The sequence below is a fragment of the Artibeus jamaicensis genome, unplaced genomic scaffold (genome assembly GCF_021234435.1).
Source record: "Artibeus jamaicensis isolate MK-2021 breed Jamaican fruit bat unplaced genomic scaffold, CSHL_Jam_final scaffold_660, whole genome shotgun sequence".
Lineage (NCBI taxonomy): Eukaryota > Metazoa > Chordata > Mammalia > Chiroptera > Phyllostomidae > Artibeus > Artibeus jamaicensis.
The window spans coordinates 496,302-638,575 of record NW_026522052.1 but is presented as its reverse complement, the minus strand read 5'-3'; the positions used below and the strand labels follow the sequence as shown (position 1 = coordinate 638,575).

The 142,274-nt window shown below is 50.8% G+C and overlaps 2 protein-coding genes and 1 pseudogene across 12 annotated transcripts; 2 read left to right on the top strand and 1 right to left on the bottom strand.

Moving 5' to 3' along the window:
* The first annotated feature begins 38,933 nt into the window (after positions 1–38,933).
* On the top strand, positions 38,934–68,301 carry B3GAT1 (beta-1,3-glucuronyltransferase 1). 7 transcript variants are annotated; one of them, XM_037159337.2, is made up of 7 exons: positions 38,934–39,070; positions 59,259–59,354; positions 59,517–59,663; positions 62,837–63,345; positions 63,951–64,247; positions 64,964–65,063; positions 66,165–68,301. In XM_037159337.2, the coding sequence occupies exons 2-6, from the start codon at positions 59,351–59,353 to the stop codon at positions 65,048–65,050; spliced, it is 1,044 nt and encodes a 347-aa protein (XP_037015232.2). In that variant the 5' UTR covers positions 38,934–39,070; positions 59,259–59,350; the 3' UTR covers positions 65,051–65,063; positions 66,165–68,301. The 7 variants fall into 7 exon arrangements, with proteins under 7 accessions (XP_037015232.2, XP_037015228.2, XP_053515429.1 ...); XM_037159333.2 differs by lacking the exon at positions 38,934–39,070 and adding an exon at positions 47,383–47,526 and having other exon boundaries at positions 66,745–68,301; XM_053659454.1 differs by lacking the exon at positions 38,934–39,070 and adding an exon at positions 47,383–47,526 and having other exon boundaries at positions 66,213–68,301.
* A 6,379-nt stretch (positions 68,302–74,680) lies between these two features.
* Positions 74,681–125,946, bottom strand: GLB1L2 (galactosidase beta 1 like 2). Of its 5 annotated transcripts, XM_037159340.2 has the most exons (20): positions 125,761–125,946; positions 113,667–113,714; positions 113,004–113,201; positions 111,384–111,452; positions 110,662–110,757; positions 108,982–109,090; positions 94,262–94,354; positions 91,451–91,532; positions 85,850–85,920; positions 82,803–82,887; positions 81,391–81,528; positions 80,814–80,894; positions 80,310–80,416; positions 79,572–79,712; positions 79,232–79,303; positions 78,889–78,967; positions 76,902–76,989; positions 76,486–76,597; positions 75,905–76,021; positions 74,681–75,325 (listed from the first exon to the last, which is right to left on the bottom strand). In XM_037159340.2, the coding sequence occupies exons 1-20, from the start codon at positions 125,844–125,846 to the stop codon at positions 75,239–75,241; spliced, it is 1,959 nt and encodes a 652-aa protein (XP_037015235.2). In that variant the 5' UTR covers positions 125,847–125,946; the 3' UTR covers positions 74,681–75,238. The 5 variants fall into 5 exon arrangements, with proteins under 5 accessions (XP_037015235.2, XP_037015236.2, XP_053515380.1 ...); XM_037159341.2 differs by lacking the exon at positions 113,667–113,714; XM_053659405.1 differs by lacking the exons at positions 113,667–113,714; positions 125,761–125,946 and adding an exon at positions 123,584–123,603.
* LOC119059618 (uncharacterized) lies at positions 87,637–87,726 on the top strand (annotated as a pseudogene).
* Positions 125,947–142,274: the final 16,328 nt, after the last annotated feature.

Genomic DNA, 142,274 nt, shown 5'->3' with positions numbered 1-142,274 from the left:
CCACCTCTTCCTCTTCTGCTGAACCCCAACTGATCCAGTGAGTTCTAGAATAAGAGACAAGAAACCTGTATCGGACTCCTGGAAATGAGGTCATGGACAAGTCACCGTTTCTCAGAGCTTTAATCTTCTCATTCGTAAAGTCAGGACAGTTGGATGTGCCCCTTGCCTTGCCTTATCTCCGTGATGGTTTTGCAGACGAAAGGACATTGTGTGTATTAACAGTCATTATGAAGATGTGAATTGCCATCACTGTTGTCGTTGTTACGTGGACATCAACTATCATCATAATGTCATTTTTTCCTGTGGAAGACACATGTGGTCACTGAGATACGGCCTTCCAAGACCTTGACCTAAGGATGAGGCGCTGGGAAACGTTACTGTCATCATCGACCCCATTCACCAGCATTTATTAAGTCCCCAGGTGCTCTGGGCAGATGAGAGGTAAGAGTCTCTCCTCACGTGAGGGTGTAACCCTGCGGGTGTGTGGGAGCTGAATTCTTTGGGATGAGACTAAGCACAGAGAATGCAAACAGGGTGCAGTGTGCTGAACCTCAGAACCAGAGTGCTAGTCTCACATTTGGTCAAGAGAACTAGAACAATTCGGCATGAGAAGATGCTGGGCCAACCCTTGGCACAAAAGAAATGGCTTCCCAGAGATAAAGAGTAATAGGCAGTTTCTCATATTTGTACTCCTAATTTTTGAAAACATGAAAAAGTAGGAACAAAACAGAGCAGCACTATAAAAATGTGGCATAGTGTCAATGTTCGCACGCAACTAAGTAGCCCATATGAAACTTTGTCAGAAGTCTGTATTTAGAGTCCTCTCGGCCTTCTATCTCCCACAACAGCTTGTGGGGGTTGCAGCTATCGACACCTGGACCTTCCAGGCGATCGGGGACAGTCAAGGGGACAAGCACTGACATTGGTGACCAGGACTGTCACCACGCATGCCCACCGCACATCCCCTGAGCCCCCTTTCCAGCCTGTCCCCTCAGGTGGACTGCGTGCCTCTCTGTTCCCCGTGCAAGATGGTTCCGAGGCCTGCACCCCCTGGGGCACGTGAGCACATCAGTGCCTTGGGAGGCCGTGCCTGACTTGTCTGTCCTCAAGGGACAAAGCTGATGCACACCCTGCACAGGGCCCTAGTAGCATGGATCCCCGTCTGCCCCAGAAACGCACCCTCAGAAAAGCACTCCTGGCCACCTGTCCCTCTCTCCCGGCTCCTCCCCCTGGTTCTTTGACACCACGGTCCACATGAGAGGTCTGTAGTGTAACCCTTCTCTCGAGCCCTGCGTTCAGGTTAACCCTGGGGAAGAACAGGACTTGAACTGTGGAGAATAGAAAGCTCAAGTCATTGGGATAGGTGGGATGTCAGAGAAAAAATGGAATGACCAGAAGCAGCAGCTCTGCACAGGCTTCTAGGAGAAATCCTCGTTTCCAGGGTAAGAGAGGAAGGGACTGCATGGGCCCTGCTGGTGTTTGTTGGTGAGTAGATGCTGTAAGAGCGCTGCGGGGCCTTCAGTGCCTGACCCCGGGTGCGGCCGCTCTCCGGGGAGGCTGGAGGGACGGCCCAGCTGCCTGGCTCTGCTGAAGAGCCTCCTTTCATTTAGAAGGCTGGCCTGAGAAGTAGAATCTGGTCGCTAACCTGCTCCCCGCTGTTTCTTAAACACACGGTACATTTCTGCTACTAAGGCCCTCACTGCCTGCATTGCTGAGGAGCAAAACCCAATGGGGACAATCTAAAGAGGTGACGGCAACCGAGTAGGAGTCTTTGGATGTGGGCCCACAGAAGACTCGGTGCCTGCCTTCCAGGTCAGCTCCGTCTGCTCTCCCACCGCCTTCAGTGCTGAGGCCATGGTGGGGGGAACCGAGGTGACTGAGATGGAGGGGGTGGGGAGCTGCAGGAACAGAGGGCTCATGGGGTCTGATCCCACAGAGAGGCGGAGGGAGGGCAGGCCTAAGGGAACGCCATGACCCAGCATTTCAGCTTCTGGTGACCTTTGAGAAAGCAATTTCTGCCATGTGGAGAGTGCAGGATCCAGGTGGTGTGAGGCTGGAGACAGTGCAGTAGCTGGGAGACCACGGGGGACCAGGTGGTCGATGAGTGAGCAGGAGCAGCATGGGTGTAAGGGGGGCGAACAGCAGTTTTCAAGAAGGGGGATGTGGGGAATGTGTCAGGGGACACAGCAAGAGCAGAGAGGTGTCTCCGAGTCCTCACCGAGGCCTTGCAGCCCGGGCAGAAGAGACCTGCCTTCTCCGTTGTCCACACCACACACGCCCATCACCAATGGTGTATCCAGCATGAACTGAGTGGTGTGCAAATATTTGCGAATTAAAACAGGAGGAAAGAATAAAAGGGAGATGAGAAATGGAGATCAGAGGTACAAATCAAGGGGAATTGGGGTTTTCACTGAATAATCTCAACTTTCTCTATAGAGTCAGAGAAAAGTGTCATCTGCTCAGAATGAGACAGATGGAGAAAGTGCTGGAGGGCTAAGTAATGTGGGCAGGAGGATGGGGAACTGCCTCAGCAGCAACCTGCCCAGCAAGGCCCCGGGCAGGGTCCAGCGAGGCCGGTGCTCCCTGAGGCTCCGGCACCAGCCCCGCAGACAGAGGGGCCTCTCCGGGGCGGCTCCACACAGCAGAGTCAGTCTCTGGCATGGGACACACAGCACGTGCTGCTCAGGGCAATGCTCCAAGTGCGGCCAAGGGGGTGCTGGGCACAGGCACACCTGCTCCAGGAGCCCCAGCTCCTGGCAACAAGGGCCGGTGGAAGGACCTGTGCCCCATCACCCGGGGACCTGGCCTGTAACCGAGGTGCAGCCGGTCATGGTGGGGAGGGGACCACGGAGGCTGCTGGCAGGGGCAGCCAGAGGCAGAGGGCCTGTACACTGTGTCTGCACACCACTGTGCTGCTGGGCCCTGCGGCAACTGAACTGTGTGAGCCAGTTGGTCTGACAGTGCAGGCACAGTCATTATTTTAACATGCTTGAGCCCCGGCCAGATGGGTCAGTTGGTTGGAGTGTTGTCCTGTGCACTGAAGGGTTGTAGGTTTGCTTCCCCGTCAGGGCACACACCTAGGTTGTGGGTTCAATTCCCTGGTCAGGGCGCATACAGGAGGCAATCGATAGATGTCTCCCTCTCTTTTCCCCTTCTTCTCTCTCTAAAATCAATAAACAGATACTTGGGTGAGAACTAAAAAAATACTTGACTTGAAAAAGGCCAAAGAGAAATTTGTTCAAATTATTACAAGGAGTCCTGGCTGGTGTAGCTCAGTGGATTGAGCGCTGGCCTGCGAACCAAAAGATCGTGGTTCGATTCCCCATCAGGGCACATGCCTGGGTTGCAGGCCAATTCCCAGCGGGGGCCAGTTCCCAGCAGGGGATGCACCAGAAGCAACCATACATTGATATTTCTCTCCTTTTCTCCTTCCCTTCCCTTCTAAAGATAAATAAGTAAAATAAAATAAAATTCTTGATTAACAAATTAAAAAAAGAACAGAATGATAAACTGAATATCATAAAGTTTAAAAATTAAAAAAAACTATTACAAGGAATTTCAACCTTTTGCCAGTGAAACAAAAGGAAGAACTTTTTGAGCCTTTAAATATAAATTCAACTGTTGTAAACTTTTGAATGGTCATAAAAACTGGTTTTAAATCTTTTATCACCGACTGGCATGAACAAAGTCTCTAGCCAATGGTGCCCACTAGGAATCTGAACAGCTCACACAAAGTCTGAGGGGGACTGGGCTGTGGTCACTATGAGCATCAACACTGTCGTGTGAAAACCTTATGCTTGCTCCTGGCGGCCAGCTCAGCGTTCTCATCTGAGAGTATTTATGGATTTCTGGAACTTTTCTACAAAGTTATTTAATATGCTTCTTAAAAGTCTGTATTTTGTAATTTCCCATCAACCTGCAGTAACATAAGAATGTAATGAATGTGTTATCAGGTCCCCACACAGACATCCTCACCCCTCCAGGCTGCTCCAGTGCAGCGCTCAACTATCAGCTGCTCTGTGACATCACACGGAGCGGCGGCAAGGTCAGGAACCAGCGGGGAAAGACAACGAGGAGGAGTGAATAGAGGACAGTATGGTGTGATAGGCCAGCCCAGCCACTGGTTAACAGTGTTCCCAGAAAAACTCCGTGTCTGAGGAGCAGACCCCTCAGGTGGGGACAGCATGGGGGGCCCAGAAGGAGACCACAGAGGACAAGGCCCCTGAGGGGCAATTCTAGGCACCAGGAGTCAGCCTGGCTGTGGGATGAGGGGCACAGGTGTTTGTCTACACTATCCGGGAGTCTAGGTTCCAGGTTAAGTTTGTCAGGGCCAACTGCAGTGACCCTCCTGCTCTGCCTACCTCTGGAGGTCTTCCTGGGATGTCCCATAGACTCCCCCTGCAAGATATCGCCATGCACCTCAGACAGGAAGTGTTTCCACCGTGGAAATGCTCCCTCTCATCCAGATTCCCGTCACCAGAAATGTCACTGAATTCTCTGTCCCTACTGTGACCATGATGTGCACAGCCAGCTTTGCAATCACCCACTCACAGGCACCAAGCCTAGACCTGGGGTGGGGGGTGGGCTGCACCATGCAATGAGAAATGCTCTTGACAAAGACTGGGGTTCAGATTTTTGACCACTGACCAGCTGAGGGGCCTCTGGTCACCCACACTGTTTTTCTGGCATCTGTAAAATGAGAGGGTTTTACTAGATGATCGTTAAAATCCCTTCCAGGCTTCCAGCTCTATTCTGTTTCTGAGGTAACCAACATCTAAAAGATTTAATTAAATTTTTGTTAATATCATTGGACCAAAAGCATTAGAAGTCAATCAGCCAGGACAACATCTGCATGCTTCATGGCTGTGTCCCTGGTGCTGACCACAGATATGCCCAGAAGTAGGGAGTCAGTGAGCACTGGGTGGAAGGATGGATAGATGGGTGGGTGGATGCATATGCTTTGTAGAAATGCATGCAAGTCAAAGGCTCTGTTAAAGGTACTATAAAGTTCACCCACTTTTAAACATTCAGTTGGACACAGGGAGTTGGTCCGCCATGGACTTTGGTAACTGGATAGTGGCATGTTTAATGTTAAAACCACACTGTGGTGAAGAGTTCGGAACACCAGCTCACCCGAGGTCCCAGACAGCAGGGCCATGGAAGTGGTTCTACTGCACTGATTTCGTAAGGCTTCTAGAAGGAAGAAAGACTTAATGCCTAGGTAGGGGGACAAAGCTGAGTGCTGGGTGGAAGAAAAGAGCACACTGTCCCCACGAAAGGAGCCGCTGCTCATGGAGTTGGAGTCCCGGCCATGCAGATGGCACAGGAGGCAATGAGAAGAATGAATCCTCCAACTTCAACAGTCCAGTTCTTTAAAGTGGAGCAATGGCCACAATGAAGAAGCCCCCAGCTTTCCTTAGATCCTTCTTCAAGCCCCCTTAAGTCTAGCAATGTCCTGAGAAAGGCTGAGGAGCTGCCCACCTCACTCCCTCCTCCCCAGGGCAGAGCCCTTGACTCTCCCAGTCAGCACGGGGTGTCAGGCGGAGCATCAGCCGTCCTGCGCCTCGCCTCCGCCAGCTGGCACCTGCCCGGCTCTGCTGTCACCAGCATCGTGCAGGAAATGCAAAGGCCTCAAAAGACTGGCCCAGGCAAAATCCTTCTGAAGGTGCTGTCCCTGCAGTGGAATTGTCCCCCTCCTCCCCGGGTACTCCAACTCTCACAGAAAGGTGGGGAGCTTCCCCACAGGTGCCCCAGTCAGGTCTGCACTAGCAACCCTCCCTCTCAATGCCCTTTATCATCGGCAGTTTACCTTGTGACCCACCCTCTCCACCACCCACCTCTAAGTGGGGAGGAGGCCAGGCATCCACCAGCTCTGTTCTTTCTGGTGGAGCCATGCACCCAAATCATTCAGAGGACCGCCCACCCACGAGCTACGAAACACCATCCTGACCTCTGCATTTGTACCTGGCGTTGCTGTCACCAATCAGCACAAACTTAGCAGCTTAAAACAACACGTGTTCATCGTCCTGTAACAACTGCTCAGGACTTTGGAAGACACACTCGGGTGGGCGGGGCTCCCTTCCCCCCCCGGAGGCACTAGGGGCAGAGCTGTGTCCTTCCCCTTCTCCTGCTTCCAGAGGCACCATCACCACGACTGGTGGCCTCTCCTCCGCATCAGAGCAGCTCCACAGCGTCTTCCCCTGGCCCCCCGACTCTTGGGCTCCCAGATGCTGTCATCACACCTCTGTCTCTCTGCTTCCCTCCTGTAGGGGTCCTTAGGATCACATGGGGCCCATCTGGATAATTCAGGATGATCTTCTTATCTCGAGGTCCTTAACGGAGTCACCTGCACACGGTTTTAGGGCCCAGAGACTAGAACGTGGGCCCTAGGGGTGGGGGACGGAATAATTGCTTGCCATGGCACAGCTCTGGAGGCTCAAAACTGCCCCATAGCTTCCGAATGAAGGAAAGCCAAGGCCCTGAGGAGCCTGCAGCATCAGGCACCCAGTTACCTCTTTGATGGTAATGTTCACTCTCCCTTGCGCACTCAGCTCCCTCCCCGTGAGCTTACTTCAGCTTTCTCAGGCCTGCCAGGTCTCGGCTTGTCCCAGGTCTCAGCTTGTCCCAGGCCTCACCTGGCAAGCCCTCTGTCCACATGTGGGCGCACGGCCCCTCCCTCTCCTTCAAGTCTTTGTCTGAATACCACCCTCTCGGGAAGAACTTCCTGGATCACCATTCTTCACCCTGCCATCCCTCCCTCTCCCCGGCCCGCCCTGCCGTGTCCTGTCCCCCCTGCTTTACTGTCCCTCTCTGCCTTTGTTGTTTTCTAGGACAAGATATATTTTTCTTTTTCACTTGTTTATAGTCCATCTCTTCTCACTAATAAGCTCCACAAGAGTGGTTTTGTCCGTCTTGGTCCAACCATAACCCCAGAGCCTACTACGACGGTCCCTAAAAAGAAGCAGGAACTCCATAAACATCTGCGGAATTCCATCCTTCTTGCAAAATCATTGTTACACACCCGCTCTCAGGGCCCTTGAGTTGCGTAGCTCCAGGAGCACCATGCGCATCAGAGTTTAGTACCAGCCCACCTGGAAGGAGAGGCCCTGGGCACTGGGCTGAAGCAGGAAACACAGACAAAGGACAGTGTGTCCCCTCAAGGAATCGGGTGTCTGGTGGAGCCAAATAATGACAGCATGGAGAGGCTTCCTCTATGGAAGTACAGATACCGTGATATCACACCTGGTTTCATTGCCTCACGTGCATGGTGACATCATGGGACACCACGTGGTCCTCGGCCTTGGCAGGCACATGCTGTAAACAGCAAACCTGCTCCACAGGCCCAGAGAGCAGGCATGTGGCTCTTCAGAGGGTCTTTTCCAATAGCAGTGCCTTAAAGCAGCCCAGCAGTGTCGCCACCCTGGCCCAGCGCTGGGTCAGCCCAGCGCAGGCTGTCAGTCACCTGCGCCCCATCGGCCAGGAGCTGGCTCCTCACGTGCAGGCTCCAGCCCACCAGAAACCAGCAGAAGAGAGCCAGAGCCTCCACTGGTGGTGGCTGCCACCCTTGTGTTCGTGTGACTGTGCAGACTCAACTCAATGAGAGGAAATCAGGGTGTTGCTCCCCTTGGCTTCCAAACCCACACTTCCCCTCTCTTTTCTCCTCCTGGAGAGGCTGTATACAGCCAAAAAGAAAGCAGCTCACCGAGGCCTTTTTTCTAACACCACCGCTGTTTACCTCTGTGTAATATGAAGTTCATTACTGCATGGCATGGAAGGCCAATGGCCTGCACAGGCCGAGGCCACTGTGCACAGAAGTACCCACCTCCCCTCAGCAACACACCTCTCCTGGGGAAGGACGCTTCAGATCTGGCTGTGTTGCTCTACGAGTCCAGAGGCCAAGTCCAGACTTGGACAGCACGCGCCTCTGCGGTGCCCTGCCCCTGGGCAGCCACAGGGGGCTGCCATCTCCACCTGAACTGATCATTCATGTCCCCACTACATGGAGCAGTCAGGACTTCTTCCTCCTGAACTGAGGAGGGTGAGGGGCTGGAGAATATGCCAATTCTGCACACACTGATCCCACAATAAATGGATTGCTTTCGGGGGCACTAGTGAGAGAAAAAGGCAGAGCCAGCATTGAGCTTGTGGTCAGTGCCCTGGGTGGACCACTAGGTCCTCTGTCCTCATCCCTGTGGCCACCAGGAAGCAAGCACAAGGCCTTAGTAGTGAACTAGCACCAACTGAACACAATTCCCTTAGTACTTATGACCACACCACACCCTGCAAGGTCCAGAAGGATTTAGAGAGAGTCAATGCTCCAGAGGACATGGACAAACAAGTGGAGATCACAAGCCCCACTCACGTGAACACACAAACCTGGGAGGCATGTACAAAGTGCTCAGTGGGTGGTACACAGGGTCCTTGGGGACCAGAAGACAGAAGCCACAGTGAGCTGAGGAGAAAGTGAAAGAGAGGCTGGGCTTGCTGGATAATCAGGACTTGGCAAGGCCCTCCCACGGCTGGAAGGAAGATGTGACCTGTGCGCGGGAAGGGCACACAAGTGGTATGTCACAGAGACGGCAGCAGACCCCGTGCCTAGGACAGCAGACTCATGCAAGCAAAGTACAGCATACAAGTATAGAACAAGGCACCCAGAGGGCCAGCTGGTCCACATCCCAACCCAGACCTCTCAGTCCGACACCAGTGTGGTGGCGGTACAATACTGCCTCCGTGCCTATCCGCTCTGCAACACTCACTGCAGCCACACACTGCCTAGGCACTTGTCAGGCCCTGAGTCATTTATCCTTTCCACCACCCTATCTAGCAGATACCATTCTACGCCCATTTTACAACTGAGAAAACTGAAGCCCAGAGAGGGTAGTGACTAGGCCAAGGCCACACAGCCAGGAAGCATCAGAGCTAGATTTTGAATTCAGGGAGTCTGGCCCGGAACCCGCCAGACTGGTTCTGTTTCCAGTGTCTTTATTTCTTTGGAAGGGTTGTCTTTTTAACTACGACTATACATGGCAGCTATATAATAGGGCTTTCAGAGAAAACAGCCATCCATAACCCAATTCCCACAAATCAGAACTCTGGGCCCTACCTCCTGTTTCCTGCTAGTCCTTATCACCGGGTTGGCTGGTTACCCCCATATAGACTGGTGAACAGCTGCTGCTGAAACCCATCTCTCTGCCTATCCCCTCCCTAGGACCCCCAGGCCTCCCCGCTCCAGCAACTAGAGATTAATATCTGACAGCCCAGTATTATAACTGCTGTGATGTATTGTTTCTTGCAGACAAATGCTGATGGTGTCCAGAGGGACCAATTACTTATCTCTCTGGAGTAAAATAAGCAGGAGGCAACTCCAGGCCCCAGGTGGCTCCCAGGGGAAAATGGGCCTAGACGCAAGTCGGAGTCAGCAGCAGCCGTGTGAGATCAGACCTAGGAGAGGACACCCTCCAAAGCACCAGCTCAGTGCCCTGCATGCCCCAGTGCCTGCTACGTCCTGCCCTGGGTCAAATGATGGGCACTGACACTGTAAACGGGGCACCTCCGGGTCTGATGACAATTTTGATGGGCTGCACTAAAAGTATCTGTAAAGAGGGTTAAGACTCACCATGACTGGATACTTAACGCTTTTTTTATGTGTCTATAAAAACGGTATCATCAAAGCACAGCCTTGGGACCATTAACCTGATGCAGGTGGCAGGAGCCCAGGCAGGGGGTGCAGCCCCAGCCAGATGTGCCTAGTCAGGACCATGAACCTGGAAGCAAGGACGTGGGCAAGAAGTGAGGAGGAAGCGTCCGCACGACATGAAGACTAGATGGAGCTTGAGATGGGAGAATGGAGAGGCCAGAAACCAATAGGAAAGTTACAGATAATGGATTTTGCTTGGAATATGATGACTTTGTGGTACAGGCCAACCTGGAACCTGGGAGAGAAGAAAGAGCCAGGGTCTGGCCTCAGTTTGAGATCAGGGCCATGCCTTGTTCACTGTGGTATTTCAGGGCAAGGGTCCCCAGGCCAGGTAAAGGGTCTTTGAAATTGCAGAGAAAGGGATGAGCTCTGTGTGGGAAGGATACAGAGAGATCAGATAGATAGCTGGGGAGGAGAAGAGAGGGGTTGAAGGAGGAGGTTGCCCGAGGCAGTGGTAAACAGCCTCGGACGGGACTGGCTGAGAAGCTGAATGCCTCTAGATCACAGAATTATGGGCAAGAGGATTTGCAATAAGAGAAGTGCTCCCAGGGTCTGGGTGGAGCACTAGGGTGCTGGCTGGCTCTGGCCCTCGGGCTCTCCTCTTCCTGGAGGATGCCTAGATGATTGTGCTGCGGCTGCCTGTGTTTCCCAACAGGTGGCATTTTGAATGGGAAGGAACTCCAGGCGCAGCCCAGGATCAGGCTGGCCTGGCAGAGTTTATTCTTTGGGTGTTCTAGAGGGGGCAGGCTCTGATGCAGAAGCCTGTTATTCTTCCAAAATTGTGAAGCTTTTGTATATTATGTTGTTCTTAGTTTGTAAACTAGCCCTATAGAAACAAGATAACTAAAAACAGGGAAAAGCCAGGAGAACTCAGGTGTTAAGAATTTAGCCTTCTCTGGCAGGCTAAAGTGATTAACACTGTAACTAAAGAGTTAAAGAGTTAGGCCGTAATTGATAGGTCTAAATGGCTAATTCTTGTGGAAAACTGTTATTCAAAATTGTGAAGCTTTTGAATAAAGGCTCCTTTCCTTTATCACGAAACCTTTGCCTCTGGAATTTTGCCTTGAGGGTGGCAGCAAGCAAAAGAAGCCCAAGTACAGCTCCATTATAGGAACACATGTGGAAAGAGAATGGCAGTGAGGAGAAGTCCTCTGGGCCCCCCACGCCTGGGGGAAAGAAAGGAAGAAGGAGACAAAGGAAGCCGTGTCAGGGAGCAGCGGGGACCCAAGCCCTGTGGTCTGCTGCAAGCTCCCGCTGCCAGGCACTCCGCAGAGGACCCAGCTGGGCACGGCTGCTGGGCTGCCCACCCACCCACCCTGCAGAGACACTGGGTGATGCCCTCAGACGGAACTGCTCCTTCTAAGGCAGAAGGGACCGCGTCGGCTGACTCTTCCTCTCTGATTCTGTGCCCAGGGTTGGGGCCTGGGCTCCCTCTGGGCGCCTTTATCCCTCACCCTCAGACCCCGGGTCTTTCCTCTTCTGTGGACTGTGCTGGGGTCTGCCTGGGGGGGCTGTGTTTCTCACTCTTTTTCTTTCTCGCCCTTTCCTTAAATTCATCATCAGGGCAGAGAAGTTGCCGTCACCCAGCCCTCCGCGTACCACTTAGAGAGGAGAGCAGGCGTGGCTGGTCCCCGTGGGAAAGCACAGGGCTGGGACGGGGGTGGTGGGCAGGGGAGGGCCATCGCCCCACGGCTGGCCACTCATCCCTGGCACAGAAGGGCTTCCGTGTTTCCTGACTGTGCTGATCAGGTTGGATCTTCGGGTTCATCCAGGTCTGTGAGGACCCACCCGGACACCTGCGCCGTGCAGGCTCTCAGGTCAGAAGGTGAGCTGTCCGAGCTACTGACCTGCAGATGGAGGCCGGAGGCACACACAGTCCCACCAGGAATGTTTTGAAGTCTCCAACACACCCCTCCACCCACAAACCCCCATAGATAGCTACACGGAGGGCACACTGGGGTCACGGGCCACTTGTAAAGGAGCCTTGGTGACCACCTGGGCGGCTCTAGTGCTGCTCAAAGAGCAGCGGGAACCCCAGGGGAAATGCTGACCAGGAGGAGACCCAGGGTTTCTCATCTCCGGGTCACCGAGGAGCTGCCCGAGGACTGGCTCACAGCCCAAACTTTAACTCCCGAGAACTTCCCAGTTCGGACCAGCTGGCCCAGACGGATGCTGGGCGTTCCCCCGACCTCTTGGGCCGGGTCTTCGGAGGCACCGCTCCCCTCCCAGGCTCACACCCAGAGCCCAGCCTGCCCGTCCCTGTGTCAGGGCTCTGTGCTCCACACTCCTCAGCACCACTGGGGTGGCCCAGAAGGTCCAGCAAAGACAGGCCGCTGCAGGCACCGCAGGGACACCCCCAGAACCGGTGGGGGCCACACCCACAGACTGGGAAGCAGGGATGAGGCAACCCGCCAGGAACCCCAGAGCTCTGGGAGGACTCCCTGCACCCCTTTGGGCTGGATGACCCCTCTGGGAAACGGCTGACAGGGGCTTCACCCAAGTTACCTACCTGACTAGACCCTCAAACTCTGCAGCCATTTTGTTACCAGTTGGGGTCTGGGCCTGGAGCTAGTTTGCCTCAGGCTGGCCATGCGTGGGCGAGTCCTTGACTTGGTGTGGGAAGGTTTTCACAACACCAGTCCCAGTGATTGTGAGAGGATGTTTACTAAAGCTGGGGACAGTGAGACAGGGAAGGGCTTGGGGTGGAGGAAGCAATGGGAGAGAGGCCAGCCAGGGCTCTGTGTCAGCTCGCCAAGAGATAAGAGTCACCGTGGAAGAAGTGAGCCAAGGCGGGCTGCTGTCAGCTCTGGGAAATCAGAGAAAAGGGGGCCTTGAGACAGGGTCTGGGGGCGAGCCTGGGACCAGCTGCCACTGCCAGCTGCTCCCCTGGCTGCAAGTCTCTTGGGGACCCCTAGAAAGTGCACTAAGGGTCCTTCGTCTTGAGGGTTTTTATCTTCTTCAGCTGGAGGAAATCCCAGGGATGTCTCAGGGGATGGTCTTAACAACATTCACTAGCTTTTCAGGTGTGTCCTTCAATATGTTGAGTCATCAAAATGTGCGTATAGAGAGAGGTCAGGGGTTATTTTCTGGTTAGTTTTATCTTCAGAGAGCATCATCAGAGTGACCAGAATCTAGGCCGTGCTGTCCTGGGCCAGTCTGGAGTGTGTAAACCATTTGCTTCTGAGTGTCCTTGGTTAGGTGAGATGAAATCTGTGATTCATTAGCTGGCTATAATTGTTTGCTCAAATTGTTTGGCCTTGTTTAATTATTTTTGTTTGCTCAAATTGTTTGGCCTTGTTTAATTATTTTTGTCTCAGTTTCCTTTGTTCCACTTGTCTAGGAGTGTCCCTAAGTTCTTACTATCCTACCAGTTTGATAGTTAAGGAAACAGAAGCTCAGAGGTTGAACGAGTTGGCAGGAAACTCAGGGGCGAGTGCTGTTCTCATGCAGATCTATGTGTCCCTGAAGCCGGGCTGGAGGGGAATGGGTTGGGCACAGAGAAAGGGGGAGCCTAGCCAAAGGGGCCCAGAAGAGTTGGCTTTGCCTCAGAACTGAGATAGAGGCTGCAGACTTCTGTCCTCCCAGGAATAGCCCCTCACAGCCAGGTCCCCATCAAGGGGAGGAAGGGCCTCCCCCTCCCTGTAGACCTGTCCCAGGAATCTGCTTGATACACCCAAGAAGAGAGGAAGAGACGCCACTTTCCACCAGACCTCCCAGAATCTGTGGATGACTGCGACTCACTTCTCTCTCCACGATTGTGGGTCTGATAGAAGGAGGAACTGTGTGGGTCAGGAAATTCAGCCCCATTTCATCCCCTCCCCTCAGGCTCATTTCCTTACACAATCAGAAGCACCTCCACCATCTGTCTCTCTCCTGTGTTTTCCCATCTTCTGGTGACGGCAGCCTCCCACTTCCTCCTCATCCCTGCACCCTGGTCCTCTCTTCTGCATGGCCCCCAGGTGCTTGGTAACTCAGTCATCTAACAAAGCACCATCCAAACCTACCACAGGAGGACTTCCCTGAGGCCCAGGGCCAGCCAGCTGGGGACGGGGGCTGCGCAGGGCCCCTCAGCCACCTCCCCTTTGCCTATGAGCAGGCACACAGCTGAGGGCCCAGGCACCGAGGAAGGAGGAGAAAGCCTGGGAGACTCTTCCCTGGCAGGACCTGCTCTCCGAGGGGCGGAGGGCGTGGCCATGACACTCAACAGCTTTAGGAGACAGTTATCCTTGTACCTGGCTTCTCTCTAAGAGTTGTTGGGGTCAAAAGAACAGCTTTACTTGGGGGAAGGAGAAAAATGACGGACAGAAATTGGCAGGATAAATACAGCCAGTCAGTCAGCATGGCTCTGCTGAGCTGGGGTTTGAGGGTTTTGTTTGCTTCTCCTTCCGCTTGGTTAAGGTGCCTAGTGGAGCCTCCGGGCATGAGCAGCACCTCTCACTGAGACGCTCTGTGGGAGGACGGAGGGGTCTGCAGGAACCGTGGAGGCTGGTGTCCCACGCAGAGCTCAGGGCCCTGTCTTAACAGACCAGTCAGAGCTGCAAATACAGATGCCCAGCCGGTGCCTGGCCCTATGCCTCCTCGGGTCGTCCAGGCATTTTGATCATTACTCTTCTGATCTGTCGCCAAAGTCCCCAGCTGAATGTGCCTAATAGGGAAGCAAGCAGACCCTGACTTCGGCTCCTGCCATGGAGGCCCGGCGGGGCATGCAGGGCCTGGATGGAAGTCATGCTGGTGGTGGGGGAGCTTTGTAAAAGCACCTTGCCTGTGGGTGGTCGCTGGACACTGATCAGAGAACCCGCCCCAGAGGAAGACAAGGGTTGGGTTTAAATCTCATGGCCTTATTTCTGACCTTGAAAAATAGGGTCACCTCCAGAAGGAAGCCCTCATACCAAAGGGGGAGAGAACAGTGGATCAAGCGCCTGCCTCTTCCTGACAGATACCTGTCTGCAACAGCAGTGTTGACTGCCAGTGTCAACAATAAAGTCATCCATGCGCATGCAGACGTGTGCCGCGCAATGACCACATGTGGGACAGGAGTTCCTGAACGTGATGGGGCTGGCTTTCTGGTGGGACAAGGAAGGGGATGAGAATCAGGAGGACTATTTTCCCTCTCATGGGAGTGGTACCTGATGGGCTCAGCTTCCCCCTGGCACACAGCCGCTCAGTGTCCAGTGCACCTGTGACATCCCAGGCCATCGGCTGCTGAGTGGTTTTGGCCCAGGGGAGCCCACTCCCCTCACGCACACCATACTACACAGTCAGAGGGTACTACAGTCCACCCCCAATTTAGCTGGATGGTCTCCAGGGCCTGTTGGTCTAAATTCTTCCTTGAGGTTCCTGTACAAGGACACAGGTCCACAGGAGCCACCTTAGCAGTATAAAAGGCCATGCCACTTCAGTAAAAGCTTTGGGTGGCCGCATGCAGCCAGCCTGTAATGATGTGGAGCACAGACAAGTCTTATTTCTCCCATCAGCTCAATGCCAGAGAGAGCCCTCTGTGCTAGACAGGGTCAATAGGACCAGAAACAAAATTCCAAAGTTGAAATATCGATCCATCACTTGTACACCCTCTCCATGTTAAACACCTTTTTAATGAATATTACAAAGTTTCCTAATCTGACCACCGCTGCAACGTGCAGCCGTGAAAACCCCATTGCCACGACCATCCCTGTGTTCCTGCATCTCCCATCCTGTCACTTTGTGCTCGGGTCACCTCTCTCGCCCTTCTGAGACCACTGTCTCAATGACACACACCTCACCAAGGTCATTTCTCCCCAGGGTGTCCCATTCACGCAGCCCCAACCCGCACTCCCAGAGCCGCAGTCACAGCTTCCATCCCAGGCGGCTGACCCTGCTGGAGGGATGCAAGTGGAGAGCGAGTGCGGCGGCCCTCTCAGAGTCTGCAGGGGGGGTGGTAAGGTTCTAGGCCTTTGCACTCACTCGCCACTCCCTCCCCGACTCACCCAGAACAACACCCCATCCTGCAAGCTGCCTTCGCGGTAAGTGCCCTGTAAGAGGTGTACAACTTTTAAAATCTTTTACACCATATTTTTACTGTGCCTTTTCTGTGTTAACTATGTTCAGATATACTTACCACTGTGTTACAATTGCTCACAGCGCCCAGTACATAACGTGCTGCACAGGCATATAGCTGAGGTGTGCGGCAGACTGTAGCAGCTAGGTGTGCGTGTCCACAAAGTGACAAAGTTGCCCAATGATGTATTTCTCAGAATGTGTCCTGTCATTAAGCAATGCATATCTAATGAATAAAGCATCTCACATTCATCAAGCACCTGTTAGATGCACAGTACTTTCCATGCAACATGAAATAAAAAGCATTAACGACCAAGGTACAACACATTGAAACAGTCCTTCAAAAGCCCTGAAGCCACTTCCAGTCCTACACTTATTGACTCAGCATTTGATTTCATTGCCTGACAGGCACCAGCTCGGAGCTAGCCATCCCAGGGAATGCTAGGGTAAGCCAGATACAGTGTCTAGTTGTATGGGCCTTGTATGATTGTGGTAGATAAAAATGAATTATTGTTCAAAGAAAGCCAGAGCAGAAGCTGAAGGTGGGCACTTCTCAGTGGGCCCGGAGGGCTCAGCAGAGTTCAACACCAGGGACCAGGAACGGATTGCCGTCCAAGTAAAGAGAATGTACCACACGCTGGGGAGCTGGGGAGGAGGGTCGCAGTGACAAGTAACTGGCAAGACAGGCAGAATGTGGTAGGCATCAAATGAGTGGGTCTGACCATAATGCCAGACGAGCCAGAGACGAGTGCCTGTCAGAACTGGGTGCTCGGGAAAGACTACACAGGGCACTGAGGTTGTTAACAGGACCCGTAGAGTGAGGAGGCTCTCCTGGAGCAGCTGGAGAGAAAGCAGCACAGTCCAGATCGAGGACAAGGCCCAGCAGGGCCACGCTGCAGGACACAGGAGACCCTGGCCAGAGAGCTGGGCATTTGGTCCTGCAACTAGGAGGTGGGGACATGTTGGGTGGGAGGAGAGGCGTGAATGCCCCAATTTTGAAGCAGATTTGGGGTTGTGGTAACACCTGGGGCAAGCTCAGGGGGCGGAGGACCTCCAGACAAGCAGCTGCCCCAGGGGGAAGTTCCCTTGCCAATCAGCTGCTTAGGGAACACACACCCCCCTACCCAGCGAAGTCCTCCAAGGTCATGCACACCACATGGGGACAGTATTTATTCTGAGAGAGGCTTTTCTATCAAAAACAAAATGGAAACACCAAGGTCTCCTGAACCCAGCTGATCTTGAGAGTACCACGTCCCACTTTCTTTCTGTGGGCAGTGAGGGGTCCCTTCTTCCCTTAGTGCCCTACACACTCTCCTAACAAGACATGTCCTTTGTTTCTCTTGAAGCCTCTGAAACCAGATGTGTGTTTTGTGCTGCGGCAGCCCAATGGCAGAGCCAGAGGACTCACCAACAGTTACAGGTATGGGGTGGGGGTTGGGGGAGGCCTGGGAGGAGATAGCAATGTTCCCACAATCCGATGTCACAGAAGAGACTGACGCAGGAAATAGAGGTCACATGTAACTCCAGCAGCTGCTGCTAACGTTGTAGTGCATTTGCTTCTGACATGTGTCATGGGATTTTATACCACTGATGTCCTGTTGTATGTACAATGGTTTATCCCGCCCTGTTTTTAGGTACTTCCCCGTGTCTGCCTGTGACATGCTTCTCTCCCAATCTCTTCATCTGGCTCGCTCCCTTGCATTCTTTGTGTCCCAGCTCAGATGGCATTTCTTCCATGACAACTTCTTTGACCACTCACAGCTCAAGTGACGGCCTCTCTTCAGGGCTGCCTTAGAGCCAAACTTCTCCCAGAGCCCTGCTTCTCCCAGAGCCCTTACCAACACTTTCCCCCTAATGTCAGGAAACCGTGTCTGTCTCAACCACTGCACTTTCTGTGCGCAGCATAGTTCCTGGTGCGTGTTAGGCATTCAATAAATACTTTTTGAGTGGATGGATGTCAATACCTATGGACATCACATCGAATGATACATAATACTTTATTAATCAGTTATACCATAATTATACTATAATTGTTGAACAATTCCTTTTTCCAGTTTCATTGAGGTACAGTTGACATAAAACATTGTATTAGTTTTAGGTGTACAATAAGGTGATTTTATATAAGTTTAGATCGTGAAATAAATACCAAATAACTTTAGTCAACATCTATTGCCTCAATTTTTTTCCCTTGTGTTGATGAACATTTTTAACCAACTCATTTGTTTCTTGTCTCCCCCACTGAATGATAAGCCCACAAAGTGCTTAAACCATGTACATTCTATGCATCCACGTGTCCCCCACATCTAAAGCAGTATTCAGAAGATAACAAGCCTTGATACTTATTGACTAAATGATTTTAAGACTGAATGAACATTTCAATTGCAATTCTAACAAATAACAGCGATGAACATCCTTGTGTATGAAACTGAGACACGAAGGAGGCTTATTTATAAAGGCTCCCGGAGCATGTGTTCACACTGCACTAGGTCGAGTTGGTGCCATTTTTCCTGCCATCAGCAATCGGTGCACAAGAAGGCTACTAGTAGGTCCTCACCTCACTGAAGCCAATAAAAAATGTACCTTTTAAATATTTGCTAATGTGGTAGGTAAAAACAGCACCACATTTTTGTTAATTTGCATTTATTTGATTTCTAGAAAGAAAGAGCGTTTTCATGTTTCCTAGTTATTGATGTTATATCCTCCTGCTGTATGGTCTTTATTTTCCTATTGAGGTTCCACTCTTTTCTTATAAATATAAGCAGGAGCTCTTCAGATTGTTTACTCTTTGTTTTTGGTGGCCAGACTTTCCCACTACATTTGCGTTCTTATTGAAGAATTCTCTGGGTGCACCGAATTTTTAATGTAATCAAATTTATTGTTATTTAATTCATTACTTTAATGTCTAGAATACCTTTTCATTTAGAGGTAAGCACGGACTTAAATTTTCTTCTTATTTCAGTATGGTTTGGTTTTCCCATTAAAATATATTGCTTTTAATCTATGGTATAAAGTGAGGCTCTAGTTTTCCTAAATAGCAAGTGTTTTTTGTCCTGCCCCCACTTGTCCCGCAGAGAGCCCCCCCCCCATTACGTTAAGGGCCCCATCCGGGTGAGCCCCATTGTGAATCTCCCTCCCTCCTTACCCACCACACCATCTTGGCTAGTGGGGAGAAATGACACCCTAACGTATGGTAAAACCAACCTCCCTCATTAACCATTTCTGTCACAATTCTAGCTATGTGTACCCGTATATGGTTTCAAATGAACTTAAAAATTATTTTGCCACACCTTCCTCTCTCCTTCAAAAAATCAGAGTTTGAGGAAAAATCGACCCTCTGAGTTGACGTGGAATAATCAAGAGCTGCACGTGTGGGTTTTCTCGCTTTCCGTCCCGGTCCGGGCCCGCCCTGCACGCGCTGCACCTTGTTTGTGGGGGTCTAGGGAGGGGGCTGCGCCACACCTCCAGGAGTGCTGAGCCTTCACAGTGGGCTCTGTCCCAGGGCAGTGCTGCCCACGCTGGCTCCGAGGGCCCTCGGTGGGGAGGGGCTTTTTGAATGAGATCCACACAGCAATTATTCAGCTAATTTACAGCCCAAATGAACATTCTGATCTGAAATAATTTGGTAATTGGGCCAAAATGAAGATGAGAAATAGGATGTGGAAGGTAGCAACATGATGGAATAATTTAAAAAGAAAAAAAATGTGACTGTGAATCCAATCTCAGCTTCGCCACTTACTGGCCGCATGACTAGAGACATTCATCACTCTCCTCTCAGGCCTTGGGCTTTGCATCCATGAAGTGAATAGGGTGGAATAGACAGTCCTGCAATTCCTTTGTTCTCTGAGATTCTGCCAGCCAATTTGCAAAGTATTGTGCTTCATTTGCTTACCAATTAGCAAAATTTGAAAGATCCCATTCACTGGTCCCTAGCTCTAATTTTGTGAAATTACAATTTAACCTCAGCATTACCCTTGTGACCTTTAGGGTTGAACCTAAGACATCTCCAGGACACTCGGCCAGTTGTCAGGGTGCCTGTTCCATACTGAGGCCAGGTGTGGGCACTGGAATCTCAGGACCATCCCACTGGTTGCTGTTCTTTGGAATCAAGGCTCAATAACAATGCTCTGGCTGAGATCCTTTCCTCCATGACCAGTTGAATGGGGCCAGGCGGGGGTCACAGCTGCAGCCACTGGTCTCAGGAGGTTCTCGGAGGAGCAGGCAGAGGGACAGCCTCTCACTGAGAGGAGGCGCAGCCGGAGGGTGGCTGTGTACGCAGCAGGCAGGCTCTCGGCCTCTGCGGCACGCCTCCACACCCCTCCGAAGACTACAGCCAGAGCTGCAGTGGCTTCCAGCGCCTTCTAGGACAAGGGCCCATGCTCTTGGTCCCCTGGCCCCCACTGCTGCACAGATGAGTTCTAATTCTGAGACACCCACCAACCGAAACAGACAAGGCTTTGGAGAGGACCCACCAAGTGTGGCTCTGGCTTAAATAACACACACACATAACAATAGCAGACTCCCCTGCAAGACTCCGCTGTGTAGGACTCAGCAAGCTACACAGCGTCTGAACCACAGAGAACTCAGCCCTGTCCAGGGCCAGAGCTGACAGGGAGCATCACCTGAAAGCGCAGTTAGAACTAAAGCCAAACCCCAGCTCACAGATCAGTAGCTGGTCAGCAGCTGGTCAGCAGCAGTAGGTCGTTTATCTTCTTTGAGCCTCAGTCTCTTCACTTGGAATGTGGATATTATTAATCAAATAGTTAGCATGAGAGGCAATCAATCAATGTTCTCTTCTTCCTTTCCTTTCCCCAACCCAAAAACAGATAGAAAGAGATATGGTCAAAGAAAAAATCTCAAACCTCAGCCGCCCGCCTACTAACAAGGTAAATTTGATCCCCTCTTGAACCTTCCTCGCCGGTGAGCTGGAAGTGACCATGCCCAGAGTAAGTAAGGGATCAGTAGGGAGATGCTGATTACCCACTGAATGTGCCAGGAAAAGGTAAGATAAGACTGCAGTTTTTAGAGAACAAAGCAGAAGGGCGCCTCTCCAAGGGCCCCAGAGCCTCAGCTGTGCAGGAGGCGGCTTTGTGGTAATCAGCGCCCAATTCCCATCCTCCGGGCAGCCCAGCAGGCAGCGGCAGTGGAGAGAAGCCCTCTGCCTGCCCACGCGGATGCCCGGATGCCTTGTTCCTGATAACCTTCCCTGGGGCTACACTCTGGCGCCCGCGGCCACAGAGGAGCTGTCCCTCTGGCCTGGCTTTGCTCTCGTGGCTGGACAGCCTCTCCTGGGCTGGAAGCTCCTTCGGAGGTTTTCCTTCACTGCGATGCTACTTCCCAAGAAAATAGGGTCAGAGGAGTCGGGCACACTCGCTGACTCTCTTGACAAAAAGTAAACGCAGACAACACGCCCTGAGGACCACGGGCACCCGCAGTGCTCAGACGGGGAATGCCTTCTGCCAGCACGCCTTCTGGAGGGAGCCCGATTGTCCATGGAGACTCTGCTGAGTGCCGGGCGCCCTTCCCCAGAAGTTCCTTCTGGGCGCTGTCCGAGGCCTCTGCCCCCGCCAGCCCAGGCGTGGGAGCTCTCCCGGGCAGGCCGCATCTGCCCCGCGCACAGCAGGCGCTGGAGGAGGAACAACTTAGATGCGGTGGGATTCCACCACCAAAGGTCTGTGTTCTACAGTGGGCCGTGGGGGTGAGGGGGACGGTGGAGGAGCGGGCTGGAGACGCTGCCGGGAAGAGGGGGAAAGGACCACCAGAGAAGTGGGTGCTTGGTGGCGAGACACCCCCTGACCCTGCAGTGCCATCCCAGGCAGGGCTGGAGGCCCCGCTTCTGCCTAAGCCTTACCTTCTTCGGCCTCTGGCACCATAGTTTCTAAACCAAAATCTGAGAAGCGAGGGTAAAAAATTAAGTAGCATATGGTGGTACACATAAGGAATCTATTTTATTAAAATGAATACAGTCATGAGACATAGACAGAGTTTCAAAACCCAGCACCTAAAACTATACCAGGAATAGACTTTTGCGGGGGGGAGGGTGAATTGGTTTCATTGTGCTTTCCACGGGGTTAAAATTAAAGCGACAACAAACTCACAACTATAAACTACTGAACCTAAAACACAAACTAAGCAAACAACTAGAACAGGAACAGAGTCACAGAAATGGAGATCTCATGGAGGGTTATCAGGCTGGGGCAGGGGGAGAATGGGGGAAAACGTACAGGGAATAATAAGCATACCTGGTAGGTACAGAACAGACAGGGGAGGTTAAGAACAGTATAGGAAATGGAGGAGCCCAAGAACTTACATGTACACCCCATGGACATGAACTAGGGGGGAGATTGCTGAAGAGAAGGGGGAACTGAGAGGGGGCAAAGGGGGAAAACTGGGACAACTGTAATAGCATAACCAATAAAACATACTTTTAAAAGAAGAACTAGTCAGAAGCAAGGCTGATAGATCTTTTGCAGGTGACGGTGCCGACAGCTGGTTCTGGGTTGTCCTCATTGCCCTGCTACAGGAGCTGTGAAGGGGTTCAGGCCCGCCTGCCCAGTGTTCCAGGGGCTCTAAAGGGAAAGGAGACTTCCTTAGATCCCACCTCATTCAGCCAGACTCACTAGTGTGACCCCCTCAAAGGCAGAACTGAACGACAGGAGACTTGGGTTCCATACCCAACTCTCAGGTACTATGCAACCTTGGGCAGATCGCCTCTGGCCTCAGCCTCCACATCCATAAAGCGGAGGCATCCCATGTGCCAGTGGTTTCTCGGCATGTGCTGAGGACCTGCAGAGCTCCCCTGTGGTGCCCGGAAGCCCTGCACCCTTGGGCGCTGCCTCACTCCCCCAGCCCATGGCCTCACCTCCCCCAGGGCCGGAACAGCAGCTCTCATCTAGTACTAAAGCTCATCATGTGATCTTGTTTGGAAGGACACAGTGTGCAAACAGCTGGACTAGGTGATCTCTAAGAATCTTTCTGTCTTTTATTCCCACATCCGGTCTCCTTGGTGGAACTGGCTGGCCAAGCAGAGCCAGGCAGCCCCACGGAGGGACGTGTCTCGAGAAAGCAGACTTCTCCTGGTGGAATCCTCTCCCCACTGAGCCGGAAGGCTTGGGCCAGAAAGCTGTGGTGCCTGCTGTCCCCCTCCCTGCCCCCCACGATGGCTGTGCGTCCTTGGCCAGGAGCTTCAGCTTCTCTGACCCTCCATTCCGTATCCATTGTTAACTGGCAGGAAGAAGCCCCCCTGGAGGTGGTGCTTCCTCAGGCCTGGGCACGCGGAGGAGGCTCCCACTGCAAGGAGTGGGAGAGGCAGGTCTTTCCCACCGGCTGCTGCTTCTAAAAAAAAAAAGCATTTCTTTGTTTAGAACTCTGGTTTTGATCTGTTTCTTCATAGGGTTTAATTGGGGAAAAAAATGCACAATTTTCTTGCATGATTACCAGAAGCTTTCGTTACTCCTGGTTTGAAGAATAGCAGTTCTCTTGGGCGGGGCTCAGAAACACAGGTCAGACCTCCAGAGCGGTCTCATGACTGGTACGGAAGCCCTCTGGGCTTCTGATGTCCAGCTGGCTCTCCGCTGTCCCTGCTGACAAACCGCACACAGGGAAAGGCAGGACACAGAGAGTCCACCACCCCCACGGAGCCCTGCCCATTCTCCTGGTAAACACCAGCTGGCCTCGCCCAACAGGCCTCCTGCCCAGCAAACATCCAGAGAAGAGAAGGTGAGTTTGGTCCTACTCTCACAGAGTGTGTGGGGTGTCCCAGCTAAAGACACTGCTGTCCCATGAGCAGTCTGGGTAGCAGTGTGTCAGCACCCTCACCAGCTCCTGCCTCCTCCTCCTCATCATTCTCCTGGTCTGCTCTCTGCCCAGCACTTGCTTTCCTCTAGGACTGGCCCCCCACTGTTTACCCCAGTCCCATCCACAGAGTAGAAAACTTCAGTCCATCCCGAAATGCCAGACTCTCCTGGATCAGCTGCCTGCCAGCCTGACCCTCTGGGCCCTCCTGCACCAAGCTCCCTGGCTGCCAAGCTTTCAGCCTGCCTCGACTTCCCGTGGTCTCTGTGACCCATAGTGCTCGAACCTGCCCTCGGCTGCACCACTCTGCCCAGTCTCTCAACCCCACCATCCCCAGGTGCACTTGCTGCCAAGCAGACCTCAGGTCCAGAGTCCGCCCAGTTCCCTTTGAATGTTATCAAGTCCATCACCAAGCCTAGCTTATCTGAGGATTGAGGTTCTTTATCCCTACTGTGCTGCACTGACAATGTAAAGTAATTCAATGTAGAATTACTAAGAAGTAATTAAGGTTAGACATACCCATGCATACAGGTCAAAGATATTTAGAATGAACAAAAAGTCTTAGACCAGCTCATCTAGCCCAAGCACCCCGTTTAAGGGTTAAAGAGAGTCAGCTCCATGCAGGGAAGTGACTGCTAGTGGTCAGACAGCAGTCCAGTCACTTACACAGGTAATAACAGTTCCTCTGGACACAGCAGAGTGATGGGGACAGGTGAGGAGGGGTCCTGCTGGGAGACAGGACAGGGCTGCACAGCAGGGGTGGGAGCGAGAGCTCAGCAGCAGGAAATCACAGAGACTTTTAGGGGATGGTGGACTTCTCTGGCCCTTGCAAGTCAGTGTTGACAGAACTTGGATCCCCAGAGATACAAGGAAGGTTCTGAAAGCATTTTTCCCATGTCCCCAACTGCAGCCATCTCTGTGCTCACAGGCTCTTTTGCACACTTGTTCTCATTCTCCTCCCCTTGTACTCAAGTCAGCTGACATGGGAAAGTGCAACATGGCCATTGGGCCCAGAAACAAAGGCATACCGGACCTGGTTCCACCTTCCCGCTCATCTACAGGGTGTGGCCATGAGGACAGGCTCTCAGCAGCACCGGCTCCCCACCTGGTCCTGGGCCCTGGGCTGCTCCCCAGGGAGGTAAGAGGAAGGAGAACACCAGGCTTAGGCCAAGGAACATCTTGTGCTTCTGGCCTTTTCCTGGTGAAGGGCCACGGGGCCAAGTGACTGGTGGCTGTGCTGGTGGGATTGGGCTGCAGGGAAGGAACTGGAAGCCCGCACGACAGACGGATCCTGCTCACTCTGCAGCTTGCACTGAAGAGCTAAATGACACGTAATTCAGTTAGAGGAGAAGGAGGCAAACCTCATCACAACAGTTGAAAACACGGAAACAACAAATAAACATCTGCTTTGAGCTGGCAACAAGGAGGCCAATTTGATCTGTGCAGAAAGAAAAGTACCATCTCGTGTGTGTGCATGCGCATGTGGGGTGGGGGTGCGGCTCTCTCTCCGAGAAGCTGCAGCTGCCAGCAGTTCAGAGCTCGGCCCTAACCCAGTCCCTGGAACAGTCGGCTGGATTAGAGCCGCATGGTTCACAGTGCACACAGGAGGGCCCCAATAAGAGTCTGCACCCACATACATGCCCCCCCATGCACACACCCTGTAGAAGCTGGGCTGCAGGGGGTCAGTTTGGGACTCAGGACCAAAAGTCTTGGACTTGAAAATGTGCTCTAACACTCCACCCATCAGCCTCTGGTGAACTGAGACAAGTAGCATGACTTTCCCATCCCATGTGTAATAGGCAAACAGCCTGGCACAGAACCACGAAGCACAAACTGAAAATGAAGGTTCCTGGGCCCTCTCTGGAATTAGCAGACCAGAACTCCCCGGGGTCCTATGAGCCTATACTTTCGCATGACCCTCTGGCTCTTTTGCACATAAAAGTGGGGGAAGTACTCAGGGCACACTGTCTCTAAAAGCATCAGTTTGCTATTGCTAGAATAAGTCTGCAGGATGAAAACAAACACACAAAACCTCAGGGGCTTCCAACAGACCAGCAGGCCAATGGAGGCTGCTCAGCTCCCAGCTATAGGTCAGCAAGTGTTGGGGAGTCTGTCCCACAGGTATTTATTCTGGAGTCCAGGCTGAGGGGCAAAACTCATCCTGTAGCCATGGCAAAGGTGGAAAAAGGTAAAGATCTACAAGATCTCTTAAGGCCTGGCCTCCAAATGGCTTGCTGTCACTTCTGTACCATTCTGATGATGAAAGTAATGTATGCGAACAGGCCCAGAATGGAAGAGTAGGGAACTGTACACTGCCCATGGTAAGCCTGGGGCAAAGGTGTAGATTCAGGGAGGGGTGAAGAATAGGGCCAATTGAGCTTCGCAATTTATTTTCTTTATCCATAAAATAGCCTCAATTCTCAATTTTGTCCTCTCTGAAAAGAGGGTACATAGTAATCCATGGCCCCACCTAGCTCATTGCAGTGCAGCAAGGATGTAACATAACCACAATAAGGAAATAACATATTTTCAGTGACTTGTAAACAGTGTGAGACGATGTGCACATTAGTCAACATGACTATTGTTCTTCAACAGGTGTCCAGAAAGGTGGAGGAGGAGGGTAGACCAGATGGCCTCTGCACTCTAACAGGTTTTCCTAATCGATGTCCTAATCTGCACTGCATGGCGCTGCCTGTGCTTGGTCGTCTACTCACCCTGTCTGCCATCGTGCCTAGCACAGTGGAGAGCACAACAGGGAGGCACCCTCTGGCAGAGCCAAGTCTTCCTGTTGGAGAGATCACTTGGCGATGCCTAAATGTCATGGCTCCGAGGTTCCCATGACTCCCTGCGGCTGTGAGAATCTACAGAATGTCAACTGCTGTATCACTTTCGGCTGTCCCAAGCTCCAGCACTTTTTGTAAAGGCCTGTTCTGTTTGATGAATTGGTTGTGGTCTCCACACGTTTTTCTGAAGAGCTCTCCCTGGTCCCTTAATCTCAGAGAAGACACAAACTAACACTGATGCAAGACATTAATCATTCTAGGCCAGCGGTATAGGGTCACTCCTTCACTCTCAACCAAGCCTGGCCCCCAGCACAGCACGCTCTTCCTGGGCCCCTCAGAGACACTGGCGCCCATGGATCGGAAGGTGCGAGTGCAGCCCAGCTGAAGTAGAGTGCAAGTGTCTGCAATATGCCCATTTCCCTCAGGCCTTCAAGCCCGGGCACACACCCAGACACTGGTTGCTAACCCACCTTTTCCTCCAACGTGCATTGGGATTGGGTTCGTTACATGTCTCTGTGGACAGAGGGATGTCAGGCCTGTGTCCTGTCATTCACAGCAGGAGTGTGGTATAAAGACACCTGCTTTCCCCTGTCACCCCTTCCCCCTAAGGATGGGAACTGTTGAACCAGAGCTCCCAAAAGCACTTCTGAGGGACAATGTTAATGGTGCCAACATGTTCAGATAAAGACAATTATCCCTCTGGAATTGAGGGGGTGCCCTGAAGATGAAGACGTACGTTTTCCACTTTTTCCGATGAGTGCCAGGTGGGATATTTTTGTCAGTTTTACCTAGAAACCAATGAGCTTTTTTGTCTTGACTCGTTTTTTGACAACCCTCCCCCCAAAATATCCTGTATTATTTCTTTATTTCTTGCTTTCCCACCTGTTCCCTCTTTCCCTTTTAGAATTCCTACTATTCACATGTGAGGTCTCCAGAATCTGTCCCCCAAATATCGCTTTTCTCCTCATAATTTACAACTCTTTATTTTTCGCTCCATATTTAAGGTAGTTCTCCTACTTTATCTTCCAGGCCACTAATTTACTTCTCAGGATTTGCTGTCTTCCTCTTTAAGTCAGCTACTGTTTTCTTCAGCTTGGAACCTGTGACTTTTAGTTCCAGAAAGTTTCCGTTTTGCTGTGGTTTCCTCACCCTCAGTGCTTTGGTTGTGTAGTTTCACATGTTATGTTTCCTCTGTGTCCCACCTACTCTGGGTGTTGTGATTTTTATCTCTCTGGATGAAGAGTCCCCTTAGGTATGTCTCCATTTTCCATTTCCAAAGCCCCACCTTTGCTTACCTTGTGGGCCCTTTCAAGGCCCTGAGGATCCCTGAGCAGTGGCAACCTAGGCCTCCTGGGAGTCCTGGTGGTCCATTGCCTGTCCTCTTTCGAAGCTGCAGAAAAAAAGATTCTGTGCTGCACCCCCCCCCCAGTGGCATTGTTGTGGCACTGCTTTGGCTGCAGGGGTGGGGAGGGGCTCAGGCCACCCCTACAGCCCAGCCACTTCTCTGGATCCAGGAAAGCCAGCCATATCCAACTGTCCACTCAGAATCTTTCCTCAATTGTCTAGTCTTCATTGGAACTTAATCTCCAGAACAGACCTCTTGGTTTTTCCTAAGACATTTGATTCTTCACCCACTATTGCTCTATTCTTTGTTGTGCAAACCTAGGAACTATCCTTGATTGCTCAATTTCTATCATCACACACATCCAAAAGTCTTCTTAGTTACCTCAGGTCTAATGATCACATTTGCCTATCAAGATATTTTTCTTATGTCTACAGTAATCAAATTTATTAGGTTGTAGAGTTTTAGATTTTGACTTCTTATAATTATTTATTCAGGCATTTATGCATTAAAAATGTATTAAATACCTACTATGTGCCAACCCCTGAATTAGGTTTGAGAAGTAATGGTGAATAATCACGATTCTCACCTTCAAGGTACTTGTTGTGTATAGGTGGGGAACTGTATGAGAAAACAGAACTGTTGCACAGAGAGCTGAGCCCTATAGTATTATGGAAATGGGAAGGAAGGGTGCCTCTGCTCTCTGGTATATGTTACAAGATTCAATCTGTTCTTTCTTTCTTTCACCTATAGTATCTCTTCCTATTCAACAGGAGTCCCCAGCAGCCTAGGATTTTTTCCTATCTTGTCTCTGCACAGGTATTTCCCCACTCCCCTGATGGCTGCCTTCTTCTCTGCACACACCTCCCCTCCTGCTTTTCCTATACCCAAGTGCAGGAGCTACTGCACCCTACTGCCTGGATCCTGTGCACTATCCCTCACAGGCCTGCCTCTGCTGGGCTTCTGCTTCCCATGCAGCTGGGGACCACATCTCACCATCTTCTCTTCTCTTCTCCTCCCATTTCCACTATCTGAAGGCAACACAGTTTGACAGGAACAGATGCTGGCTCAGCAAACCTGACTTGCAACTATTCTTGGCTCTGCCAGCCTTCTGACATTGGGCAAGTCTCTGGACCTGCTTGGGTGTCAGGTTCCTTCCTCATTTGTAAAATTAAAAAAATATGTAGACATCATCTCTTTAAAAGGAGAAGGTCTCAATTAGTCTTAACATTCTACAAATTTATAAAACATGTTTACTATTAATTTAATGGAGCATAGGAATTTTATCTTTGTGGAGGGAAATGTGAAGATGGACATTACTGCTGCCTTCAAACCTTTACCCTGTCTTGTACCCATAAGCCTTCACTACTCAAAGTGCGCTTATTTGGCCCATGGCACAGAATAACCTTAGAACTGTTTTGGAAATGCAGGATCCAGGGCCTACTGAATAGAATCTACATTTTAATTAGAGTCTAATCAGAATCATGAAGTTCCTAACAGTTTAAAGTTTGAGAGAATATAGCCCCAAAAATTTAAAAAAGGAAGTAGTTTTCAGTTTAAATTGAAAGAACTAATTTAGGAGAAAAAAAAAAGATGGAATGGAATGTTCAAAAGGCAAAGGGGCCTCCAGCATTGGGCTACAGCAGAAAAAGAATAGAGACACTTCTCAGGGTGTGCCTGGAGTTCCCCATAGGGGGTTGGATGGGGGGTCTGTGGTTCCTTCTCACTCTGAAGTCTAAGTTTATTAAATGCAACCTCTGCCCATTGCCTCTGTTCTGTCCACAGGGGCCAGTGGAGCCAAATGCAAGCCCACTACACTACTCAGCTGGTGTTGAGATACCACTAGCCATGCAGATATGGCAGTGGGAGGACATCTGGTTGGGCAGAGGGACGCAACAGTGGCCCACTCTGGATGCACATTACCCGCTCCTCACTGAGAGAACTTTTCTGGGAGAGCCCCTGAGCCTGCTGTAAGCCTACAGCCCTCCTTCCCTCCTGGACTGCACAAAGATTCTTTTCTCCCATCCTGGTCAAGGGCTTGGATTCTCAATTTAGAAGCTAATTCTGGATCAAATTAGTCCATCTCACAGATAGAATTAGAAGCTGAGCGATGATTTGGAAAATACAATCAATTTAGTTCAATTGTTCTTGCATGTCAGCTCCATCTAATAATGGAGAATTTGTTCCTCAGGCCCTCATGCTGGTGGGGAGCTGTTATGCACAGGAGTGAGGTTAGCTTGATAGAATACAGGGGTGAAATGTGTCAAGGGCTATATTCAGCCTCCAATAAAGGCGCAGCCAGGGCCAGGGAGGCAGGAGCAGGCAGCCTAGTGATCAGATTCTGTCCAAGGAGGAAACCTGACAAAAGTGGGGCAATGACTTCTATGAGGTCACGAAGCAGGGCTAGGTCAAGACAAGGGTAAAAACATCCTCCTCACTCGGCTCATGAGGTTATATTCAAGAACAACATAATTTATGTAAAACCTCATCTATTCATTCACTCACTCATTTTAAATAAACATTTATAACACCTAATATTTGTTAGGCATCTAACATGTACCAAACAGTGTGCTAGGTGGAAGAGCTAATTTAATGAATGAGACAGTCTGAATTCCCGTGGAACTCATGTGACCAAATAAATAGTAGAGATGGTGGTGATGATGGTAGTAGTGGTGATGATGATATCAATGATGATGATAGGCCTGCACTGGAGAAGATACTGCTGGCCAGCACGCGATTTTAATGTGCAGTGAAAGATTGTTTCTCTCATTGCTCATCTTGGCTATGAGCTAAGAGAGATTAAAGTGCTTTTGTACGAAGCAATATACATATTTTATGAAATACATTTCTCTGCCTGTTTAATTGTGGGATCTTCGAGAGAGGCAGTAAGATTCACTGTTCAACACTGGAGTAAATGAGTTTCAGCATTTAGCCTCGGGAGGCCCACAGACCACTGTACTGTCCTGGTCCTTCAGGCCTGCTGAGGGTCAGAGCATGCAAGAAGACTGGTGGCCATAGCATGTGGCCTGTGCAGATTTCTTTTTTTTGTGGGTCTCAGTGGACACAGCTGTAAAGCTAAAATGTCCTTTGTCCCATTGCTTAAGTTTCCATAGGTCTGGTTCATTGTAGATGGATGCTTTGAGTTTCCCGAATTTCACAGTGATTCACCAGAGAACAAGAGGAAAGATCATTAGAGATGTCCGACCTTAGCACTTCTGGTGGTCCTCCCAAGTCCTCCCATTGCCAAAACACTCCTGTCCTCCCTTTTAATCCTTAATCTAAAATGTGGACATTCTACTACTTTCTTCCAAAAGTATTATAAGCAGCTTTAAAGATTGTTTCAAAATTGGCCTATGATGGGCCTTCCCGTATAGCAACTGTGGAGTTCTACCAGATGGTCCACATGTGACCAGAGCCAGGCCAGGCCTAGAAGAGGGCTTCAAGATTGCCCTAGCTATATCATAGGCAAATGTCATTTAACAAGGCACATTTACCAGCAAACTAATGACCAAGACTTTGGGACCTCTCCTTTGGACCTCAGAGCTAAGTTGTAGAAAGCCCACATTCAAGTTCTATTAGTTGGACCATCAATGAAAAGACAGAATTGTAATTTGATTTGGATGATCCATTGTGCCAAGACTTCATCATGCCTTCACTACACCAAAAGCATGCCACTGATTCCACAGAACACTGTCTTTATCCCACTGTGCTGAATCTCTTTAGTTGTCTCTTTTCCTTGTCAGAACATAAGCTCCTTGAGGGTAGACTAAGTAGAATGTACTGCCCAGGAATAAGCACCTCACAGGTACTCAGTAAATGTCAGACAAATGAGTAAGCAAATAATTTTATATTTTAAAACATAAAGAACTGAACAAAGAGAACACATAAACCCACTAATTTTTAAAGGCATATAATCCTAGACTTTAAAAGAGTCTTAGCTATTACCTAGGTCACAGAAATGGCCATCACTCAACTTCCACCCACTCGAAGCAAACATCATTAGTGGTTTATGGCCCTCTGTCCTGCTCACCACGGATGTGGCTTCAGAACATTTCACAAAGCACTTTGCACACCCACAACCAATTTACTGAAATTGGCATGCAAAATTAAATTGGTTTGCCATCCCTGAGTTAGCTCAATCTCCTCATTTTGAACATGGGCTCTTTTTACCTTCTTCTTTCCTCCCCTGAATTTCCATTCATATGCCTATTCTAGCTGTGACTTTAAAGAAGATCCTGTCTTTGTCAAAGACAGAGTTACTGGGCCTGGAACAGGGCTCTGTGTGCATGTGCCTGGCTGCCACAATAGGATGCCCTCCTGCCAAGCCCACACCGGGCTTCCAGAGTCCTGCTATTGCTCATGTCCAGATGCGAGAACACATGCTGCTGGTGAGTGGCGCTGGCCTCGGTGCTGAAACATGGATGTGTACACATGAAACTGTAAAACCTGTGTTACTAAGGATTTAGGGTGTTTGCTGTGCTGAATGAGGGCATTAGAGACCAGAAAGCCCAATATGACAATCCAGATGCAGAAAGCAGAGCTGGAGAATTAACAATTTCAGACATGTGCTCTAATCCAGGGGGTCCTATTAGAGCTCTCCCTGACTCCTTAGACCTCCCATCTATCACCTGGCTGTGGAAGGCCAGACTCCCGGCTCCCCTACAGAAACCCTGGATGCATGCAGCCAGGAAGAAGCCATCAGATAAGTGCTGCATTCCCAGGTTCAGGCTTGGGTGCAGCCATCTCTGGGGCGTGGTACCAGGTGAACAGCCACACTGGCTTGGGGCTTGGTTCTCCAGGCGAAAGCTCAGGACAGCAAGCTTCAGGGTCTCTTCTAGGGCCTCCTGCTGAGTGGGGTCCAGGCTTTCCTGTGGCCTTAGCCCCCATTGCTCCTTCCCAAAGTGTGAGAAGTGTGGTCCTCAACACTCAACACCCTTTCCACTGATGTGTCCACACCTCTTTCTTCTAGCTTCCCAGAAATCCTGACAGACTCTTGCTTGTGGCATGAAGCCAGCAGGGAAATGAACTTGAGCTGCTTCAGCTTCCTGTGAGCCATGAGGCTGGCAGAGGGTGATCTGTGTGTTTTTCCCTTTCCATTGTGCCAGAACTCATCCATCCAGCCACATGCAGATGACCGGGTCCACTAATTCTGAGTTTCCCCCTCACCAACTTGGTTCCAGGAAGGGGGAAGGAAAGAAGGAAGGGAGGAAGGAAGGGAGGAAGGAAGGAAGGGAAAAATTCACAGGCCTGAGGAATCTTCAGAGGAACAAGAGAGATCTGTTTCTGATACAGTGAGTGCAAAAAGATTTCTCAAAGCTTTTAACAGAAAACTTTCCTTTTGTAATGTGCCTATAACTAAGTCTGAAGTTTAGGTGCAACTACCACAATCTCCTCTTCTTCCCCTCCCACCCCCCAAAAGTCATCGACAGTGTCTTGGGTGATGACAAAGAGCATCTGGAGACCACTGCCACCACTTCCCCTCCTCCTGGCCTGCTTTCTGCCATCTGTAGCAGCTTGACCAGGTCTCCATCTCCCTACAGACAACCACCCCACCCACCTCTTCTTTCCTTCAGAAGAATCCAGCAGGGCACACAAGGAAAAGCAGATGGCAGAACTTTCACACAGAAGCCTCAGGCTTGAGAGGACCACTGAAAGCAGGAGGCTGGCCTTTTAATTTCTCCACTTCACACCCAGCAGAGCTCCTGGCACAGAGGAGGCTCTTGGAAATCAGATGGTTTGGAATGAATGAATGAATGAATGAATGAGTGAGTGAAATCAGAGCACCATTTAGGGAAGGCTCCTAGCTTCTTTTTTACATCTTCCATACCCACCCCCCCAGAGGGAAAGTGGCCTAGGGGCAGGGAGTGACTCCTGCAGAAGCTCTGCTAACCCAAAGGTGCAGGATGCGTGCCCAGCACCCTGGCTATGCAGGGGAGTCTGGCAGGAAATTAAGTGACTCCATCCATCATATTTATTGAACAGCTCCCCTCCTGAAGACACTAGTGAGGGAGGTCAGTCATGTGCACGCATCCTCTCACTCTGAAAGACAAGGCTCCTCTCACTTCACACCACTCTGTCCTTGCTTCCACTCTCCTGCCTCATGGGCCTCATTTTTGTTTCTCAAATACAGAGCCTTTGGATACTTCCCTGCTCCACCTATTGGGGTTCCCTCAGCCTGGGCTCCTGTCCAGCAACTCTGCATGCAGCTGGCCATCCTCCTCCTGCGGGGTGCAGCTCACCTGTGACCTCCTGACGCAAGCTCTCCCTGAACCCCTCCTGTAAAGATCCCCTCCCAGGATTCTCCCTAGCTCTTCACCCTGGTGTTTTTCTTCAATTTCTCATCCACATCTGTGTTGACACTGTTTGTTTGCTTGCCTGTTACACCCACTGGCACACAAGCCCCTGAGGTAGACTCATGAACAGCACGAGTCCTAGAACAAGATTGTCTGCATCAAATGCCTACTTTGTCACTTCCCGGACCCACGACCTTGACTGAATTACCTAAATACTATGCTCCAGATTCCTGACCTATAAAATGGAACCTTATCATAAATGGTGCCTGATAAATAATACCTTCTGTCATGAAATTAGTTAATGCACATGAAGACTTAGAACACAAAGGGCCTGACCAGAGTTCGATTTTCTGATTGCTGTTATTTACTGCCATATGTGTGATCACTATGATTTCTGCTCTGCCTCTGCTGCCCAGCACAGTGCCCGGCATATGACAGCAGGCATAGAATACTAGCCACACAAATAAAGGCATGCACGCATGAATGTTAGCCCCCCGAGCAACCCAGCGAAAACGTGCTGGGACTGAGAGGAAGGGCAATGCACCTCCTGAGCTGCGTGGGGGTCAGGAAGGGCCACAGGAAAAGGCCAGAGGAGAGTCTAGTCTGAGGGATCTCCTAGGATCTGCTCTGCGACCGGCCCAAGCCCAGGTTGTAAGGAGCTCTTCCGGGCCTTGGGGAGAATGGGCTCCAGGAAGTAGTTAGGGAGTAGTTGGAGAGTAGTTGGGGAGGTCAAGGAACAAGCTGGGTTGTTTTCACTCCCCCAAGAAGACAGAGACTAGTCCCAGCTTGCCTCAGAGAGGCGCTCCTCAAGTCACAAGGCTCTGCTCTCAGCCTCTCCTGTTTCTCTCAGCCACAGGAAAAACAAAGTAGAACAAAAACTATGTCACTCCACAGTGTAAACTAATGCAGTTGAGCTCCTCCTGTGGATGCAGAGCCCGGAGGGGCAGGGTCAGCCTTCCTGCTGCAGCTCAGGTGGAATTCCAGCCCTACTGAGTGAGGAGGGGTGGAGGGAGACAGAAAAGGAGCTGCAGGTGTTTTAGAGAAACAAGAGTGCTTGAGACCCAAAGCTTTGACCAGAGACTTCCTCATGAAGGAACTGTGCGCTGAACACCGTCCCCCCAAACGACATAGGCACATGCATCCAGTGAGAGCCACTGTGGGACAATTTCCTGGGTGCCCACCCAACACAGCAAGGCTGGGCCCTCGGGTACTCGCCCGCCTGTTCTTCCTCCTCTCACTCCTGCCACTCTGGGCAGAGAGAAGCCCACGTGCTGTGTGTGGAGAAGGCATCGCCTTGGGCATATGCACTCACTCACATCAACAGAAACTGCTGTGCATTCTGGATGACGGCTCCTTCAGAAATGTGGGCTCCAACGATTGGTTACAAACGGCAGTGGGCCCCAGAGAGGCAGGGAGCAGCTTGCTGGGGTCTGGGTCGCCTCTCTGGGTGGTGAACTGAGAAGTAAGGGTTGGTCAGGAAAGGAGGCATTGTTGCAAATCTCCGCAGGCAGACCAAAGCTCTTGCTGAAGAGCAGCAGAGGCAGGGGAACCCACAAGGGGAACAATTAACTGATCAGGGTAAACTAATTGTTATTCATATTAAATTAGGGCACCGGTGATTTGGAAAAAAAAAACCCTGCAGCCCCTCCCAGATGTTCTGTGGACTTTGCATTACAGATGATGCTTTTATGGGACCCTACTGGGAATCAGACTGTAGGGACTGGTGCAGGGCCAGAGTGGGGGCAGGGCTCCTGTCCTGCTTAATTACACAATAAACACATAACAGCTTGTCCCAGAGGACAGTACTCTTTGCATACTTAACATTTCAGTGCTAGGCTTTGGGGGCCTCTGAGAAGAGGGGCTCACTTCTGGCAGGGAAAGAGAGAGGAGGGGAGAGATCAGTCATTCAGGAGAACCCAGGGCTGTTCCAGATGTTGGAGTAGGGGCTAGGCCATGGGATGCTCTAAATCCAGAATGTGAAGGAAAGAATTTCCCCAGAGCTGGAGAGGTCAACAGGAAGGTGGAGGGAAAGTGGGGGAAGGAGGTAGTCATGGCCAACCACCTGGTAGGGAGGGACTGAGGCATGTGCACTTCTGTGTGTGTGCAGGTGGGCACAAGTGCGCACATGTGCATGCATGCATATGTGCATGCAAAGCATAGAAGGGTACAGGTGCATGTGTTTGCCTGTGTGCCTGCCTCCGGGTGCATGTTTTGTGACTACATATCTGTTTGTGTATTTGTGCGTGTTCACACACTTGGGGTGTTGCAATCCTTCCCACTAAAACTAATGGCCAGGTGTTCTGTCTTTGCTGAGCTTTATTGTGCTCATTTTAATCCCACGGTATGGTTTTAAGTTGGCTCTAAAAATTAATATTACAAAATTGTGCAAACACAGCCTAGGGCGAAATTGAAAGTGGGGTCCCTAGGAAGGGGCTTATTATTACCATTGTTCTTACAAGAGGGTAAGGGTGAAACTTGTCAACCTTCCTGTTCCACCCGGTCAGCTTCCCATGGGAGAAAGGGAGCACCCCCGAGAACACCTGCAGAGAGGGACCGACTGGGCACAGACTGTCAGGGCTGGACCGGACTGTGGGGCCAACCTCTGGTTTTATCACTACTGAGGAGACTGGCTGTGATGGAAATAGTGTCTGCGGGATTTGCCTGAGCCCCAAGCCTGAACTGCCCTGCCTTCCTCCCTGAGCTCCCGCTTGGGGCTGTGCTCTGTCCTGGGGGAACTAATGAAGACACGGACGAGGTCTCCTCCACACATACCCCACAAGCTGCTGATGGGCCCTTGGGTGTGTCACAGCTTTCTTGTTTGTGAAACGAGGGCTGCAACTAGACACTCTTCAAGGCCACTGCTGCCCTACTACTTGGTGATGTTTGGCTGATATTGGATGCAGCTGGAGAGGCAGTTTGAATGCCATGCACACTGATGGGCTGGTCCTTCCTTTGTGATCTGCTCCCGACCCTTTCCTGCTCCTGCACCTGCCCTCCCCCGCCCTCCCAGTGGTGCAGCGTCCCAGTGGGAAGCAGCACTGGGAGGCAGGGGAAACATGGTCTCAGGAAAGGTCGTCTTAGCAGAGTTGAAAGTGGCAACGGTTATCTCAGCAGGGGAAGAAAAAGGCAGAGCAGGGTTTGCTGTGACTCCTGCTGTGTTAAAGAATGAGGAAATGGTCTCTCGCGGTAGCAGGGCATACTCAGGTCGGATTTGGAAGAACTTCCTCACCAGCAGCAAGGGCTGTTAAACACAGGAACCGGAAGAGGGAGTGAGAGGGAAGGACAGCTGTCCCTAGAGGCAGTAATTATGAATTACCTACATTGTCAAGTGTCTGTGGGATGGTGTGGATAATGGGCTTCCTCCTTACCTATGGTCTTTATCAAAATGGCTGATTCTAAAGCCACTGCCCTGACCCCGACCCCTACCCTATCCTTCATCCCCCACACACATTTAGCTACTCACTGGAAGGAGCAAGGCCTGGCTTGGCACCAACCAGGGTGGATGGCAGGAAAAGCGTCCTGTGGTTCCCAGCATCAGCCCACAGCACATAGAAACATGTTGCCTGGCAGTGCAGTGCTGATTCCCTAGTCATGGGGTGAGGGAAGGAAGCATCAGACCCTGTGCAATACTCCCAGCTCCTGGAAAACACTTAGGTGCGTCCTCTAGGGCAGCTGGGGCCAGAACTCCAGCATCAGGAGCCGGCCCTTTCCGTGGCTTTGAAGAGTGTGCAGGGTGGCCCTGAGTACAGGCGTCCAGGAGGAGGGCCAGCCAGGGGGTGCAAACCCTTAAAACATTTATGAAGATAGCTTCTAAGCCTCTGGCAACTTGACAAAAGAGCATTTCCTGGCTACCTCGGCACCCCATACATAAAAACATGCACACTCAAGTGGACGTGTACAGACTCGCTGGTCACACAGCCCCCAGCCCACCTGACACACACAGGCAGATGTGCAGAACCCTTTTGCTCCATCTCCGCTCCTCCATTGTCCCCTTCCAGCTTCCTCTCCGACCCACGCTTCTCTTCCCTGCCTTTTCCTGGGAGGGTCCAGGGCGCTGTGTGAGTGGGCTGAGGCTGGCACGGGGCAGGTTGACATGCCCTTGGCAAGACAGCAATGCCTACAGGTGGGGCTGCCAGGACAGACCGGAGTCTAAGGGCCCCATCCCCGCCCCACCCGGGTACCCCTGCATCCTGGCAGGTGCCACGCGCGCCCTCATCAGCCACCTCCCACTGCGGGGTGCCTGAAGCCACGGAGGGCGCTGCACCCCCTCATCTCTGCGTCTCCGTCCCAGAGAACCGCCCCCCAGCTACCCAGCCCGGAAACAATCACCCTTTGAGGAAAGGCTGCCAAGCTGGGCGCCAGGAGCAGCCAGGATGGAGGCGGGGTGGGATGAGGGTGCAGGCAGCGGGCCGGGCCAGCTTTAACTCTCCAGAGCCAAGGTCCCGGCTGCGTTCGCCGCCTGGCTGCTTTAGACCCCGGCCGCAGCCCCTGCTTACTCGCCTAGAGCTGGAGGCTCCTCCGCCGGGAAGGGCGTTGGGGGGAGAGAAAGGAGGTGCTACCAATCCCAGGGGGAGGGTCCTCCCGGGCCTCCCTCCTCGCGCCCCCCGCCCTAGCTGGCGAGGTTGGTACCGACCATTAGCAGCGGGTCCCACTGGCAGCATGCGCTCGCTCGGGGGCGGGGAGTGGGGGTGGGGGCGGGGCAGGAGGCGCTGTCAGAGCCTCGACCGCACCGGCGCAGCCGCGGCCGCATAGGGGACTCGGAGCCGGCCCGGTCGGCTCGGCTCCGGCCGCGCGACCCGGCCCTCTGTGCCTTCCTCGCCGCGCCTCCCCTCCAGGTCCCCGCCCCCCCTCCCCACGGTCCTTCCCCACGTCTCCCGTGGGCTCCCAGGCTCCGTCCGCTGCCTCGCTGAGCCGAGGAGGAACCGGGCCGGGTAGCGGGGCCGGGCCAGCGGGCGTAGGGGCGCTCAGACCCCGCGGCTATGAAGTGCCCCTCCGGGTCTCAGAGCCCGAAATCCCCCGGGGAGGGAGGCGCACGCGGCCCGGGGCAGCAACCTGGGGGCGCCAGGGCCGGGGTGTAGGGGCCGCCACCCGAATGAACCTCGCCGGGAACGATCCGGACTCGCAGCCTCAGGTCAGTGACCCCCCGCGGCCCCCGCGGGCGCCGCAGCAGCGCACAGAGCCCCTTTATGCGTCCCCATCAGTACCCACGCCATGTCCTCCCGGGAGCGCGCGTGCGCGCCTGTGTGTGTGTGTGTGTGTGTTTGTGTGTGGTTGTGTGATTGTGCGTGCAGGGGAGACAGCTGGAAAGGGGGCTGGAAAAGCCGGGGCTGGGAGCCACTGCCCGCCGCGCAGGGGCTTCCGAACAAAACCTGGGTGACGCCTGCCCTCCTCAGTCCAGCAGCAACGGAAGAGCTAGTTCCCAGTAGCGCCTAACATCTGGTCCAGGCTCTCAGCTCTCCTGTCCCTTTCCACTCAGCAGGTGGTTCCTGGTGGCCCAGATGAGTCAGGGCCAGCCTCCCTGCTGCAGCCCTGCTCCCCAGCAGTCATCTCCAACCACTCTGAGCCCAGGCACTGTCAGGGGAACTCCTCGGGGGACCCAGGCTCTGCAGCTCTGCTGGGGAGCTCAGGGGGCTAAGAGGTAGCAAGGGTAGCAAAGGGTGCTTCGGACCTTCGGTGCATCAAGGAGGCAGGAGCAAGTTTGCCACCTACTCCTCTGCACCTGGGCTCAGACCTGAGGTCCTGATTCCTCCAAAGCCAGAGTGTATACACTTCCAAAAAGGAAGCTGAGGTGAGGCAGGTGAGGAGAAGGAAGCCACAGGATTTAACAGTGCCCAGGAAAGGAGACGACAGCCTGGTGCTAAGCAGCTAAGCTCAAGAACCACCCCCCCACCACACACACAGACAACACATAAATAAGGTCTTGACTAGCCTCCCCTTCCCCTTCCTCCCCTGCCCTAGACTAGACTCAGCCCTGCACACCACTCAGATGGATTCCTGTGGAAGCTGGGGCTGAGGGACTTGGAGGGTTTCTCAGCATGGGAGTCTGAAGGTGGCCTGCCCCATGCTGGTGGTGGCAGCTCTACCTTCACGAGCCCCAGGCACGGTGGGGTGTCCGCTGGGACCCGGAGCTTGGGCCATGTGGTGCACACTGCGTGGGAGGGCTGGCTGGGTGAGGACGTCCCCATGCGAGGCGCATTTTGAAGTCGCTGGTGTGTGAGTGTGGGGACAGGCGGCAGGCACACAGTTTTCCTCAGTTGCTGGGTTTTCTGAGATGTGTCTCCTGCCTCCCCACTTCTGGCCAGAGCCCCCCCCCCCGCGGTAGAGACGTCCCCCCTCTCCAGAACCTGCTTAGTGGTGACTGTTGGCCGTGCTGGACTTACATCAAGTCCCCACTTCCTTCATAGTGAGAAGACCCTTCCCCACGAAACCTGCAAAGAGATTGTCCACTCTGCCCTGTCCCTGCCGGCACTCCCAAAGCTCCTGAGCTGCATGCCGTTTCCTTCCTTCTACCCTTTTAGATGGCAGCGACACGCCGTGCTAGGGCTAATGGAACAGGGAGAGTTAGTGAGATTGTGCCTCATTTGGCCCAGCAGCCAAGTGACTTGCTGTGCCCCTTTCTGTCCCTGACCTGTCAAGGCCGGGGAACCACTTCATGTTCAGGCATGTCAGAAGTTCATGTGTGCTAGGGTGAAAATGTTCATGTAGGTCTCTGGGTGAGCAGGCACTGACCAGGCTGCTGCAGGTAAACCACTGAAATGGACCGGTGCCAGTGATGACACTGGCACCTGTGCCAGGGACCAGGGCTCAGAGAAGGATGGCCGTGGGGCCGGCCCCGCTCCCTGCCTCAGGCGCCTGCTCGGAGCTGGGTGTCCTGCAGTATTGTTTGAGCGCCGAGGGGACCCTGCGGCCTGGCTTCTCCTGGTTGTGGAGCACGGTTTAGGGGCAGGCCAGGTGCTCTGCAAGTGTGAGAAACGCAGAGGGTGAGCTCCCAGGGACGCAGGCTCTAGGACAGGGGAGGGTGCTGGCTTAATTAGCACGGAGATGCCCAAGAGCTCCCCTCTGCCAGAAACCTGGGGAAGAGAGCGGCAGGACTGAGGACAAGAAAGAATCAGAGGCGGTCCAAGGCAGGCAGAGGAGCCAGCGTGAGGCCAGAGACAAAAGACACAGAGGCACGCTCACGGAACAGCAGAATGGAGGGAGGCCCAGAGGCAGAAGTCCGCTGGCCTGGCTCATCCTCCTTATCAGCAGTGATGCACCAGGGCGGGGAGGCCTCTGAGTAGAGCGTCCAGTCTCCTGAGAAAAGCTCTTTCTGTGGCTTTGACGAATTCCAGAGTAGTGCGGAGGGAGGTGTGAAGGCAGGAGGGGGACTAGCTCTGAGGGATGAGACCTGGCAGCTTCCCTCACAGCTAAGGGCTCCCAAGCCCCGGCCCCACCCCATCTCCCCTCCTGGTCCTGGGACACAGTGGGATGAGAAGGGGTATGGAGTCTGGGGAGACTTAGCATTTGGGGAGGAGGAAAAAGGAAACCCTCCTTCACGCATCCACCAGGTTTCCAGGCAAGAAGAGCTTTGGGGGCCCTGCTTCAGAGCATCGGGGTACAGGGGAGAGTACAGTGCAGAGCCCAGGCTCACAGCCAGGTCAGGGTCCTGCCTCAGCTCCTTCAAAGACCAGCTGGGGGGACTTCATGAAAATGGAGCCCTCTGAGTCCTGGTTTCCTGCAGGCCTAGAAATTGAGGAACCTTCTTCTCTCTGGGCTTTTTTATGTGAAGGGCTAGATGAATGTTAATTTAATGTCTTTATTTTCTACATCCTCCCCCATACTGGCTCCCAAGGTCGGGGTGGCTCTGGAATTAGAGGTGCAGTTCTCTGGCCAGCCATCCGATCCACCCCACCTCCAGACTCCTCCTCCGTGAGACCCACCCAGGTGTGCCTCTGTCACAATGACACTCTCAGTGTCCCCTTGCTGAATGACGGCAACCACGTCTCCCTGTCTAACTAGTGGTGAATGTAACTATTAGCTGATGCTTATCTAAAAAACGTCATGCAACTTGCAAGGGCTCCAGATCTGTGTCTCTTATGTGCACTGAAAGATATCGAGGTGGGCAGAGGTCAGTCAAGAGGTCACATAGGCACTGACTGAGCACCTACTGTGCTCCAGGCTCTGGGGCAGCGCCGGGAACACAACACATCAGATAATCCAAAATCAAGGTTTTCTATTTAGCTTTGGAAGTGTTGTGTGGGTTGCTTTTCTCTCTCTCTCTCTCTCTTTTTTTTTTTTTGCAGCTACAGCAAATTTACTTTTCTAATGAGGTTTAGCTCCAGCCAATATTAAAATGAGTCTGCACTCCCTGCGCACAGCAGCTGACAGCAGGGCCGCAGCCTCCCAGCCAAGTGCCCGGGAGGGAGTAGGGCTTTGCCACCGACAAGCCCAGAAATGGATAGCCTCACTTGGGGTTACCAAGAGTTGACTGGACTTGGGCATGCACCTTGCCCACTGGGCAGTGGATCTGTGGCTCAGCATTAGAGCTCTGGGCAGGGTTTCTCTCTCCTTGTAGGTGGGGAGTGAGAGCCGTTACTTTTGCTCCATGAAGGACAGAAGTACAGAGGGACCTGGGAGAACAGTCCCAAGAAGGCACGGCCTTGGGTGTTAGAGGTGGACCACACTTGAAATCAGGGGCCGGTTCCGCTGATCTTCCCGTCTGGTGCATCCCTTCCTTCTCTTCTTCACGTCCCTCCCTCTTGTTTTCTTCTCAGTGAGGCAGCTGGGCAGTCTGGCCTCTGAGGCACGAGTCTCTTTAGTCTCAAGACTCCGGGCTGTTCACTCAGCCACTGTTAAGAACCCTCAGAGTCCAGCACTGGATACGGGACTGGCTGCCTTGCTTGCACAGTGGGCAGTTCCTTAGTCATGCCAGCCACATGTTAAGAGCCCAGTGGCCTCCTGGGGCTGGTGGCTGCTACGTCGGGCCACATGGGCACAGAACATCCCCAGCATCACAGAAAGTTCCACAGAAAATGCTGCTCTAGACTTTACCAGGTGTAGCAAGGTGGCCAGGAGTGCGGATTCTGGAGCCTAAGCAGCTGGACTCAAATCCCAGCTCTGCCACTTACTGCTGTGTGGCCTTGGGACATTACCTAACCTCTCTGTGCCTCATGTTTCTCATCTCTAAAATGGGGATAATAACAGGGTGTTTATGAGGAAGGAATGAGCCATTCCAGTTAATCAGGGTAATCACTCACAGCAAGCAATAAATAGGAAATGCTTTGCTTAGCAACTTTTATTGCTCATTTATTTAACAATTCTCTTAGTAAACACTTACTGAACAGCCTACTTGATGCAGGGCATGACACCAGATGCTGGGGCTGCCGGTAATCATCGTGGGCTCTTGCTGCTCTCGCTGCCCCTTCCTCGGTTTCCTTACCTGTGGTGAGAATGTGGCCAGATAATGACCCCCAGGCACTCGCTCTGTCTAGTGAAAGGAGATGCGACGAGATATGAGTCCGCCTCCGTATGTGAAAACTGCCTGATAAACAAGGGTTAACGTTTTCGGAAGTGGATTCAACTGCATTTCTGTTTTGTTGGAACCACTCTCACCAAAAAGCACCTGCCAAGCCCCCATACATTCAAAATAAAAGAAGCAGATGAGGTCCCAGCTACTACCAGCACCCTGTTGAAGGAGGTGGGCAGGGCTGCAGGGGCCTTGCCTGAGCCCCGCCCATCCCTGGTCCCAAGGGAGGGAAGAGAGGGAGCAAAGAGAGCTGGGCAGCCACTGCTGGGACAGGAGGTGGAGACCAGCCAGAGGCCAGTTCTAGTCGCACTGCGTCAGCAACACACTGTGGGACAGACCCCTGTGGGGCCTCACTTTTCTTACCCAAAATATGAGGGGCGTAAAGCATGTGAGCATTTCCCCACCCAAACTGCACCGCTCTGGTAAGATCCCCAGAAAATGGTGCAGGAGCAGGAGGCAGGAGAAAGAGGGGGCCCTCAGCCAAGCCACTGGGAGGCGGAGGAGTGAGGAGACTGGTCTGAGGAGCAGGAACTCGCCGTTGGCAGTCACAACTCACGGTGGACACGGGAGACTGGCCTGCCAGGCTTACCCCAGAATTAGGGTTCTGTGACTCCAGGTAGCCTCCTTCTTTGAGCAGATGTGGAAACCAGGGCTCAGGGAGGTTCCACTCTTGTCTCAGGTCACGCAGCACTGTAGTACCTTGTTCTAGAATGTGACTTAAGTCTCTGGTAGGACAGTGAGGTACAGAGGGCAGGGGGGGCAGCTCCCCTGAGGCTCCAGGCTAAGAGGCTGACGCTGAAACCCCAGGACACCCTGCCCCCGCCGAGCTGGGCCAGTCCTCCCCTTTCCTCCTCTGACGATTGGCCCAGGGAACTAAGTTCAACTATCCCTGACAGGGCCCCAAGGAAGGTCAGATCCCTCGGGCCACAGGCAACGCATTAAAAATACATCCACAACCTTAATGAAATCCGTGCATTATCAGCCTGCTGCAGCGTGCCCATGCCCGCCGTGGCCAGGGCGGTGCGCCTACAAACACCCTGACCGGGGAGGTGTGCCCATGCACACTCTGACAAGGGCGGTGAGGTCAGCTTGCAGATTGTCAGGCTGGGCGAGCTACCCTTGAGACTTGGGTTCTGTGGCTGCCCGGTTCCCAATCAGGCCAGGCCTGAAGTTCTCTGGGTCCCCTTAGTTGATTGGGGCCCCCCTCAAGGGTGTCCTCGGCACCAGCCACGGCCCACCCCCACGACCAGCATCCTGATGCCCTCAGAAGTGAGTGCTGACTCCCAGAGGTGTTAGCTCTCCATCTGCCGGGAGGCAAGGATAATGGAATCATGCCGCCCTGGCCAGCAGGCCACGGCAGTGACTTCAGGGGAGACCGCCTTCACATGGCAATCCTGGGCAAAGGTTTACTTCCCATAACTCAGTCCCCGGGGTGTTGCTGGCCTCTCCCCTGCCACTTCATGCAAAGCACAGAGCGGAAGGGACAGCTGTCATTCCACAGGGGAGTCCTGGCCAGCACTCATGTCGCCCCCGCTGTCACAGGCCCAGGATCCTCGCTGCCAGGCAGCAGGCGGCTCAGGCGACTAGCCTCCCTCAGTTGATACAGAACCCCTAGGTGTGGTATTTTCTTTTTCTTTCAGTTTCTGAATTTCAGCTGAAGTATGACTCATCTAACTCATCACTTGTCGATAGTAATTTCCTCTCCTACCTGTGAATTTCTTTCTGGGCACAAGCGTCCCAGCTCTTCTCAGACTCCACTCGTCCTGGGCCCCACGGCTGGGAGACACAGAGGCTGCTGTGCGTGTCTGTGTGCATGCACACGCACACTCCAGCTGTGTCCTGGTGCTCCCCAGGCACACCCTGTCCCTGTCTCTTCGTGGTGATCCTCCCACATGACTCAGCAGGACTGTGCGCCCAGCAGGCCCACCTGACGCCCCACGCAGGTGCCCGCCCCGCCCTCCTGCTCTGACAGTCTTCTGACCCCCCAGATCGGTGCCCTGATCTCAAGGGGCATGTCACTGTTGAGGGCTGTAACCTGACCTCCTGGGCCACAGGCTTTGGTTCCATTTTTAATTGTGGTTAAAAAACCACATAACATAAAGCTCACCATATCAATCATTTTTAAGCGTTTAGTGGTTGTAAATACTTTCATATTGTTGTGTAGCCGTCCATGCAGATCTTCCCATTGCGCAGACTGGAAACTCTGGGCAACATCAACTTCCCACTTCTCCTCTCCCAGCTCCAGGTGGCCGCCACCCTACTCTGTCCCTCTGAGTGACCACTTCGGGAGCTGTCTGCAACGGTGCCATCCACTACTTGTCCCTCTGTGACTGGCGTACTTCACTCAGCACGGCGTCCAGCCTGGGGCAGGAACTGCTTGTTTCTCAGGCTGCGTAGTATTTGGTTGTGTGCGTGCACCGCATTTTGTTTATCCAGTTGACCAGTTCTTTCACGCCAGGCCAAGAGCAACAAGTGCTCAGTAACAGTGGTTCTCCCCACCCACCCTTCCCACTCAAAGGCCACCAAGGTAGGGGCGGGCAGATACCTGCAGGCTCTGAGTTAATGTGCATACTGGGCATCGAGAACACAGAGAGAAGAATGGTGTCGGGTTTGGTCCTCTGGTTGCTTCCTCCACTGCCCAGTGGTGATTGAGCATCCTGAGCGCTGAGTGTCTGTGTGACTATCTGCAGGGCAAGTGCACCTGCCAAGTCCTCACAGGCCCAGCAGCAGGAGCTCACCGGTGGGGGCAGTGACGGGAGGAGCACTCTAGGCAGAGGTGATGGTCGCTTTCTGTTCCAGGGTAGGGAGACCCTGCCACCTTCCTGAGACCCTGGGAAAGAACTCTGTCCCCTACTCCCAGAATGCCCCTGGGGGTTGGAGCTCTGCGTGACCCCAGAGGGCCCTGTGGATGTGGCAGGCATGCCTTCGCATGTGCCTGTGTGGTGTTCGGCTCAGTCTCAGCCTCCCATAGCCGCTCTGCTGCTGGCTCTGCAACGCACCGCCTATATAACACAGTGTCAGCATCTCTACCCGCTGTGTGAGGGCCGAGACTTAGGGACCTCGATCCACCAGGATCAGGCCTGCTTGCCCTCTTAGGCTGCGCTCCCCCACCCACCTCACCTCCTACACCTTTTGTTAACCATTTCTTATCCAGGCAATAGGGTTGGCTGATTCTGCAGGAGGGATCTAAGGGGTAGAGCAGAAGTCACAGAGTTGGTGGGGAAGCTGGGCAAGAAGCGGCAGGAAATGACAGGGCCCAGTGGTCTGTGGCCCTAGACCCCCACAGATGGCCACCTCAGCCCCAAGGCCGTGAAAGGAGACTCGAGTGCTCTAACCGCCCACCATTCTGGAGGCAGAGGAGATGAAAAAGTGACGGCTGCCCTTCTGAACCCTCCCAGCCTTCCCTGACTGCTGGTCTCTGGGCAGGGACACAGGGCTCACAGGGGCAGGGGAGGGTGTGGGAGGAGTTCGAACACCAGGGCAGGCCCAGCTGTCTGCCTGTGGCAAGGTCTTTCCATCCCCAGGTCGCCGGCTTGGTTTCCAGACCTGTAGAGGAGGGGCATGGGCAGTGTCTGCCAAGGGCTGTGCCGAAGCCACAGTGGGAAACCTTAGTGCAAGTGCCAGCCAGAGGGGCAGCGGGGCCTGGACACCCAGCGGGGCAGGGGAGCTGGGCTGGAGTTCCCGGTTCAGAGGCACGGCCTGTCCACAGTGACCAGTCTCCCTCCTTCAAGTGCTTCGACTGCTGTGCACACACCCAGTTTCTCCCACTGCTGCCACGCGCCAATGTGCCTGCTCTCCCAGGGGTCCAGTCTTGCCATGGCCTCACCCTTGGAGAGGGGAATCTGCTAGAAAACCTGCCCCAGAGGCCCGTGAGCGCTGACCCATCAGGAAGGAGCTGAAGTGCCCTTTTCTCTCCCCTTCTCTTCCAGGCACTTGGACTCAGCCGAATTCTAAAGCCAGGTGGTGGTGGTTAGAATTACTATTCCCTTTCACACTAGTGAACCTTTTGAGAGCTAACTGTGCGCCAGGCCTCGAGCTAGATGTTTTCCATGGATCCCCTCGTATGATACCAAAAACAGCTGGTGAGTCACAGATAAGGAAACTGAGTAGCGGGCTACTGGTCCAGCTTGTGCTGTGTGCTAAGGCCTGGACCCTGTGGTGGGATCCAAATGCAAGCCAGGCCCGGGAGCCCCAGAGGAGCCCCTGGCCCAGGAGCTGGGACAGAAAGGAAAACCAGCAAGTGCACAGCAGGTGGCAGGGCTGGTTACTGGCTACAGGGGCTCTGTGAACAGCCAGGCCGGAGCAAAAGCACAGCTGGGGAAGTCTACCCAGAGGGGCACGAAGCCCAGTGGGGTCTCACCTGGTCAGCATCCTCACCCAGAGCCACAGACACCAAGGGAAACTGAGGCTGGACGACACGAAGGTGAGAAGGGTAGTGCTGTCGGGACCAACTGGCCTTGGATGCTCACGCCCTCCCTTCCCGCAGAGCACAGCTATTATTCTGCCACCCGTGCTGCAGACCCTTTGCCGGGGCCACGCCCACCAGCTTCCCGGGCCTGCGCGGCTCAGGCCCCAGGCCTTGCCCTCCGGCCAGCCTGGGTCCAGTGGGTGCCCAGTCAGCACACCCTGCACCAGGCTGCACACTGCAGATCCACACGACAGCTGTCACTTGCTCCCGGCTCAGGCGCCCACCAGCTTACCCGGCTCTGCCTGGGCCTCTGCCACAAGTGAGGTGACCCTCCCAGCTGCCAGAGCCCAGGATGCTAGGGTCCTGCCGTCTGCCTGCCCCTACCCGTGCCTGCCCCATGCCCACCTGTGCTGGGCAACCTGCAGAGAAGGAGGCCACCCCAGGGTTCTCAGTGCTGCCTGTACACTAGCAGCTGTTGACTTGCTTGTCTGGCCCCTGCTGTTCACACCTTGTATCCAAATCTGCTGAGGCCTCATCTCCTGCTCCCTCCAACCCTGCCCAGGAGTCTGTCTGTGGTGGCCTGTGCTCATGGGCCTCTGCCACTCAGGGATGTAACACCACCTGCAGACATCCCGAGCTGCCCCACAGCCCTCACAGGGCACCAGGCATTGCAGCAGGCTGAGCACTGGGCAGGAAAGGCTTGCGTGTTCGAGAGCATTTTGCTGTAACCATAAGCAGAATCCAGGGCAGGACCATATCCTGGCATGGTCTTGACCTATGGTGGGAGGATACGCACTACCAGTGCTTATCAGCCTGTCTCCAAGGGTGCGGCCAGGCTGTGGAAGGCAGAGGGTGTGGGCAGGCGTTCCTAGCAGCAGTAGGGAGAAACCCTCTGCTCTTAGGCTCCACAGGAGCTGTTCTGGCCTTGCTCATAGAGGTTGACTAGCAAACACTTCATGCAGGAGCCAGAGCAGAACCTGCAAGTGGGCAGCAGGGAAAAGCACCCATCCTGCCCTTGGCACATGCTCCCACAGCCAGGTGCCACGCAACAGGTGGCACTGGGCTCTGGTTAGGGGACCACTGCCCACTGCGCCAGACCAACCCCTGACCTCGCCTGTAGCTGATGCGTTTAGTCCTGCTCTGGTTTCGCCAGCCCAGCACACTCTCAGAGGGCCCTAGTTTGGATAACAAATTGTGTGGTCAGGCCCGCTCTCATGAACAAGGCCGGGGAGGCGACCAACTCTGACACCAGGTACAGCCCCCAGACTAGGAGAAGAAACCCAGGCTTCTCCTGAGCCCAGCACACAGGCGGGGGAGTGACCCTGGGCAGGAGCCAGTAGGGGACTCAGGCCAAGAGAGGTGACAGCCACTCTGTCAGAGCCCCTGCCGGCCAAGGAGCAGACCTTGACCAGGGGAGTGATCAGGGCACTGTCTGACCAGGCCTGGGGCACCTGGGGTTCAGCCAGCTCATGTCTCAGTTTCTTCATTTGTAAAACAAGAACAAAGCTTTGGAATTATGTTGTTCAGTGCTTACACGAGACGGCCCATGCAAAACCACATGGGAAGTCATGAGTCACCACTGAGTGTAAGCTGTTGTATTAGCAGCAGTGTGTGTGTGGGGGGGCTGCCTATGTTTAGTGGGTGAAATGTGAATTGGCCTCCCCCTCTGTGTTCTGGGATCTGAGGTCTCATTTGGAGAGACCTGACCACAGGATTCTCCCACAGGGCTCAGAAGTAGTATCCAAACCCAGCCGAGGGCATGTAAACACATGCCCATGAGCACGCATGTACTTAGATGGGGGCTGGCCAGGACCACATATGTGTGTGCACGGGTGCGTGAAGAAGTGAGCTGCTGGGCTGGGAAATTGCTCAGAAGGAAGCTTCGTGGTTTGCTGAGTTCGCCTCCATGAGCCCTCAGAAAGGGGGCCTCAGCCACAGCCACTGTTCTGAGTGGAGGGTCTGGGGGTGCCTCAGTCACCTTCGGCAGGCTGACGCCTTCCCGAATTGGGTGGCTTTCAGAGGGCAGATGGGCACAGACACCAAACAGAGACTCAGGTTTCCCCAGGGCAAGGACTTCCGGCACCAGCAGGCCCAGGGACATACACATCCCCACACTGGGTGAAGGTAGAAATCTGGCAGAGGAGCTGCAGGGGTCAGAGGCCAATTAAAGAAGCAGGTTGCAGCTGGAAGGAAGGAAGTGGGCATGTTAGCTTGTGAGGGGCCGGACCTGGCTGGCCTTGCGGCATGTAGGCTCTAAACTGAGTCCCCTTCCACTGGGGCTGTCCAGCCCCCTCTCCCCAACTCTGCGGGGAATAGGAGCTACCACCTGAATGTGCTGGGCGGGTCTGCGCGCTCTCAGAGTTGTCCAGGTGCTGCGCTGGCCTGCAGAGGTCAGAGACTGCCGTGGATGAAAGGTAGAGAGGAAAGAGGAGAGGAAGCCGTTAGAACACGGGGGAGAGGGGGTGTGGCCAAGCGCCCTCGATGCCAAGCTAAGTGTGTTGCAGTGGGGGAGATATGGAAGGTTCTGAGCATGAGCAAGCCAGTATGGTGGGCCGGGCACTGGAGTGGACTCTGAAGAAAGATCACAGTGGGAGACCCTGGAAGCAAAGGTCTGGCCTGAACCAGTACTGGAGGTGGTCTTCCCAGGGCCTGGCGGCAGACCGGGCCAAAGGAGCTAAGGCCCAGCTGCTGAGAGGAGGAAGCCCTGAGGACAGCCCTGGGGTTTCCTGTTGCCACCGAGACAGGTGGCAGGAGGAGAGAAGCCTGGTGGGGAGTGCTCCGGAAAGGCTGACGACGGTCGGACGGAGTCCTGCTGAACTTAAGGCCACGATGGAATATACCAGACAGTGAATGAGGCATAACAGCTGCACACTGGATATGGAGAAACTGAGGCTGAGAGAAGTCAAAAACCTCTCACTGAATAAGGCCAGAGTTAGCCCTTGAGATGGGCAGGTGTCCCTTCTCAGTGTCCCAGCCACCTGGTTCACCACCTCTGTTTTAGTGGGTAAAATGGGACCCAAAAGCCCGCTCCGGCCTCCCCGCAGCCAGAAGTGCAGCCGAAGGACTGAGAGGGAAGCAAGGCCACGAGTGCCCTTCAGGCCCTTTCCAGGTTAGTAATTATAACAGCTTCTCTTTGTTGGCATCAATAATGTGCCAGGTAGTTTATACTGCTTTTTAAAAATTATCCTGAAGTCCTAGCAGGCAAACCACAGCTTGGAGAGGCCACCTTGCCCAAGTGGCACCACAGAGCAGAAGGCTGACTTCGGAGTCTCCCCTGCCACCCTTGGCCAGAGGGGGAAAAGAAAGATGGGGTGATGAAGGGAAGGCTGTGACTGTCCCTAGGCTCCACTGTCCACCCCAGAGGTGACAGGGGCCAGGCAGGAGCCAAGGGTCAGCAGGTGACCTGGCCTTTTTGCTGTGGTGGACAGCCCCCAAGATGCCCCCCACAGCCCCTGACTCCTGCTGCCCATGACTGTGTGTGAAGGCCCCCCTCCAGCGTGGATGGCCCCTGGGACAGCAGTGACGGGCTGTCGCTCCCCCAACCACTTGGGTGGTACAAGACTCCACCCTGTTGCAGACCTGCCCCAGGGCCCCTCCTTGTTGGCGTGATGAAGTGAGCGGCCACGTTAGTTGGGAGGAACTGCAAGCGGCGCTAGGAGCAGAGGGCAGCCCGTAGGACCTGTGGCCCTCCTCAGCCCTGTGACCACAGGGCAGGGGGCGCTGCCCACAGCCTGAGCGGGCAGGAAGGAGGCCCTTCCCCAGGCAGCCCTCTGGGGGCGAGCGCAGCCCAGCCAGTACCTGGCAGCCTGTGTGGCCCTGAGCAGAGGCCCCTGCTGAGCATGCCTGGGCTCCGGACCCTCAAAACTGGACATCAGAGACACATGTGTTTTTCAGCTAAGCGTGTGATGCCTGTTAGACTGTAGTAGAAAGTGAGCACCTCTGTTTTGGGAGCAGCGACTTTCTTTTCAAGAAGCTGATATGGCCACTAGAATGGGCCTGGAGCAAGGATAGAAACAGCACAAGGAAGGAGGGGAAGGATACTTTCCAAACCTGTCCAATCCCAGGGCCACCTGGGTGCAGGGGTCTCTGCAGGGACTGCTCTCAGGCCCCATGAGCTCCAATGCTAGCCATGACTGTCACTTAGTGGCCACGTGCCACTCTCTGTCAGTCTGACTGGGACTGTCTGCTGTCCTGTGGGTGATAAGTATGTCTCTGCTGAGCATCTTCCCTCACCCAGTTCAGCCCCCTGGGACCCACGGTGTGGTGGCTCTCACAGGGGTGCTCCATCGGGCCCGTGTCTTCAAGGGAGCTGTTGCCCAGCCTCTGCGCCCTGCCCCGCCCCCACTCTCCTGGAACTGGGCCATGCGTGTGCTCAGGCCCCAGCCTAGAGCAGCAACATGGTGTCCCCACAAAGTGAGGTGCCTGGGTTTTGCTCCAAGGGCCTTTACATGGAGGCATGTGGTGAGTGGAGACTGTGAGCTGCTTGATTCAGGGGCTTCAGAAAAACCTGCTGTGGCCAGTATCCTATTCTCTTCAAATTCCCACAGTGAATCAGAATGGACTTACGCTTGCACAGACAGCACCAAACCCCAATTTTCCTTTGTTACTGAACCAGAATCCAAAGGCTGTATGTGGGGAGAAGGAAGAAAGGGTGGGCGGTGAGGCGAGGAAAAGCAAAGGGACTACCCAACACAAACAGTGAATTGACACTGCTGGGCTGGAAGAAAACCAAAGCATATGCAGATGCTTTGCACCACACCTGAACTGAACTCACACTTCCCATTCCCAAGCCCTTGGCTTGGTTTTCCAGTCAGAAGGGAACAAGGTGGCACAAGGTCTAGAGTCCATACTGCTGGCGCCCTTTCTGTCACAAGGATCCAGGGGTGAGAGCAAGCAGGGGCCAGGCCAAGAGGCAGGACCTGGGCCTCCCCAGGGCTGGGCCTTCCTCTCCTCAGTGCTGCACCCTGAGTGCAGGGTGGGAGCTCCTCTCTGGAGCCCTCTGCCTGGACACCAGCTGGCAGAGCAGAGTCTGGGCCCAACAAGCTAGGAGAGCTCTGGCCCTGAGCGGGGCCTGGGAGGCCCAAGGCAAGTGCTGGGTCTACAGCAAGGACAGCAGCATGAGATGGGGTTGCACCAACTCAGAGTCCAAAGGCCTCAGCTTGAGCGACCCTGGTGGCGATTAACTCCGGGACCTTGAGCTGATCACGCAGCCCTTCTAAGCCTCAGTTTCCTCATATATGAAGAGGAGATCACCCTGCCTGCCTCCCAGAGCTGTTGTGAAGATCGAAGGACCAGACTTTATGAAAATGACAAATCCTACTGGCTCGGCACAGGGATGTTACTGAGAAGGCTTGCAGTTCCAACTCAGCATCCCATGAGGACCTCACTTCAGTTCTTTGAGCGGAATGAACTATTGGAGCCCTGTCCCCTACTCTCCCTTCCACTCCAGGTGCAGAGGAGGAAAAGGAGAGGTGGCCTGAGATGGTGAATGGAGGAGGAGCTGGTGGCTGGAAGCCAGGGCCAGGTGGGGGTGGGGCAGCCAGTGTCCAGGGCTGCAGGAGGACAAGGCTGTGTTAATGAAGTATGGATTGACTAGACCAGGAGCTGATTAGCTCTGGCATTGGGCTTTTCCTGAGCAGAGGCAGAAGAATCGATGCTAATCCCTTGATCTATTTAGGGGTTCCTGCCCGTCTCTAGGACAAATCCCTGCCTCCCTTCCCTGAGGGAGCTGCAGGCTTGCCTAGCATCCGTCACCCATCTTTTAAATTTCCCCTCTTCTGCCTCCTGTCGCCACGTCCCTGCTCCCATGCCCAGTCCCCAACCCATCCTCACTCTTCCAGGGCCCAAACTGGTCTCAGCCAGTCTGGGGAGACTTAGGCGCTCAGAGGACAGAGGCTGGCTTTCTTCCTTCCGGTGTACAGCAAAAGTTCCCCGAACCAGCCTCTCCTGACCCCATCATCCACTCAGCACGTCAGCTTCGAGGCACTCCAACAGGCATCTGTGCACGCAAAAAGGTGGCTCTCCCCTCTGGTGGCCCGCCCCTGTTCGTACCAGGGAGCTCCATGCTGGCTCAGAGTCCGCGGCTCCCTAATGTCTGCTCCCAGCCTGTTTTCAGAGGTCCTGCTGGTGGTTCTCACTGTGGAATGTTTAGAAGCCATGAAACGTGGACAGGGTAGAAAAAAATGTGTTGTTTCTATAAAAACTAAGCCAAACATTCTCAAAAGACTCCAGAAGGTGAGTCTGGAAAAAATTTCTTCAAATGAGGTGCAGGTTGGTGGGAAAAGTTATACCGATTCTAAGGGATACCACGCCCAGATTGCACGGCCAGTGCCGTTCAGGTCTCGGATCACTGGCGGCAGTGCGCTGAGGCGTGGATAGTGCTGGAAGTGCCCGGCAGACTTGCCCCGCTGACTGTGGGCCCGAGACAGGCTGAGGACCAGCCTGGAGAGAGTGCAGGTGCCAAAAGTGAGCTGGCGATGAGTGGTCCGTGTCTGGGGCAACATGGCTTCATATTGTGCCATAATGGGGACTATCATGTACTGGACTCTTGCCTTTTTAAATGCTGCTTAACTTGAAACATGCCTCATGTGGATGGGTCGTTTGAAGGACTCTTCACTTTAAGACTCCTTTGGCCAATCAACCAACTTTGCATAATGTGGCTTTGTCATCTGTGAGAGACAAGAGTCTTGGATGGTTTCTGAGCTAGTCTGTAACTGACCCTTGCCACATTCACATGCACGTGAGCATGCATGCACACACATTCACACACATGTTCAGTCTGCACAATTAGTCCTCATCACACGTCAGCCAGAGCTATGTGAGTCCCCCTGCCCTCTGGGCTAGGGGGTGCAGGAAGGCAGGCCTTGGCCCCTCTCCCGGGCTGCTGCACTGCGCGTGGAATCTAACACACTGCCTGCCCAGTGCAGGTGCTGAATTATACTTGTTGAATGGGATTAAATAAGCCTCCTCCTCAGGACCGAGGGGCATTGAGGAGGTGTCTGTTTGGGCACCTGTGGACTCAGTAGAAGGCCTTTCCATGCATTTGGAATTGCCCAGCTGTGAAGCCCACCTCCCAGCCAGCCCTGCCTCCTCAGGCCCAGCCTCTCCCATCAGCCTGACTGGCTCTGTCCCAGCCTCGGACACGTCGGGCCCTCCCACCTGGGCCCAGACACTTTCTAGTGCTCATGCACAGCTCATGGCACCCTGAAACCCTTAGATTCCTATAAATGGGTCTCTCCAGATGGCCAGTTTCCCTGGGTAACTGACCCTCGGATTACGACCGAGTTCCATAGAAAACTGTTACCTTACCCTCTTGCCTTGACTTTGTCCTTCAGTGGCCATCTGGTCCCCACTTTTCTCTCACAGAACATTGTTGGGGCAACTTTGCCCGAAAGTCCCCCCCCCCATCCACCACGGATGAAAGTAAACACTACCAAGATATGATCCGCCTGGGGAGGAAAGGTGGCCAGCCCTCAAAGGGGAAAAGCCAGGAGCCCCTTCCTCCAGGGGCTTTTATTGGGTTGTAATACACAGAAATACAGGGCGGCAAGGATCAAACAGTAGATAACATTTCATAGAAATCTGAGGGCTTAGTCTGAGTCAGAATCTGTCAGGAAAGGGGTTGCAGAACTTTGGGAGACATACTCATTTCCTGCTCAGACCCTTATATGAATTAAAGCACTCTTAGCAAAGCAGGTTTCACAGGACTTTTAGGAATTCTTTATGATGTCTGATTACCCCGGGGAACCCACCATTCCCAGCACAAGGCTGCACCACCCTTTGTCATTATTTTCAGGCTTAAGTCAGGCAGAGGAGGCAGATAGCCAAAGCATTCTCTGAGACTTCTCGCAGACAGACTGAGGACTCAGGCTTTGTCAAAGCTGGGGGGTGAGGGTCCATGACCCCCTTTCTCTACAGCGCCCCCCAAGTCCTTCCCTGGGACCTCCCTGTGATCATGCCTGTCTTAGGTGGTTCCCCCCTTGGAGAATCTTACCTGTCATTGGCTAACTGATCGAGCACTGGGGGCCAGTTATGAAAAAAGGAGCAGAAGTGGTGATTCTGCCAGGGAGATAGGCTTTGTCTCCTCAGTAGCTTATGGTCTGAAGGTTGTCCACTCAGCCTTAGCCTTGAGGGGGGTTACAGCTCCTGAAACCAGGCAGGGCAGTCCCCAACAGAACAATTCTTCACCCTTACAGAGCCCTAGCTGTTGCATAGCTGAAAATTCATTCAAAGTATTCCAAAACAGCCTCCATATTTTAAAATAGAAGGTGTAGGCCAAAGAGGACAAACAGTGGGTCCCGTTCCCCAGTGGGGAGTCGAGGAGAACACTGTCCAGGCCACTTCTTCCATTCTCCCTACCACTGCCTCCCAGTGCTCTGTTCCTGCCTCCGAATGACCATACCAGGCTTCTCGCATGATCCACCCACTGTACAGCCTTCCTCTGTGTCCAGTGGAGGCATCTGAGAGCACCGGTAGGTGGAAGTGCTTCCGCATGTCCGCACGTGTTCAGGGACAAATGATGTGGGTGACCGTAGTTGACCCAGGATACTCACACTCATTCATGCCGGCTGCATAGCTTGCTTCGGCTGCACCTGGCTGCCTCCACCTGGCTGCCTCCACCTGATTCGCTCAAACAGCTTCTGCTCCCCGCCCTTGCCCCTGTCCATTTCCTGGATTCCAGGTATGGCCATGCCCCTCCTCCATCTTGGTGTTGACCCTTCTGCCTGCTCCCACCAAAGGCCCAGGGCAACTTGGGGTCTGTGGCAGATGCAGCCCGAGGGCTGACCTTGTGACCACAGAGAAGCTGCCACCTTTCCTCCCAAGCCCAGGCAGAAGAAAAGGGCTATGGTAAGCTAGGCGTCCTTGCAGCCTCATCTCACACTTGGACCTCAGATCTGACGTCAGGACAGGTATAGCCTCTCCCCTCCCCTAGCGCCCCTCTCTTCCAGGCCCCCGTCCCGGCCCTCCAGGCCCAGGCACAAACCAACCCCTGTGGCCGGCTGGCTTTCTTTAAGACTGGGGGCTCTCCCTGTTCTGCTTAATAACTGCCTGGTAATTAGCTGCACAATTTTGCTACTATGCTTATAATAGCCTCCATTAAAGTTATGGGATTTTCAAGCCGTAATGACTTCCAGAGTAATTAATGCACAACTGGGTTTATTGCTAAGTTTATTTTTAGAGTTTTTCTCCCTCATCCCCCCTCCCTTTCCTTTCATAGATATCTTGGCCAAAGAGACCACCAGGACAGAATTGTCTCCCCATGGCCCCCTTACACCCTTGCCCCAGTCTTTCCCCTTCCCTGCAGCTGCTTCCGTCTCTAAGAAGGTGCGGGGACTGCATAGGGGTGGCTTCCAGAGACGTGGGTGGCTCTGCGTCAGGGCCCATACATGTCCCTGTGCTCACCCTGTGCCTGGCCAGGTTCAGGCACTCTGGGGCCCGGAATCTCCCTCCCCATGCACCTGATTGCAGCACAGGACCAAAGGGCCTGGATTTATGTCTGTGACCTCAGGCAAGCCCCTGGTCCTTGCTGGCCTTGAACTCCACTCGAAATCCCACCCAGAGTTGTTGTGATACTGAACATGGACTGTGCAGTGTTGTCTTTGGACACCACAAGTGCTCCCTAGCAGCCATCATTACTAACCACTGCCCAGCAGACAAGGAGGAGGTTGAGCAGTGCCAGCGGTAGAAGGTGTAGAATAAAGGGGGTGCTTGGAGAAAAAGAGTGAAGGCCAAGTGAGGGCACAACAGATAGCGAGCTGGATGTGCACAAAGCTCGCCTTGCCGTTGCTCTCTCCATCCAGCACTTAGAAGCCTCCCCAAGATGAAGGATGTTTGAAATAGCCAGAAGCCACTGAGAACCCAGAGGGAATCTCCCAGCCAGGGCTAAGATCAGGCAGCCAAACTGAGGCTTCAATCAGCCCTTCATAGCCCCATCGGTGGTCTTGGAGTAGGGCTATGGGACTGGGACTCTGGGTGTGGCATAAGGCCACTCCACTCATTGCATCCAGAACATGAGGCTCAAACGGGCATCCTGGAGTGGACACGGGCTCTGTCACCTCCTGGCGCCATGGAAGAGGAGTTTGTAGGAGACACAGCACACATTTCCCAACATTATTCTCCCTGCTCTGTAAGCCCAGTGTTGGTCTTTGCCTGGAAACTTCAACCCCACCAGGTCTTCCATTTTCTTAAGGAGATGAGGGACGGCCTGTTCACATCTGCCTACCAGGAGACTGGAGGCAGAGCAAAGCTGTGGTGGCGGGCAGCATCGAGGGGTTGGGGGCGTGCTGGGGACCCAGGGGCCACTGTTCTCTTTCCTGGAAGATGGTACCTGGTTCTTCCACAAAATATCAGAACTATTTGGTAAGCAAGGGCCAACCAGGAGGGGAACACACCGTCTCCAAATGTGGCAACCAAAACAGTTCTCCTCCATAGCTCTCAGCCCTGCCAGAGATGGAGTGCACAGGCGGCCTCTGAGGGCGGGCCCACTGGCACCTGCATTGTGCGCGGTGTTCAGCATGGAAGTAGGAGGAAGGAGAGCATGACGGGAAATTCTCCACGGTGGTCATGGAGCCCTGGGCCTCCTCTCCCTGTCACATGAGAGAACAAGCCCCTGGGGAAGAAGCTGCCAGCGACCCTCTGCTGATCCGAGGCCACCTGACCAGGCTCGTTGTCCTCACAAGGGGGTGCCTCTCCTGGGGCCCTGCTGCCACCATTTTAGTACTCTCCCGGGGTATGGCTGTCCCCAGCCACACCACCTCTCCTCCTCTGACACCCAGCACCAAGCCCAGGCTCTGCCCGTGCAGAGCAGATGTCCCACAGAAATTTCCTGTGACATCAACAAGGGGAGGGCCCTTGCAGTGTTGCTTCTCAGGGCCTATCCCCAAACCTCTCTTGTTTGCCCTCCAAGGACTCGCTCTAATGCTGACCCCTTTATCCAGGTGAGAAAATTACCTGGGCCCAAACCCGTGGACAGCCCAGGCCTGAGCATGTGACGTGTGTGCATCAGGTGCCAGTCTAAGGGTTTTATGGGTGCTGACTGATTTAAGTCTCAGAATCATCTTGTATAGTACCCCACTTCATGGATGAGGAAACTGAGGCCAGACAGTTGTAACTGTCTGGCAAAGGAACTACAGTTTGCTGGTAGCAACGTAGATGTTTAAGCCAAGGCAGGTGTGTCTAAAGTCGGTGCCCTTGACCTCTGCACCCTGCTGAACTCACAGGGTGTGGCAGTGCCCCATCCCCATTTCTGCAGGGAACAGAGGCCCCGCCTCCCAGGAAGACAAGCAAGAGAGGTCCTCGGGGAGATGGCGGTCCAGGCTCCACTGGGAAACCCCGAGCTGGGCCTGGTTCTGCTGGACACCGACCCCGCCCAGGTCTCTGGCCATCCTCTTCTGCTCTCTCTTACAGATGTGCACTTCGCAGGGTTCCTGACAGTGTGTAAGAACAGCCATCCCTTGTCACGCTCTGGCCGGGCTGGACTCTGCAAACCTGCTTCCGCAATGGGTGGGTTGTGAGCACTGGTAAGACCTGCTAGCCAGCATTCGGCTTCTCTGCTGTCCCGCGTCTGGCCTGTCCGGCCCATTCCTGTTCTTTTCTCCCCTGTGCTCATCACGGTGCTGCCACCACCCCTGGGGCCATCCCTCTCCCGACCTTGCTGCTGCTCAGGTAATGAGGAGCTGTGGGCCCAGCCAGCCTTGGAGATGCCAAAAAGACGGGACATCCTCGCGATCGTCCTCATCGTGCTGCCCTGGACGCTGCTCGTCACCGTTTGGCACCAGAGCACTGTGGCGCCTCTGATCACCGCACACAAGGGTGAGCCATGCCCCCGGCCCCCCGGAGGGTGTCAGTGGTGAGAGGGAGACAGACAGTGCCGGTGGAGTTATTTTCATTCCCCGCGCAGCTGGGAGGGGGCCTAAGGATGAGCCAGGCTAATGACCTGGCCCTTTCAGGGGTCTTGGCCCCTTTAGGAATGTGATGAATGCTACCCAGCCCCCCACCACGCACAGAGATGCACATGCACGGCTCTGCGTCCAGTTCTAGGATGTGCAGACACAGGGAGCACTCACAGCAGTGGGGGGGGGGAGGATGGTGAAGAGCATCCCGGGCCTGTGTTGTGTTTTAAAATCTTTCAAGGAGAGAACATTTGTTGCCCCTCCTTTCCAGACTGGGTTAGGCAGCCCAGTCTGACCCAGTGAAAATAGGCCTGGCTGGAGGAAAAGCCCCAGGAAGCACTGGTGGGAGAACGGGGCTGAGTCCCCAGCTTCCCCCTCCACAAGATACCTTTCCCTCTGATCTCAGGGGCCCCCACACCCAGAACCTTCCGCATGCCCCACATCCGACCTGCCTCCTCAGGCCTAACTCTCCAGTCATGCTTCCCTCCCCTCTGCGCTCCACACCCTGCAGCCTCGGTCCTCTCGGGCAGCCATTCTCCCCGGGAGAGGAGCACAGGCGGGCACTGGGAGCATTACACACACCAAGGCTCCAAGGCCCATCTGAGCGAGGGAGGTGACCAGGGCCCCGGGCAGGGCCTGGGAACCCACATGTAGCCATAACACCAGGTGACTGGGATGCATGCAGTAGCCAAGAACCACAGCCTGAAGCCGGGCCACCCCACACGGTTCGCATCAGGCCCTGCTCAGTCCCAGCAGTTCCCGAAGCTTCTGTAAGGGAAGGCCAAGCCGAATGTCACTAACTTCCCTCTGCCAAGTGCCGGGCCCTTGGAGCCTGTCCTCCTGACAGTTACCCTCTCCTCCCAAGGCCCACATCTCTCTTTGGTGCCTGTCACTTTCGAACCACTGCTCTTCTACAACTACATCACCCCAGGGGGGTTGAAACTGCCACGTATGAAGTGACATGACATCATGTGGCTTCTGTTCTTGGCAGAGCTCTAGGGCCAGAGATGTCAGGCTGCTTTGCTAAGCACCGATCTTACAGCCTGCAGATGAGGAACTGGCCTCCTGTCTCCATGGAGCACACCAGGAGGCGCCAAAATAAAGTTAGAGATGCAGGGAGTTCTTCACAACTCAAAGGCCGCAGAAACTGTGAAGCCAGCAGGAGGGGCCAAGTTCCAGCTGTGGCCGGGTCTAAGGCACAGGGGACCTTCCCATGGCACAGATCTCCCTGTTTGGGACTTGTGTGGCCAGAGGAGGCAGAAAGTGGCTCTAAATCTCCTTCCCGAGTCTCAGCTTCCAAAACTTGACCGACTACAGGATAGAGCAGTCCTTGTAGAGCTTGGTCGGGCTCTCACTCACCCCTCTCTCCTTAAACTTGTTCTATTCTCACAGTTTAACCCAAAACTGCTCCAGAAAGTAACTTTGACCAAGTGCCTCCATGCAGGTCTCCCACCCCTGCCCTCACAGCCCGTGACACCATGCCCAGGCCTGCAGAAGGGGCTCCCAGCTTTGGCTGTGTGCGCTGTGGCTCCATTAGCCTGCACGAACTCCCTAATTGCTGTGAGCAGGTCTTCTTTTGGGTTCGTCTGGATCTCCTCCCAGGGTCAGATCTTGCACAAGCACCCCACACACCCCTGTGCTAAGGACAGTGGTGGGAAGGAGGGGAAGTGACAGAATGGCTAATTCACAGCGTCTGTCCCAGGGCCACACATCAGCCCTGTCACGTGAGTGCTCATTCTGTCCTTTCCATGGTTGCACGAAGCCACAAGGAAGCAGGGCCGGCTGCTGTCCTCCTTCTCTACCCGAGGGAAGGACAGGACCTGCCTCGCAGTGTCTGACACCTTCACTTGTACCAACTCCTTAATCCAGGTTGTAACTCATAAAGTAGGTGCGGTGGTTAGCTCCGTATCACAGTTGCCCAGACTGAGAACGGAAGCTAAGTGACGGAACGGGACAGCATCGGTGGCCAGGCACGAGCATTCTGACCCTCGTCACCCCTGCTGAGATGGGATGAGAGCAGTGAGGGCCGCACAGCTGTTCAAACGGAAAGACATGAGGAGAGGAGCGGCTCGTTAAGAACGGGACCACCAACCGCCCTGATTTCTCCTCCTGATGGACTACCAGCATCACTAAAGGGGAAAGTGTCCAGGACGTAAGGAAAAGTTTGGTCAGTGGGGTGAGCTGCCATGGTGCCAGGGAGTGTTCCACCAGAGGCCAGGCTTCTGCCAGTTTTCACACCATGTCCCCGGACAGACAGAGGTAAACATTAGCTGGAGGTGGGACAGCTGGGGTCAGCGGGACAGTTAGCCCCAAAGATGGTCGAATGAGTGTTTCCAGAAAATAAAGATTAAAAATAAATAAACCAGCAGAAGAGCTAGAACAGGTCTCCGCCCACCCTTCGTGTATGCCAAAATGAAGGAACATCTGAGCTCGGGAAGGATGGGTTCGAGATTCAAAATTATCTGGAAAACTTTGGACAAAACCCTGGAATAAAATGCAATAGTTGAGTATTAAATTCTGCATGGAGATGCAAAGGATAGTTTGCAGAAGGCCAGGGGGGAAGGAGCCCTGTTTGACTCCAGGGTTTGTGAGAAATCAGGGAGGGGAACCTCACACTCGGCGTCCACTGTGCACTTGCACCATCAAAGCACTTACCCTGCTCTTTGGCACCCTGGTGTTTGCCCCACCTGGTGGCAGTGCCAGGGTGCAGTGGCAGTGTGGTCAGTGCTGTCCAGGTAAGGAGGCCACCAGGGTGGTGAGGGTCAGACACTTATATAAAACCCAACACATTTAGGAACTGTAGGGTCAGTCTTGGAGTCTGGTCCGCGGCAAACAGCCACAGGGCTGTCAAACAGGGGAGGCGGTAGAGGTCACCTCTGCCGCCTGGGGAGTCAGAACTAGGAATGTGCCAGAAAATTCCGGGACACTGCCATCACGGCCAGCTCTGACAGGCAGAGCCCCAGGCAGGGGTCCATGGCCCACCTGAAGAGGCACAGAGGGCAGGTTTGTGCGGCACGGTGGGTGGGGCATCCACCCAGTACCCGAACCCGAGGCCAGCTGGCGTCCCTACACACCTGTCTCCCAACCCCACAGATGAAGGCAGTGACCCCAGGCGCGCTGCCCCACCAGGCGCGGACCCCAGGGAATACTGTATGTCCGACCGTGACATTGTAGAAGTGGTGCGCACTGAGTACGTGTACACGCGGCCCCCGCCCTGGTCCGACACGCTGCCCACCATCCACGTGGTGACGCCCACCTACAGCCGCCCGGTGCAGAAGGCGGAGCTGACGCGGCTGGCCAACACGCTGCTGCACGTACCCAACCTGCACTGGCTGGTGGTGGAGGACGCGCCCCGCCGCACACAGCTGACGGCGCGCCTGCTGCGTGACACTGGCCTCAACTACACGCATCTGCACGTGGAGACACCCCGCAACTACAAGCTGCGTGGCGACGCCCGCGATCCACGCATCCCGCGCGGCACCATGCAGCGCAACCTGGCACTGCGCTGGCTGCGGGAGACCTTCCCCCGAAACTCCAGCCAGCCCGGAGTGGTGTACTTCGCTGACGACGACAACACCTACAGTCTGGAGCTCTTTGAGGAGGTGTGGACCAAGCAGAAGGCAGGGAAGGGGTGCTCTGGTGCGGGAAACGAAGACGCTCCCACGGAGGAGGCCCAGGTTGCTAGACGGGTCCCTTTGGGTAGGAATGTGCGGGAATGGGTGCAGGAGGGGCACCGGGCCAGAGCGGGTGGACACTGCAGGGGACCGGAGCCAGGATGGGAAGTCTGGCTGTCGGCCTCAGCATTCCCCTGCGTTAAAAGGAATGAGGGGGTGCAGGAGCTTCTAGACCACAGTGCTGCTGTGGAGTGGAGGCATCCTCTGAATGAGGTGTGGACCAGTGTCAGGGTCCCTGGGGTTGGTGGGTCATGGCCTTGGGGTCGGGGGTCAGACTCTAAATTAGGAAGACAGGTTTGCAGCAAGGAGGAAAGTGGTGTGTGGAGAGGAGGGAAGAGCAGTTGGCTTAAGAGGCCATGTTCCTCCATAGATGCCCACCACGGGGGCAAGTCTGGAGACAGACCGAGCTTGAGTCCCCGACGTGGCGTCAGGTGGCCAGTGAGCCTGGCGTCAATGGATGTCACCTCCCACGGGATCGGGCAGCAGTCCCTGTCAGCAGTCCCAGGTGTCCTGACTCTGGGTCCCCCTTGTAGATGCGCAGCACCAGGAGGGTGTCCGTGTGGCCTGTCGCCTTCGTCGGCGGCCTTCGGTACGAGGCCCCACGGGTCAACGGGGCAGGGAAGGTGGTCGGCTGGAAGACAGTGTTTGACCCCCACCGACCGTTTGCAATAGACATGGCGGGATTTGCGGTCAACCTGCGGCTCATTCTACAGCGAAGCCAGGCCTACTTCAAGCTGCGTGGTGTCAAAGGAGGTTATCAGGAGAGCAGCCTCCTCCGAGAGCTCGTCACCCTCAATGACCTGGAGCCCAAGGCAGCCAACTGCACCAAGGTAAGGCCCTCAGCGGAACTAACGGCTGCAATGCAAGTGTTTCCAAGCCCATCCAAACCCTCCCTGCAGATCTGGGCAGGAAAGAAAGGCCTCAAAATGGCCCTGCAAAGAGCAGGCCCAGAGCCCAGCCTTCCTGTGCCCCAGCCAAGAAGGCAGCTTGTCAGCCGTCCGGCAGCCACGCTAAAGTCAAGTGGGGAAATGCAGAGGGTGGTGATCAGTGAGGCAGAGCCAAGGACTGTGTTGCCTCCCTCTACAACCTCCCTGCCAAGTACACGTGCACGTGTGCACACATGTGGACACACACATGCAGGCGCACACTGTGACTAGTTTGAACTTCTCCAGCTAGGACCTGGGCCATCATTTGGCTGAGCTGAAGGGTCCTGAACAACTTTCCCCCTGTCTAGAGAGACCCATTAAGAACTGCAGGGGAGGCTGAGAAGCGAGAGAAAATCTTCAGGATGATTTGTCTATTTTTCTATAGCTGTAGACTTTCTGTTCCCAACAGCTATTTTGAGTGCATCAGACATGCAAAACAGCAAGAGCGAGGTGGTAGGTAGAAATTAAGAGCAATGGAGAAAATCTAGATGGATTTTCTCCATCTAGAGAAAGGCCAGAATGGGAGGTGCAGGAGGAACATTTGTGGAGTGTGAGGGGGGCAGGGGGTGGTGGGGTGAGGTCGGGGGCCTGCCCACACTGCTTCTCGTCTGGGCACACAGATCCTAGTGTGGCACACGCGGACAGAGAAGCCGGTGCTGGTGAACGAGGGGAAGAAAGGCTTCACTGACCCTGCCGTGGAGATCTGAGCCCGGGATACAGGTATGGGGGGGACGAGGGCAGCGCTGCACGGGGCAGTGGGTGCCATGTTTGGACGCAGAATAAACCTGCCAAGACCTTTCCTCTTGGTCTTTAATTGTGGAGGGACAGGCAGGGAAGTGCTAGCATGAGTGGAAGAGGCATGGCGAAGTCCCCTCCCCATGGCACTGTCCAGAAATTAACAGGAGCTGACCGACCCCACAGCTGGGTCCTTCTGCAACAGTGTCAGAAGGCCTCTGCTTCCAGACCTCACCTGGTGACCACTGTTATTCTGGCCACGGCACCTGTCCCATTGCAAGGCACTGTTGTGTACTCTCCTAAGCTGTCTTGCACTGTGGATCCCTCTCTGGTCACCCCTCTGTGACGAGGGCCCTCACTCACTGCTCCCACCTCACGTAACGAGTCCATGAGTCTCTCAACGGTGACCGTGCAGTGCAGTGGTCTGAGTGGGAGCCCAGTCCTGGGTCAGCCCCTGGCCCACCACTCTTCCCTGTTTTACCTTTCTTTTTCAGGGCTTCAATGGGTCATTGGGGGTACCAAGAACAGTCTCTAGCACATAATAAGTCCTACATAAGTGTTGGTGTTATTGTTGTTTCATTTTTAAAAGCTTCTATTAAAGTGGGCCACAGGACCTGCCTACAATTTAGACGTAAAGAAATGATGTTCAGAAAAACTAATGAATGAAATGAACTGTGCCAAGAAATTGGCAAAGCCAGGAATGTCCTCTGGGCACTTCTATGATGTCATCACAGAGGTGGGAGCTAAGCCCGTGGGACACACCTGAACTCTAGTCCTAGAGTTTAATGGCAGCTCTGTGTCACGTTTGCAAGTGCCCTGCCCACCAGGGACCCCCAGGGCATCAGTCTGACTGTTCCCTCCCTGAACTTAACGAATTGGCTGGGCCAGTGCCGCTGAGACCCACCAGTGCAGAGCCACATCCCCTGCCTCCCCTTCACAAGGTCCCTGGAGGAGCCTGCCCCCTCAGCACTGGGCTCTGTGCAGCTCTGCCATGGACCTTCTTGGGGACTAAGGCTGGAGTAGCTGGGCCAGACTGGCTGGCTGCTCAGGCACCTGCCTCACCCGCTGCTCCTCCCCCCTTCACAGGAGCCTCCTCTCAGACCCTGCTCCTGGCCTTCCATTCTCTTCCCACAGTTGACGGCCCCACCAAGGCAAACTCCACAGGAATGGCCAGCACCCTCTTTTCTATGCTGGGGCTTCAGAGAGAGCCCAGCCTAATGCCAGGACAAAGGACGGAGAACCTAAAGCACAGAAATCCAGACATGCTGTTCTCTCCCATCCAGCGTGCCCAGGGCCCAGCTGCTAGCCCCGCCCCCAAGCCGGCACACGGGTGCCCCAGCACCCCTCCCCAGAGCTTCCTGCATCAACAGGCCTGCAGCAGCAGATGCAAGGGGCTCACCCAAGCCCCAGAGTGATGCTAGCCTGGGAGGGAGATGACAAGATTCGGCAGTCAAGTGGAGGGTGCACCCCTCACAGCCCGGCTCCCTGCTCCTGGCTCCCGAAGTCCAGCATGGCCTCACAGGGCAGCCAGCCAGAGAATTCTGAAGACCAGAGAGCAGGCCCTGCCCGGGTATCAGGAGCCCGACCCCTCCTCGGAGAGCTGCTCCCAAGTACACCTGCCTCTGTGGCTTTCCTCTCGTTCTTATTCTGTCTTTGATCCCAATAGGCAACCAGCCCTGCGTGAGGGGAGCCTGGGCCTTCCAGCAGGCTCCCTCTGTACCTCAGGCTGTGGTGGGAGAAGAGTCCCTTCCTCCGGTCCATGCCCCTCAGGCCTGCTCCTTGCAGCACAGAGAAGCAGGTGGGACCTTGAGCCAGCACAGGTCACGCACTGACCTGGACTAAGACAACATGGGCCCCTGTCCCCACACTGCCACCCCCACTGCCCACTGGGCTGCAGGGCCCTTGCCTGGGCCAGGACGGGGAGGGCAGGAGCCCTCTTCCTGAAGCCCCTGAGAACCACAGACCTCAATGGCCCAAGTGATCAGGGGTGTGAGAGGCAGAAAGAAGAGGGAGGCCAAGGCAAGTCCAAGACCCCTCCTGCCCCTGGTGGGGGGGTAACAGGGGGTTTTGCATTGGCCAAGGGATTGATGGAAACAAGGCAGAGACCGTCTGGACACTGAGCGGAAGCCTGAGCACACACTGCTTTGGAGATCACTGTCTCTCAAATACTAAATGGGAAAGAAAATCTCACTTCTCCCCAAGTGGGGAGCGTGCAGAGCGAGCCTCCTCAGGTCCAGCTGCAAAGAACAGTGCATGTGCCAGCCACTCCCTTCCACCAGGGGGAGAGAGTGTCCGCTTCCCCAGGCCACCAGAAAAGCCCCTGGCTTTCCAGCTGGGGACAGGGCCCTCTGGTGGCTGTCTCACTCTTGCTCCTGAAAGTTGGAAGCACAATTTTCCTCCCACGTGGAGGAAAAGGGAAGGCTTGAGCCTACTGAAGATGTTTATTTTTAACTGCTAACAGCACCCACTTCATTTAAACTCACAGGACCAGTCCAAGGACCACTGAGAACCCACTCCTGGGCGGGTGGGGGATAGGACTTAGTCTGGCCACCCGAACATTAAAAAAGTAGCATTGGCTGCCTGTTTTGAAATGGACTGAACTCTCCACAGTAGTCATGAACCCTTCTGCTGGGATTATATCCTTCACACCCCTGAGCCACCTTGCAGGACACTCCCCAGCCTCTTCCATTTCCAGTGCTGCTTTGGAAATCCAGCCCTCAGAATCCAGCGGTGTGGCATGGGAGAGAAGGGAGGGGGTGGCCCCCCGACAGCCACCCAGGGAGTGGATTCAGGCCCAGGCTTCACAGCCTCCTCCCTGAACCCAGACCTGAACGCCCAGGTGAGCTTGGCTGCCCTTAGGCAAACTTCTCAGCCAGAGCCAGGTGGCAGCGGAAGGGTACCCAGGGCTCATTTTCAGGAAATTGATAATGAACAAAATGAGGTATTTTCTCTATTACTTTTTTCGGGGGGCAGATGCTAGTTGTTTTCGCCCACTATCCTCTTCTAGCTGCATGTTTATTTATTTATAATTATCACCCCGGTAGACGGCAGCTCTCTCCTTTACTGGGAAGGAGTGTGTTAGAAATCAGAAGTGGGTCAGTGACGGCGACTCGTTTTCCAACTTTGGTCTGTTCCCTGCTCCCCACATGGAGACCACACGGAGGAGTGAAGCGGGGGCTGGGGGTCTCAGAGACGGGGGCAGTGGAGCTACGCAGCTGCACCATCTGGTCTGTTTTAATTTAACTGTATTTAATTTGTTTTCAAAATTAAAAGTCAGATATGGTTTTTAACAATCCTAATCTTCCTCATCCCTGCTTCATTTTAGTCCATTTTATTGCTTAACCCTTCACCAAAGATTTATCTGTCAGATGCCCCTGGGAACAGGCTGTATTCCGGGAGCCAGCACACAGCAGCGGAAACACGAAGCGCTGGTCTTCATGGAGCTTACTTTCTCCCAAGAGGACGTGGATGGTCAGCAATCTTTAGTGCTTCAGCTGTGATCTGGTCTGGGGACAAGAATGAGGCTCGGGGGGTGGGCGGACACAGAGTGAAGCCATGGAGAGGACCTAGTCCCGGCCTGCACGGGGCCCTCAGAAAGGCCCTCCTGGTAAGGTGACGCAGAGCGGCAGCATTAGACTCGCTGTTATCTGGGCAGAGCACCCCAGAGAAGAGAACTCTCTGCCTGCTGGGAAGGTGCTCAGCATATGTGAAAACCCAGCAAAACTGCCCATGTGACTGCAGCTGACTGGGGAGGGGGTGGTCAGTGGGAGGAGGTGGGAGAGACGTGGGAAGAGGGGAGGCACAGAATGTGCTGGCTGGTGCTGGGAACCTGGGTAAAGCTGTGGCTTCCGTGAGTGAAAAGGGAAGCCACTGGAGGGTTTGGAGCAGAGGAGGGACATGGTCCAACTGGCCCTTTAGAATCCCTCCATGTTTGGGGCTGACAGTACACAGAGAGGGGGTGAGGGCAGGCTGGGCGTGGGCTCTGCACTAAGCACGCACAAGATGACAGTGAGCTGGAGGAAAGTGTTAGCTTTGGGGCAGAGAGCCCTGGCTGAACTCTCCATGTGTTTAAGAGGCCCATCTGGGGAGAGGCTGAAGGGACAGCTGCCAGGGTCCCTGTGCTGAGTCCCTCTCCCACACTGCCCACAGGTGCCATCTTTCCTGGGTCAAGTGCTCCCCTCCATAAGGTATCAATCTAGGACTGTGAACCAGCCCCACCCCCGACCCTGTGGGGCCCCACCCCATTGAATTTGTGTCCTGTGGAGGAGTCTCTTGGCTGTGGCCAGCCTGGCTCCTGGGGCCATTCTCAGGGAGGTCTAGACAGACCCAAGGGGCAGAGATGACAGGGAACGACTGAATTGTGTGGCTCAGGACAGGGGCCATTTCTCCCTTGCTCACACAACTGGTGCAGAGTCCTCCCTTCACATGGCCAAATCTTTATTTGTTTCAGCCTGATGAATTCTGTTGGCATCACCCTGATGTTTTTCTGAGACCCCATCCCACCACACAGGTGCACAGGTCCCAGGCAGGTGGCCATTGGCCTTGGTGAGCCTTGAGACATTGCTGAGTGGCCTCAGACCCAGCACTGGTACCAGGTATGAATCTGTATCAATCTGGTGAACACCTCTCGCCCCGTACATGGTGACACACTGAGACCCTCACCTCACACAACTCACTGCCAAGGGCTCAGTGACTGGGCCTAATAGGCAGCTGACCAGTGACCTGCCCCAGACTCAGTGCTGGTGGAAGCCCGCCTTGGTGTGCAGCATAACTCCTTCAACAATCATTCAGGCCCAGCAGAGGCAACCACATACTGTGGACTGCTTTGTAGCTCTGAACAGGTGGCCCAGGGCTGGTCGTACGCAGCACCTGATGGAGTCTCTCCCAAGAGGTCCCAAAACCAACACACTTGGTGACAGGCTTAGGCCCACACCAGAGTGTGGCCCCATTAGCTCTACAAGCAGAACCTCCAGAGGGGGCGCAGTGGGCTCCAGACCCTGCTGGGGTGAATTCTGCCTCATGGTGCCAGCCCTGCACAGCAGCTCACATGCTGCGGTCAAGTCAGCCCTCACACGCAGTCCCATGCATGCATGGATACACCAAGAGAAATCAAGACAAAATGACAATGGGGGGATCACATAACCCACACAAGGGACATTCCTGGAGCACGTCACTCAGGTGATCAGGCAGGTGGTGCCACTGAGCCCCAGAAGACAGCCACGACATAAGGCCGCCATGCCAAGGCTGGGAGACACAGCAGATCCACCTGACACCAGAAACAGGCACAGAGCGTCAGCCAAAATGGAGGGAAAGGCCTCAAATAGAAGGGTAAGAGGAATCTCCAGAAAAAGAACTAGATGGAATGGAGGCAGGCAATTTACCAAATACAGAGTTCAAAACCTGCTTATAAGATGCTCAAGGAAGTTGGGGGAAGAAGGGATGAATTCAGTGAGAATTTAAAGAAATGGATAGGAAGCATAAAAGCGGACATAGTAACCACAAAAAAATAACCTGTCAGAAATGAAGAACAGAATGTCTGAAATGAAGAATATACCAGAAGGGATCAACAAGTTAGACGAAGCAGAGGATCAAATCAGTGATTTGGAAAACAGCATTGTGGAACACTCACAATAAGAGCAGAGAAAAAAAAAAGAATGTTTTAAGACAAGGATAGTTTCAGAGACCTCTGGGACAATATCAAGCATAACAACATTCACATCATAGGGTTACCAGAAGGAAAAAGAGAAAGCAAGGGACTGAGATCCTATTTGAAGAAATAACAACTGAAATAACTTCCCTAACCTGGTGAAGGAAAAGGACACACAAGTTTGGGAAGCAGAGAGTTCCCAAAAAGAACCCAAGGAAGCCCACACCAAGATACTTAATATTTGAAATTACAAAGGTTAAAGACAGAGAAGCTGAAAAGCAGAAGAGAAAGACAGCTGTTTACCAGCAAGGGAGCTCCCATAAGACTGACAACTGACTTTTCAACGGAAACACTTCAGGTCTGAAGGAACTGGCATGGATTATTCAAAGTGATGCAAAGCTGTCATTTAAAACTGAAGGAGAAATAGAGACCTTCTCAACAACAAAAGCTAAAGGAGCTCATTATTGCCAAACCAGTATTATAAGGAACGTTAAAGGATATTCTTTAAGAAAAAGAAGAAGAAAGAAGGAACGTAATTATAAAGAATATAATGGCAATAAATACATGCCTATCAATAATCACTGTAAATATAAATGCCACAAATACTCTAAACAAAATACTCGGGGTGGCTGAAAGGATAAGAAAACGAGACCCATAAATATATGCTTCAACAAGAGACTCATCTCAGAATGAAAGACACACACAGACTGAAAGTAAAGAGATGGAAAAAGATATTTCATACAACTGGAAATGAAAAAAAAGCTGGAGAAGCAATACTAATATCAGACCAAATAGACTTTAAAACAAAGCCATAATAAGGACAAAGACAGACACTACATAATGATAAAAAGATCAATCCAACAAGAGGATATAACCCTTGTAACATAGAGGCACCCAACATAGAATCACCTCAATATTTAAAGTAAACATTCATGGATGTAAATGGAGAGATGGACAGTAATACAGTCTGAGTGGGGGGTTTTAACATCCAATTGACATCAATGGATGGATCTTCCAGACAGAAAATCAAGGGAACAACAGCCTTAAATGACACCCTAAGTCAGATAGATTTCATTGATATTTTCAGAGCATTCACTCCAGCAGAAGAATACATTCTCTTCAAGTGCACACGAGAGCACTTCCCCACACAGACCACACATTAGGTCACAAAACAAGTCTCAACAAATTGAAGAACCCTGAAATCATAACAAGCATCTGCTCTGACAACCTGGGTATGAAACTAAAAATAAATTACAAGGAAAAAACCTGAAAAATGCATAAGCATGTGGCAACTAAATAACATGTTACTAAACAATGAGATCAAGCAAAAAATCAAAATCTACCTTGAGGCTAATGCAAACGAAAGCACAACAACATAAAATCTATAGGACACAGTAAAAGCAGTGCTAGGAGAGAAATTCATTGCAGGCCTATGTGAAAGTCTCAAATCTAACCTCACACCTAAACAAACTAGGAAAAGAACAACCAACACAGCTCACAGTGAGTAGAAGAAAGAAAATAAAGATGAAAGTGGAAATAAAACAAGGTCTAAAAAAGACAATACAAGATATCAGTGAAACCAAGAATGTTGAAAAGATAAACAAGATTGACAAACTCAAGTAAAAAAGAAGAGAGGACCCAAATAAATAAAAGCAGAAATAAAAAAGGACAGCAGGGGGAATATTCTATAAAGTATATGATTGTCTAATCACTATGCTGTATACCTGAAACTAGTACAAAATAATATTAAATGTAAACTGTAATTGAAGAATAAAAAAAGAAATGAAAGAAGAATAACTGACACCACAGAAATACAAAGGAATATAAGAACATATAATGATGCCCTGGCTGGTGTAGCTCAGTGGATTGAGTGCAGTCTATGAACCAAAGGGTAGCCAGTTCAATTCCCAGTCAGGGCACATGCCTGGATTACAGACCAGGTCCCCAGTACAGAGCATGTGAAATGGCAGCCACACACTCCCTCTCTCTCCTTTCCTTTCTCCTTCCCTTCCCCTCTCTCTCATAAAATCTAAAAAAAAAGGAAAATATAATGGACAACTATATACCAACAAATTGGACAATCTGGAAGAAATTAATAAATTCCTAGAACATAAAATCTCCCAAAACTAAATCAAGAAACAGAAAATCTGAACAGACTGATTACAACTAACAAAATTGAAGCAGGACGGCCAAGTGGCTGATGAGCGGATGTGGGACACGGAGGAGGGGAGTTAGAAACACACCCGAGACACCGAATAGGACTGCCACTTCCTGAGAGGGGGCAGAGTGAAGGAGGGGTGACATGGCAGTAACTGGAGTTCAAGGTCACGTGCCCATTACACACGTGCAGGAGAGGGGAGTGCATGGTAGCCAGTACACCTGAAGCCCAGGCGGAGATCAAGATTGGAGAGTATGAGTGCCAGGCTGTCTGCAAGCCCCAGGTGACTGAAGCCACCACGGCTTGTGGACAAAGGGAAGAGGCCAGGGAGTGGGCCTGCAGCCTGCTGGCAGACGTTGGAGTGGTGGGAGGAGGCTTCAAGAACCTGCGCGCCCATGCAGTTGGGAAGATCTGGGTGACCCATGGGAAAGCTCTGGAGGACGATCTCAGACAAGGGGCTCTGATGGTGAGGAGCTGCAGGGCTCTCTGGCAGATAAGAGGCAAGAGCCATGAGTTGGGGCAGAAGGCCTCACTGTGAGGAAGGGCCAGTGCATCCCCATGCAGCTCCTGTTAAGAGAGTGATTTGAGGGGATTCTTCACTTTATGAAAGGATTCACCAGCCTCCTGTTATGCCTTCCAACAGCAGCCAACCTATGTAGAGCTTTGCAGAGGCACAGTCTGATGCAAAGCGAGGGCAGGAGACCCTGCTGCCCAGCGCCTGCCGTGCCCAAGTAGTTCTGGTCTCATCAGTGGTGGGGCTTTGCCCCACCTGGCTGCCCAGCCATGGTGCATGCTTTTCACTGTACTAAGCCCCCTCTCTGTGCTCCCGGGGGAACCCTTGGGCCGGGCTCTGCGACTGTCCTTGACCCGGCTCAGTTCTAGGCCCCAGCGGCTGGGCACGCCGCTGTGTGGAAACCTCTCCTTAACCAAGCACAGGGTGAGAGCCTGTGAGGCTCCTGGCAGGCTGCCCCCACCTGTCTTCAAGGGCTCCTGCGGTGGGCCCTGCCCTGTGGGGGTGCCCCTTTCTGACTTGCCTACTTTGGAAAATCATTAGTCTGTGGCAGTAAAGGCTAGATGTCGTTTGAGAAGAAAACTTGCCCACTGTAGCTGACTCACAGGTAGAGCCTTCGGCTGTTTGCCCCTGTGCCTACCTGCACCAGAGTGCGTTCGTAGTGGCCTTGTCTCCAAGGACACTTCCAATCCACAGTGACTTCTCAGAGGAGATGGAGGTCCCGAGGAACATGGTATGGCGTCAGCCTCTGGGAACCGAGTGGCAGAAGGGTTACGTGTGTGCCTGGCTGCACACAGCTTTTCCTCTGGCTGTCAGCAGCACAGACGGGATCCGAGAAATAGCGGCAAAGGGTTCGATTCAACAATATTGCTTTATTGCAAGTCAGGACAGCAAGCCTGAGCCAAACCACTGAACCCAAGCTCCAGAACCAGCACCTCAGTTTTGGGCAGACGACTGCAAAGAAAGTGCCTCTCCTCCTTCTACTTGGTCACAGGAGGTTGGGGGAGGGAGACCCAGCTGGAGGCAAGGTCTGTGCCAGGCTTGCAGGCCCCGTGGTGGCCGTGTCCCAGGAGGCAACCCTTCCAACTAGGCCACTGGAGCTGGCCTGCTGCCCTTCTCCTCCTGTACCCAGGGATAGGGGCCTGGCTTCCACTGGGCTCTGCATTTCCTCCTCCTCTCCCTGAGAAGAATGGGAATACCCTCTAGTTCAGGAAAATAAGGGGCTGAGTATGTCTGCTTCTCTTAAGCTCAGCTTGTCTTCACGTCAGAAGGGAGTCGGGTCAAGTGGCGTTTCTTCCAGAATCCCAGAGAAGACTCGGGGAGGGCTGGGAGGAAACAGCAGTGGCTCAGGGGAGACGCCCCCTTCACTGTCCTCTACAGATGGTGACAAAGCCACTACTGAGGAAAGAAAGGGGCCCTGAGAGTTGAAGCCAGGCCAGGTGAGAACATTCACGGGGGCACACTTGCGTGCAGCACACCCGCGTGCGGCACCCGCCTGGCCCGTCCGGACTTCTGTGGCCCAGGGGTGGCCACATGAAGATCTGGCAGGACAGTCGGTCATCCCTCTGTCCTCTCTCAGAAGAGCAGGGAGTAAGAAAGATGCCCTCCACAGAGTCCAGTCAAGACCCTGTGCGGGGAAGAAGGGGGTCCTCCCCTGCCACCCCCCGCTCTGTCCGGTCAGAAATAGGGCTTTGCACTGGAGCTTGGGCAGAGGTGGAGCCCTGAGGTCGAGAGACAGGGGAGCTCTGCTGGGTGGAGCGTGAGGGGCAGCACCCCAGGCCTCCAGGCCTCAGCGAGGAAGGGCCCGCTCCACACCCGCCACCGCAAGGCCCTGGCAGCACCGCTCAGTTGAGGTACTGATTCCTGCCCAGGTGGGGTGTGTCCGTGAACTGGATCACAGGGCCTGCCATCCTCTCCTCGAACACAAGGACCTGGGGAGAGAAGGGCTGGGGTCATGAGACTGTCAAGGTTTGTCGGGAGCCAGGTGAGGGAGCCGTGAGGGAAGGGGCTGGGAGCAGGGCTGGACGGACCAGGGACCACAGCCAATCGGCAGGAGGGAGAAGCATGGAAGGGGCGGGGCAAAACCTCAGCCCCTCCCCACAGCCTCGGTATAGAGCTGCGATGCCACCACCCTCCATCCCCGGCACCTGACCTCAGGGAGAACAGGGACATCGGACGTGTAACAGTGGAGCTGTGGGTCACACGCTAGAGCTAAGGCAAGCAGCTCTCTTAGGGCTGCACACTCAGAGTAGAGCATGTACAGGGTAAGGAAAGGGCAGAGAAGGAAGAAGTAGAGGGGGGAGATGCAAAGGGGGAAGGGAGTGGTGGAACAGGCACGGAATAGCCGGGGGAAAGAAAGGGAGACTGGATGAGGTGGGAGGAAAAGGAACATCTGCCCTGTGCTGCCTGAACCAGGCTTAACAGACAGTAACAGGGCCTCCTGCCTCCCCCCCAGAAACACTGTGACACCAGGGAGGGCGGGAAGAGGAAGGGGCTGCAAGCGCTCCCACCTGGTTGATGCCTTGGTCCAACCAGGCACCTGGGAGGTACAGTGTCTCCTGGGGTCCGATGTTCCAGTAGCGTCCAAGGTTTTGGCCGTTGACGAACACCACCCCCTTCTCCCAGCCCTGGAGGCAGAGCAGGGAGCACTCGTCAGCCCCAGAGGCAGCAACGTGAGGTCCCACAGGAAGGCAGCGACAGGGGGACACACGCTGTACATCCACTGGGCTTCTAACAGGGCGGTGCGAGGGGTAGGTAGAGAGCCCGGGTGCACCAGGTGGGAGCCCCGTCTCTCCCTCTGCCACCGCCCACCCCCCCCCCAGCTCCAAATTCTCAGCAGGGCACAGGAGCTCAGATGAGACGCAGGAGCCTCAACCCTGAGCAGTGCCACCAGGGGTGCTTCTGCTCTGAGCCCACCCTGGAGGCCCTCCGAGAGAAGGCAACACACAGAGGGGGCCCTCTAGGCCCCAGGTGATGGAGAGGGCTCCAGCAAGGCTTCGGAGAGCCCTGTGGGGAACAAGCCCTGCCTCAGGGCTCAGGCTTCGAGCACTCCAAGGACCCGTGAGGGCCTCCGCAGGGAGGAACTACAAACCTCCAGTTTCATGAAGGTGTCCGAAGGGGAAAGGCCAACAGACAAGGCTCCCAAGAAGAAGGCAGGGAACACAGGTGCTTCCGGGAGAGGGCTCCATGCGCTGGAGCCGAGCCTATGAACAGACCAGGAGACCAGGAGGGACGAGAGCACTCTGTCAGGTCTGAGCCCCATCCTGTATCTCCCCACACAGATGCCTGGCAGCAGGGGCACGGAAACAGCAGTGGGGGGGGTGCCTGGAAGCCCCCCAGGCTCCAGCACAGGCCGGCCCCTCCCTGGCCAGGTGCTGTGGGTGCAGCCTGCACACACAGCCACAAGCATGAGCAGGAGGAGGGGCGAGGCTGGAGCCTCTCGGGGCCTCCCTGGCTCTCTCTGCAGCTGATCTAGGGGTCCACCCACAGCCCTCTAAGGGGACCCACCTTTGAAAGAAGCTCTTTTTCATGTCCAGGCTGTAGATTCTAAAGTTTCTCAGGGGAGAATTATTCAGATAGATATTCCCAATTAAACCTGTGGGGCGGAGGTGAGGAAAGCTGAGCAAGGCCAAGGGCCGGGGAGAGTTCCAGGAAGTTCCAGCGACTATTCTCCCAGAAGTTCACACTCCCTGAGGAGTGCGGCACGTGGCATAAAGCACCCCCACAGACCCCAAAGGTGAGGAGGATGAGCGCTCTGCACCGTGTGCCAAGGCCCAGGGTCTGCATGGAAGAACACATGGAGGGCAAGGATGTGCTGAGGAAATCAAGGGCAAGAACACATCCGGCCTCCTTCCGAGAAGGATGCTCCCCCTGGGGGTCTGAGAATTCCAATACAATAAGATGAGGCCAGAGGGGCACATGACCGAAGGGTCGCAGTGCTGTTAGCCTAGCTTCAAGGTCAGTTTCGTGGGGTCCCACACTACACGGATCTAGAACCCCAGCCAGAAATCTGCATGACCTAGGATTAAAGATCTGTTTTTTAAGCATTTCTGTTGGGAACAGATGGCAGTGTGACACGGGTGTTCGAGTCTGGGGAACTGCACACACTCGAATCGCGATGAATTAGTGCCCTGGGGAGGGACCGGCTCTGTGGGCCCCAGAGCAGCCCCGCGGGCCACTCCACCGTGGAGCAGCTGGGCAGTCTCCTCCCACACAGTCGGGGGGACCAGCCTGCAGAGGGACCCATGTGGAGTGGTCGCTGAGACCAAGAGGGGGACTGACGAGGGAAGAGGGAGGGCCAGCTGGGCATGATGGAAGCTACTCTGAGGCCCTCCCGAGAGGGCTGCCCCCCAGGGCCCAGGAGGCCCCCGATGGCTGCACCCTCAGCTGCCCAGGCAGGCAGAAGGCACACGAGCTTCCTCATTTCCAGCAGACACTCCCGAGGGGGCTGGGAGTCGCCAGTGCCCCTCACCACAGGGGCAGCCACTTTGGGCTCTCACCCCGTGACTCACTCACCGACACCGCGCGGGGCCCAGTGCGTCCTCTGTGCCCGACCGTTCAAGGGACAGACATGGACGAGCACTGCACGTGGCAGCACCGATTCCTTAACAGGGCCAACGTTTCCATTTCTTTTACTCATGCTTATGCATTAAAAGTGTGACTCTAGAAAGCAGTAATGGTGTCCATGTGCAAAAGAATACCCTGGGATATGAGACTCAGTCTTGTTTCTGAATATAAATAAATAAAAACTTTAAATGAAAGATTTTTTTCCTCAGAGTTTGGGCCCAAAATGTGGGTGTGCTTTATGCATGGCAAAGTATGGTGTGCAAAAAAACACAACTTTTAACACACAAGAAGGAAGAGGTGAACTTAAACAGAAAGGTCTAGAAAGCCAGGAAAAATGTGATGAATTACTCGACTATTCCCAGAAGAAGACCCAGAGGCCCTGCTTGCTCTGTGCTCTACATTCCCTCCCCACTGGAATGAGACCACCAGTGATTTCCCAAGGTGGACCAAGACAAGAAATTCAGGGCAGGGACCCCAAATGGACAGTCTTACGCCCTTTTTTAGATTTCTGGGTACTGCCTTACTTGGTATCCATGCCCCCCAACCCCACAGACCAAGCAGACAGTGCCCAGCCAGAGCAGACTGAAGCCCAGGGAGACCCTCAGAGGCCAGCTCCTCGTCCACTGGGTGCCCAGCACAGGCACGAGGACAGCCACACAGGGAGCGCTGATGGGGAAGAGCTCAGACCAGGTGGGCGTTTGACTGATGTCCACCTCGTTCTAGTGGGCCTTCCTGACCCCCCTCCCTGTACTGGTCTCCCTGACCCCTGTCCCAGCCCTGGTCTCCCTGACCCCCCTCCCCGCCCTGCTCCTCCTGACCCCCTCCCTGCAATCAGCCCAGGGGTCTGCTGAGGAGCTGGGATGGAGAAAGGTTAGCCAGGTGAATGCTGATGTCAGCAGCTCTTCTCTCAGCACGTGCTGTGACCCACCTTTGCGCTGGTCATCAATGGCATCCCCGTAGTTGACTCGCCCTCGATTCTCCACCAAGATCCTCAGCACGGTGTAGCCCTGCCGGGACACCGGGGCGGGTGATGGGCGCCTGAGTGCCCAGCCCTGAGGCCACCACTCCTCCCGGGAGTTTCTCGTCGGGCCCCCAGTCCTCCCCTGAGCACCGAGGCTGGCAGTGAAAGGTCCCTGATGGTCAGAAAGCACAGCTCTGCCCACTCTCCACACCCAGCTCTGGATGAGGCGCCTCCTGTGTTTTAGGTCTTGCTCTTTGACTCTCCAGAAATGACTGGCACTAGCCCCCACCCCACTCCCCGGGAAACAAACCTGGGTCAAGGGGATGGCGATCTTCTTCCTTTCGTAGTCCAGGAATCCAACAGACACTGTGTTCACGAATACCTGCCAGACAGACATAGCCCACAGGTCGACAGGAGGGAGGAGTAAGTGGAAGCTCTGCTAAGCAAAGGGAGAGGACACCTGTGTGCACTGCGGAGGGGCGAGGCCGGCACAGAAGGAAATGAGAGCCCAGGACCGCAGCTGACAAGGACCGCGCAGGGGGTGGTGAGGGCCCATCGCCACGCGCCAGTGCTAAGTGGAGGAACAGCCAGTGTACGCTGTAAGGCTCCATCACTGCAGGGCCACGGGAATTTAGCAGAGACACCTTTACCTGTCCCCGGTCACGCACAAGACCACTGAGGACACCAGAGGAGTCGATGGTTGTCTCATACAGAGTATACCCGAAGGACTGGCCACTTCCGTTGTTTATTGGCAGGTTCTCCATGTTGATGGGCTTCTCAGACCTGGTTGGCTGTGTAGAGAAAAGATGGCAGGAGGCACAGGGCTAGATCAAGGAGGGAAAAGATGGCAACCTCATCTGGGTCCCTGTGTGGGAGCACAGGGTGGCAGACAGACGCCCCCACCCCCACTGCCCACCGCCAGGGACCAGGGCCCCACAGGGCAGCGGCGGGACAATCTCTTTTTATTCCGATTTCTCCTGGCTCCCCAGAGTCGCAGGGAAGGGGGCTATGAAAGAGGAAGATGTAAAAATAACAGATGAAGCCCTGACACCCAGTGACCATTGTTTGGGCTCACCGCATCCTCTGCCTCTGCTGCAAGAGGTGCACCCCCCTTCTCAGAGGAGGCGGACTGACCTCCCACCTCTGACCTCTGTGCCTCCCCCTGTGCCCACTGAGGCTGCAGAGAAAGAGTCCACTTGTGGTGCCCAGTCCTTCTGCAAGTTCTTTTTGTTCGTCCCCACTTTCTCTTCCAGCAGAGTCTGTTCCCTTTACTCTGACTTCTAAAGCTGTGGAGAGGGCCTCAAAGTCATCAAGAGCTGGTTTTCCCTTCCTGCAGGACAGCTGCTGGGAGGCCTTCCTGGCCTGGCAGCCCTGCTGGCAGCACTCACCTCCCCCAGGAACTGCAGGGCGTCCCACAGCGACAGGTAGAGAGCTGGCATCAGTGGCTCATACGCAGTCTTGGGAAGAAGCTCAGGTGGGGCAGGAAGAGGGCCACCTACAACACATGGGACCATCCTGAAAGGAGACACAGTCACTGCCTCCTCCAGCCCCCAACCCTGGCTCCTGCCCACAGCCCATATCCTCCTTAATCCTGCACACAATGGGGAACAGTCCCGCCCTCTGATGCACCTGGACCCCGCCAGGCCCACAACAGCAGGGAGAGCACAGGGGCTTTCTCCAGAACTCAGGAGTCCTAACACCTATAAAAAGGCAAACTAGGCAAGACACAAACCGTGATGAAAACGGTCTCTCAAACTGGCCCGTCTCCAGGCTCTCTGGGAGCCTCAAGGGTCTACTGGGAGTGAGGAAGGGTCCCAAAGAGGTAACTCTGCGGGGGGCCTTCGAGCAGAAGCGAGGCCCCAGCTGGCGTTGGGCCTGTTGTTGCCAGGTACCTGAGATGGAGCCAAACAGTTCTCGGAGCTTGGTGTACTTGGCCGTGTAGTCCCCGGCTTCAGTCAGCACTGCGTCATAGTCTGCAAGACACCAGGGCGCTGTCACTGGCCACCCTGCCTCAGTGTCTGTGGCAGCAGAAAGAGCAGGCAGAGGTGGGCCGGGCAGCACTTCCCGGTCCCGGCAATCTGGGAGGCAAAATGCCTCTGGTATGGGACATCATGAAGGGACTACGAATACGAAATACTATAAAATGCCACCAAAACTGCCCGTGACCACAGCAAAACCCTAAACTCCAGGCATCTTCCCAGCCTCGTGGGGAAGGCCTGGGTGGGAAGAAGCGGGTGCTCTCACCTAATGCCCTTCCCGCCTGCCGGTGCCTCCCACACCTCCTGCAGTGGCTTGCAGAGGCTCCCGGGCAGCCAGCCGGCTCCAACTCCCAGAGCAAACCTCCCCCTTCCCCGCACTCCAGAGCCAAGGACACTCAAGGTGCCAGAGCTGTCCCTCAGGACCCCCATAAAAATCCAGAGACGCAATTGTTGGGTGTTGCAGGGAGGGTCGGAATTGAGGAGTACTTGCCGTAGCTGGTGACGTCGGACTTGTATTCATGAAAGTGCATGGCGCCATTTATGAAGCCAAAGTTGGTGCCTCCGTGGAACATGTAGAGGTTGATGGAAGAGCCGGCATCAATAATGGCAGACACTGTTTTCAAAACATCTGCAGGAAGAGGCAGGAGAGCGGGTGTGCAGAGTGAGTCAAACTCTGAGACAAGCCCCAAGGCCCCGGGGCACTCTCACCTTCCCCAGTCCCTCCTCACGGTCAGCTCCGTGGCTCTGTCCTCCAGCTTTTCACTAAAACCCCAATCACAGGAGGACAAGGAGAAGCCACTGAAATCCTCGCCCTGGAGCCTGGGCCTTCCAGTTGTTTTTAAAGCCCCAGCCAAGGCTCCACTGACTGCGGCACGGACAGCCCGCTGCCCCGTCAGCCCTCCGCCTCCACCTGGCATGTTTCCCAACGTCACTCCCACTTCCTGAGATGCAGAAAGACAGGGCTCGCACTAGGGATGTAGTGCTGACTCCCTGCCCAGTCCTACCTGTATTACAGGGCCAACCAACAACTCAAAGAGGTGGTATCGAAGGAGAAATGTAAGTAATATATACAAGCAGTACTGCCTGAGGAAATGCAAAATGACAATAACCTGTCTGATGGCAAATATTAAAGATTATTTTAATACCTAGTGTTGATAAATATTGGGAAACAGCTCCTCTTTTCAATAATGGAGAGTTAAGAATTGCTGCAATCTTTCTGGAAAGCAGTTTAGTAAATATGTATCAAAACTGCATTCATGTATCAACTGTATTGCTGGAAAATTCTCAGGGGGAGAATTATGCCAGGTGTGCAAAACTGGGTGTTCGAGAATGCTCACTGAAACAGCGTTCCCATTACAGAACACACAGGAAACAAACTCATGTTCATCCTCAGAGGTGGGGTAAATACGCAGATTTAGGAGCCAGATACCACAGGCTTCTTTGCATTCCTCAAAACAGTGCTGGAATTTGTGGCTAACAGTAGAGAAAGGCTGTCCACCTGTGCTCTGCACAAAGGACAGAGACGGCGGCATTTGCGTGCCTCTCTGCCGGGAGTGCACACGGGGCTGCGGACGGACACAGAGGAGGAGCTGCCACGACAGCCCACACCCACATCCCAGTGGTTTCTCTGGGTGCTTGGATCTTTATTTCTTCTTTAGACAGTTTCTGTATTTGCTGGATGCTTGCAATTGGCATGTGTTACTGATCCAATTACAAACACATCATAAATCAACATTGAAAGTCCTACTGTTCACTCAGATGTCAAGACAAATGATCCTGGAATGTCAACAGCAGACTACGACATGCAAAGAGCCCCAGAATCGATTAGCAGAGAACACGGGACTCACTCCTGTTTCTTGGGGCAGCATGCCCGGTGGGTACAGGCAGCGCCAAAGCACTTACCAGAAGAATCCAGGATGTTGTGCGGGCCTCCCCAGGAGTCAAACCACCCTGTCCAGTACTCCATCACCATCTTGGGCTGAACCCCCTGGGCACCACAAAATCAGAAGTTAGCTGGTCAAAAAAGGCAGATGGGAGGAGCCCTTCCAGGAGGGGAAAGCCAGCCCCTCTGTTCTGCCAGCTCTTCCCCTGGCCTTGGAGGCCACTGAAAGCAGAGCACAGGCGAGGACGAATGCGCCTGCACCGGCTGAGCCTCCACGTGTGGCCTCCGCAGGGCAGGTGGCGAGTGGAACGTGCGCCCAAAGGCAGCACGTGCAGCAGACCCTGCCGCGTGCAGTGCTGGTGAGAAAGCACGGGCATCTGTTCAAAAGCGAGTCTTCGTCCGAGTTCAGCACCTGCCTGGGGAGTCTCTTCCTACATTGATCCACTTTCTGGGTCAAGCCACGCTTTGCCTATCGTCTTCCAGGAGGGAAGAATGGTCTCGCAGGGTAACCACTTCTGAGTGGCTTACTGTGGACACAGAACCCTTCGGCCTTCTCCTTTTAGCTGGAAGAGTGGCTGGGAGAGCCAGAGGGCTGCAGAGTGGGCCCCTCTTCAAGGTCCAGTTTAGTTTCAAAAGCAGTTTGCAAACCCGGAGTCGAAGAGCAGGGCGCTGCAGCGCAGCTATTCCCAGAGCCCCAGAGCCTGGCTGGGAGACGGACTCCAGCACAGGGCTGCCCGGCGCTGCCGCAGCACCAGAGCTGCTCCTGCGGTAGGAGGCGGAGGGCAAGGATGGATCCGCTGGCATTTCAGGATCCGCACAAGAGCCTTCCTCGTTAGTCCTGCACCTTCTCTGTTAGCGACAGTGATACATTTAGATGCAACTGAACGCAAAGCAAGAAAATCGGGGCCAAGGCCACAGGGCAGATACATGGGCCATCAAGTAAATGGTACCAAGCATGCCAGGGGAAAGGTCGGAGTAGAGCAAAGATTTTTTTTTTTTTTTGGCAAGACTGGTGCCTTGGTTTTATTTACCGCCATCGGCCTCCAACAAAGGAACAAGGGACATATGGGAAGACGTTCAGGTCACTGGAAAGGAGATGCAGACTCTGAGTTCCGCAGGTCGGGGTGACTTGCAGGGGCTGGGTCAGGGTGGGGGCGTCCACCCACTGCCCCAGCCACTGCGCACTGTGGCCCCAGCCAGAGCTGCGCACTCGCTCAGACGTGGGCACCTTCACCTGCTGCTCACAGCTGTGTCCTCTGGCTGCCCCACAAGGCTGTCTCCGGAACTGTGGACTGTGACAGCGGTAGCCCACTGCCATGGGTGCTGGGAAAACTAAATGAGATGATGCGGATGAAGGCCTGGGCGCACAGCACCTGATATGAGGAAGTGCTCAGGAAACATTCGCCTTCATCATCTTCATCGTAGAGTGTGGATGTGAAGGACCAGCGAGGTGCTGCCTGGTGCCCGAAGGGGAGCAGATCGAGGCCTGTTCTGTTGGACCATTCGAAGGAGCCTTTGATCTAAGGCAGCAGCCACATCCCCTCTGTACGGGGAATGGCCATCTCTGAACCTTGGACAGAAGGCCTTGAGCAGAGCCACTCTGTCAAAAGGATGCCCGGCAGGGGGCCGTGGGGGAGGCCAATGCTCCAGGGTAACTAGGAAGATATGAACATGAGGCACTGCTGTCTGGGCACTTTCCACGCATGACCCCGTGTGACTCCCAAACAGCCCTGTGAGTGGGTGCTGCCATTGCCCCTGTTCCTGGAAGAGGGGGTACACCCCGCGGGCGGCAGGCAGCCCGCAGCTCCCTGGACTGCCCCTGGATGGACGTCAGGCAGGCACAACTCTGTGCAGTCCCTAGGGGATTGTTGGGTACGTCCCCCAAACAGGCTGCAGCTCCACAAAGCCGGAGGCCCCATCGCCCTCGTCCCTGCAGTGGAACCAGCCGAGCCCCACCCCAGGGCAGAACGGGCATGCCAGGGCCAGTGGAGGAGGGCAGGACAGCAGGAGGGGCTGCAGGGGGCCCACCAGCATCCACTGTCTTCCCCAGTTTGCCTCACGCAGTCTGCCTGCCCTGCCTCTTCCATGGCAGTTTCCCCACCCATGCTGCTGGTCCCCGCGAACGGCAGCCATCGCTGCATCATACACACGCACGGCCCTCATCCTAGGTGACTTTGCACAGCTGTGCCTTCAGTCCCTGACTCTGCTCTAAAAATACGCAGTGGGGGGAGACCACCCAGCAGCTCTCCTTGGTGTCTTTTCACGGGACACGGACGGCTCTGCTCCGGGCCCAGGGAGCGTGCACTTATCCCACAGAGGTGGCAGTGGGGGGGGGCAGTCACACCTTCAGTAACATGCGGCGACACAGGAGCCCTCAGTGCTGTGAAGGGGCCCCAGCTACCGAGGCCCCAACACAGCTAAACCCTCAGGAGAGAAACACACACTCAAGAGAAATCAGTCAGAACAGGATCTCACTGCAAACTCCCACGCGTCCGGTGGATGCAGAGATGCGTCAGAAACTCCTCTCTCCTTCGCACGTGGAACGGGCCAGGCTTCGCGCCACGCAGGCCGCCATAATCTTTCTAGGCCTACAGGCGCCTTACAGGTTACGGTCAGACATGTACAGTACAGGGCAGGGAGGTGCCCCCCGCCTTGGTCCCAGTGCCCAATCTGAGCAATCTGGACCTAGTGGAATCCACAAAATTCTAGACATGAGGCCTCTGTGAGCACACCAAGCCCAGAGCTCCAAAAACGACCCCCTTTCTCAAGAGGAGGAAACCACATTCATGCATCAGCCCACACAGCAACAGCTCAGAGCAGTTTCCACACTGGCCTCCCCACCCCTCACCCCCAGCCCGGGGCATGGCTACGTGGTGCACAGGTGGGGTGGCTGTGATGTTCAGTGTGCAATGAGGGCTGTCAGACAAAGGCTGAGAGCCCGGAGCCCCGCTGCCCATGTGGGGACGCTGAGCACCAGTGCTTCCCGACGGAGAGGCCCAGCTTAACCCTTCCTCGGAACCCCACCCTCAAGTCCAGCAGGGCGGGCAGCCCCCTGCCCCCGACTCACCTGGACACTTGAGAGAAAGGCGCTCAGTGACTGCAGCTCGTGCTTTGACTGCAGGTTGATGGTGGCCAGCACTGTGAGTGGGAAGAGGGGCAGAGAAACCGAGGATTGTCTGGAAGCCAGAGAGACTCTGTGAGTCACCCCGGGCCTTTCTTAGTTCGCCAGCAAAGTAAATTCGCTAATGTCGACCTTCCCTCCCACCTCCAATTAGAGTGGAGTTCCACCAATGTCAGATTTGCCTTGTTCATCTTGACAGCTGCACCGCTCAGCACAGCCGCGCAGGGCAGTCGCCCACGAAGCATGTGTTCTTGGTTAACTCGGTTTTTACAACCAGAACGTGCGTTTCTGTTAAAGACTCGTCTGCAGGAGCCAAGAATCTGATCTTTACCCTGCACCTCGAGCATCTAGTACAAAGTAACAAGTTAAATAAAGACGCCCCTTTTATCTTTTAGAGGAGGGTTAGTTTTCTAGTCTATCCAATAATGTGTTGTTTTTATTTAAATTAATTTTTAAACGGCTCTCCACCCAGGAAAGGTATGCCTGAGAAAGATGTGCTGCATTTGGCCTGCGACCTCGGATCCAGGCCCACCCCGGTGGGGAACTCGGCTCTGAGGCTCCCGGACTGCTCTGCCCACCAGGCGTGGGCCTCACTCGCATGGGCCATCGCAGAGGCCCCTCACACGCACTGGCCATCGAGGAGGCCCAGCAGTTCCGCACAGGCCTGGCCAGCTGGGCGTCTTCCCACTTCCCTGTCCAACAAGAGCCCCCGACCACCAGTGATCAGAAGCAATAGTGGGGCTCCTGAGGCTGAGTAATTCGCCTCAGTATCACACGACTGGTGAGCAGCAGAGCAGAGCTGCACCTCCAGGCCCATCTGACACTGACCCACTGTCCTGTGATGTCACTGTCCCCAGAAAGCCCTTGGGCAGGACCCTACATGAGGCCCCTCCCCACCTAAAGTAGAAACTCCTGAAGACAGGAGCGGGTCTGAAACTGCCCAGGCAGAAACCGCACGCCAGTGGGATCGGCAGGGCTGACCGAACACGGTATCTGTCCCCTCCTCTCCCCAGACTGCACTAAAATAAAAATAAAGGGACGAAAAGGCAGGAGGCCCTGAGGAACCAGAGCTGGAGAGGAGACGCTGCAGAGTTGGCTTCCAGAAAATCTCAGGAGACTGGAAAAGCAGGAGGGTTGGTACGCGGCCTAGGAAAGTAGGAGTCGCGACAGGCTCGTCACCCCACGGCCCGCGAGGCCCTGCGCAGGGAACGACAGCCCACCCCCTGCTTGAGCGTTCCTCGAGCCCCTGTCCCCACGGGTGGCTGTCCTGCAGGGAGGTGGGTTTCTCTAGGCTGGGAGGGATCGGGCGCAGCAGAGGTGGCTGAGAGATGTGTCGGGGGAATGAGGACCTGCAAGGGGCGTCCTGCGCATCCCTCCCACTTGCTTCAAGAACACCTCCAGCAATACACCAAAGGAGTCTTGTCTGAAACAGTTTACAGAGCAAAAGACAAGTTCTCCAGACACTGGCATTTGGGTTTGCCCCGTTGAGACAGCCCCCCATGGCCTGGTCACGCCACCAAGCAGCACACCTGTCCCCAGACTCTTCAAGTATCAGTCCCCGAGTGGCAGGTAAGTGCCTCTTCCTTAAACTGCTCAGTCCAGAGCCAGGCAATTGAGCAAATGCCCTCACATTGGGAGACTGGAGCAGAACAGGTGGATGTTAAAAAAAAAAAAGTAAAATACCTTCAGAGAGAAAGAAGAAAGAAATACCTATTAAAAAGTATGCCATGGGGATTGCTTCTCGGCCTTTTGGCTAAGATCAAGTGTAGTATCTGTTCTTATCAGTTTAAAAAAAGTATGCCATGGGAAAAGAAATACACTCGAGAAAGGCAAGACCCAGGAAGTGACAGGACTGGGTGATTAAGAGCTGAGGAAATCACCCAGAAAACAGAATGAAAGGGCAAAGAGATAAAAGAGCAAAAAGATTAGCAACTTAAGAGTTGCTATGAGAGCCCAATCACAAATAACAGGAGCAACCAAGGACCAGAAATGGGAGGGGAAGGCACGTATGTGAAAGGCAGCAACTGAATGCCCCCCACTGGGGAATCATCACGGCTCCACCCCCAGTGGCCGCAGTGGTGCCCCAAAAGGAACCTGCCTCATGTCCAAGGACAGCACTGGAACCCAGACTGCTCAGGACAAAAGGCACATTCTCAAATTCCCCAGAAACAGCAGCGGGACGGACAGAGCATGTGCGACCGCTGTGACCCAGAATGCCCTTGCTCTTCAGCATGGCAACAGTGGGCGCCAGAAGATAATGCAGTCCTGCCCTCAGAGTTCTGGGACACAGATCCACAGGGACGCAGGCCAGCCTCGGTGACCACGCAGGACACCCATGCAGGTTAGGGACGTGAGGTCACTGACAGCACCCTGGGACGCCGTGCAGAATCTGACACGTACAGGCATTTGAAACCCCCCGTGACAGATGTGTGGAAGGTGCCAGTAAAGCATTTAAGAGAAGGGGGGGGGGGTAGAAGGAAAGGAGAATTGGAAAGAAAAATAAAGGGGATAATTACATCAAGTGTGACAACTGTGCACACAAAGTGGGTCTCTTCATATGCACGGCACAGACTGCTGGACACACTGCCAGGCCCATGGAGGACATCACCTGTTGGTCATGTGCTGACCATCGCCAGCAATGGACACTGGGAGGTGGCCACACAGGGTGGGAGAGGTGGCCGGGAGAACCAGAACCTCCGCCAGAACACGCATCGGTAGGTAGCCCTTTAAACCCACAGAGGCAGAGTGCTACAGGTGCATTATTTGGAACCACCAAGAAAATCCCAGAAGGAAAGTGAAAGAGTTCAAAGCAGCCATTTCTGGAGAGTGGGAGCAGGGAGGCTGCCCGGCATTTCGTGGTAAGCATTTCTGTGACTTTACTTTTTAAGATTTTACTTATTTATTTTTAGAGGGTGGAAGGGAGGGAGAAAGAGAGGGAGAGGAACATCAGTGTGTGGTTGCCTCTCACATGCCCTGCACTGGGGACCTGGCCCACAACACAGGCATGTATCCCAGACTGGGAATCAAACCAGCGACCCTGCAGTTCACAGGCTGGCACTCAGTCCACTGAGTCACACCAGCCAGGGCCGGTTTGTTGTTTATGGCTCGTGAATGTGTAACTATAATTCCTTTTTTAATTAATTGAAAAATACAACATCTCAGGCAGCAGCAGCAGGCAGTGCTCCTGAGGCTGGGAGGGGTGGAGGGATGCAGGATGGCTCCCAGCTCCCACGCAGGCTTTGCACTGCAGGATGCCAGCACAATGAACACCTGCAGCAGCTCAGCCGGCCCTGCCTCCTTACCTGCGGCCAGTCAGGGCTCGCCCAACCACCCACACCCTGGCCCTGGCCTAACCACCGGAGCTGGAGGCTTTGAAATCAGCTACAGGGAGACAGCACCACCATGTGGAAACAACAGGAACAGCGGCTGGGCCTCATCAGGAGACAGGGTCTGGGTGCTTGGGGAACTCACCCCACCTGGGGATCAGAGCCTTCTCCAGCCAGTCCATCCAACAGTCACTCCCTGACTGCCTACTGCACACTGGGCACTGGCCCTAGGGCTACGGAGATGCGTGCCCTCTCTTCAAGTGTCCAAGACAGTGCAGGGCCACACAGAGGCACAGTAAAGTGCATGTGCTACAGCCGAGACCAGCACAGTGGCCAGAGCCCCGGGGAGGGTGGGCCGTGGCCTGTCCAGGCCCCAGAGCAGCCAGGCCCCGCACAGACTACTGCTGTGGTGGAACAGGAAAGTCACAGAATGACAGGACTTCCCACAACATCAGAATGTAAAATATACCGGAGCACAGCCCGAGGATGAACTGCAATTTTGAATGGTGCTCAAAGGCAGTCTTGCTCTGAGGTGACCTCAGGGAAGTTGGGAGGAAATGGAGCAACTGTGCCCTGCGCACCTGGCAGAAGCCGGGGCATCCAGCCTGCCTGAGGCACAGCAGGGAGGCCAGCAGGGAGGAGCAGGGAAGATGGGCAGGAGACAGCCAGCCGCCGGGAAGCAGGGGCTGTGGGGAAGGCCCTTCGAGGTCACTCTCAGGGTCAGGGCACACCTGGCGTTGAGGCAGGGGTGGGGCGATCTGAATGACATTCTCAGAGGCTGCTGTGTTGACAGAAAGTTTAAGGGAGTCAACAGTGGGGAGAAAGGGAGATTAGTTCCAACATGGTTGCGATAATGCAGAAGGAAGATGATGGTCATAGTTGAGGTGGTAGAACCTACTTGAATTTCAGATAAACTTGGAAGTGAAGGCTAGAGATAAAAAGGGTTTGCTGGTGGCTGTGTGCCGGGCATGCAGGAGGAGAGGGGCTGAGAGCGACTACAAGGACCGGGGCTGTGTAACTGGGGGCAATGGAGCTGCAATTTGCCGGGAACAGGAGGGGCAGGTTCTACGCAGAAATGGGAAGGTTCAGGTCCCTGATGGTCCCCGAGACTGGCAGCCTCCCAGGGCAAGCCCAGGAGTTTAGGAAAGGCTTCGTTACCGCACAGAGATGGCACTTAAAGCTACCTGATGGCATTGGCAGATGTCACCAGATAGAAGGCTCCTTCCAAGGAGTGAGCCTTGAAGGATTTGAACATTTTAGCTCAGGGAGAGAGAATGACCAGGATAAAACACCAACAAGGAGCTGCCCATGAAGTCGGAGAGAAATGGGGAAATGGTGTCCCGGATGCCAAACGAGAAGACAGATTCAAAGGGAAGAGAAGGATGGTGGATAATAAATAAAATTGGATGGTCAGAGGCAGCAGGGACTAACCAGTTAAATTTATCGCATGGGCTTGGGGAGGTGGAATGTGCTCCTCCTCCCGGCTCTAAGAGGGATGGGAGGAAAAGGGTGAGGGGCCCCTGAGTGCGCACAGGGGAGAGGTGCTGAAAGGGGAGCCCGCCAGGGAAATGAGTGGAGAGACTTTTCTGTTAGAAGAGAGAAATAACAACATGTTTATGTGCAGTGGGGATGATCCGATGGAGAAAAGCTGATGACCCAGGGCCTAAGGTGGAGGTGCTGAGCAAGCCTGTGAGGGGTGAGAGGACTCCCTCTGTGGGTGGGGAACAGCGGGTGCATCTGCAGGACCAGCAGAGGCAGAGGAGAAGTGCAGGGCTGGGGAGGGGAAGGCGCCCGCACGCTCATGCACGGACGGCTTCCTCCCTGCCAGCCAGCTGCCCTCTCTGTGAGGGCTCCTCAGACCCTGGGAGGACTCGGGCATCTCTGATTTTGTCAGAACTGGAGGAGGCCATCCTCCTAGCACATCCAGTGCTTCATCTGCACGGCCCTCTTGGGGGCGTTCAGAGACCTCTGATGCCCAGCTCACGTTCCCTGGTCTCACAGTCTGCAGAGCACGGCCAGTGTTAAGTGCAAGTAGAAAAGGAAGACCAACTACTGGGCCGGCCACAGCAAGTCCACCTCCGACACGGAGCCTTTGCAGGAGCCCAGCGCCGTGCTGCAGGTAGAAGAACAGGCCTCAGAGCAACTCTGCAGGTGGTAAGACTGTCAGGGGAGCATGCACAGCCAGGCCTAAACACTGCCTGCCCCACCTCCATGCAGGTACCTCCGTGGATGACCCCCTTGCTCAGGCCATCCTTGTTGTCTGAGGTCAAGAGCAGCTCCACGATCCCACGGTCCTCCAAGGCCTATGGAGGGAAATGAGAATCGTCAGAGCCCGTCATTCCTCAGAGCTCCTGCTGGCTCACAGCTGCCAACGAGGCAGCAGTTAGAGAAAGCGGAAGAAATTCAAACACAGCTTTTATTTCTCTGCCAGATACAGAGAGACCCGCCCGGTCTGTGTGCACCATGTTCAACAAAGCTCCTGTCTGCAGGAAGTCCGGCCCTGGCAAGGTGCCCTGTCTGGCCGCTGTGCTGTTCCTAGGCACGACCACCCAGCAGCCAGCTCAGCAAGGCCAGCTGCCATACTGTCACCTGGCAAGAGACCACAGGGACCCAAGAGTGGGTCAGGGCCTCAGGGACAGCCCACTCCTCCCGCTTCACCCTCACCAGAGGCAAGCAGCCTGTCCCTTCCACATGGCCAGCATGGAGGGCCCTGGTTACCGCCACACCACAGTCACATGCCCATGGTGTGGGGCATGCACCCAGTAGAACGGTAAGAGCTCTCTGAAGGTTGTAAATCAAACGATGAAGAAGTAGAAGGAACACACACTGTGCTCAGGGGCAAAACACTGTTTTTGCTCGAAACGCCCTCTGACACGGCGAAGCCTTCACAGTCGGGGCCTTCCGCCAAGCGCTTTCCCGACACAGACGGCCCCCGGCAGCCTCACCCCCAGCTCTCAGCAGCACAAGTGGGAGCCTCGGAGAAGTCAGGCAAAGTGCCACAGGCTTGGAGCTGATGCGCAAGCACAGACTGAACCCGGAGACCGCCTGCCTTCTAACGCTCTGGCTGGGCTCTAGGCAGCTCGGGACCAGAAAGCCCTGCCAGGGGGATCTGCCTTTCATTTCACTGCAGACGTTATACAAGACTGCTATTTCAGCCCGATGCTCTTGGAAACAGGGGAGGCAGAAAGACAACCCAATGGGTGAATAAAGCTCACGTCTGCTCCCAGGCCCTGGTAGGAAGGAGCAGAGGAGCCTCATTCTTGGGACAGCAGAGGCTGCAGGAGCGCAATCCACTGGGCAAAGTGAGATTTTTGCCAAACCCTGAAAAGCCCCCACCTCGCAACTCTCCTGCCAGCCAGTCACTCACTGACATTTCGCAAACTTTGCTTAGGTAGGTTCCCGCCACATGCATGGAGCATCGAGGGGGTTGGAAGGCTGAAAACATGGACGGTGACTGTCTTTTATGGCTGCACCAGTCCCCCATGACCATCCATGGACACTGATTGGCCGTTCCCAGGGCACCAGCCATTTGCCAAGCGCAGGTCAGGGCCTCGTGCCTGTCATCCCACTGCTCCCTGGCAGCCTCAGAGAAAGGCATTCTTGTCCCCCCTGTGCACATGACACGATAAAGCTGAGAAAGGGAAGGTCATTTGTCCAAGGTCCTCTGTGCCAATGGGGTCCCCATGCCCGCAATGCCCCAGGAAAACCTACGTGGCAGCTCAAGGGGGCACCCTCCCAAGACCTCAGGATAATAGGCTGGGCTGCCGCTTCTCTCTGTCCCCCGTCTCACACGGGGGTGCCTCTCCCAGACACCAGGAAGACAGGACTGAGCAGGAGAGGTCCCCAAGCGGGTGCCTTCTCCTCTCCTGCCCTCACTGCAGCTCAGTAATTCAGTACCCACCGGCCAGAGACACCCCAGCACCCAGAGACAGGCAGAGGGAGGAGATGAAGCAGGAGGTGTCCCCTTGTCCTGCACCCCAGCTGGGACCTTGCCCACCAATTCACACAGAGAGGAAGCTGGAGGCGCAGCCTAACCCGGCAGGGGCCAGACCTGACCATCAGGACTGAGCACTTCCCTTTCCGGACTCAGGACGGTCACTCTTCCTCAAATCAGCCTTGCTCCCCATGCTGAAAGCATTCTGCATATGAAGAAGGGTAGAGACGAGTGACCGAGAACCTACAAGCTGATGCACTCAAGCCTTGCTCTACCTGTCTGCAGGGACTGAAGTACTTTCCAGATGGAAATGAATCTGCCTGTGATGGCAAGAGATGCTGTCCAGGATCCAAGGCCAGGGCAGTCTTAATCTGACTGATCCAGAGGCCACTTAACATGGCCTCAGCTCACGCCGTGGCCACACATTCTAAGGACTTTGAAACCAATGCCGAGGACTCTACTGAAGCCTTGCCGATTGGCCACAGTCTGCCTGGACCAGCGCTGAGCCATGTGACCCACACACAGCACCATCCAGCTACGCCAGTAACTTCATTAGTCCTGCTCTGCAGAAGAGGAAAGGGAGGGCTAGAAACACTAGCAGTTTTAAAGGTCTCAGCTACTAAGGGGCAAAAGCCAGAGCTGAATATTCGCCTGCTCCTCCAGCCCTGCCCTGCCCTGCCCTGAGCAGCCACCTATGAAATCAGGGGTTCGCCACCCCACCCTCGCACTGAAATCAGATGTGGGAGCACCAGAGTAGCCTGGGGATTTTCTACAATTCTCGGACACAGCCAATGTGTGGCAATGCTTCAGATGCTGGAACAGGAGCCGCCCCTCCGGGAGGAGGTGTCTAACCATCGCCACTCAGGTGAGCCGAGTCCTTTATGTGCAGACCCTGCGATGCCCCAGAGGCACTGCCAGCCCCGATCAGTCTCAGCCAGTACAGGGGCTAAGTGGCAGCCCCACGGAAATGCACATGCGGAGCAAGGACCCGCTCTCTGATAAAGGCACCGAGAGCTGTGGCGTCAGCACGAGGGCAGTGGCCGCCCAGGCTGCATTCTGGGGGCGGGACCGTGAGGAAAGGCAGAAGCTGGCACTTACTTTCTTGACATAAGGCATGTAGGCGGGGTCTTTGTTGTAGGAGCCGTATTCGTTCTCCACCTGTACAGCGATGATGGGTCCTCCGTGCTTGTACTGGGGAAAGGTGAGACACAATCAGACGCTGAGTCCGTACTGGGGACGGTGTGGCCTCTTTTCACCGTGCTTGTCACCAGTTAGTAGCAAAACACCCCATTTGCAAGCAAACACCTCAAAAGGTTTGGTGTGTAAATGAGAGTGAGGTCAGTAAGAGAGTGGGAAGCTCCGGGACCTTGTTCCCCTGTGGAAGCATCATATAGACAACTGCACACTGACCGAAATGCCTCTGTAGGAGCTCTGGAAGCCAGCCACACGTTTAAACAAAGAAATGCCCAATCCAGAAAAAGACATTCAAAACGGTATGAAATTGCGTGGTGTTTTGCTTGCCCGCGCCCTCCTCTCCCTGGTGTAGTCAGAATACAAATCCCAATCCTCAGTTCCCCTCCCTCAAGATCAAAGAAACAAAATGGAACTTGTCTGCAATGTTCTGGGCCATCTGTGGGCTGGGAGGGGTCTCAGCAGACTTGGGGCTGAAGCAGGAAGCATTATCAAAGTCTGGACCTCAGGGTGTGTCTTTCTTGAGAAACCTTTTCCAGAGATTCACAGCAGTGCCTCGGTACTCGTTCTTAACTCGTCCCCACGAGTGGTGAGCAAGGGTCAAGTAAGGAAGCGTGTAAGGAAGCATTTTCTCTTGTGGGGCAGCATCGTAACTCACACAAGTTCTAGCAAGTGCGTCGGGTAGTGACTAAGCACCGAGTCCGGAAACACATTTTTCGGGTCAGAGTACAAGTACAGGGTTTACGAGTTCTGAAGCTGGCGAGTACTGAGGCATGACTGTTTTCTGTTCCTTTGAATGAGCCATGTTTCCGCTTCTTGTACGTCTTACAGGTTTTTTGTTGTTGTTGTTGTTGAAAATTAGGCATTTAAATAACAGTCACCGCTCCCAGTCTTTGCAGATTTTGGGGGAACGCCTTCACTATTTAACGGGCTCCTAAGCCTTGAAATCAGCCTAGCTGAGGGTTTAATGTCTTCTCAGATAGTTCCTGGGCATCTGTCTCGTCTGGACTGTGTGACGTGTGTGAGTGTGTTTAGTGCACCAGCTGCTTTTATGACTCAATCTCCTAGGGTCTCAGCCCAGCTTCTTGTGGCCTTAAATGTCCCATGGTATTCCTCTGCCCTCACACCCCTGTCCCCAGACATCCCTAAGTCTGCAGTCCCCCAGCAGTCTTCACATGCTGCAAACCCACCACTGTCCTTAAAGAAACACACACGCTGGGCTTACTGGACAAAAGCCTTTAAACAACTGTCGTAAATATGCTCCAGGAGCTGGAGAACATCATGAACGAAGAAATCAGGAGAAAAATATATGAACAAATGAGAGTATTAATAATAAGACAAGCAATAAAAAATAGACAAATTCTGAAGCTAAAAAATACAGTATCAAATTTAAAAAATTCACCATAGGAGTTCAACATCAGATTCAAACCAGCAGCACTGAGAGTGGGCAAACTTGGGGATGAGTCATTTAAATGACTGAGTATGAGAAGACCAAAAAAAAGAATGAAGGAAAGTGAACAGAGCCCCGGGGACTAATGCAACATCAGCAAGCAGACTGCTATGCTCACTGTCTTCTCCCCAGAAGAAGGAAAAATAAAGGGGACAGAGATTTGAAGTAACAATAGCTGAAAATCTCCCAAACCTAAGGACGCATAGATACACAAACTCAAGAACCTGCGATGACTGATAAGTAGCACTAACCCAGTGACCCACACCAGGACACACAGAATCAAAGCATCAAAAGAAAAGATGGAAAGAGATTCTTGAAAGAAACAAGAGAAAAGCAACCTGATGTGCACAAAGGACCCCCAGTGAAACCATCAGCGGCTGTCTCATCAGACACCTTGCAGGACAAAGGCAGTGGAAGGATGTATTCAAAGTTCAAGGGGAAAAAAACTGAGAGTTCTGCAGACAACAAAACTGTGCTTCCAAAATGAGGGAGAAATGAAGACATTCTCAGACAAAGAAAAGCAGAAGCATGTTATTACCTCTAGACTTGCCTTACAAGCAACGCAACACGACATCTCTCATATGAAAAAAAGGACGCTGGGCAGTAACGTGCAGCCACATGAGAATATAAAGTTCTATGGTGGAAGTGCATACGTGAAAGATGTAAAAGCCAGTATCATTACAGTTTTAGTCCATAACTGCAATTCACGTTTACTTACAGGATTTGTCTTTAAGACAGATGCACAAGAATAATGACAAATCTGTCATAGTGGGCACACTATGGAAAGATGTAATCCGTGACATCAGTAACATAAAGGGGCAGAGCTGTAAAGGAGCAGAGTTTTTGTTTGTGGTTGAGTTAAACTGGCATAAACATGAGACAGAATGTCGTAAGTTCTAGAAAGTACAGGTATAGCAATGGGAGCCACAAGGAAAATAGCTATATAAAATACACAAAAGGAAATAAAAGGGAAATTAAAACTTGTCATTACAAAAAATTAATACAAAAAAAAAGGTCAGCAACGGAGACGATAAGGGAGAAAAAGCTATAAGACGCACAGAAAACAAATAACAAAATGGCAAAAGAAAGTGCTCGCCTATCAGAAATTACTCTAAATGTAAATGGATTAAGTTCCCAACCAAAAGGCATAGATTTGCAGAACGAATACAAAACTATACTCAACTATATGCTGTCTATAGGACACGCACTTTAGACCTAAAGGCACATGTAAGTTGAAGGTGAAAGGATGGAAAAAGATATTCTGTGCAAATAGTAACCAAAAGGGAACAGGGAGACTTTAGGTCAAAAACTGTTACAAAGAGACAATACAAGGTATTATACATACATACATATACACATATGCAGTTATATAATTATAAAAATAATAAAAGGGTCAATTTAGAAGATATAATGATTCTAAAACTATATTCACTGAACACCAGAGCTCCAAAGTATATGAAGCAAATTTTAGCAGAATTGAAGGGGACAGAAGACAGCTACAGAATAATAGAAGACCCCAACAGCCCACTGTCGATAACAGGTCGCTGACAGAAGGCTCACGAGGAACTACAGGACGGGAACAACGTGCAGATCAACTACACCTAACACAAACATACAAACACTCCACCCAACAACAGCACAACACACATTTTTTTCAACTGACATGGTGTGTTCTCCAAGATAGGCCTTATGTTAGGCCACAAAACAAATTTTAATATTTTAAAAGACTGAAATCAGAAAAAGTGTATTTTCTAATTACTATATAATGAAACTAGATCCCAAAAGGAGAAAGAAAACTAAAACAGTCACAAATGTGTGGAAACTAAACAACATGCTCCTAAACACCACTGGCTCAATGAAATAGATTTCATTTTTAGTATTTTTAAAACTAAAAATAGTTTTAAATAGTCTTGATACAAACGAACATGAAAGCACAAAACACACATGGGGTGCACAGCGCTGAGAGAGAAGGCTGTCACTGCAAACACATAGAGAAACAATGGTCTCAACTCAACCACCTAACTTTTCACCTTAAGGAAGTGGGTAAAGAGAAACAAACTAAACTCAAAAGTACCAAAGGAATAAGGTAATATAGATTAGAAGAGAGATTAAAATAGGGAATAAAAAAAGAAAATCAACAAAACCAAGAGCTGGTTCTTTGAAAAGATGAACAAAACTGACAACTCTTTAGTTCGATTAACTAAGATTCAAATAACTAAAGATCAGAAAAGAAATACATGTTACCGCCAATTTTATAAGGATAAGTAGAATTATAAGAGAAGACTATGAACAATGGTACACCAACATATTGGATAACCTAGATGAAACAGACAAATTCTAGAAACATACAACATGCCCAAACCGAATCATGAAGAATAAAAACCTTAACAGATTTATAATGATTAAAGAGAGTTACACCGATCCTTCTCAAACTCTTCCCAAAAAAATCTGAAAAACAGGGAATACTTTCAATTTATTCTGTGAGGGCAGTATTAACTAAAACCAGAACAGACCCTTCAAAAGAAGAAAACTGCAGACTAACGTCCCTGATGACTACATATGCAAAAGTCTTCAACAAAATACTAGCAAACCAAACCCAAGAGCATGTTAAAAAGATTGTACACCATGAACCGACAAGGCTGACTCAACAAAAATCAATGAAGCACATCATATCCACAATAGGGAAGAAAAAAACCACATGATCATCTCGATTGATACAAATAAAGCATTAGTATTCAACATAGTTTCATAATAAAAACATACAACAAATTAGAAATATATAAAACTATCTCAATATAATAAAGGCTATATATGAAAATCCTGAGGCTGGGAGATGGCGGCGAGGTAGGTGGGAGCGGAGCCCACTTCCCCCTGTGCACAGGTGGAACACCCAGCTGATCTTCTGAGGAACACAGTGAACAGCCAATGGGATCCTAGCACATATGAGGTTTGGAGGTCAAAACTGTAGAGGACATTGAAAAACCGATGGAAAAGGAGATTGTGTTGAAACGGTAGGGCCCCTGAGACCAGCGCGGGTACCAGGGCTGCTGCCTTCTTGGCGACCACAGGATCCTTGAATGAGAGCCAAGTCAACAGCTCCCTCCCCTGCCAAACAGGGAGGGCAGCATGTCACCAGGATGAACCTGGAGGCCTGAAGTCACTGGAGGGAATAAAGACGGGATGGGGGACCCTCAAGGGTGGTGTTCACCCAGAGACTGAGATGCTAACAGGGTCACTACTAGAGAAACTGGGGGGCAGGTGATGCCTGGGGAGGGGACAAAAGTTGGGTGGTGATGGACCCTGACCCAGATAGTCTATGGTCTGGCTGGAAAGTTGGCTGTGCGAGAGGCCAGGCACCTGTTAAGAGTGGCAGGATTGAGCAGGAGGATTTTATTTTAAAAAGGCTCTTGGACGCTGTTTAGGCAACTCTCCCACAGCGGCCACCCATGCCAGACTGACCACCTCCTTGCAGCCACCAGGAGCCATGCCCCCACCCCCACTGCACCAGCGGCCATGGCAGCACCCCACCACCATGTGCCCAGCTGGCTCGCTAAGAGCAAGGAGGTGACCCCCCCAAGAGGAGAGCAGCAGGGCTCAGGGAATCAGCAGTCCCCAGAAACACTTAACTCAGTGGGAGAGCCGAACTACTCCGAAGAGACTTTTGAGAGTGCCTAGCACCTAGGACAGCAAAGGGGGGGAGGTAGTGTGTGAGGTGCCTGTAATGAGTGCACCTCAAGGATGGCACAACTGGATTGAAGGCGTTGGTGTGGCACAGACGGCAGTGGTGGCCCGGCAGTAAACAGAGGACTTGGGCTGGCGGCTGGGCAACCGTGAAGATTTTGGCCCAGATCTGGCCCCCATCCCCACAAACCCACAAGAAGGGAGAAAAGTGAAGTCCAACCCACCTCAGTCTGCAGCATTCAGAAGACCTGCAGAACTTGCTTGGCCGGTTTAAAGGCAGCAGGAGGCTTTTTTCCCCCCACGTGAGATGACAAGACCTGGAGCTGTGAAAGGTCTCTGAGACCCAGAGAGGGGACACGAGATTCACCCAACAATCCAGAGACCGAAACAGATTCCACACCGCTGCTCCAGAGAACGTGCATGTTATCGTTAATTTGCATTATTATTATTTTTTCATTATTTTTACTTCTTTTATTCATATTTTTTATTTTCTTATTTCTCTTTTTTCTGTTTAGTTTTCTTCATTTTATTTGGTTGTTTAATTGCATCGTTTGACTGGTTTTCCTTGTTCTCTCTTTCATAATATATTGTAATTTTCCTTCTTTCACTTCACCTGTGTTGCAATAGCACACGACTCTAGGTCATCTATTCCTGTTCTTGTTATTCAGATGACATAGATTCTGTCATATGATTGTTGTTCCAGTATTACTATAAATAATTGTTGTTCCATACAATTGTAAATACTATACAGCACCCCTCCCTGATTTTAGCCCATCTCACCATCTTCTAGAACTTCATTCCTGTTGTGGTTAACTCTATTCTCTCACACACTGTGCCTGCTTTCTAACCTTTGCTCTCACTATATCTCATCTCACCTCCCACAAGCTGTTTTCTGCATCGAACTCACAAGCCTTCCCCCTTCTAACAAGAGTCTTGTTTCTTTTCCACCCCTACTAAAAAATGGCTAGTTGGGTGAAGTATCATGGTTAACACTACACTTATCCAAAGGATTTCCTATCTATTCTCAACGTGTTGGTACTTTCAATGCTATAGAATACACTCCTGCTATCTTAATCCATTTTCCCTTCCCCCTCCGACTAATCACATAAAAGAGTAGGTGGGAGCTGTGAACACCAATATACCTGCTGGAAGAGAAAAACCACCAATGAAGGAACCCCCAACATATAATAAAGGAAGATGGTGGAGGCATGAGTGAAAGCCACACTAACCACCAACCAGGACCAGTCTGGAATTACAACTAAATGGTGGAGAAATTATCCAGAACAAACAACTGAGGAACAACAAGAGAGAAGCCTCATAACCTCAGACAGAAAGAAGAGCCAGCTTCAACACAACCTGTCCACACCTGTACAACAGCATACAAAATGTGGTGGGTGGAGTGACCCTCAACCAGCCAGCTGAAATAAAGGATTCACCAAAGAAAGACCCAACAATGATCAAAACCCAAATACATCCAGAGTGTCAACATAAACGGCATCCCAAGAGCAGCAAGTTCAGATCAAGAAGACTATACCACTGAATCTCACAGGTTTTCTACCATAGAAGATCACAGCACAAACTTAGAGAATCAAAACAAATCAATTTAAGAAGCAGAGGCTAACAAAAAGAGTCTCACAAACAATGGGAAGATAAAGAAACAAACTCCAAATGACAGGAAAGGAGGAAGCCTCAGAAAGAATGTTAAATAAAATAGAGGCAAGTTAACCATCAGATTCTGAGTTCAAAACAATGGTTTTAGGAAGCTCAATGAGATCACTGAGAATTACCAAAAACTACAGGGAAACTACAACGAACTCATTGCAAACTACATCAACATGAAAAAGGAAATACAAACTATCAGCAAGGGCCAAGAGGAAATGAAAAATACAGTTTCTGAACTGAAGAACAGAGTAGAAGGAATCAAAACTAGGCTAGATGAAGCAAAGGATTGAATCAGTGAGCTGAAGGACAAGGAAGGAAAAAAAAACTCCCAGAAAGAGCAAGAAAAGGAAAAAAGACTCAGAAACACCAAAGAGGTGTTAAGGGAACTGCAGGACAACATGAAATGTAATAATATCCATATAATAGGGATACAAGAAGGAGAAAAAGAAAAGCAATGGATAGAAAACCTGTTTGGAAAAGTAATGATGGAAAACTTCCCTACTTTGATGACAGAAAAAGTCACACAAATCCAGGAAACACAGAGAGTACCAATCAAGAGGAACCCAAAGAGGCCCACTTCAAGACACATCATAATTAAAATGGCAAAATTCCAAGACAAAGAGAGAATCTTAAAGGCAGCAAGGGAGAAACAGAAAGTAACACACAAGGGCGCCCTGATAGGACTAGCAGCTGACTTCTTAATGAAAACACTACAAGCCAGAAGGGAATGGCAAGAAATATTCCAAATAATGAAAAGCAGAGGCCTGCAACCAAGACCACTCTATCCAGCAAGGCTCTCAATTAAAATGGAAGGCAAAATAAGGAGTTTCCCAGATAAAAGAAGGCTCAAAGAATACACCTCCTCCAAACCAGCACTGCAAGAGATGCTAAGGGACTGCTTTAAGAAAAGTAAGAAAAAGAATGAGAGACAGAGGAACACAGGTACGAAGGAAGTAAAATGGCAATGAATAGTACCTATCAATAACAACCTTAAACATAAATGGATTAAATGCTCCAATCATAAGACATAGAATAGGTGAATGGATAAGAAATCATGAACCACACATATGCTGCATACAAGAGACCCAACTCAGAACAAAAGACCTATACACACTGAAAGTGAAAGGTGGGAAAAAATATTCCAAGAAAATGACTGAAAAAAAAGCCGGGGTAGCAATACGCATACTAGATAAAATAGACTTCATAACAAGGGCCATAAAAAGAGACTCAGAAGGTCACTACATAATACTCAAGGGAAGAATCCACCAAGAAGATATAAACATTGTAAATATATATGTACCCAACATAGGAGCACCCAAATATATAAGGAAAATCTTAGAGGACTTCAAGAAAGATATTGACAGCAAACAATTCTAATAGGGGATTTTAACACCCCACTGTCAAAAATAGACAGATCTTCCAAACAAAATATCAAAAAAGGTATTGTGACATTGAACAATGCCCTAGATCAAATGTACTTAACTGATAGATATAGAACCTTTCATCCCAAAGAAGCAAAATACACATTCTTTTGAAATGCACACAGAACATTTTCAAAGATAGACCACACGGTAGCACACAAAACAAGCCTTGACAAATTCAAGAAAATTGAAGTGGTATCAAGCATTTTCTCTGACTCACTCGAACTCATGGAGATTGAATAGCATGCTATTGAACAATGAATGGGTTAAGAATGAGATCAAGGAAGAAATCAAAAAGTTTCTGGAAACAAATGAAAATGAACTCACAACAATCCAAAACTTATTAGACACAGCAAAGGCAGTCCTGAGAGGGAAGTTAATAGAGATACAGGCCTACCTAAAAAGATAAAAACAGTTCAAATAAACAACCCAACCCTATACCTACAAGAATTGGAGGAACAACAACAACAAAGACAGCCCAGAGCAAGTAGAAGGAAAAAAAAAAAAAAACAAGATCAGAGCAGAATTAAACGGCATAGAGACTAAAAGCACAATTCTAAGGATCAATAAATCCAGGAGCTGGTTCCTTGGAAAGATAAATAAAATCGACAAGCCTTTAAACAGACTCATCAAGAAAAAAAAGAGAAAGAACCCAAATAAACACAATCAGAAATGAAAGAAGAGAGATTACCTCTCTCCTCTGATACTGATACCACAGAATTGCAAATGATTGTAAGAAATTACTATGAAGAACTGTATGCCAAGACATTTAAAAACCTAGGTGAAATGAATAAATTTCTAGAAAAATATAATCTTCAAAAACTGAATGAAGAAGCAGAAAGCTTGAACAGACCAATAACAGCTGACAAAATTAAAGCAGCAATCAAAAAACTCCCAGCACCCAGAAGCCCTGGACTGCATGGTTTCACAGGCAAATTTTACAAAACATGTAAGGAAGAGCTAACCCCTATACTTCACAGACTATTCCAAAAAATCCAAGATGAAAGACTCCCAGCTCTTTTTATGAAAGCCAGAAAACTCTTTTTATGAAACCAGCATCATCCTAATCCCCAAACCAGATAAAGACACAACAAAGAAACAAAACTACAGGCCAATAGGTTGATGAACATAGATGCTAAAATCCTCAACAAGATATTGGCAAACCATATCTAGCAATACATTAAAAAGATCATACACCATGATCAACTGGGGTTCATCCCAGGGGTGTAACAATGGTACAATATTCACAAATCAATATATGTAATACATCACATAAAAGGAGAGATAAAAGGAAAGACAAAAATCATATGATCACATAAATAGACGCAGAAAAAGCATTTGATAAGATACAGCACCCACTTGTGCTAAAAACGCTCAACAAAGTGGGAACAGAGGAAGCATTCCTCAACATAATAAAGGCCATATATGAGAGACCTACAGCCAACATCATACTCAATGTTCAAAAGCTAAAAGTTTCCCCACTAAGATCAGGAACAATACAAGGATGTCCACTTTCACCTCTCGTATTCAACATAGTATTAGAATACATAGCAATCAGACAACAAAAAGAAATAAAAGACATACAAACTGGAAAAGAGGAAGCAAAGCTGTCATTGTTTGCAGTTGACATAACAATGTACCTAGAAAATTCTGTAGACTCCACCAAAAAACCACTTGACTTATTAAGTGAATTTGGTAAAACAGCGGGTTACAAAGTCAGTATTCAGAAATCAAAGGCATTTTTGTACACCAATAAGGAAATATCAGAAACAGAAATCAGGAAACAAATCCCATTTGATATAGCAAGAAGAAAAATAAAGTACCTAGGAATAAACCTAACCAAGGAGGTAAAAGACCTGTACTCAGAAAACTACACAACACTGAAGAAAGAAATCAAAGAAGACACAAACAAATGGAAGCATGTACCATGTTCGTGGCATGGAAGAATTAACATCATCAGAATGTCCATACTACCAAAAGCAATTTATAGATTCAACACAATCCCTATTAAAGAACCAATGAGATATTTCACAGATATAGGACAAACATTTCAAAAATTTATATGGAACCATAAATGACCCCAAATAGCTCCAGCAATTTTGAGAAAGAAGAGCAAAGAGGAATCACAATAGTTGGTATCAAACTGTATTACAAGGCCACCATAATCAAAACAGCTTGGCACTGGCATAAGAACAGACACATGGATCAATGTAACAGAACAGAGAGCCCAGAAATAAACCCAAGTCTCTATGAAGTAAAAAAAAGCCTCTTCAACAAATGGTGTTAGGAGATCTGGACAGCTACATGCAAACAAATGAAACTCAATCACCAACCTACACCATACACAAAAATAGATTCAAGATGGATAAAAGACTTGAATATAAGTCATGACACCATAAAAGTCCTAGAGGAAAACATCAGCAGGAAAATCTCAGATATTCCATGCAACAATATGTTCACTAATATGTCCCCTAGAGCAAGGGACATAAAGGAAAGAATAAACAAATGGGATCTCATAAAAATAGAAAGCTTTTGTATGTCTAAAGAAAACAGCATTAAAATGAAAAGAGAACCAACTGTATGGAAAAAATATTGCCAATGATACCTTGAACAACAGTTTGATTTCCAAAATAGATAAAGAACTCACATAACTTCACTCCAGGAAGACAAACAACCCAATTAAAAAATGTGCAAAGGACATGAACAGACACTTCTCCAAAGAGGACATACAGAGGGCCCAGAGACATATGAAAGGATGTTCAGCATCAGTAGCCATTAGAGAGATGCAAGTTAAAACCATATCTCACGGTAATAAGATACCACCTCATACTAGTTAGAATGGCCATCATAAACAAATCAACAAAAGAAGTATTGGAGAGGATGTGGAGAAAAGGGAACCCTAGTGCACTGTTGGTGGCATGCAGACTGGTAAAGCCACTGTGGAAAACAGTATGGGATTTCCTCAGACATGACATGTAAACCAATGGGATAGAATAGAGGCCAACATAAAGTCTCACATGCATGGTCAAATGACTTTCGACAATGGTGACAAGATCATCTTTTCAACAAATGGTAGTTGGAAAAACTGGATATCCACACACAAAAATAAAGTGGGACCATTCCTTGTACCATATTTAAAAATTAACTCATAGTAGATCATAAACCTAACCATAAGAGCTAACACTATAAAACTCTTAGAAGCTCTGTGACATTGGATTTGGCAATGATTTCCTGGATATGGAAACTAAAAAAGATATGTTAAACTCAATAAAAATGTAAAAATTTTATGCGTTAAAGGACACAATCAATGAGAGTAAAAAGGCAACCCTTAGAATAGGAGAAAATATCTGCAAATCACCTACCTGATACAAGATCGATATCAATCATGTATAAGGAACTACTGTAACTCAACAACAAAAAACTCAATTAAAAACTGAGCCAAGCCCTGGCTGGTGTAGTTCAGAGGATTGAGCACGGGCCTACGAACCAGACAATCACGGTTCGATTCCCAGTCAGGGCACATACCGGGTTGCAGGCCGGTTCCCTGCACGCCAGTTCCCAGCAGGGGATGCACAAGGGGCAACCATACATTGATGTTTCTCTCCCTCTCTCCTTCCCTTCCCCTCTACAGATAAATAAATAAAATCTTTTAAAAAATTGAGCCAACTATCTAAAAACATTTTTCTAAAGAATACAAATGAACGGCCAGTAAGCACATGAAAAAATACTCCACATCATTAATCATCAGGGAATTCAAATCAATACCTCAATGTGCTATTATCACCTTATACTCATTAGAGTGGCTTTTTATCAAATAAACAGAAAACAAGTGTGGGCCAGGATGCCGAGAAGTCAGATTGCCCACAAGAATGTAAAATGGCGCAGCTGTGAAAAACACAGCAGTTTCTTAAAAACTTTAACATAGACCAACCATATAGTCCAGAAATGCCACTTCTGGGTGTGCACCTCACCCCTGAGGGACTGGGACAGGTATCTGCACACCAACATTCGTGGCAGTGTTACTGACGTGCAGCTAAAGAACCTAAATGCCCATTTCGGCATGGCTGGGTAAACAAAATGGGGTGTGACATTTATGGACAATCGAAAATTAGTCAGCCTTCCTTAAAGAGGGAAATTCTGACATATGCTGTAACACAGATAAATCTTGAAGACATTAGACTAACTAAAAGCCAGTCACAAAAGGACATATGCTGTATAATCCTATTTATCTGAGGTCCCAAGAGTAGTCAAATCCATAGAGACGCAAAGTAAAATGCAGGTTGCCAGGCCCCACAGAGAGGGAGCATAGGGCACTGGTGGGGAACCAGGGCAGGGTCTCAGCTTGGCGAGATGGAAAGGTTCTGGAAATAAGTGGTTGGCGATGACCACACAACAGTGTGAAGGTGCTTAATACCAGAGCTGTACACTTAACAGTGATTAAAATGGTTAATCTTATATCTTACCATTTCACAAATGAAGTGATTTCATTTCACATAATGAAATAATTATGTTATACTCAGGAAAAAATTCCATATTTAAGAACGCTTCAGAGTCATATTCCTGGCATTAGCCTCCCTACTGGCCCTCCCCTACCTCCGTCCCAAAGTGCTGACTCATCTGAATAATTCCATCCGCCTGCAAAAATTGTGGCTAATAATTTCCTAGCTTGTTTTGTGATTAGGACTGCCAGATTTAGTAAATAAAAAAACAAGACACTCCATTATACAAAGAGGAGCCAAACGAACCTAGTCTTTATTTATAAAAATTGTGTATTTATTCTTAGATATTTAAACTTCAGTCACCTTCAAAGTACTCTCCATTGGATGCGATACACCTATCGAGATGTTTTTCCTACTGCTTAACAGTTTTTAACTCATTCTGATGCATTTTAGTACTTCTGCCACTTTATTGTTTCACCTCTTCCAGATCAGCAAAATGTTTCCCACTGAGGACTTTAAAAAAAAAAAAGATAATTCCAATATCAAGTACAAGGTTTCCCCCTTGTACTTGAATTTACAATTAGAAATTTTTATGTAGACAATGAATATTTTAATTTAAGTATTTCCTATGCAATATTTTGGATATGCGATACTGAAAAAACTATTACTTGTTTATCTAAAATCCAAATTTACTGAGTGCCTGCGTTTTATTTGTCTATCCAACAGTTCCTGTGATCCGTGTGTGCTGCTTATTCAACACCATGAAGAGCTACTTTTATTCATGTATCAATTTCTTATTGATGTTTAACTCATTGATACATTAGTCAGCATAATTATTCTCATTATTACATAAGAAATCAGGTTAATTATTCACACTCCTGCTTTTTTATCACTTCCAATTTTTTCAAGTAATGTTAAGATACTTTCTCTCTCCAAATCATTTAAACACATTTTGAATACTGAATGTATGTACCATACAGCACCTTTTGGTAGTACCTTGAAAAGTCATCAATTTAAATTTTATAATTACAAAAATCCTTCTGTCTTACAGACATGGGCCTATCCACATACAAGAGGGGACCTCAAAACCAGGAATTATCTTCTGGAGGGTGGGCCCCTTGTAGTACAGGCTTCCCCGCTAGGTGAGTGTTCCAGGAACCCATCTGTATCAGTGTGCCAGCTGGTGCTGTTGTGAGAGGCTGTATTTGGCTTCACTGAATTTTCTTTGAAGACTCAACCAGTTTGCCCATTTCATGATGGGTGATATACGAATGCACCTGCCCACACCACAGAGTTCAGCAGTTTTTGACCAAAACCAGCACAAACCCCATGCCCCACCCTCCCTATTCACCCCATCTCGCTCTGAGCAACTTTTTTTGGTCTCCCCAGATGAAAAACTTCCTCAAAGGGAAATGGTTTGTGGATATGGATGAGATGAAACAAAAAATGGCAGAACCACTAAAAGGCAGCAAAATCAAAGGTCAAAAACTATCTTGAGCAGTGGAACAATGTCTAGACAACAAGTGTATTGCATCCAATGGAGAGCACTTTGGAGGTGACTGAAGTTTAAACACGTAAGGATAAACACACAATTTTGTATAAGTTCGTTCTGGGATTTTGGAGGGAGGGACACCCTCATATGCTCCTCCCGGCGTAGAACTGTGCCACTGGGCTACGGGACCCAGACGGGTATTTTTAGTTATACCGAGTGCTGTGGTCTGGCCCTGGATACAGCCATGGAGCCTTCACACCTGCCTGCCTGTCAGCACTTGTTGCCTCAGACAATGCTGAGACAGACAAACCTTTGGAGGGACTGCCGCAGGCCCGTCCGATTTCAGGTCACAGGCAGCAGGAAAGAATGTGTTCTTGTGTTGAAAGGGGCTGTGAGCCCCTTGGTCTGAGACCTAATCAGGACTAGTGACTACCTGTAGGAAGACAGGCAAAGATCAAAGCGGGGGTCTGACTTGCTTTTACCTGGAGGGGCACCACCCTGGACATCAGGTGGTCAAAATAAAGGTCCACTGCTTCGGTGAAGCCCTTGTAAGTTGTCCTCAGCCTCATGCCAGAATCTTGCAGTAACCAGCTTGAATACAAAAGGGGGTTTGGTGGTGATTAGTCCCACAGTTGGTGAGTTTGCTCGGTAGGGTGAGGGTGCAGTGGAAAGGGAGCGGCCTCAGGCCCTCCGCTCGGCCAGAAGAGCAGGTTATTCCAGGGACCACAACACAGAGGCACGCGGCCCAGCCCCAGCCCCGGATGCATGCAGCTAGGCCTCCTGACTGCAGACACCAGTCCTGTGGGCGACTCGGGTTCTCCTTCGTGGCGACAGGTCTGGCAGCTGAGCAGAGTGAGAAGAGCTTCCCACTGGACACCAGGCCCCGTTTTCGAGCTTCCCCTCCAGTCTCATGACAAAGGCATTAGGCCAGGACAGGAGGACAGAGAGGCAGCCCCCTGCACCGCCCAGAAACACTGCGGGGAAACAGGCTGCTTCTCCTGCTCGGCCCCAGGCGCTGTTCGTGCTGGCCTGGCTCATCTGCATCATTTGCATCAACTGTTCAGAGCTCAGCTAGGGAATAGGGGCCGGGTGAGCTGAGTGAGAAGGTTAATTCTTCACACCCCAGATGAACATGGGGCATTCGTTCCAGAGCAGGACTCAACGACTTCGATCTCATTTGAAATTCTGTAAAAAGACTTAATACGTTCTTACAAAAGGTCCTGATTTGTAAGTTCTGCACAGGGTCAGAACAGTATCAATTAGTGTTATGTCAGAACAGGTGAAGACAAGGGAGTCTCCCCAGGGGGAGATCCCCACTTTCCACCTCACCTGGAACAGGTCCAGCAAGGTCTCCTCCCCATTGGCAGTCCACCTGCTGGCAGGTGCTCCCCTCTGCCTGCCAGGGTCTGCCTACTGGCCCATCCCCCATGCAGCCAGGACCTGAATGGACAGGGCTGCACAAGAAGGTCTGAGTGCTGGACGCCTTGTTGCTTCTGAGCAAAATAAGCCTTAAATCCTGTCCACCTGCCCCACTCTGGCTGAGCCGGAGATTTCTCACTGACACGTGGTTTTCTAATCCCCAGGTGTGGGGAAGGCCACTCCGGCTGTGCTCACAGCCTTGCTGAGTGCACCTTGCCAAGCTGAATGGCACAGCGATAGAGAAGTGATCCCGGGTGGTGAGGAGATGGAGATGGAGACAGGGCCTGGCAGGGCCCCTTGGGGCAGGGCTTGTGGTGCTGGAGACAGAGACTAAAAACAAGGCGGAGGTGGGGGCTGCGCCAGGGGAGTGGGGAGCATCCTGCAGGAGACGGCATGGTCCACGGGGTCAGCCATCCCCCTTAGGGTGTGCAGGGTGGAGGAAGAGCAGATCTAATTGCCCGGAACGTGGTGAGGATGGGAAAGACTACCCCTACTAACAAGAGCATCTTTCATGAAACCGAAGGCGACACTGAGGAGGACAAGGGGTGAATGTGGGCGGTGCCAGTGGCCTGACTGAGGGCTAGACTCAAGGCAGAGCCCTGCACCTGGGGAGGCACAGAGCCTGGGGGTGGCCAGCCCTCTGCTGCTGCCTCCACATGAGCAACAGAGGGACTGGATAAGGACAATGACAGTAATGTCATTTCAAATGGCCTCCTTTGGGCACTACTCACAGCCCCACTCACCTGGGCAAGCCGCCGAGGTCTATCTCACTGCAGATGTAGGGGCCTGGACGCAGAATCACCCACAGCCCAATCTCAGCAGCCATCAGGACAAAGGCCCTGGGAAGGTCAAGGTCAGATACTCTCAGGACACCCCTACAGAGGGTGGGGACCAGCCCAGCACTCACGCCTGCCTTCTCCTCCAAAACACAGATGGGGTAAGACAAGGGAAAGCCAAGCCCTGCCCCCAGCACTGCAGGGAACCCCACACTGGTGGTCAAGGCCACAGGCCCTGGCAGCTGGTTTCTCACTGGCTCTCAGCCTAGGACCATCTGCACAGCCCACTGGGTCATGAGGAGGAAGGTGTCACACAGGGGACAAGAGTCCTAACAATGAACTGACCCCAGTGGCCTTGCTGCCCTCCAGGGGCAATCCCTGTCCCAGCACAGGGGGCTGGACCCCATGGCACAGCAGGGCTGACAGGGGACCAGGCACCTCTAGGCTGCAGTGAGCAGCAGGGGCTCGGAGGAGGTGGGCCCGGACACCCGGGGGAATCAGCACAGCTGAGGAGCATCGGGTCCTGGGTGTGGAGCCCGTCAGTGTCCAGAGCACAAGGCTCTGACCCCCGTGTCAGTCTGGTTCTCCGAGCAGAGCTGAGAGGCCACCAGGGTCCCTAATGAACCCCAGCCAGCCCCATCCTGCCTCCCAGGCCCTGGGCAGGTCACAGCAGCAGCAGCAGCACGTACTCCAGGTCCAGGTTCCCGGAGAAGTCAAATGTGCCCCGTTGTGGCTCGTGGAGGTTCCATGGGACATAGCTGGAATAGGAGAGACCATTTAAGGCATGACTTTTTCGTTGATTCCACTTCATCTCCCAGTTGACCTTCTTTGTCCCTAAAAGCCCCTGTGACAGTTGTAGATGTATATCTAGGCACACTGTCTCGGTGACATCAGGACTGGGACCGAGAACTAAGTGCAGAGAAGAGGGGCCGTGGAGCACCCAGGGCCAGCCCCTGGGGGACTAGGAGCTCCCTTCGGGGGGGGAGGGGGGTCTGCCAACAAGATGTGAAGACGTGGCTGGAGCACAAGGCACGACCACAGGGCCACTGGGGCTGTGCTGCCCTCCTCCCACTCTCCTGCCCTGTCTGTCTCCACTGGAGAAAAAAGGAACTTCACAGGAAAAATAGTTAAAAGTAGAGAAGAGAACACAATTATCAGTCCTATTTTTCATGAAAGCACCAAACTCCAAACCCTGTATCAGAATGGAGCTTCTAACTCTAAAGAGATGAGGAAATAAAGCAAGTGCTCTATGGGGCAGACTCGGGAGGCAGAGGTATGGAGTGACCCAGTGACTGGTGATGGTGGTGATGACAGCCGCTCCTCTCCTGGACTCTCAGCCCCCGTGGCTGGCGGGGTAGGGGGGTGCCCCAAGTGCAAAGACTGTGCAGGTAAAGCGGAAAGGGAGCTCACCTGCTTGGGGCTCAGACCCAACGGCTTAAGCAAAGGCAGACTTTCCTGCTTCCCTAAGGCAGAACAGCTGCCCTGCACATTCCCACAGGTACTAGGAGTTCTATGAGGTGTGCATGTACCCCCAGGATCAGAATGTACATACGCAAATAAAGACCCTTGTAAGGATTCTAGAAAGTCACACACATTTGTTTCAACTACATTGTCACAGCTCAGAATACTCCTGTAGCTCTTTTCAGAAACTCCTCAAAGCCAGTTCAAAAACCACCCAAAAAATCCATGTCCTTGATTTGTCATTACACTGGCGCCTGAAGACAGAATATAGCCTGATAACCCACTTTATTTCCTAGACTTGGATCCAAAACCTGCTGGCAATGTTGAAAAACAAATCCACGGGAAGATCTAAGTGTGCTCGCCGTGAGCCTGTGTTAAGCTACCTCTCTGTGTGGGGTGCTGGAACGGGCACTTCGGCACCGGAGACAATTCTGGAAGGAACGCTGCAAACTGCTGCGGGCAGCTGCTTTGAAGAAGGCTGCACTCATTTCTGTATAAACTGGGGGTGGGGTGCTTGTTTACAAAAATGACTTAAAAACTCAATCACGTCCTACATCTATACTGCCCTCTCTGCTCGCCCTGCGCACGCCAATGCTCTTGTTGGTCCCAGACTCATTTCCAGTGCCTGTCTCTCATGGTCACCAGTAGGGACGAGTGGGGAGTGCTACAGGGAGCAGGAAGGGCAACTGTCTTCCTGTTGGAGGATGCGGGGGGTCTAGGCTCTGCCAGGGCTCGCCCACCCTGCCTGGCGGGCTGGAAGCCCCTGGGCTGGGCTCCCACAGAGAAGCCCAGACCCAGGCTGGAGCCCCATGGCGAACGGGCTTGGGGGCGGGGTGGGCAGCACTCACGTGGTGAGGGTGTTCAGGCCACAGGCTTTCATCTTCATCAGGCGGTCCCTCCAGTAAGCCTTGGGCACCCGAAAATAGTGCACAGAGCCCCCAAAGATCCAGAAGGTGGAGTCCTCCAGCATGAAGTTCTGGCCCTGGGTGTGCAGCCCGGATTGCCGGCGTCTCCGCCAGGGAGAGAGCAGATGGTGCCAGTCCAGCCTGCAAAAAGCAAAGGCATCCGGGAGGCCCGGAGGCTCACCTGCAGCAGTAGCAGGGGCACCGCAGAGGCAGGCTTCCTCTGCTCCTCCGAGGGCCCTCAGCTGCTCTTTCTCAGGAGGGCCTGTTTCCAGGGCCTTTAGAAAAAGCTCCCATCCTCTGCCTTAGCCCAGCCTTGCAAGGAGACTTGCTTCAGTGCCATTGACTCATCCCGTGGGCTACCAAGGAAGCCCAAGCTGAGGCCGCGCTCAGGAACCAGACAAACAGGACACCGGACAGGGAGACAGTGCTAACAGGAGGGGGACGAGTTGGGTGCACAGTGCAGGGGAAGTGCTCATGAGCCGAGAAGCTGCCTTCAGGAAAGGGGGATCTGGGGGGGCCTGGGGAGGACCCAGGGGCAGTTCTGCAGGTCTCCTAGGCTTTGATGTTTTGACTAAACATCAAAGCAGAAACTATTTCAAATAGTACCTCTGAGCCACCTCATGGTCACAGCTTCTCGGCTTGAGGTGCAAATACCTGTAAGGAGGTACTCAGGTTAGAAACAGCATCTGTTCACTGACCGTTGCCAGGTCTTATCATCTAAAAAGCAAGTGTCTTTTTGGCTAAGAGATGATTCTGCATGACAGAAATCCCCACCTGGGGAGGCTGTGGAAAAGTTTTAGTCCCTGAAAAAGCACCTTTTGACCTCTCTCAGGCTGGCCGAGGGGAGCCTGGGACTCAGTGCTCAGTCTCCTGGAGGCCGTGAGAGAAAGCCAGTGAGAGAAGCTGGGGGAGCCAGAGGTACCAGCCTCAGAGTCCGGGAAACTCTGAGGCAGAAAACAACAGTGGGATTGAGTCTGGTACAAAAGCAAGTTTCTGCTGGTGCCTTTTCTATACCCACTTCTCCTTTTTTATTTTTACTTTTTAATATATTTTATTGCTCATGCTATTACAGTTGTTCCATTTTCCCCCTTTAGTCCCTTCTGTCCTGAACCATCCTCCCCAAGCATCCCCCCAACCTGAGTTCATGTCTGTGGGTGGTACATGTAAGCTCTTTAGCTTCTCCATTTCCCAGACTATTCTTAACCTCCCCCTATTTTGTACCTACCATTTATGCTACTTATTCTCTTTACCTTTTCCCTCCTTATCCCCGCTTCCCCTCCCCACTGATAACCCTGCATGTGATCTCCATTTCTGTTCCTGTTCTAGTTGTTCACTTACTTTGTTTTTGTTTTTAGGTTCAGTTGTTGATACTTGTGAGTTTGTTGTCATTTTACTGTTTATAATTTTGACCTTATTTCTTAGATAAGTCCCTTTAACATTTCATATAATAAGGACTTGGTGATGATAAACTCCTTTAACTTGACCTTATCTGGGAAGCACTTTATCCGTCCTTCCACTCTAAATGAAAGCTTTGCTGGATAAAGTAATTTTGGATGTAGGTCCTTGCCTCTCATGACTTGGAATACTTCTTTCCAGCCCCTTCTTGCCTGCAAGGTCTCTTTGGAGAAATCAGCTGATAGTCTAATGGGCACTCCTTTGTAGGTAATCGTCTCCTTTTCTCTTGCTGCTTTCAAGATTCTCTCCTTATCTTTCATCTTGGGTGACATAATTATGATGTGCCTTGGTGTGTCCTTCCTTGGGTCCAACTTTTTGGGGACTCTCTTAGCTTCCTGGACTTCCTGGAAGTCTAGTTCCTTTGTCAGATTGGGAAAGTTTTCCTTCAATATTTTTTCAAATAAGTTTTCAATTTCTTGTTCTTCCTCATCTCCTTCTGCAACCCCTATGATTTGGATCTTGGAACATTTGAAGTTTTCCCAGATGTTCCTAAGCCTCTCCTTATGTATCTGAATCCTTGTTTCTTCATTCTGTTCTAGTTAAATGTTTATTTCTTCCTTCTGGTCCAATTTGTTGATTTGAGTCCTGGTTTCCTTCGTGCCACTGTTGGCTCCTGTATATTTTGTTTTATTTCACTTTGCATAGCCCTCACTTCTTCCTCTATTTTGTGACCATGCTCAACCATTTCTGTGAGCATCCTGATTACCAGTGTTTTGAACTCTGCATCTGATAGGTTGGCTATTGATCGCTTAGTTCTGTTTTTGGAGTTTTTATCTGTTCCTTCACTTGGACCATATTTTTTTTTTGGTCTTGGAAAGATGGAGGCATGGGCAGATACACTTTGCCTCCTTGCATAACCAAAAGAAGGACAACAAATTTAAAAACAAAAAATAACTAGAACTGCCAGAAAATCAAACTGTATGGAAGTCCAACAACTAAGGAATTAAAGAAGAAACACACATCCAGACTGGTACAAGGGTGAAGACGGGCAGCAGGGATGGACAGGACTTGTGGAAAGGTGGTGGTTGGCCAACTGGTAAGTCCCACATTTTCAAGTAAATAAACTGGAAGAAAAAACTGGGGAGAGAGACAGACTGTGCAACCCGGGGTTCCAGCACAGGGAAATAAAGCCTCAAAACCTCTGACTAAAAAAACCTATAGGGGTTGAGGCAGCAGGACAAACTCCCAGCCTCACAGGAGGGTTTGTTGGAGAGACCCATAGTGTTCCAGAACATACATAAACCCACCCACCTTGGAATCAGCACCAGAAGGGCCCAATGTGCTTGTGGGTAGCAGGAGAAGTGACTGAAAGCTGGCATGGGGCTGTGTAAGCAGCATTGTTCCCTCTCTGACCCCTCCCACACACACACACACACAAGCCACAGTGTAGTGACTAGTTGCCCTGCCCTGGCGAATACCTAAGGCTCCGCCCATTACTGTGTAACCAGTACAGGTAGACCAAAAAAGAACCCACTTCTCATTACAGTTCCTGACATTAGAGGGCATCTGTCAGCAGGGCTCTTCTGCTTAAAAAAAAAAAAAAAACCCAAACCAAAAAACCCACCTCTCTCATTTGGTAACACGGGCTAAAATGGTACCACCGGGACATGTGTCTGGCTTAAGGCCCAGCTTAACCCATTCAATCAGTATTGATATACACTGATTGGGGACAGTCACCTCTTAGAAGAAACATGTGTGAACCAAGAGTAGGCTGAGAGCAGCAATCTTGATTCTGGATTCAACAACTTTCTGTGCCTATCAGAAGGGTGGCTCCTTCCCAAAGCTTCCATGTGGACTCACAGCAGGTGTCACGGGGACACAGGGCACATGCGAGTCACACCCCTGCTGCTGACTCTCTCAGTATGCACGGAGGTGCCCCATCATACCTGCTCTCTCTCCATCTAGGCCACCAGCACTGACACCCTGCGGGGTCCTTTCCCTACATAGCAGCCGGCTTCTCCTCTACCTACAATGCCAAGTGCTTCAGTGTGAACGTGAGCTTGCATGCCCTACCCTGTAAAGCAGCGAGAGCCATGCTATTAACGGCACCACCACTGTTACCAGCCTGTAGTGAAAACCCAGGGCAATATGCTCCTGCTCCTCAGGAAGCTCACTCCCTTCCTACCCGCATTTTCCCAAACCACACGTTATGGTCCTTACAAGGAGTTCTGATGCCAGAATCCTCCCTACCACCCTGCACACTCAGATCAGTACACTTCAGTGCCATGAGTACCGCTGCAAAGCACACACAGAGCTGTGACCAGGGCCAGGAGGAGAGGTGGCCAGGAGAGCAGCATGGGCCACAGCCACGGCTGACCATGTGGCCACTCATGGGCAGAGAGAACGTATGGGCTGCAAAGCCGCAAACATTTTCTATTGGGCCCTGTACCAGAAACCTTGCCACAGAGGATGAGGCCCCGGATACTGAAAGGAGGCATCAGGCCCCTGTGGCCACTGTCTGGGCCTCCTTCCAGCCACGACTTCATTCTGGTTCTTCCCACCTGGCTCCTTCCTTTGGCTACAAGCTCCTGACTAGTCTGGCTCTCCCACGCCTCATGCAAGGGAGAGTTCGTCTCCCTTAGTTTTGACCACAACTGTCAGGCCACACTCTGCCTTCCTGCTTCCTGTGCCCCTGCTTCCTGAGCCCCCCATGCAGTCCAGGCTCACCTGACCACTGCCCCCTAGCTCTCCCAGGTGAGAAAGACCTGGACAGGCAGGTTCTTTTCTTAAAAATAGGGACACATTGACATCTGGTGGTGAGAATATTCATTCTTCCTCTGTCTCTGTCCTTCAGTATTCTTTCTCTGTCTCTGTCTCTCTCTCTCTCGTCATTTTTTAGACAGTTGTTTTTAAATCATATTTTTTCAAATACAGTTTAGCAATCATTCCACAAGGTAGCAATTCTTAGTCACAGGCCAGAACTTCAAATCTCCAATTCTTCACCAAGTTCCCATGACTGACTGTGCTGTGGGAATGGTGACTCTGTCACTCCCTCATTCCTACACAGTCCCTGCTAGTGACACACACTTCTGAATGTGTCCCCTAGTGGGTAACTAATCATCAGGACACTTCCACCCAGGTTTACATCTCCAGGACACTTGGAGCTCGTTACAAGTGCAGACATGCAGGTCTCACCTGAGAATCTGCACTTTAACCCCAATCTCCACCTTCTCCTTTGATAGATGGGAAGTATGTTTCCTGGTTAGAGCCTCTCTTTGCTTGTGTCTTTATATGCTATCATTTTCTAGGTTTTTTAAAAAAATTTCCCTCAGCACTTATTAAGCAGCATAAAATTAAAACTGCAAACAACAAAATGCCAAATTCTGGAGAATTCGACTGTTTCCTCTCTAAAAATTATCTGGTGGATTACTTGATGAGTCTTTAGCACATTAATAAAACAGAGAAACTCACTGAGAATGAGGTTGACCAGCGTGTGCTCTACAGGGAGCTCACTGGGGGGCTGAGACTACGCAGCACCATCCGTGCAAACGGTGCTGACCAAGAGCAGCCGCCAGCGCTAGGAATGACCTCCATCGCTGCCCAGCTGGTTAACTCCACACTCACAAAATAAACACGAACTGTGTGGTTAAATCAGGTCGGGGAGATGCTCCTTGTCAATTAGGCTCATTACCAAGGAGCGTAACCAAATCTGAGGAAGACGGGTTTTTTTCTGTCTTTTTTTAAAAAGATTTTATTTATTTTCAGAAAGAGGGAAAGGGAGGGAGAAAGAGGAGGAGAGAACATTAGTTTCTCACCTCTCACACGCCCCCAACTGCTGACCTGGCCCAAAACCCAAGCATGTGCCCTGACAGGGAAACAAACCGATGAGCTTTCGGTTTGCAGGCTGGCGCTCAGTCCACTGGGCCACACTGCCCAGGGCGGAAGAGATGTTTTTACTGCTGCTCTTCTAGTGAGCAGTCCATTCACGATTAAACTGTTCTTGATGAGACGAGCAATATCAAGCTTCCTGCTAGTTGGAGTTTATTTCGGGAACCTCATTGCCCTTTTCTCCTTGCATCCCTGCAGGGTAACTTTTCATTCTGACAATAAACAAGAGCAGGCCCCAGTCACTGCAGGGCCCGGGCCTCCGAGTTGCTCTGCTCAGAGCCGTACACTGTTCGCAACCCACGGTGAGGACCCTGGCAGAAGGCACACACGTTAGGACTTCTGGTGTCAATTAGGCTCCACACCTGTGTGCTACCATCCCTTTTGGCAAGTACAAGCTGGAGACACCAGAGGTTAGAAAAGAGATATTAAGCAGAGGACTTGGGTGCCGAGATCCCCACAGTGAGTAACTGTCACCAGGCAGTGACTGGTGAAGGAGGAGGGACAGAGGGATGAAGCCCTCTTACACTTCACTGATCCTAGTAGCGGGTCCCAAGGACGAAGGGCACAGGGCAAGCTCCACATGGGCTCAGTATTGCTGGACACAGTCGAAAGTGCTAGGTGGACGTGTCTGCGTGGGAAGGGGCTGATGAGCAGGGGGGCAGGCTCACAACCTCTCCCATGCAGAGTGGGCCCATGAGCTGACTCCCAGCTTTCAGAGAGGGTCTTCCAGGGTGGCTTGGGCTGCAGAAGAGCCAGATCTAGTCACCCACTTGAATGACCACCTTGAATGAGGTGTGCTAATAATCCTCACAAGTCTGAAATTTCTCCTGCCATACCAGAGGGCATTCCCACATCACCCTGCAAACACTGACCAGTAACTGAGGTTGTGGTGGGCCTGGGAAGCCACACCTGGAGTCACAGTCCTCTCCTTCAGTCTTCTGTCATCCCAGGCACGGGCTGCCCAGATTCAGACAGGCCAGCATCCACATAACCTGACATGGCAGAGACGGCATCACCCACTTCTGGTGTATCACACAATTTGAAGCTGGCCAAGGGTGTGGACCAGCTGGGCAGAGGAGGTGGGAATCTACACAAACAGTCCTTCAGTTCCCAGAACGTAAGTCCCTGCCGGTCCCAAGGGTCAGTTATTTCGGCATTAACATTCTTGTTGATCTGAGATGATCATCTACAAATCCAATATTCATGTGCACTGTCACCCTGCTATGGCCATCCTAAGCAAAGATTCAACTCCATCGGTGACCTGAGCATTACATTAAAAATGCTGACCAAGAAAACACCCACTCACCAGTTCATTCATCTGAGTGGTCATGCCAGAGACCAGGAGAGGGCAGATTTGCTAAACTGCCCAAAACACATCACACACAGACATTTTCTCACTTGGATATGCAATACAAATCCCTACCCATCAGTCTCTCGAGGTCTGGATGTGGCTATAGGTTTCCAGGAGGCCCAGTGCCCTTGGACATCCCTCACTGTCCACTCAAGGATCCTTCAGTCTCCCCAGTCTACAGCCCGGCACACTCACTCTTTCCCAGCAGGGAAGCCTGAGAGCCTAAGAAAGGAATTTTCCACCTCTGGCCCAGGCCAGTGCTCTCTGAGCCTTCACTGCAGAACAGGCCACTTGGATTAATCCTTGGGCCATAAAAACGCCAGCCCTGGGTAAATGGCACTCTGCCCCCATGTATGGTCCAGTTTCCTGGATGTGCTCCTTAGCTGGGGCCCAATGCTCTGGACTTCTGCTTTGCTGGGAGAGGCTTCAAATATTTCCAAAGGGATTGGGCCTTCTACTCCAAAATGGAGTACATTCATTTTGCAGAGATGATCTTGCAGGTCCCTGGCACTACTACAATCCTAGCACCTCTGTCCCTCCCTCTGAAAAGACCTGTAGGTAAGTCAAGCGCTGGCCCAGCCCTCAGGCTCCAGCAAATAAGGCCAAGTGGCTATCGACACGAGCCAGGGACATGCTGGTAGTTCAGAGGGTACATTTTCTAAATACAGTAGGAAGTTTATATATGAATGAGCATTTACCAGACCAAAACCTTGAGACCCAACTACAAAAATATACAAACTCCTCATTAGTAGTCAACCACATAACAGCAATGAAAGGTGTCCTGATGCTACGTGACACTGAATTTCTACTTTGGGAAAAATTTCCATTGGCAGCATCACAAATAGGAAAGGTGCTATATCTCAACCTAGAGGGAGGTGCAGAGTCTGCTGAGTGACCCAAAGGGCCCAGCTAGTAAAAAGACTGTGAGCATCTTAGTGATGCTCACGGAATCAGAATGAAATGATTTCATGAACAGGGGACACCATACATGTGTTAAGTACTTTTTAAGTCCAGCACACGGACTTGACTACACAGACACACAGGAAAGGGGCTGGTTCTCACAGAACACACAGAACCCAGAGGCGCAGGTTAGAAGAACTTCCTTTCCCTCAGACAACAGAGTCCATGGCTTCTTTCACACTGGTCCAATGGAAATACAATGTGCTATTTTACTCACTTATTTAACCTACTTTAAGTGTCTGTCAAGATTTAAAATGAACATCTCATATGGTCACCAGTTCTACATACAGAAATATCTCCATCAGACACTTACTGCAACTTTGTTTGCAGCAGCTAAAAGAAGGCCAAGAACTCGTGCCCATCACTAGGGGATGCTTAAATAAGTTATGTGCCAGGTGGACAAATGGGGTCCCATATGCAGCTGTCTTCCTGTACGTGCACAGAATTCCCTGAGGAAAACCATGGCCATGAATCACCTCAGGTAAAGCGGACAGGGTGTCTGGAGCCAGGAGTGGGGGACTTATTGACCCCTGTGTATTACTTGAATAGTTCATCCTTTTCATGTATTATTTACTCGCAAATCGATTTCACAGGAGAAACACGTGTGTTCTTGAAAGGGACAGTCCCACTGTCTTGCTGAGTGCGGGAGCACAGAAGCAGTGAGCATCACGTAACGTTAAAAACACCCCTAGCAACTAGTGAGCAAACAGAACCAGAGGCATGGACACACAGAACAGACTGACAGGTGCCAGAGGGGAGAGGGGGAACTGGTTGAAAGAAGGTGAAGGGATCAGCCAAAGAACATCTGTGCATCACCCATGGACATGGACAACGGTGTGGGGAGCGCCTGAGGGAGCGGCAGGCACTGAGTGGAGGGGGGCAGAGGGGAAAAATTGGGACAACTGTAATAGCATACATAATAAAGCAGATTTTTTTAAAAGAAAGCAGAATAAATAAAAACACAAAAACCAAAAAAACCTTACCCTTCTCTCCCAGGAGAAGCCCACACATTGGGACCTCTTTTTCAGTACAGCCTTTAGTAACCAGACAAAGAGATTTAAGCAAAAAAGTAAAACTGAATGGAGAGGAAGCAGCGAATATCCAGACACCAAAAGAACCCACTGGGTAATGGTGGGCGTGGAGCTGGACCCCAGAGTCCTTTGCAGGCACCAATGTTCTAGAAAGATCTCTCAAAGCTCCAGCATCTCCCGAATCTCCATCAGAAGAGCACTCAAGGCAAGATCATGGAACTCTGAATTATTTCCTCAAAGATTCAATGCTTTTTTCACTTGATTCTTCCTTGACCTCAGGTGGAAAGAACTCTTGGGCCAACTCTCTGACACTTCTGCTGTCAAGGCTACACAGCTCTTTGCCCCAGATGTCCTGAGCATCCCCATCCCTGTAATCCAAACACACCCATGATGTCCACATTTGACTCCGGTCCCCTTCACTGGCTGGCCTGGCACTGTAAGACCCCCAGAGCCAGAGTGGCTCTGATGTCCTGCTGCCCTCTGCCTGAGCCACAGCCCGGCTAGCCATGCCTCCCCACCTGTGTCAGAGAGGACCACCTGCTGGAAGAGATGCTTCCCAGATGCCAAAAACTTCCCTATTATAAGATGAAAGGAACAGCATTCAAAGAGTTCAAACATTCCAGGTACTGTGACTTGGGCCTCAAGCCCAGCAGAGTCCTGGAACAGGCAAAGCTCATAAAATCACTGACCTCACAGAAGCCCAGGAAGTGAGGTGCAATTTGCCCATGTGCCCTTGAGACACAGGACAAGCCATGATTTGGATCAAAGAAAGTGACCTGGTCACATTGCTGTTATCCACCCCCAGCAAAGAGAAATTGGACAGGTTCTCCTCCTGGAATCCAGATAACATCAGCACAGGAGCAGTGAGTGAGATAGTGAAGACATGAACTTGTCCTTGAGGGGGGCATCATGCAGGCTGCCTTCCTGGCGGCTTTCCTCTCTCCTGACCTTTGAAAGCTGAGATGTCAGATATGAGAGAAGCAGAGTTGATTCAATTATTGCTCAGTGATGCATTTTTATTAAGGAAAAAATCATGAGTGGGAACCATGCCTTGATACTATCAAGCTGGCATTCTCATGGAGCGAGAGAAGAAAAGAAAATAAAAGGTAACCAGCTCAAAGACACGGTTTTTACTAGTACATGCATCACAGTCCTCAAAGTGATATGCTGAGTGAAAGACACCTAATGAAGACAGAGCACGCACTTTCGGGCTACAGCTCTACAAAACACTAAGAAATTCAAACTCACGTGCTGGTGGAAAGCAACAGGTCAGTGCGCAGGGGACCGGGGAGCAGAGGCACAGGAGAGGGGAATGCGAGGAGGCACAGGGACCCTCTGGGGCTGGTGGGTATTCACTGTCCTAATTATGGTTGTAATTTCAGAGGTGGATCTATAGGTCAAAACTTGTCACCCTGGCTGATTAATGTAGCTCAGTGGATTGAGCACGGGCCTGCAAACCAAAGGATCGAGGTTCGATTCCCAGTCAGGGCACATGCCTGGGTTGCAGGCCAGTTCCCAGCAGGGGACAATGAGAGGCAACCATACATTGATATTTTTCTCCCTCTCTTTTTCCCTTCCCCTCTAACCAAAATAAATAAAACCTTAAAAAAACTTGTTAAGCCTTACATGTTAAATGTGCAGTTTATCACACAACAATTACACTTTGATAAAGTAACTTTTTTTAAGACCGTTGTTCAAGCTAAGAAACTGAATTGTGAAATCCTCCTCAAAAGTCATCTTGGTTCTTCTATTTCTTGCATATGATGTAATCAAACAGCTCTGACTGACCATGAACCAGCCCAAGGTAAAATTCATGGAAAACAATAAAACCTGCAGCCAAGCAGTCCCCACCCCCACCCCCCAATACCTGCCTTCTGAGGCACAGACAAAGGGCTCACCCTGATGGCTCAGCTCACACAGCTGCCGGCTGAGAGCCGTGTGACCTATATAGCACTGGCCACAGCAGCACTCACCACAACCGCTCCCACTCAGTTAATGACCTCCTCAAAGAGTCAAAGCAGGAAGAGGCTGAGGCAGTGAGTATGTTTTTCTCTGGCCTCCAGAGGTGATCTGTGGTATCCAGCTCATGACAGACAGAAAGAATTGGGCAGAAAGTGCCCATGAGGGTGATACAATCAAACAGATGCCCAAAAGACATGTGTTCTAAAGGCCCTTAAGAGATGGCCTGAACTTGGCTGAGTTTCTCTGGCCTCCACCGTGCCTGCTAAGAAAGAAGAGACAGCAGGAAAAATGACAATTGTCCTAAGCACCTCAAACTCTTTCCATGGACTTGAGTCACATTTATCCATTCTCCACTGCAGCACCCCAGCAATCCCAGGAGCTCCAGGGGGACCCCTGCAGCGATCGTCACCCACCCAGGGAGGAGCATGACCCATTCACCCGCAAGAAGCTCAGGCTTCTTCACAGCCACTCAGATGTCTGACACCTCATCCATCTCCTGTCCTGCCAGACACCAATGCACACCCAGCCTCCTTCCCGCACCTCTTCTGGTGGACTGTTAGGGTGAACTTAACTGGACCACCTCAAGCCCCTCAGTGCTGGCAGGGGTCCCCTGCATGGACTGCTATATCCTTGACCTTCAACAACAGGCAAACCACATGCTACTGGAGCACCTCTGGCCTTTCTCTCTGGGGTGAAGGGTCCCTGGAGCCCTGCTGTGTGCCAGAGGCTCCTGCTGCCTCTGCTCTGAGCAATTCTTCTGGGGTTTGCATCAGTCTTGTACCCGGAGGGCTGCTGAGCATCCTATGAGAACCAGGAGTAGTCTTCAAAGAGGAAAGGGTTAGACTGATAAGTTGGGGAGGGGAGTCCTAAAAACAACTGGAAAGACAAAATGCTCCTTAAGTTTTCTGGGCCCCAGAACGAGAAGAACACCAATTTCTTCTCCCAGACAACATGACATCCTCACTATTTCCGAAGCCAAGAAGCCATGTTCAGTCATGAAAAGGTATAAATGGAAAGAGTTTCTGAATGTGTTGCTGTGGCAGCCAAAAACATGCAGATACGTAACGCCATCAAAAACTTCCCTTTATCTCCCAGAGGAAGTTCAGAGAAACTAAGAAGAGTGATAGGGAAGAAGAAAAGGTGGAGCAGAGCAGGAGTGCACCTGCCCCTAGCTCCAGTGGCTCCGGCTGCAGCTTCTTCAACACAGATTTTCGGAGCCAAAGCACTTGTTGCTGATGGCCTGCAGCAGCAACACCGGAAGTTTTTCCAGCAACACTGGAAGTTTTGAATATGGAAAGTACCCAGCATCTGCCTGAAAGACATGGTCAGGGCTGTAGAATCCTATAAATAGACACAGATCAGAAAAATTCTGGGCTGGGGCACCTAAACAGGCCATGGATTAAGTCTTCTATCACTAAACACAATCACTTGCCACAGACATTTTGTGAGGGGAGACTGGTGACTGGTGCCTGGTGGGAAAGAGAAAGCAAAGACCAATCCTATAACAGCGCATATGAATCCAGAGCCGAAGACCTTGGAGCACCCACAGGGTAGCCTTCTCATGACTGTGCTGGGCTGGTTACACCGACCAGAGTCGTGAGCACTGGAGCTCCGGTCCCGGCTGCCTGGATAACCCTCCCAGGGGGTTTGGTAGGGAACGTGGGGACCTGGGAGAAGAGCAGATGGCAGTTCCCCAAGGAGGACTGGAGCCAGGGCAGTGATGGGATGTAGGAGAGGGATCTGAAGGCTACTTCTGCTGACCTTCCCAGGGGCCTGGGAGCATCCACGAGAAAAGGAGAGGCTGGCACCATGGACGTTGAAAAGGCGTGGGGAAGCTCAAGGGCACAGACGCCTGGGACTGGGAGGGAAGCGCCTAGCGTCACTCACAGGCCTAGCCCTCCAGGCAAAACCTGAGCTCCTGGAGGCGCCCCGCGACGCGGGAACTTTGAGAAGCTACAAAAAAAACGAAGAGGCTGGGGGACAGTTCCCGAATTCGAGATTCGTGGGTCGAGGTCACACGAACTCCAGGGACTACCTCCCTCCGTTTGGAAGGGAGCAGAGAACTGGAGGTGTGGAGGGTTGGGGTGTCTGCAGCCGAGAGGGGTTCCCTCACCTGCGGAGCACCAGGAGACTCAAGACCACCAGCATCAGAAGTCCGAACACGCGGGAGGGCCTCCGCGGGACACTCCACGTGGTCATCCCGAGTTCGCACAACACGCACAGCGCTGGTTCCGGCTCCAGCCAAGCTCTCAGCCGCGCGCCCCAGGCTCAGGGCAGAGACCGCGCCGCTCCCTGGTCGCCTGGGCAACCGGGCGGTGGCCCGCGGCCCCGCCCCCGCACCCCGCGGGGGGCCGGGCTTAGCAGGGGCCGGGCCTCCACCGGGTGTCCGCCAGCAGTTCGCGGCTGCGTAGAGTCTTCTCCTTCCCCCCCGGGTTTGACTAAACCGGGTCTCGGAGGCACGCGAAGTTTCGGAAGCAGTTTTCCTGCACGGAGTATGCAAACACGTGTGGAATTACTGTGCACGTAGTATACAACCAGTCTCTCCCACCGTGCTACCTTAGCAGGCGTGTATTAAAGGCGCCTGCAAAGACAACGCATGCTCCTAAAATAATTCCGAGTGTGAAAAGAAATAATTTTGAAATAGTGACTTATGTGAAAAACCGGGACCGTGAAGAATATCCTTTAGATGTATTTAATGGCTATGTGTGCTTCGCCTTTGAATTATCACGGGGAGCAGAGTGCAGGGAAGTGGGTGGGGGGCGGTTGTGGGGGGCTTAATTCGAGTCATTTTCTCGTCTTAACTCCCAGCACTTTTAAGTTTTCGTTTCTAAAAACTTCAGATAAAACCCTCACATTTTAGAAAAAGACGAATAAAATGATCTTATTCTAGAAAAGAATTATTTCACAAAGCACGTTGTGTAATATTTGGACAAAACTTAGGCTTTGTCACAAACCCAACTTATCCCAAGAACAAAATTCAGATATTACCGAAAGAAAATCTGAACATCTTTTTCGGGAGGCTAATGTGTTTTCAGAGTATCAGGGTTTCTGGAAAACATCCTCCGCTGCATGCCTTAAAACCATTTCCTACACTTGTATGCAGTTTTGAACTTGTAAAGCTGGTAGTAACAAAAAGGGATTTTATTTCTCAAAACAAAACACAGAGTTTAATGTGAAGGGTCTTTTTTCTAGAATTAACCAAATATCCAGTCGAGTATCAAAAGTTAAACCAAGCAGAGGTGAGCAAACAAACAGGTGAACAGGTGTGGGGGGTGGATCTGCAGCAAGGAGGGGCCAGAAACACTCCCAGGCACCCCCCCCCAGGAGCAGGGGCTCCCTCCTAACACCCTCCCCACGATCATTGGTACTTTTTCTTTACATTTTAAGACATATAATTGTTTGACAGTTGTTAAGACCATGATGAAAATATTTTAGTATAATTTGGATAAGTGTTAGCCCATGAGACGTATAGAGAAAATATCAACGGTGAGCCCGCTTTCTACCTGTGGAGTCCCATCCCAGACACACCCTGCCCACATTCACCCTCATTGCTGGCACAAGTGTAGGGGTGGTCTCACACAGTAACAGCATCTTAATATTGTTTAAGTATTAAGAAAAAACATGTTAACATGGGCTATAAAACCCTGACATGCCGATCCCATTCTTGTGTCCTTTGTTTTTATTTGTGGGAGAAAAATATAAATAACTGTGCTTCAAAAAAAATCATTACCCCTTAACTCTGTGGGAAGTGCAGAACTATAGACACACCCTACTTGCTGTTTAAGAACAATTTTACTTTATCTGGACTTCATACCAAGGAAAGTGCTACAAAGATGGCATTAATCTGAGATGACTTTTGCTGAGGACCCAATACTTTTGGTTTTTGCAATATTAGCGAGATACTCTCAAATTACTCTTTTCCATCATGTTTAATGATCCCTGGGGACAGAAGCTACAGTAGGCAAACTGGCCTGATGAGAACACACACACACAGCAGTCCTGCGAGGTGTGGGGGGTGGCGAGGCGTCCCTGGTGCACGGGAATCTCCTTCACAGACCTCCTTTCTGGTGTCCAGGGTTTTGGTACAGAAAAATGAAAGAATTGCTTTTTAAAGAAATGAAGTTATGCTGTTGTTCTCAGCTCACCACACGAAGTCAGGGCTCCAACAGGCCCAGAGAGCATTTTTGGAGAAAATAGTTACTTTCTGGAGAATTCATGCATCCCACATAATCGGTGGGAAATAAAAATGCGCCCTGAAAAGCACGGGGAGAGTAAAAGCTGCAATCATTCAGAATCAGTTCAGTGGACACACTCGAGAAAAATAATGGTGCCAAACCAACCTCACTGGCTGTTTTATTTTCAATAGGTGCCACACAGGTTTATAAGTCACTTATTTATTCATTCACACATCTCATTTTTTAGTGCACTGTGCTAATGCCTTATATATAGTGTATCTGGATTTTAGGAAATATTTGACAAAATTTCTCTTTAAGTCATAAGGACAAAATACAAAATGCAGCTTCTGCGATAGTACAGCCATTTGGGTCCTCAGAGCACGATATAGCAACCTCGTCCTTACCCTGTCCGTGTGAACAGACACCTTGGGACAGCCCTCTCTGCGCACGCTCTCTGGTCCCTTTCCTTGGGATTACAAGAGAAGTCCAGTTATGATGTCAAGTTGTTCAAGAATCTTTTTTCAAAGATTTTATTTATTTATCTTTAGAGGGGAATGGAAGGAGAGAGGGAGAGAAATGTCAATGTATGGTTGCCTCTCATGCATCCCCTGCTGGGAACTGGCCTGCAATCCAGGCATATGCCCTGACTGGGTATTGAACCACGGTTGTTTGGTTTGCAAGCCTGTGCTCAATCCACTGAGCTACACCAGCCAGGGCTGTTCAAGAAACTTGAGCAAAGAAAGTAAGAATAAATGAGGACAGTCGCAAACCAGGACAAAAAAAAAAAAAATACCAAGTCTCAGGAAGATTTGATCTTGAAAAAGAAAAAGGAAAACAGATATATGTTAAGATAAGTAGTGTTAAACAAAAAACTTTCATGGCCAAAATCTTTTAAAAAATTATTTAGGCCATTGTTAGCAACAAAAAAACAAACAGGTGCTTGGAATGCAATGTGAACCAACAGCAGCAGGGCTATTGGATGAAAAAAGGAGTTCCGTGGAAAGTAACCTCCAAGGGTGATCCGATCATAAATTCCTAACTGGGCAGGTCATGGTCCGTACTCTTGCCCCAGGCTCATAGCCTTGTGGTGACAGGGTTACCTTTGCCAGGCTTTCTCTGCATTCAGGTTTTCTCTGCAACCATAAGCACCTTCCGGAAGGCACATAATCTCATCAACTGTCTTGTAATCCAATCCCAGCCTTGCTTTCTCTTACCTCTTGTAATTACAAATGCATAAAAGAAGCTTAAAATCTCCATCGATAGATTTAATACAATCCCCATCGAAACACCAATGGCATTTTTTCCCAGAGCTACAACAAAAGCAGGGGTACCGCAGTACTTGTCGTTAATTCATTGGGCAACTCATGAAGAGCGCCAAAATTGATGAGCAAGTGAGGCGTGATGAAGCGTTTTTCTCTTGCTGGGCGGTGTGTCGTGACTCGTACAAGTTTTAGCGAGTGTGACGAGTTCTGAGCTAGCACGGAGTGCCGAAACACTTTCTTCTTGTCAAAATGCAATGAGTACAGGTTTTGGTGAGTTCTGAAGCCAATGAGTGCCAAGGTGTGACTGTATATAATCATATTAAATGTCAATTATAATTGATAAAATTTTGTTTTAAAACCTGCAAAACTGTTATTCTTTGGAGCATTTGAGATTTTGCTCCTCATAGACCTCATCAGTTTGGCTCAAATAAACTCTTATAGAAATTCTCCACAAGTTTGGACGTTTCTTATATTAACAATGGACATAGTCATGTGGATGTTAATTCAAAGTTCCAACATGCACTAATGAGTGCAAAGAGTACTTTGTTGGCTTTGCCCTGCTGCAGTTGTTAACTGATTAACCTCCATTGTCACTTCCTCCTACTCTCTGGTCTCCTGAAAATGAATTTAGGATGTGTCAGAATTTCCTCCTTTTCAATAGTCAGGTTTTTTCACTCCAAAGGTGCATCAGCGGGATGGAAAGGAGCCTGTGTACAGTGAGATGGGGTGTACCAAACATCCTTGTTGGCCTTGGTAGTCTAAAATATAACTTTTTACCGTCAACCGTTGGAGGGCTGAAAAGCCAGAGACCTAATTCTACAGCATTTTATTCATTAAGAAGGAATCAACAAATGTTTAATTACTTATATATGCTAAACACTATTCTAGGGACTTGGATATATCAATGGACAAAACAGACAAAGATCCCTTTGAAATTTATATTCTAGCTGCAGAAGAAAGACAACAAAAATTAACAAATGAATGAATAAGTTGTAGAGTATGTTCAAAGATAATAAATTCCATAGCAAAAAGAAAGTAGATAAAGGGAAGGTAGATTGGGAGTGTGGTGGGAAGGGGCATACACGGAAGAGTGTATAGCTGTTAATTGAACACAGATCTGAGAGAGGTGGCAGTTAGCCAGGAATGCTGACATTGGAGGAGGGCTCTACATACAGACGGAATCTCTAGTGCAAAGCTATTCAGGCTGGACCGTGACACCGAGTTCCAGGAACCGCAAGGAGGTCCACAGGGGAGGGAAGGGAAGGGCAAGAACTGTAGGAGGTGGGGTCAGAGAAATTCAAGGGCCTCATCGGGTTGGGCCTTTTAGAAGGATCTGTGACCTGCATGAAATGGGGAGCCACTGCAGGCTATGACATTATATCCATTAGGCTTTAAAGACATCTCTGGCTGCTGTATGGAGAATCCCTGGAGTGGGCAAGAGAAAAGATGACCAGTTAAGCTACTGTGGTCATCCATGTGAGACCAGTTAGAGACGATGTCTCAGACAAGGAGGTAACAATGGCAGGGGTATTTCTAGAAATACTTTGAAAGCAAAAACAAGACAGTGGTTGTGATTCCTGGGTTGTTTGTGGGGTAAGAGAAATAAAGAGGACTGAAGAATGACCCCAACGTGTTGGGTCTGAGAAACTGAAAGAACCAGAGCTGCCCTTCTCTGAGATGGAGAAGGCTGTGGGGAATGGGTTCATAGGGGAACATCAGGAGCTCAGAGTGGGCTGACTGAGGTTGAGATACTTCTGAGACTTGCTTTTTTTTTTTAAGAAGGATGTTTTCTGTGTCAACATTTATTTTATTTATTTATTTAATTTTTAAATATATTTTATTAGTTATGCTATTATAATTGTCCTATTTTTTTCTCCACTTTGTTCCCCTCCTCCCTATTCCCCACTTCCCACCATCATTCCCCTACCTTACTTTATGCCCACATGTCAGAGACTTTCAAGTGGAGACATCATGTAAGCTGTTGAATCTACAAGCCTGCAGTTCAGAAGAGAGGGCTGGGATGGAGATACAAACATAGGAGCTGACACGGAGCTGGTATCTAAAGGCATAAGCCTGGGTGAGATCACCAATGAAGTGTGGGCAGAGAAAGAGAACCAAGGACGAGCCCTGGAGCACCCCATCTTGGGAAAAGAGAAGGAACCAGCAACTGTGGATGAGAAAGAGCAGTCAGTGAGGCAGGATGAAAACTCAGGAGGGATAGTGTCCTGAACACCAAGAAGGAAAAATAACTGAGGAGGAAGAAGTGATGAGATGCATTATATGCTGACAGGTTAAGGAAAGACTGAGAATGGACCAATGGGCCCAGTAGTGGAAGGTTTTGGATGACTAGAATGCATGCAACTTGGGTGGGGTCAGGGGGTACAGTTGGGGAAGCTGACTGAATGGGCTTAGAAAGGATAAAAAAGAGCCTAAAAGTGAATATAGAGAACTCATTCGGGGATATTTGCTGGAAAGGGGAATAAATACATGGGGCAGTGGCTGCTGGCTCTTGACTCTGAGTCAAAGGTACTACTCCATTTTCATGTTTAGTTTCAGTGGGAGAAACTACAGCATGCTTGTATGCCAATAGTGATTGTGATAAAAAGTGAAAACAAGCGAGATAGTAGAGACCTTGGAGAATTTCCAGAGCAATATCCTTGACTAGGTGAAGGGGATGGGGTCCAGTAACCACGGAGGGACAGGCTTCAGTTGTGCGCAGATGGGATCACTTAAGGCAGCACTATGTTCTCAGTGATACAGGGATTGCTTGGGGTCATTCCAAATACAGAGAGTGTCACACTATCGGGAAGGAGAATGGGGCTTGTCATTTGAATTTGTTCTTAGTGGCTGAATATTAACTTTCAAATGTAGGTATGCATTCGAGATGTGGCATGAAGCAAACATTAAGATTTTATTGATAAGTTAAAGCAAATTAAAGAAATGATTATTATGAAAATTATTAATGTAATATACAAAAACAATTAAGTTACCTTATGTCCTAGCAATTCCACTCCTGGGAATGTACCCAAGAAAATGGAAAAGGTAAGTCCACACAAACTTGAACAAAAATATGCATAGCATCAATTATGCACAACAGCCAAAAAGTAAAAATACTCAAATATTCATCAGTTGATGAATGGATAAACAAAATGTACATTATTCAGCCATAAAAAGGAATGAAGTACTGATATATGCTCAGCATGGACGAGTCTTCTAAACATTATGCTAAGAGAAAGAAGCCAGTACCAACAAAGGGCCACCCATTCTATGATGCCATGTATATGAACTGTTCAGAACAGGTAAATCCATAGGGATGGATAGTGGATCAGTGGTTGCCAGCGGCTGGGGATGGGGTCAGGGACTGTGATTTTTAATGGGTATAGGCTTTTTTTAGAACTACAAAACATTCTGGATTTATATGGTGGTGGTAATTATACCTTGTGACTATACTATACTAAAAACCACTGAATTTCACTAAATTTGAAAGTGTGAATTTACTATAGTTCATCACTGTATGTGAACTATATCTTAATTTCAAAAACTTCTCAAGTAGAAAGCACTTTTGTCTTTTTCTATGTATAGAACAAAATATATTTACTTTATATATTTTGAGGCTAAATTTTTAGGGACATACAACTCTAGAAGTATATCTTCCACAAGAATTGAATTTTTATCACTATTAATAACCCTGTATATCACAGGTGGCAAATGCAAGGCCTGCGGGCCAAATCCAGCCCTCCACCTTGTTTCTATCTGGCAGCAGCACTGAGCGCTCACTTAACTGTTAAGGAGTAGTTACATTTATACAGTCCTAAGATTACACTCTGCCCTTTGAAGGCAACTGGGAGGCTGATGTGGCCCTTGGAGAAAACGAGTGTGGCACCCCTGGTCTATATCTAGTAACACCTTTTGTCATGCAGTATAGTTGCCTGATATTAATATGGTTACTCCTTTGGTTACTTTCTTTGGTAAGAATTTCAGGATGTAGTTTTTATCTTTCAGTCATTTTATGTTCTTATGTTAAAGGGTGCATAGCTCTTATAGTTGTGTCTCTCAGAAATAATATATTTAGGCGTTTTTAGCCATGTCTGACAACTTTTAATTTTAAATTAGAGGGGTTAGTCATTTTATGAAATTTATTGTGGTTGCCCATATATTTGTATTTTTTCCTCCTATCTTAATATGTGCTACCTGCATGTTATTTTTCTGCATCTTTATCTTCTGCTCTCTTTTACCCTTTATTCGTTAGTTTGTCTATTATTTTTTAATTCTATTTATCCCCTTTTTTTGGAAGTTGCAAGCATTTATGTACATTCTTTTAACAGTCAAGCAAAATTTATTAACATGCATATTCAACAGTCTAAGATTCACATCTGAGCATTACAGGAAGCTCTGATCACTCTTCTGGCTATCACATCCCTCCAACCTTCCAGGAAATTTTTCTTTCATCTTACAAATTTATACTAATTTTAACCTCAAATTAGATATTAATTTATGTTTTTTGAAGTAATGCTTGTTCACACATACTTACTTACTTGTCAGCATTTTTTCTTTGCTTCACATCCTTTCTGAAACCTCAGACCTTCCCCCTGGGGCCATTTTCTTTCCACTGACAGCACAGTTTTTAGAACATCTTTTCACACCTGGGGTTCCCTGAGAGATTAAACTATAATACCCTAAAACACCCATGGTCTGTAATAAATAAACTTCCCTAATGTGCTGCTAGAATTATAAGATAAGAAACTAATCCCTGGCACAGAAAGGGCTGTCACCCAGACCACCCAACCGGCCACAGGCAGATTAAGAGACTTTGGGCCAAGACAGAGGCATAAACAAACACACTTCACTTCCATGCAAAACTATAGCAAAAAATTGCAACTGAACTACACAATAAACATCACCCAGATTCATCAGAAAATCAAGGTCTATGAAGTCTGATGACCAAGGATTTAAAGAAGCAAGAGTGAATATAGAGAACTCATTCAGGGATATTTGCTGGAAAGGGGAATAAATAAATGGGGCAGTGGCTGCTGGCTCTTGACTCTGAGTCAAAGGTACTACTCCAATTTCATGTATAGTTTCAGAGAAACTGCAGCATTCTTGTATTTTGTTCTTGTACAGAACAAAACTCCAAGGAAAGAACTAAACAAAATGGAGATAAGCAACGTATCAGATGCAGAGTTCTAAACGTTGATTATCAAGATGCTCAAAAAAAAAATCATTAGATATAGCAACAGCATAAAAAAGACCCAGGCAGAAATGAAGCTTGCATTAAGCGAAATAAAGAAAATTCCTGAAACAGTAATCATGGAAAATTTCCCTAATTTGATGAGAGAAAAAGGCACACAAACCCAGGAATCACAGAGTCCCAATCAAGAGTAACCCAAAGAGGCCTACTTCAAGACACATCATCATTAAAATGGCAAGATTCCAAGAAAAAGAGAGAATCTTAAAGGCAGCAAGGGAGAAAAAGGAAGTAACATAGAAGAGAGCTCCAATAAGCTTAACTACTGACTTCTCAATGGAAACACTCCAAGCAAGAAGAGAATGGCAAGAAATATTCCAAGTAATGAGAACCAGAGGCCTACAACCAAGGCTACTTTACCCAGAAAGGCTCTCAATCAAGATAGAAGGCCAAATAAAGAGCTTCAAAGACAAAAGAAGTCTAAAAGAATATGCTTCTACCAAACCAGCTCTACACAAAATACTAAAAGGACTGCTTTAAGGAAAGGAAGGAAAAGAGAGAGACAGAGAGGAACATAGGTACAAAAATGGCAATGAATAAGTACCTATCAATAATAACCTTAAATGTAAATGGATTAAATGCTCCAATCAAAAGACACAGAATAGCTGAATGGATAAGAAAGCATGACCCACACATATGCTGTCTACAAGACACCCACCACAGGACAAAAGATCATCACAGACTAAAAGTGAAAGGCTGGAAACAAATTTTCTAAGCAAACGAACAAGAAAAAAAAGTTGGGGTAGCAATTCTCATATTAGACAAAATAGACATCAAAAAAAGGGCCATAAAGAGAGACCCAGGTCACTTCATAATACTCAAGGGAAGAGTCCACCAAGAAGACATTAACATCATAAATATATATGCACCCAACATAGGAGCACACAAATATATAAAGAAAATCTCAGAGGACTTCAAGAAAGATATTGACAGCAACACAATTATAGTAGGGGATTTTAACACCCCACTATCAAAAATAGACAGATCTTCCAAACAAAATATCAACAAAGATATTGCAGCATTAAACAACACCCTAGATGAAATGGACTTAACTGATAAATATATAACCCTTCATCCCAAGAAGCTAAATACACATTCTTTTCAAATGCATGTGGAACATTTTCAAAGATAGACCACATGATAGGACATAAAATAAGCCTCAACAAATTCAAGAAAATTGAAATCATACCAAGCATCTTCTCTGACCACAAGGGACTGAAATTAGAAACCAACCCCAAAGAAAAATACCCAAAGCACCCATAAACATGGAGACTGAATGGTATGCTACTAAACAACGAATGGGTCAAGAATGAAATTAGGGAAGAAATCAAAACACTTCTGGAAACAAATGAAAATGAACTCACAACAACCCAAAACTTATGGGACACAGTGAAGGCAGTCCTGAGAGGGAAGTTTATAGCAATACAGGCCTACCTAAAGAAGATAGAAACATTTCAAACAAACAACCTAACCCTACACCTGCAAGAACTCGAGGAACAACAACAAAAACAGCCCAAAGCAAGTAGAAGGAAGGAAATAACTAAGATCAGAGCAGAATTAAATGGCATAGAGACTAAAAGCACAATTTTAAGGATCAATGAATCCAGAAGTTGGTTTTTTGAAAAGATAAACAAAATAGACAAGGCTTTAAGCAGACTCATCGAGAAAAAAAGAGAGAGGACACAAATAAACACAATCAGAAATGAAAAAGGAGAGATTACAACTGATACCACAGAAGGGATTGTAAGAAATTGCTATGAAGAACTGTATGCCAAGAAATTTGAAAGCCTGAGTGAAATGGACAAATTTCTAGAAAAATATAATCTTCAAAAACTCGATGAAAAAGAAGCAGAAAAACCTGAACAGACCAATAACAGCAGATGAACTTGAAGCAGTAATCAAAAAGCTCCCAGCACACAAAAGCCCTGGACTGCATGGTTTCACAGGAGAATTCTACAAAGCATTTAAGGAAGAGCTAACCCCTATTCTTCACAGACTATTCCAAAAAATCCAAAAGGATGAAAAACTCCCAAACTCCTTTTATTAAGCCAGCATCATCCTAATCCCAAAACCAGATAGAGACACAACAAAGAAAAAAAACTTCAGGCCAATAAGGCTGATGAACATAGACGCTAAAATTCTCAACAAAATATTGGCAAATCACATCCAACAATACATCAGAAAGATCATACACTGTGACCAAGTGGGATTCATCCCAGGGATACAAGGATGGTTCAATATTCGCAAATCAGTAAATGTAATACATCACATAAACAAAAGCAAAGACAAAAACCACATGATCACATCAATAGATGTGGAAATAGCTTTTGATAAGGTACAACACCCATTTATGATAAAGACACTCAGCAAAGTGGGAATAGATGGAGCATTCCTCAATATAATAAAGGCCATACATGAGAGACCTACAGCCAATATCATACTCAATGGGCAAAAACTAAAATCTTTTCCACTAAGATCAGGAACGAGACAAGGTTGTCCACTTTCACCACTTCTATTCAATATAGTATTGGAAGTTTTAGCCACAGTGATCAGACAAGAAAAGAAAATAAAAGGCATCCAAACCGTAAAGAACGAAACAAAACTGTCATTGTTTGCAGATGACATGATAGTATACATGGAAAATCCTATTGACTCTACCAAAAAACTGTTCAAACTAATAAATGAATTTGGCAAAACAGTGGGTTACAAAGTCAATATCCAGAAATCAAAGGCATTTTTGTATACTAACAATGAATCAGCAGAAGCAGAAATTAAAAAACATTTGATATAGCAAAAGAAAAATAAAATATCTGGGAATAAACCTAACCAAGGAGGTAAAAGACCTGTATGCAGAAAACTACACGACACTGGACTTCCGCCAAGATGGAGACGTAGATGGAGGATTCACCTCGCCTCTGTGCACAACCAAATCTAAGAACAACTACTTTTAACAGCAGTCACAACCAAGCCACACGGAAAATCGACAATACGGAGTCCAAAGGACAACTAGATACTCGGCTGGACCGGTACGAGGAGCGAGGCCAGCAGCGGAGCAGGTTAGCAAGAAAAAATTCCCGGGGCAGTGCGCGGTGCGCAGGCAACCGAGGGTGCTGATCACCAGCCAGCTGGCTGCTGGAGCGCACAGGGAAGAGGCGCGGTGGGTCGCGCGCGCATTTACATGCGGAGAAACCAGTGAGAAGGGAAAACCACGCGGTGCAGCAGGCTCGCACAATTAGGATCGGATAAACAAGCCCGAGGCGTGTGAGCAACTGGATGCGCGGGGCTAGCGGAGAGGAACGCCATTGCTCCCTCTCTGACCCCGCCCCCACACACAGCGTCACGAACCAGCGACCTGGGTCGCCGTCCTGGTAAACAACTAAGGCTTCGCTCCGCTCACTTAACAACACGAATAGACCAAAAATGGCTCTAGGACAACTCAGAGCCCCAGAACCGATAGACCTAAGTGATGAAGAAATAGCCAGTCTTTCAGATGCACAGTTCAAAAAACTGGTTATCAGGATCCTTACAGAACTGGTTGACTTTAGTCACAAATTAGAGAAACATATGGAAGCTAAATTAATTGAAATGAATGGGGATACAAAAGATACCAATAGTAATGGAAAGAAAATTGGGACTCAAATCAAGGGAGAGAACCAGAAGGAAGAAAAAAATGATCAAACAGAAAGGAATGAAGAAATAAGAATTCAGAAAAATGAGGAGAAGCTTAGGAACCTCCAGGGCATCTTTAAACGTTCCAACATCCGAATTATAGGGGTACCAGAGGGGGAAAGGCACAGCCACCAGTTGAAAAATTATTTGAACAAATAATAAAGGAGAATTTCCCCAAGATGGCAAAGGAAATAGACTTCTGAGAAATCCAGGAAGCTCAGAGAGTCCCAAAGAAGTTGGACTCAAGAAGGAACACACCAAGGAACATCATAATTACATTAGCCAAGATTAAAATGAAGGAGAGAATCCTAGAAGCAGCAAGAGCTAAGGGGACAGTCACCTACAAAGGAGTTCCCATCAGACTGTCAGCTGATTTCTCAAAAGAGACCTTACAGGCAAGAAGGGGCTGGAAAGAGGTATTCCAAGTCATGAAAGCCAAAGATCTACAACCAAGATTGCTCTACCCAGCAAAACTTTCATTTAGAATGGAAGGACAGATAAAGTGCTTCTCAGATAAGACCAAATTCAAGGAGTTCATCATCACCAAGCCCTTATTATATGAAATGTTAAAGGGACTTACCTAAGAAAAAGAAGATAAAAAAGATGAACAGTGAAAGGACAGCAAACTCACAGTTATTAAGAACCACACCTAAAACAAAAGCAAACTAAGAGGATAGCTAGATCAGGAGCAGAACCATAGAAATGAAGATCTCAGGGAGGGTTAGCAACGGGGGAGTGGGAGGGGAGGGAAGGGGGAGAAGGTACAGAAAATAAGTAGCATAGACAGTAGATAGAAAATACATGGGGGGAGGGTAAGAATAGTAGGGGAAATACAGAATCTAAAGAATTTGAGACACATGTTCATGAACTAAAGGAGGAAATGGTGGGGGGGGGGTATGCGGGGTGGAGGGGAAGGGAGGGGGGGAATAGAGCAAATGTAATGGCATAATCAATAAAAAAAATAAATTAATAAAAAAAAAAGAAAACTACACAACACTGAAAAAAGAAATCAAGGAAGACACAAACAAATGGAAACATATACCGTGTTCATGGATTGGAAGAATTAACATCATCAAAATGTCCATACTACCCCAGATTCAATGCAATACCTATTAAAGTACCAATGGCATATTTCACAGACATAGAACAAACACTTCAAAAATTTATATGGAACAATAAATGACCCTAAATAGCAGCTGCAATTTTGAGAAAGAAGAACAAAGTAGGAGGGATCACAGTACCTGATAATCAAGCTGTATTACAAGGCCACTGTAATCAAAACAGCCTGGTACTGGCATAAAAACAGGAACATAGACCAATGAAACAGAAGAGAGAACCCAGAAATAAACCCAACTCTCTACAATCAACTAATATTTGACAAAGGGGCAATAACATAAAATGGAATAAAGATAGCCTCTTCAACAAATGGTGTTGGGAGAACTGGACAGCTATGTGCAAAAAATGAAACTTGAGCACCAACTTACACCATACACCAAAATAAACTCAAGGTGGATAAAAGACTTAAATATAAGCCGTGACACCATGAAAGCCCTAGAGGAGAACATTGGCAGGAAAATCTCAGATATTTCATGCAGCAACTTTTTTACTGATATGTCCCCTAGAGCAAGGAATATAAAGGAAAGAATAAACAAATGGGATCTCATCAAAATAAAAAGCTTCTGTATGGCTAAAGAAAACAGTATTAAAATAAAAAAAAACAATCGACTGTATGGGGAAACATATTTGCTAATGATACCTCAGACAAAGGTTTAATCTCCAAAATATACAAAGAACTTACATGACTCCACTCTAAGAAGACAACCAACCCACTTAAAAAATGGGAAAAGAACTTGAACAGACACTTCTCCAAGGAGGACATACAGAACATTCAGAGACACATGAAGAGATGCTCAATATTACTAGCTATCAGAGAGATGCAAATTAAAACCATAATGAGATACCACTTTAAACTGGTCAGAATGGCATCATAAACAAAGCAACAAAGAACAAAGGTTGAAGAGGTTGTGGGGAAAGGGGGACCCTAGTTCAGTGTTGATGGGATTGCAGTCTGGTACAACCATCGTGGAAAACAGTATGGAATTTTCTCAGAAAACTAAAAATCGACCTGCCTTTTGACCCAGCAATTTCACTGCTGGGATTATATCCTAAGAATCCTAAAACATCAATTTCAAAGAACCTATGCACCACAATGTTCATAGCAGCACAATTTACAATAGCCAAGAGCTTGAAACAACCTAGGTGCCCATCAGTAAATGAATGGATCAAAAAAATATGGTACATATATACAATGGAATTCTATGCAGCAGAAAGAAAGAAAGAGCTCCTACCCTTTGCAACAGCATGGATGGAACTGGAAAGCATTATGCTGAGTGAAATAAGCCAGGTGCTGAAAGACAAATACCATATTATCTCACCTACAACAGGAAGCTAAACAACAAAACAAACAAGCAAGCAAAATAAAAACAGAGACACTGAAATAGAGAACAAGGGGACAATGACCAGAGGGGAGAGGGGAGGGAATTTTAGGGGAAAAAGGGGATTTAGAAGAACTAGTATAAAGGACACATGGACAACAGCTAAGGGGGGTGGAAATGGGAGGGAGGTGGGGAGCACAGGGGGGTGGGCTGGGATGGGAGTAAAAGACAGAAAACTGTACTTGAAAAATAATTTTTTAAAAAAACTTCAGCTGAATCCAATAAATACTTACTGAGCACTATATTTGGCATTTTGGATAAATAAAAAGCAAGGGGAATTTAAAAAAAAAAGAAAATGGTTGTTCCACAGGGGAACAACCATGGTGGAGACTAAGCCAAGATTCAAGTCAACAATTTGGAACATAGGGAAGAAAATAGCATTCAATCAGAACAGCAAAAAGAAAAAAAGAATTCAAAAGAAAGAGAATAGAATAAGGAGCCTCTGGGAATTGCCAAACATACCAACATCTGAATCATAGGGGCGCCAGAAGGAAAAGAGGAAGATCAAGAAATTGAAAAATTATTTGAAAAAATAATGAAAGAAAATTTTCATAATTTGGTGAAGGAAATAGACATACAAGTCAAAGAAACACAGAGAGTGCCAAACAAGTTGGACCCAAGGAGGATCACACCAAGACACATCATAATTAAAATACCAAAGGTTAAAGATAAAGACAGAATCTTTAAAGCATCAGGAGAAAAGCAGAGTTACTTACAAAGGAGTTCCCATAGACTGTAAGCTGATTTCTCAAAAAAAACTTTGTAGGCTAGAAGGGACTGGCAAAAAGGATTCAACATGATAAAAAGCAAGGACCTATAACTTAGATAATTTCTATTAAGCAAAGCTATCATTTAGAATTGAATGGCAGATAAAGTGCTTCCCAGACAAGGTAAAAAGTGATTAACTCATCACCAAGCCATTTTTATATGAAATGCTAAAGGGAACTATATAAGAAAAAGATTAAAACTATGAACACTAAAATGGCAACAAATGCACTACTATCAACAACTGAACCTAGAAAGCAAACTAAGCAAACAAGCAGAATAGGAACAGAATCATAGACATGGAGATCATTTGGAGGGTTATTAGCTGGGAAGGGAAAGGAGGACAATGGAGGGAAAACATGCAGGGATTAAGAAGTACAAATTGGTAGGTACAAAATAGACAGGGGGATGTTAAAAACAGTATAGGTAATGGAGAAACCAAAGAACTTATATTCACGACCCATGGACATGAACTAAGTGGGGGGAATACTGGAGGGAATGGGGGTTTGGGGAAGAGGGGAGCAAAGGGGGAAAATTGGGATAACTGTAACAGCAAAATCAATAAAAATATATTAAAAAGCAAAAAATAAACTAATCCCTGAAAACATTTTCTGCAAGGCTAAATTCTTTTATGGAACCCAGCTGAGAAAGGCTGCTTCAGAACTTCCTTCAATGTATGGATATTTTGATGATAAAATCTCTTAGACCTTTCATTTGTCAGAAAGGTCTGTATTTTTGTTTTCTTTTCTATGAAAGTCACTTTTACTGGGTAAGTGATTCTAAACTGTGAGCATTTCTCTCTAATCACATGAGTTGGATATATTCTGGACAGTAGGCTTCTGTTCACACTCAGAAAAGATTGGCATAGGTAGGCAGCTGAGGTATAAACAAAAGAAGAGATATTCAAACACCTCTTTAAACTTGGGTTTTTCCATCTACAAAATAGATATATTGCATGATGGTGAATTTTAGAAGTGATGTATACATTGCACATGAAATACAGTACATTTCTATGA

Bases quoted from the DNA above. Each gene is read 5' to 3' on its own strand.
- B3GAT1 (XM_037159333.2), top strand. The intron at 63,346-63,950 runs GTGTGGACCAAG...TCCCCCTTGTAG, and splicing joins GTCTGGAGCTCTTTGAGGAG to ATGCGCAGCACCAGGAGGGT. The intron at 64,248-64,963 runs GTAAGGCCCTCA...CTGGGCACACAG, and splicing joins AGGCAGCCAACTGCACCAAG to ATCCTAGTGTGGCACACGCG.
- GLB1L2 (XM_037159340.2), bottom strand. From the start codon at position 125,846: ATGACCACGTGGAGTGTCCCGCGGAGGCCCTCCCGCGTGTTCGGACTT. The intron at 110,758-111,383 runs GTACGTGCTGCT...TGACCTTCCCAG, and splicing joins TCCGGGAACCTGGACCTGGA to GGCCTTTGTCCTGATGGCTG. The intron at 78,968-79,231 runs GTTTGTTTCCCG...GTGTCCCGGCAG, and splicing joins TCGCCATCCCCTTGACCCAG to GGCTACACCGTGCTGAGGAT.